The sequence below is a fragment of the Corvus hawaiiensis genome, chromosome 8 (genome assembly GCF_020740725.1).
Source record: "Corvus hawaiiensis isolate bCorHaw1 chromosome 8, bCorHaw1.pri.cur, whole genome shotgun sequence".
NCBI lineage: Eukaryota > Metazoa > Chordata > Aves > Passeriformes > Corvidae > Corvus > Corvus hawaiiensis.
The window spans coordinates 10,374,960-10,496,855 of NC_063220.1; the positions used below are offsets into that span (position 1 = coordinate 10,374,960).

The 121,896-nt window shown below is 44.8% G+C and overlaps 2 protein-coding genes and 1 long non-coding RNA gene across 4 annotated transcripts; 2 read left to right on the plus strand and 1 right to left on the minus strand.

Annotated features, from left to right (window-relative positions):
* The first annotated feature begins 35,882 nt into the window (after positions 1–35,882).
* SMNDC1 (survival motor neuron domain containing 1) lies at positions 35,883–45,780 on the plus strand. Its single transcript, XM_048310584.1, has 6 exons — positions 35,883–35,989; positions 36,641–36,760; positions 40,195–40,337; positions 42,171–42,332; positions 43,133–43,286; positions 44,050–45,780. The coding sequence occupies exons 2-6, from the start codon at positions 36,641–36,643 to the stop codon at positions 44,185–44,187; spliced, it is 717 nt and encodes a 238-aa protein (XP_048166541.1). The 5' UTR covers positions 35,883–35,989; the 3' UTR covers positions 44,188–45,780.
* A 1,827-nt stretch (positions 45,781–47,607) lies between these two features.
* LOC125329138 lies at positions 47,608–50,636 on the plus strand. The gene is made up of 2 exons (XR_007205057.1): positions 47,608–48,520; positions 48,564–50,636. It is a non-coding gene; the product is annotated as an uncharacterized LOC125329138 (long non-coding RNA).
* MXI1 (MAX interactor 1, dimerization protein) lies at positions 49,847–105,727 on the minus strand. 2 transcript variants are annotated; one of them, XM_048310581.1, is made up of 6 exons: positions 105,479–105,727; positions 94,740–94,872; positions 78,617–78,646; positions 54,286–54,400; positions 52,920–53,091; positions 49,847–51,742 (listed from the first exon to the last, which is right to left on the minus strand). In XM_048310581.1, exons 1-6 carry the CDS (start codon positions 105,672–105,674, stop codon positions 51,579–51,581), a joined length of 810 nt encoding a protein of 269 aa, XP_048166538.1. In that variant the 5' UTR covers positions 105,675–105,727; the 3' UTR covers positions 49,847–51,578. The 2 variants fall into 2 exon arrangements, with proteins under 2 accessions (XP_048166538.1, XP_048166539.1); XM_048310582.1 differs by lacking the exon at positions 105,479–105,727 and adding an exon at positions 95,621–95,952.
* Positions 105,728–121,896: the final 16,169 nt, after the last annotated feature.

Below are 121,896 nucleotides of genomic sequence, written 5' to 3' on the forward strand. Positions count from 1 at the left end.
GATTTTAAGTATTTTATTAATCTTTTTTGCTCCTGGTAGAAGATGAATATTTTAAATTTCCAGCTTGGCACTAGAAGACCCCGGCACACTGCTTAGGGGCCAAGGCATTGCACAGGAAATATGTTCCCTATAGACATTCCTAGATGACAGAGTGGAAGTTGCATGTGACAGACAAAACTGTTTTCTTAGTGATTCATACAAGATTTGCATGTACAACAGACACCCAAGATAACAATAATTACATGTCTAAATCCTTAACAAACCACACTGCTGAGAAAGACTTCACAGATGCACTTATCAGAAAAAGCTTCAAGGGATGGTTTCTTCTGCTGCTGTGCTTGTATTTCTGAACAGAGACACTGCTTTCAGGCCAAGAGCAGAGTTTCAGCTCTCAAGGCTCATGTCACCACTACTTAGCACTTATTCTTTTATTAGTGAATTGTGGCAAGTGCCAACAAAGAGGGTATTTTCTGTAGATGTCCATGGGAACAAGACCCAGAGCATCCTATAAAAGAAAGTAAATACATGAGAACACACTTGGTGCTCCAGGACACAATGGGGCAAAAACCTAACAGTGTAGGCTGTAGGTGAAAACATTCCTTGGGTACTTTGTCTTATTTATGCTTGCAGACATAGCCCTGTTCTCTGAATAGCCAATACACGCAAAATTGGTTTAAATACAGACACTTTAGGTAAACTATAAGGCTTTCTGGTTGGACAGCAGGCAGTCAGGGGAAGCCTTCTTAATGATGACATGAATTTGAAAGCACGTATTTATTAAAATCATGGAGGTGATAAGTGGATTCAATTAATTCATCCTGTGATCTACTATCAGCTGTCCTTGGCCTACACCAGTTATCAAAATCTTCTGGGCAAGAATAGCCTCCATGGAGCTAAGGTTGGAGGCTTGTACACACTCTCTGAGGATGCCAGTCTTGGAGTATAATCACTCCTGAGCCCACTCTTGTTCAGCTCCTTTTGTGACCCAGGAAGATAATTTGAGGCTCAGCTCTTAAAAATGGCCACATAAAGGATGGGTGTATTTTCAGGTTCTGCCATAACACAAGTGAGTAGTGGGTATGCAGCAACAGATTCACATTTCCAGCACGTCAGCATCACTGAGCATCCCTTCACAGTTTCTTTTTTGTACCCTGACAGAGACTAACATGCATGAAGCATGAAGCAAGGTAACATGACTGAAGAGCCTGAGAGATATTAAACTAAACACATTGCAATGAAATTTGCATCATTTTAACTGCTTTTCTTTCCTTTTCCTTTTCTTGGGGAGAGCACAAGTGGGGAGAAATGAGCTACTTAAAACCAGAAAGGGCCTTAAAAGCAACTCATAGGAATCCTTCAGTCCAGTAACTTGAAAGCTTGCCTTTACTTAGGAAAGTTCCCAGCAATGCCAGTAAGCAGGGAGGAGAACAGAGAGGACCTCGATGCTAACCAGGACATTCCCTATGCTGACAGTGTGGTACTGCCATGGTTCAGTGGAGAAATCCCCAGATGACTCAAGGAGACAAGCAACACTTATTAGTTACAACCTTAATTTTCTGCCCTTTATGCCAAATCTGAATCTACTCTCTGTTTATATTTCTGGTTTAAGTTACTTCAGTTTTCTTACCAGACCTTTTTCTGGGAAACTCCCAGCTCCTTCAACCTTAATATCGTAATTATACAGCCTTCCTGAAAGAAAGAAACCAGTGAAAGACAGAAAGGACAGAAAGAAGAAATGGAATAAAAATAACTTGCTTAGCAGTACTGCCAAGATGTACTTCAAAACTACACAATTGTTCCTAGACCCTTGCACCAAAATCTAGCTATGATTAGCCAAAACAAAGCTCCTGTAGCATTATAAATGACAATAACAGGTAAAATTACAATCAAGTTTCCATTGATTCCACAGTACTGCAGCTCCATTAGATTGGTATCCTATTAAAGAAACCTTAGGCATCTATTTAAAATCACTTTTTCCACAGAAATACTCTTACAGGCTATTTATAAAACTATAAATAATTAACACAATGTGATATTGCTACTCTTTTGCTTTCATAGAAATGGGACCTACAATGTCTGTTGAGATACGGAAAATATCAGATTTTGCAAGAAGCAAACCTCATTTTTGTCTCTTTATGAAGGGATTTTCTAACTGAAGCTAACATCTTTCTACTTCTTACTTTTTAGTTGATTAAAATTTGTAATTCTTGACTGGACATGTCTTTTTTTAAAGTTCAATTTCAGCCTACTTTTGCACCCCTGATACTTACAACTCTTTCCATGGTGTAAAAATACTTTTTTTTTTGGTCATTCAGAGCATCTTCTGGTGTTCATATTGTTCATGCACTTCTTTCAGCATTGACTCATTCCTGTGATGTCCACTATTATCTCTCCTGTCATTTCTAATTCATGCCTTACAGTATTATGACGCATTTTCCCTTCTACACTGATGGACAGATACGGCTCGAAAGAGAGAAGTGATAGGAAAAAAGGACTTTCCTACTAATCTCATGTCAGCTGCTTACTCCACAATGACACATTTTTCATTAGAATCCCCACCAGCACAGGAGGAAACATCTATTCCCTCAAAATAACAGCCTTTCTTCAGCTGGATGTCATTAATCACCATTTGTTAATCCACTACATTCCCCCTCAGTGCTGTTCTATGCACATTTTTGCACTTGTGTAACTAGAGGTTAAAGATGAGCCATTTCTCTAGGAAATGTCTATAAAACATAAGCTTTAAAGAGGTGCATATATGTCAGGAAGAAGTCCTACTGATGTAGGGACCTCTATTCTCATTTAACTGCTCCTGCTAGCAGACGGCTCACGACATCCCTACCTTTACAGTCACATCGGCACACACCAGGCACAAAGGTGTGACACACACCACCTCTGGCCCCGGAGCCTCCTGTGGCAGTCACCAAGAGTGGTTTAACCCCCTCAGAGCTGGAGAATTCAAGGGTAATTGACCTAATCAAAGAACACAACAAATAGCTACACTGACACGTTTAACTGAACTTACTAATGTTCGTCATTGTCCTAGGTATTTTCATGGGTTTTGGCAGAAATCACATTAATGCCCATACTTGTGTGGCATTACCTCAAGCCAGACTAACCCAATAAGCTCTGCTTTAAGGAACAGAAATGCACTAACACAGAAGGTTTCTTCACATGAGAAAGATGAGTAGATAACAGGTGGTACTTAACAGCCCAAATGAGTATCGAGGGAGTAGGATGTGATAAAAAGGCATTATTTAGGGAGACAGAAAAGAGACAAATCAAACCATTGGCAACAGCAATCTGAGGACAGATAGCCTGCCCAGGAAATAACAATAGGAAAATAACATTTTATATTATCACCTACTGTTGTCCTGCAGTCACCTTATGGCCTCATCTCACTGCCATCAGCAGTGGCCCGTGCAGCTATTAGCACTGCTCCCAGCTCAGCACTCTGCTCCCTGATTTCCCACTTCAGTGCAACAAGCACTTCATGGTCTGATCACAACTCCTGTGTTGTACCCACCAACACTTCTGATGGAGAGATCTTTCACAGTTCTCCCAGAAATCACATCTGTGAAAGATATCCTGAGTATTATACCCACAGGTGTAATATTAGAATAATTCCTAATAAAAACCAAGCGAATCATGGCGACCTACAAAGAAGGCTGGAGGCCATCACCCTCACTTCTTACTGGCCTACAACTCTGAGAAGGTGAATTATTGCACACTAACACCATATGTGGTCTTCCTGTGAACTACAGCAGCAGTAGTCTGCTATCTAGGGACAACAATGGAGAGAAAAACCAGCACCATCTAGTCCACTCTCATGTAGGCTGCAGAGCCCTGTGAGAACAGGTCTGTGATGGGGAAAGCTTCTGACCTCCATGACCTTCATACAGCTTGTGGTCAGTGAGCATCACCCCACAGCTGCGCTCTCCTCAGCTCGAGCTGAGGTTTCAGCCACACATTTGTGTTTTGCTCCAGGACTGGGGAACTGCTTGCTGTTTTGGAAATTTGAGGACAAGGAAACCAGCAGACTCTGCAGACTGGTCAGCAGTACTGATTTATACACCTAGACAACTGGACTGATCCAAGACAGACCATGTTTGGGAAAGGGAGAGCTGCAAGGAATCAGCTTTGCTCAGCAGCAGGTGATGTAATGTCTCTGGAAAACAAGATGGGCAGAGAGCTCCGATGCATCCTCTCTCCGTCACAAGAACTGGGGATGGAGAATATTCACACAAACGTGAGAAAAAGCAGAACAGAGGGAGGAAGGAACAAGCAGACGGGGAGGAGGAGGTGCTGAAAACCGGCAGGGGAACAGCTCTTTCTGGGAGAGAGTAGAAAGGATTTTGCACTGAGGAAAGCTGTCGCCAGTTATTTTTGTACAGATTTAAAAGTTCACCGAACCCAGCTCTGGAAGCTGCATGTTGTGTTTTTGGCTGGCAATATCAACATACCATATGGAGAAGCCTCAGTGTGAGCTTTACAATATTGTTTGGATTTGATATTAATGTCTTTTCATTACTGAACCTGCCTTGAATTGTATGTTCTTTTCTTTTGGTGTGCTATAGATGAAACAAACACATAAAACAAAGAAGGAAGAACTAAAAACAACAAAAGAAATGCACAGGGAAATCCCTGTATTTTGAATTAGACCAGAAATTCATTGACTTTAGTAGCCTGTCTTTAACAGCATCTACCAGATATGGTAGATTCTAGACAAGAGGAAGAGGCAAGAAACACTATACTACTGTAGATACCATGGATGCTGTTCCTCCATCTGTTTGTCCTGCTATATTGGACTGCTTCCCTGTTTTAGGGATTTGCTAAACTAGTGGTGTAAAGGAAGGGAACGGTCTAAAGACACTCCTTATATTTACTAGTGTAATAAGAAATGAAGGGCAAATGGGCAAATGAAGGCAAGCTCTCACCATCTATGCTCCAAGAAGATCCCTAGCAGAAAATAATCTGGAAGAAAAACTTGCAATGGATGAAAGCACAGAGGCTGAAGGGACTGTAACATATGGGTAACATGAAGGGCACTGAAGAATCAGATTCCAGAAACATGGAAGCTGCATCCTCTTCCTCGTTTCCCTCCCTGTAAAAATATTCCACTGCTGAAATTATGCTTTCTGTACTTCGAAAAATTCATGGCTTTTGCCACTCCTGACTACTGATCACAGCTACAAAAGGCAAGATGGCCAGTTTATTAAATGCCATGCAGCTGCCCTGGTCACAACACTTGGCATTGAAGCCTGGGGACCCCCTAAGGTGAGAAGAACCACCATGGTCTTTAAGGGCAGCCCAGCTAATGCCTGAATGGAACTGCTGAGAAAGAGCAGGACAGGAAAAGTCAGAGGGTGGGTGCAAGTCTCCAGCCACAAGAATCACTGTTGAGAGGGGAGGATGGCTTACTTTGCAGACCTGGTGTGCTGTAAGGATATCAATTCATTACATGGGCCATGGGCATGTGGAATAGGAGAATCACAAGAAGTATCCTCTGAGCTGCACAGAGGTGCTGCAAGAAACAAGGGTCTAAGGGAGACCATCTTCCTGAGGCCAAATCCAGCATGTGGGTGCCTGAAACCTATTTGGGGCTTTGTTTCTTTATTTGATTTTGGCTTACCGGTTTTTTGTTTTGTTTTTCACAAAGTATTAAGATTGTAAACTTTTTAGAACACAAGCACTGTTGACTACATTGCTGTTGGGCTTAACACCTTGTGTCCATGTCCTGGATAGGGTTGCTTATTCCTACTGCAATATGAAATCCAGTATCCAACAGTATCCAGCAAACACCCTGGGCTAGATTTGAACCCAAGACCTGTGCAGTGCAAGATTTTGCATTTTGCAAGTCTCTCTTCAGTGAGTCACAGGTCCTGGCTAATATTTTTTACTACAATACACACATGTTAATAAAACTAAACCTTCCTTTGCTAATTACCAACACCACCATGAAAGGAAGCAGTAGTGAAAAGCTTTCCTACACATCTGTTCCTCCTCCTTACAGCCCATGCTGCACCAAACCATGTATTTGCATTTTCAGAGACTGCTTGCCTGAAATGTTATTGAAGACATACAGATCATCTGTTTACAGTAACACATCACAGTAATTTCAGTGAGGCTTTAGTGACAATTTCACTGCTAACATGGCTATTTTTGATATGAAGTTAAAACAGAAGAAAGATGATGGTGAGATGGCCAGAAAACATGCATTGGGTAAAAAAGAAACACTGTAGTGTTCTTCGCTAGACAAAAGATATATAAATATAAGAAAAACTATACTGTAGAGAATCTCTCTCTTTTCCCTTCCTGGAGCTCCAGATGAGGCAAGTTACAGCTACATAACTGCAGCACTGTGTGATTCCAGTCTGTAGCCAGTGTGGGTTGTGCTGGACAAGAACTCTGCTAGACATGATCCTGCTCCAAAACCTCCCTGAGCATCTCTCTGACAGAGACCTCTCTACTCCCTTCCCTTGGCATCTCTGTCTGAATTTTAGCTGTTTTACAGGAGTACATCCATCTTCCAGGTAGCTGCATGAGCCAGGCAACACCAGTTTAATTCGCTGCTTGATTCACCTCTTGAGAGTTTCTACTACTGGTTATGGCCTCTGGTTTGCATTTATTAAAATCTGGTGACATGGGTTCCCCACCACTCTGCCGCAGAACCAGAGACACGAGAATCTTCTTCACTGGTCTCCTGTCACTATAAGTTGCAGAAAACATTGTGTTCGAAAAGATTTAGCAAAAGCACAGATAGCAAAGGGAGTTTTTCCATTAGGGTTAGAACCAAAGGCTCCCTGCAGAAACAGTTTGCTCATTACACCAGGCACTGGCAGAGAAACTCAAGAAACCACTGGCCAGTGTAGAACCAGGTCTCTGATCTCCCTGTAAATACTCACTGGCTGAAAAAGCTCCATTGGATTAGATATTTTCCTGTACAAATGGGAAAAACAAAGGGACAAGGCATAGACTTATTTTTAATTTGCACTGAAAGGTCACAATTAAAAACTGAAGCTACACCTTGGTGGGGCGAACAAGAGAAAAACCTGCCCTTGATAATATCACTGACATAATTTACCTAAATAGGTTGCTGGGACTGTTATCCCACTAGCTTGCCTACTTGCTGGTCAATTCCTGACACTCTGCTAGTGCTTTCAAGACATTTTTCCACCTCTGCTTGTGCTGAGGTGAAGTTGGAATGGTGGGAAAAGAGAAAAAAACCCTGCTGCTGAAAACTCAACACTACTACTGTGCCCTCATTTCTACTTGTAAGATCATTGGTGCAACACTAACCCAGCTCTCTCCCCTCACAATCTTTACAGTATTTATTGCCACAAGCACTGCTGAGGTAGGAAGCTGTCATATCATCCCCACCACAGGGCAGACTGAACCTCCAAGGGATCAGATAATTTTCCCAAATATCCAACACAGCTTAGGTCTGGCAAACCGAAGCACAGAGCTATGCCACCTTTCAATTGGTTCAGCCGAACTCCGTGTTTCTCTTTTTTCCTATGCTTTCAGAATAGTCATCAGTTAACTTCCAGTTTTAAAAGAAATTAAAAGAAACAATTATTTGAACAAAGACCAATTTTTTTCTATCAGAAATCACAGCTGAGCACATTAAAAGTAATTCTGTAACTCACTTTTTCCTTGAATTTCATGAAATGATTGGTTAAAGTTCTTAAAAATGGGCCACAGTCCAAGTCCTATTAACAGATTACTGCTGTTAGCAAAATTCTTTCATCTTGTCACATGAGGGAGATTATAAAGCACTGATGAAATGATGTAGATTAATAGGATATAGCAAGTATTACTCAACTACTCTGACCCCATTCAAGTAGCCCAGTTGTTTTTATAAAGCTCTTGCTCAAAGAAAGACAGCTGGACAACTGAGCACATGTGCATAATTGTCAATTAACTTAAGACACTAAATGCACATATAAAGCAGTATTTTTGGGAAAGGACAAACCACAAAGAGTTTCAGTCTAAAAATAACAGCAGTATGACAGGGCAGAAAAGTCTGATCCATATCAGAAAGATACAACTTCATGTATTTCCTTTTCAAGGAACAAGGGAAGATATGCACATCAAACAAATAGAAAAATTCTACCAGCAGCCTGGAGTTGTCCCATTTATAAGGCAGATGAGTATCAAGAGAGTAAAGCAGCCTTGCAAAACTGACTTCATAATTTTTTGGTTGGTGGATTTCAGTTATATTTTTGAATTCTTTTCCCCATCTCTGACCTTCTGGTGAGAAATGAAATACTGATCTTCAGGAGAAACAGCCAGGTCAACCCTCCTGCACTTTTCCAAACCCACTCAGCACATGGAAGGATGGTTCTGTGGTTAAGTCAACTCAGAGTCAGATTCTGTTCCCAGCTTTCTCTGTGATCGTGGGTGGCTAAAAGCTATAAATCATGCCTCTGATAAAAGAGACGCTGGAGAGGAATTTCATTCATCAGCGCATGCAAACATGCTGGAAATGAGAGCATTAGCATATGACAAAGTCTCCATGTGCAAACTGTCTGCATGTTTTGGAGGTGTAATTACCACTGCATTTGGGTTCAAGCCACAACATTTATACCCAAAGTCAGCCACTCCCCATACTCAGGTATGTTGTTGCAAAGGCAGTCAGTGTGTGCTGGGAAATACAACATGGATTATTTTGCCACAGTCAGTCCCAAAGTTTTTGTGTGGCACTCATACAGGATTTACTTTAAAAAAAAAGTTACTCATGTGAGAAGAGCAGCAAATGGAGGAACCAGCCTAGCAGACAAGTCATCACGGCCTATAGCCAAAAATGTCCATTAGAAACACAGGAGGCCAGAGGCTGTGAAGCATATATTGCTTCAGCTCTATTTTTACCTGTATTGCCTACAGGCATTTCAGCTTCCCATCTCTCACCTATTTACCTATTTATATTGTGTCTACAAGAGTATTTGAGCTGGTGGCAAGGTCTGCTATCTACCAAGCTGAAGCTGAAACAAAATCAGAGATTCTCCTATAACAAATAAATTGATGTAGACAAAGACTTAAGACAAGCCAGCAGATGAGAGACACAGAAAACTCCCCTTTCACTGCCTCTATTTCTGTAGCACATCTCTAAAGAGACAGCTCTGCTCCAGTCTACCACAGAGTTCATTAGGCAGACAGTGCATGATGCATCACATGTAGGTGTGTGTGGGAAGAAAAGTTCATCATTTCACAAAGCATTTTGCAAATGCTTTTCTAAGCACATGTGGTATAGTTTGCCTCAGCTGTTTAAACCTTTGCACTCAGGACTCTGCTCACCAGAATACTTCAAGCTACACAAGAAAATATTAATTAAAGCTTCATAAATATCTCTGTAAAGAAAGTTAAGTGAATTCTGTGCAAGTAAAGGAACCAAAACTGACTGACACCTCTATGAGCTCAATTCTTTGGTTTACTTACAAAGCAGTCCAAGGGCAAACACAAGGCCAATTTTACTCCTACTCAATACATGTCAACCTGAGGAACTTTCCAGGAAAGACAGGAAAGAATGCATCCATTCATTCAATTCTGTCCTAAAACTACCAGCTAATGAGATATAGCTGTGAAGGGAGAAGAAAAATAAAAACTCTGTATGAGACAGCTCTCTTTGTTACTGGAGTGATAAAGGTGACTGAATTATTTTAGATAATCTTTATAAGAACCAACACAAACAAAAAAACCCCAGGAGGCATTCCAAACCAAGCTTTCTTATAGGGAAAGAATAAACACCTACCTACCCTGCCCTTAGGTGATTCCTTCAAGAGGAGAGATGAAAACAGCACAAAGAAAACTTACAGTGGTGCTAGAACCATATGACCATTTCCATTACTAGGAGAGCTTCAACTTCCAGATACATAGAGAAGTGACATTTATAACCCTACTGAAAACAGAAATAAAGAAAAGCAATGAAGAGACCAGTTGTTTTCCCATCCTTCCTTCCTCTCTTGCCTCACCATAACTCATATACCCTCCAGGAAGAAAGATTTGACTCTTCTTTGACTTTTCAGAACAGCTGGTCTGTCTCTGACAAATTAGGTACCCAGAAGAGGAAGTTTTGGAGTGATTGAGATGCTGAAGAGACACAGCTGACCTCAGGGCATTGCCTCCCTTCTACTGGAGAAACTCAACCCTTCCTAAATGCCAAAGTTGAGACATTTCCTCACAGCAATTCAGGGAAATCTCTGTTTGTGAGATGTATATTGCTAATACTTATCATTGCTCAAATCCCACTCTCTCTTTCATTTAAGGAATGCAGGGACAATCCAGCCACTGCTGTTTTGATCATTACACCATTGACAACAGCTGTGAGCCTTACCCACAGGGAGCTATGATTTTAGGTAGAAATTTTACAGTTGTTTCTAAACAAGCAGTGTCTCCTGACTTCTTTAGAAATGTGTCATTTGTTAGTGATTTAAGCAGTGCTAGGTTTCCCCTAGGCAAAGAGAAGCAATAATTTCAGATCAGAAAAAGAGCTGCTGCATTTCAAACCAGATTCATTAAAAAAGCTTTCATGTCAAGTGTTGCAATGAGTGGGGAGCGTCCCACCATTCTGCACAGCCAAGAAAGAGTTTCATAGTTAATAGAGAGAATAATACTGATAGCAGGCTATCTGCATCATTGTTCCACATCAGCAGTAGTGCAAGCTGAGAGCTACAGTTAGGGCAAGCCAAGGGACATTGTGTTCATTAAGGGTCACAGATGGTATTTAAAACATCAGCAAAATGCTGCAAACGTTCTTTAAGCACCTCAGTTCAAATAGTAAACAGAAAACACTACAGGAATTGCACATTCCTCACGTCATTTCCAAAGGACTGGCCTCAGCAAAGACCAGGGGACCAAAAACTGCTAATGAATGAGCAGATGGGTCTTTGAATGATGCCCTACACTCAGTGTCAAAGGTGGACTACGGTCCGCAGCAATACTTGTCAGAAACTTTGTCCAGCAGACCGAATGACAAAGGCGGATGTTTTAATTATTATTGACAGCAACCCATTTTTTTAAGAGTTCCTAAGTTTCTTGAAATTGTACCCAAAGGCCTATAGATTGTCCAGAGAAGCCACTCTTTGAAATGCTTCATCTGCAAACTCCCAACCATAAACCTGCCTCCACTGTCCCTGCATCCACATGGACCACTTGGACAGCATTGCATCAAGTCATTGAACTCTATATCCAGCTCCTATTAGAGATAGTTTGAAGTGGCAAATTTCTTCAAGAAGATCTTCATTCTGCTATAAACTGGCAGCAATTGAGATGCAGGACCTGAGCCCTGTCTCCTATTTCCAGCAGGTGTGCGAAAAAGCTAACTTGAGAGAGTTAGGCAGCGGCAGTCTTTAGTTCAAGCATGTATTACCATAACATACCGTGAAATTTCATCTAGCAATGACTTAATCTGTGACCTGAGAAGGAACCCCCTGCCCAGGAGGGGAGAGCAACACTGTCCAATCAAAGGCTGTCACTCACAAACCAAGTGTAATTAGCCAGAGGCATGTTGCTACTGAAAATAACTGTAATGAATCCCAAGCAGAGACACCTTCCCTGGCAGGCTGCTGTTTGGGCTTGAAAAACAGTTTCAGAATAAATAAAACAAAACCAGAAGCCATCACATTAGCTACTGATTTTTCTCCTCCTACTCAAGCACTCCACAGAGATCCACTCCAGGCTCTCAAAAGCAAGCAGTTACTCTCAATCAGAGATATCTGGCATGGAGGGAGTGACTTAGTGCATTCCTAGGGGTGGGTGGGTATTTTTATACTGATTCAGATAATGGAACTGGCTTGCTGAGTGGGAGAGAACTACTCATTTCCAAGACTACCTCCCAGCCCCCCTTCCACTCCATTTCTTGATTTTTAGCATACTCCCACTGCTTTATGACTGGTGCATTACACATAACCAGCTCCTGAGGTGACTGCTCCTGGGTAATAGAATTGTTCACATTCCAGTGTTGGGACAGCTGATTTCTTTCTTTTCTTTCCTTTTTCTTTTCTTTTCTTTTCTTCTTTTCTTTCCTTTCCTTTTTCCCTCTTCTCTTCTCCTTTTGTATTGCATATAACAACTTATACAATGTTTATTACACTGCACTGCAGAAAACTCATATTTTTTCCCCCACCTGCCCTCAAAGCACATGATTTAGAAAATTGAGAATGTCAGGAACAAAGAAATCACAGGATGACATGCTGCGGAAGGATCTGGCCACAGCTTGTGCCTAGTTGGGCACAGCTGGTCTCAGAAGGTACCAGAGTGGCAAGCAGTTATCTCAGCCAAAACCAGGATGTGAAAAGAACTGATGTCTGACTCCAACCTGATACTTCTCACCTCTCTGGCCAGGGCCTTCGAGCCAATATCCTGGGCTGATGGCCAGTCTGGGCATGTACAAAATGCTCCCCATTTTGCTAAGCCAACATTTATATTTCTGGTCCCTTTCACTTGTCAGAGGATAACGTGAGTCAAGAAAAAGCCTGCACAGGCAAGCCAGGACAGTCCCAGGCACATTCCAGGCATAGTGCTGTTACAGGCAGCTAATTCCAAATGACAGCCAAGACTTAGCCCCCCCTTTCCACTTGCAGTTACCTGAAACTCATTACTCCTATCTTGAGTCCATCAACTGGGTGTAAAATGATGTTGTATCTCTACTGCCTTGCAAGAATTTGATGGTGTTTGTACACTACTCTTTAGTACTTTATAGCTTTTTACAAAGCTACTTATTTATTGATAACATTCTTTTTGTAATCTTGTCAGTACATTTCAGGAAAAGAAACACAAGGGAAATGTTAATGTCATTCCCTAATAAGGCACTCCCCTATTAAGCACAGTAGACCAATTATGCCACGTTATCAGTTATGCCATGCTATCACTGTCAGCTTCACAGCACAGAGGTGCCTTCCTAGAAGACAATTTACTAGACCTACTTTTGTTTAACCCAAAGGTTTCTCTTCCCTCCACTTTTGAGTACTTATTCTCCAGAGCAGAACTAGAGAAGTATTTACCCCAGATTGTTGAATGAGAGAATTAGTGAAATCTCTTTCTAGCTTTATCTGTGCTAGACAGCTGGCAACTCTGGTTGTCTGTGGCATCAAGGAGAGCTGTTTTCAGGGGTTGTACTGGCAGCACACTGCTGCAGGAGAGCCCACAGTGTAACAGGACTGGGGTTTTTAGCACAGAATTCCTCTCTTGCAAAAAGGCACTTCCCTTGCCAGCACAATGCTGCCTGCTGTACACCAACTGCAAAAGAGCAAATAAATTAGAGTGGCACATCCAAATCTCAGCATTCTCTACAGGGAAATCTTGTGAGCAAATTTTTCACCATGGGATACATACTGTGGTCTTCAAATACATTATCACTACTAGTAGACAGGTGGAAGTCAAACAGCAGTTATAAACCCCTTTGAGATCTGACAGTGGCACCTTACAAATGGGTATTGTTCAACACCTGTTATCATTTCTACCACTTTATTTTCTCCTCCATTATGAATCACGCTGGTTTCCCTGATATAATGCACACCCCAAGCAGGTAAGGTAGCTGGCCAAAGAAAGCAAACCTTAGCTCTGTATGATTCCACAGTGAAGGTAATTAGTCATATCCTTGCTCTTATCATTTAAAACAATTCAGAAGAAGGGACCTACCTGCCATTGAAAGTTTATTTAGATTAAGATAGATAAGATTTAAAGACAATAGTAATCTTTTAACAATTTGGTGTTATTAACTAGAATAAAGGCAGGACTGCTGTGATATATCTTCTTCAAAGCCTTGCCTTGCAAGTAAAAGAAGTTAAACTCAAGGAGGTACCATGTCTCTAGAATAATAACTTATATGTTAAACCACTAAATTATCATGGAATATTATGCAGATAAGTCCTCAGATCTTTTGAAAAACCACAACTCTTTACTATGAAAAAAGAGTGGATCAGTTATTTCTGAGGTAGCATGTCAAAACAAATATGCAAAAACAGAAGAGGACGGAAATATAGTGGAGAAGGAAAAAAGCTTTTAAATTGGGTGATGCATAAGAAAACAAAAATTTTCACTTCTCTCAACATAACTATGCCGAGTTTTTCAGTTATATAAAATTAGGCTTCAAATCCAGAGTCAGACCTGCATCAGTATCACAACACAGTCACTCAGCTGACTGATGCAGACACACTGAGCTCTCCAATTTAAGAACTTATGCCTATGCCAATTAAAAACAGATGCAGGCTTCCTTTTTTTTTTTTTTTAACATTTTGCTCTCCTTAGAAATATTGAGAGTTTTAAAATGGCTTAGTATAAGTGTTAAATTATCTTTTTGGAAAATAACCATCCTGCAACCTGAAAACAAAAGTTATTTTCTGTGACAGCCTGGTTCATTAAAAGCTTAAAACCTATTTTACCCCTTTGTGTAACTTCCCATGAGTAAAGTAGAACTGTGGTCATGGGAAAAGCCACTGCTGAAGTACTGTGATGTCTGACAACTGAACACTGGTTTTAGTGTGAAAGATTTAGAAATAATCCCCATTGTGCAAGTATTCCTGGAACTCTTGAAACCTGAAAGTTAGTTAGTTAGTTAGTTGTGAAAGGCTAATGAATATTGAATGTACTAACAAAAATGGTAGTTTATAACTCACTTCAAGAAGTTCTGACCACAGTGGTTGCTACAATGATCTCATATTATGATGCATTTAAAATGAACGGGATTTAAATGAAAATTGCAACCCAATTGTGTATCTCACCACTGATTAACCAGCACGTTGTCTCTTAAGCCACTATTAATAAGTAAAGAGTAGCTCTTTGTCATCCTAGCAGATGAGAGCACTTTCCTATTAAAGAGTCACTTGCCCATAAATCAGAGCTTATCAAAAGCAGCATTTGATGTGCGTAAGCAGAGGAGTAAGAGAGGAACTGGTGGAGCGAGCACACACAAGCGCGCTATACGTTGGACCAAATGTGTGCATCACACAGACATTCAGCACAGCTAATGACATCTTTTCTTGCCAGGCACTAAGATCCCATTAACTGGTGAATCATTCTACCATCTGCAAAAAGCAGGTCCTTCCTCCCCCATCCCCTCACTCAGGACAAGTAAAGGGGAAGCTTGAAAACAACTTTCAGCTCTCTTTATTTGTCCTTGTGAGCAGCTTCATCGTCTCCCTTGGTGATATAACAGGTGATAGCCTCATTTCTCTCTCAGTGGACTTTATTAGAGTGCAGTGTAACACGCAGAGACCAACAGGTTTCCAAGCTGCACATACAGCAGCATCCAAAATGTCAATGAAAACTGACACCTTTGATGGCAGCTGCACAGATAGATTGTGTTTACTGCCATTAAGCAAAGTAACATTCATTATTGAGCCAGGACTGAAGGAATACAAAATATTACAAGTTGGGAGACTAAAAGATAAAACTGAATCTGGCTACCTGCTAAGCCCTCAGTCATCTTGTAGTTCCCAGAGACCCCAGGAATCTCCTGGCAGGTCAGACACAAAGGCTTTACTCAGTGGTTTGGTGCTCTGATGCCATACAAAAACCCAGACAAAGAAGGAACTCACATCACCTGCCTATCTTGAGCTGCCAGTCGATAACCACATGCCAGGAACTGCTTCTCTCCCTTGTTCCAGGGAGGCCAATTAGTCACTCATCGGGATGGCCAGAGCCAGGACTGTTACAGCAGAGAGTTCCTGGTTCAAAAGTTACTGTGCATGTGGTTCCCCCAAAATTTCCTTTGTAGCAATCCAGATCCCACATAATTCCCACTAGAGCTGGCATGGCTGTTTGGACACCCACAGTGGCAACTCAGACTGGATGTACTGGGTGGTTTTTGCTTCCAGATGTAAAAAAAAAAAAAAAAAAAAAAAAAAAGGCATATTTGCTGTGCTAGTATCATGGGGAACCTGGCATGAAAGCTGGTCAACATGACTTCAGCAACATTGCTGTAAAAAGCAAAGCCACAGACAAATGATCTGCTGTGTCTAGGAAGTTGTTTGATTATTTTATTTTTTAAAGGTAATTTTCAAAATATTGAAAGCTGCAATTCAAACTGCATTACGCAGTATCTCCTCCCGCACAATTTTTTTTTTTTAACACTCATCTGGCTTCCAGATCTAAATAAGAGTGCCAATAATGGTCTTGAAATCAGATTAGGGAAAAAAAACCCCACAAACAAACCAATTCAGTCAGTCTAATTGATTCCACAGGCATTCAGAGAGATTCTTTCAGACTTAAAAACAACAGCCCACAACACTAAAACCTGCTCCCTCCTCACACCTGGTCAAGAACAAGGGTGGAAGGAGCTGGTCTGAACAACCTCCCACCCTAATCTGTTATTTACATTCAGGCTCCAATTTCTATCATGATAAAAATGGTATAGGGGTTGGACTAGATGACTTTGAATGGTCCCTTTCAACCTGAACTGTTCAATTCTAAGAGAAGAGCAACCCAGTGCTTAACAACCTTTTTTCCTAGCCATTTCCATGAAGTCCCATATTTAAATAAACTAGAATTGAAACAGAAGAAGGGGGAGGTTGGGGTTTTAGTTGCCTCACTTTCAAGGGCTTCATGCTGAATTGAACACAACACTCTTAAAATTTTTGTGAGCTGCCTTGTGAACCTGAAGGATCATTTCTATCTCAAGAATCACTTTTGCAGACCTTGTGGTTTTGGGACTTACTTTGTTTTTCTGTACACAGACAAAAACTAGCTTAGCAAATTGTAGATATTGTTCAGCTAATGTGCAAAACACCCATGCTTCATCATGGCATGAAGGATCTAATTTTTTCACTTTATATTGTAAAGAATGCATCCCTAGGTTTTTTGTTTTGGCTTTAAAGAGAGCATCATTAAGTGCTGTGCCAAGAAACCTGATTAATACACCATTCTAACTTATAAGTTCTTCTAAAACAAGCATTCATTTGACAGCTTTAAGTAGATGACAAATTAGCTTCTTTAAAAGAACATTCTAAAATCAAAGAGGTAAACCAGTTCTATCCTGCAAGAGGAAAAAAAATTATCAATTTGTTAGACTAGTTTGACACACATTCAATCAACAAAAGAGTGCAGATTGTCACAACTGTCTTAAGCGGTGATCAGGAATGAGTTATTCAGATGTACTATCCCTTCCTTGATAAGAATTATGCAAGTTATTTTACTACCACTGAGCATGATGGCACTGCACTGACAGTCTCCTGATGGCTCCCCAACATCCCCAGCAGCTGGAAGTGGCAATTTTGCACCTTCTGAAAGAAAGTTCCTGAGCATGGGCAGTAGGCTATACACAGAGAAAAATGACATACTAAAACTTTACTGAACTCTCCAGGAACCTAGGGGTTCCTGATTTTTTCTTTCCATTTTTCTTCTTTCTGTTTCCTTATTCTAAGATTCCACAAGTAATCCATTAATAACTTAGTGGTTTAAGTTCCCTTTCTTGGTCATGAATTCTATATTTCATGAAAAGTGCTGCCAGCAGCAGCTGCTCGGGCAGTTTAGATGATGCTGTTTGTGCTCTCCGATGGGATGAGCACCTCAGCACTGCACTTCATGGCAGTCACCACTGAGAAAGCCCCTGTGCCTCTGGTGTGCCATGGACATCACCACTTCATAGTATTTCTCTTTCCTTCCCCTGCCATGTCCTCTGTTTCCTTCATCTTGGGAGCTGGCCCTTTTAGTTTTCACACAGTCCTCACTGTGGCCCTAGTGGCAGATGGAGGAGTCTGGGGAGAGGGAACAGGTATCTGTTCTCTCTGAATGTCGGTGCCTCTCTCAAATCACTATTATATTACCTGCACAGAAGCTCAGGTAATGCCTCGGTATTAGACTCACAGAATACAAGAATTACAGAGGAGGAAAAGGATATGAGTAGCAGGAGAATGTGTTAATACGACATGTTTAAAGCAGCTCTTTCTGTCATCTTGCATCAGGCAGCTGTCAATAGCCCAACAAGACTTATAATTTAAAAAGAAAAAAAATGAAACCATGCTTTTTTGGTAAAAAAATCTGTTAGAGTCACCACACAGAGCAAACAACTTTCTGTGCAAGTGTATGTGGTGGCTCTCCCTCTGGGAAAAGTTTCATTTTTCCCTTTGCGATTTATCCACCACTCAAACCTCCACATCCACCCCAGCCTTCAGCTGCTGCCAGCTCACAAAGTGTTCTGTGACATGATTTTCACAGAGTGTTTTGTGACATGACTGACACCTATGCATCTCATGAGGCTTTAAAATGACACCTCAACTTTCCACTCTGACCAACTCTCTCCCCCGTATACTTCGTACAGGGAAAGAATTTTAAAGAAACAGTCACCTAACCTCATATTTGCAATGCGTGGCTGCAGCCCAAGCTGAATCAGAGTTGTTTGAAATTGAGTCATTTTGTCTAGTTTGCTCTAATGTGATAAGCTAGATGGGATAGAAATTCTATATATTATTACACAGAATTATTTCAAACATGGAGCTAAGATAAAATCAAAGTCCAGGGAGGGCTAATCTGTGCCATCAGCCCACACTTTAATCACATGCCGATTACTTTGTTAGTCATCTTTTCATCAGTGCTCTCAACCCACTCCTGCTCCTCCTGCAGTAAACTTTAATTAACCAAAGAAACAGTGGAGTTACTCACTGAGAACACAGAAACAGAAAAATGGAGGAGCTGAATGCTGAATGCCTCTCATCACAAGTGAGAGTGAATCAGTTTGGAGGTAGTGGAAAAGTCAAGTATTTAAACCCAAGCAGCAGGAATTCCTGCCTGTAAGCAAACATTTTGAAACAATCCAACAGGAAGACTTCTGTACCATTGCACTTTCATGTTTCCTTCCCTGGCATATGTTTTGGGTTAGCAGCTGGTCTATTACAATAAATTAAACTAGGAAAAAAAGCAGACAGAACAACACATGAGTCACCTGTGTGGAGAGTCCACTAAAATCACTGCTCTTCATCTGCTGTGCATTATCCTCACTCTGATGGGACAACTGCTACCGAAAAGTCAAAAACAAGCAAGTCACACAATAGCAATATTTGTAGTTTGGGCTGAGCCATCAGTTCTTTCTAATTTTAGTGAGCTAGCACACCCTTACAGGGTAGGTAATCATGCCAATTATCACAACAGTAACAGCATCTGTCATGCCACCAGCAAGTAACATCTGAGGCATTATGGTTTTGTTCTGCTCCTAGGGATAATGATTAACCATCGATGGAAAGGAAACCACTGCAGTAAAGGATGATCCCACTGTAAAAACCAGTTGAACAAGTTGTTATGACTTGCTGAAGAGAATCCATGACAGAACTAAGGTATTCTCCTCCTGGATCACCATCCTTGCACTAGCACTGCACTTTTCCCCACCACATCAAAGCAGGCAGCATGAGATCTGGAAGGTGATTAGTTACTCACTTGGGAACATTTCCATAGAAGTTCCAGAGTGTAAAGAACCTATTACATGACCTTGGCTTTCAGGTAGCATATTGGAGAAACAAAACAGACCGCTGGATTTTCCAACATCAGCCAGTACTGTGAGTCACACAGAAGAGCCGTGCTTCGGACAAAAGCTGTCTATTAGCCTTGCATGCTCATGAGGGATTCTGAGCAGCATCCTGCACCCAGCATGCACCTGGCACATTTGCATAATGTGCAGTATTAGAGTAGAAAGAGGATTATGAAAACAATGACTGAGGCAATATTCAGCTCCAAATGGATGTGCTGCTACTACCCTACCATAGCAGGCTACTGACAGAATGAGCTTTAGATAGATTTGTCACATCTTTGGCCTTGGTGTCCCTTCATTCTTCTCTTAACCTCTCTATTACTCTTTTAACGACTCTCCCAGCTTCTCTTTCCTCCCACTTTTCACCATGATCTACTCAGCCACTGCACCATTCTCTCCCTCTCTCCTACTCATGATGATGCCTCTCTTTGTGTCTCTGCTTCAGCCACAACAAACCATGACCAACTGCACCAGGATCCTCCTTTTGACAGCAAGTACTGGCACATATCTGAAAAGACAGTAAGAATCAGCCTCTTTTTCCTGCACTTATGGAGCCATCCCACTTCTGCCCCTCACCTTGCTGTCAGTCAGCCATTGCTCTCACACCTGATCATGTGAGGATACAAAAGATCCTAATAACTAGGTTTGAGAGGAAAAGGAGAAAAGCTTTACAAGAGCTCACCATCTGGGCAGTGCTTGGTATAGAGCTGTCACTCAGTGCCAAATTCACATGCCAAGTCAGATCTATCACTACAGAGATGCCTGTGTGCATGGACCATATTCACAGCTGAAGCAGGACAAATCTCAAAGAATTAATCTCTGTTTTCACACATTTTCATCTCAGGCAATGCTGCAGAAGCAGTGTCCCTGATCTAGCATTTCAAGATGCTATTGCTGCATCCCAACCAGCAAAACAAGCACCAAGATTAATGAGGTACTGCTCCTCCCAAGCATGCTGTGAGAGGCAGAAAGAATCCTACCCCGTTACCCTTAAACAAACTCAATTTTACTGCAGCAAACTGCCATCTCCCCTAATCAAACTCCCAGAGGCGCAAGCGCACTTGGCCACCTCTGTATTTCGTAGTCTAGGAAAAGAGAATGCCTGTTGTGTTGGTACAGGAAGGAGGCACAGGCAGCCATGCACAAACTTGCTGACCTGGCACAGCACTCAGCTGTAACACACAACTGCTTTCCCTGGCAACTCATTGTTAGCGTTTAATTGCGAACACTGTAGAAAAGGCCAAGGGATTTGGATGGAGGCTATGGGAAGCAAAGCATGATCTGGAATGCTGTTCTGCAGTCTAGAGAGAAGTTGGGTAAAGACAGCAGAGGCTGCCTGGGCAAATTGGGAAGGCTGAAAGAAGCTAGCACCATGCAACATCCTGTCTACAAGCGCAAGTAAGACTGGATCGCCACAGAAATCAATTTTCATACCTACTCTCACAGCCACTATAAAAAGTATATAAATCACATCAGTAACAAATCATGTAAGCATTGCATGATTGGATTTAGGGGTGGAGGGAGCAAAGGGAAGATTCATTTTGCCCATCACAGTCCTCTTCCTTTCATCTCTGAGGGACCTTTTAGTATATTTTGATACCCAATTCCTACCAGGAGCTGTAACTTTCCATGTCACTGAGCTGAGACCCTGCTTAGGATATTAAAAGGCAAAAATATATGCTTCTCAACAGAACTCTCTGGATTACCTCATTAATTTTAGAAATTAACAATAATAATGCTAAAACATCCAGCAGCCTAATTATCAGCCACTTCTCATTTATATTCCCATTAAATTCACAGCTGCCTTGCAAAGAGACAGGCTGCTGTATGAAGACTGCCTTGTATGCTCTCACCCAAGCTGGTTCCATTTATTCCATTGAGAATGACAACACAAATAACTCAAATGCCTGCTTGATATTTGGCAGGTGCCATTGGTGTATGACACACTATTCAAAAGGCAAACAGCAACAATGACATGACATTCTAAAGGAAAAAACCAGGGCATTTTATTCCTCTCATGGTAATAAAACTGTTAATTTTCAGGTATCAAATGACCTTTTCACCATTCAAAGGAATTTTACTGTGAGCTAAATCTGCCAGCTTACCTGTCCTGTAATGAACCGTAGCTGAAAAGTGGGGAGCTGTGAATACTGCAATTGCTGTTGAGGGGTGGGGGGAGAAGAACTGACAAGCAAGGTGTCTGCGTGCCTGGCACACTGCAGATAGGACCCCGAGGTGTCAAAGTGCCATCTTCCAAAACTTATCCAGCTGGGTTCCTTGGCAGGAACACCACAAAAAGAAGAACGAACCTTCAATTGCATTTTGTTGGCTTTGAAACATGCTAAATTGATTGAATACATGTCAGCTTTATGCAGTGAGATATTTCAGCATCTCTAAAACGCATTTGCAGGTGTATTTCTCATTTGCAAGGACATTCTCATGCCAAGTACCATGTGAGTACTTACATGATGACACAAATCTACAGTAAGAACAAGTCTGCATCATCTCAGGTAAGAAATGAAGTAGCTTTGCTAGACAGAACAAGGCTGATTTCAGGTAGGATGTTATAAGGAAACACAGAGAGGTCTATTATACCTATGGATTACATAGAACCTTAGTATAACTCCATCTACCAGTGCTTTGGTCCTGGAACTATTTGTTGCTTGTAAGGTGGTCCGTCAAAACCGATGCAGTTTTTACACACAAATTCCTGCCCACTACATACATGTTGGGATTCTCCCATCTGTTTCACATTTAAAAGGTTCCCACTGTAAAATTTTACCTACTGCGTATTCCAGATGCAATAATAGAGATGATTTAAGGACAAATAGTCTAAATAACGAACAGACACCCTGAGGTGTTTTGTTTTTCGGGATCAGCTAATCACACCCTGCCCAATAGCTTGATTCAGTGCATCCAACAAAAGTGAGAAGCACAACTGAGAAGCACGACTGAGATATTTTCAAGTAATTACATTTTCACAGCAACCAATTTTATCACCATATAAAATGAAGTTGTTTCTATCCACTCACACTACCCATAACTACAAAAACAGGAAAAAATACAGAACATGTGAAATACTGTTTTTATAGCAGCCCTCAAAGGTCAAACATAACCTTTGTACTCAGCTGATGTTTGCCTATTCCTGACTTCAAACAGCAAGAAAATGGGTTATTTGGGACATACTTGATTTAAAGGCTCTCTTAAAAAGACTCTTCAAAGTCAGCTACACAATAGCAAACAAAACATGTATCTAAAACATTGAAAATGCTCAATTTCTGAAGACATTGATTATATTCAAAGAAGAAAACTTTGTCATGAAAGAATGAGTATGGAAAAATTATGCTGGACTCAAGCAGAACACAAAGTTATACAAAAAAGCTGTTTGGCAGTATCAGTTGACATGAGAGGTGACAATGCTACACTTTAGTGTTTTAAGAGTTGTAAGAAAGTTGTAAGAAAGCATCCTTATTAAGATTAGGGCTGCTGCACTGACAGCAATACTGCCAATACATTTATCCGGAGCAGAGGTTCCTACATTTTGTGCACAAAGATCTTGGGGCAGGTGCAGTTTATAAACACCAAAACAACCCCAAAGTACAAGATGCAGGCTTAAATAATAATTTGCAGTAAATGCCACAACCTGAGCTAAAATGAGAAAGAAAATTGGCACATGTGATTTGAGGGGGTGAGTTAGCCAAAAAGTCATCAAAACCACAATGGAATATGGGAAAGTATAATAAGCCTAACAGCTTTGCAGGAATTTGTGATAGGATCTGTGTGCCTTGGTTCCTGTTTTAGAATAAATTAGATGTCAAGTTTGGATTCAGCCCAAAATTTTGCAGGGTTTTTTATTATGGGGTAACCAAACTACAAATAATATACTTATTTGAAGTTCTGTTTCCAAGTCCATCAAAAAACCCTGTGAGTTTCACGATGCAAGGAGGGTTGTGCTGATTTCATTGGGCTAAACTGTCCTGTTTGACTCCAGACTGCTGAAATCTGCCCTAATCCTATCACTGTTCGTGTCCTTTCTGTGATTCATTCATTGTTATTTGAGGTAACTTTTACCTTTTATTTGCAAGAATCTTGTTTAAATTCTGAGAGAATTTTGACAATTTTTTCAGCCAGATGTGCCATCTTTTTTGGAGCTGATATTATACTTTAAATTTATACAGTACAAAATTGCCTAGAGTGTACTAATTTTTGCCTTATTTTAAAGGTATTGAGCCTTTGATGCTCCCATTGCATTAGTGGTTTTTCATCTAAAAAATAAACAGACCACCCTGGACGGCCTGAACTTGATCAACTGAGGATTTGCAGCCCAGCTTTTGATGTTGGTATTCACGTATTCTTATTTATTTGAACTTTTTGTGGGTATTTTTGCTAGTAATTGTATGGGAAAGTGATCTTGTAAATCAAAGGCACCATATATTTGCTACATTAAAAGTGAGATACTGCTCTGTTTGTTGCAGAGTTGTGTTTTCTCTCAAGATGGCACCACTGAATTTTCTTGGAGAAAATTCCAGTATTGGAATGTTGGGTAGAGGGTGTAGCTCAGCACATCCCAGCTCCTTCCCTCCACGGGAAGCCATGAAAAAAGGGGTTTTTCCTCCACCCTTGGTCAATTCCATCCGGGATCCAGGCTGAGGGAAAACCCGGACTGGATTTTTCTCAGAGTACGGAATGGGGGAAAACCCGGACTGGATTTTTCCCAGAATACGGAATTGGGAAAAAAACCCGGACTGGATTTTTCCTGGAGTACGGAATGGGGGAAAACCCGGACTGGATTTTTCCCGGAATACGGAATGGAGGAAAACCCGGACTGGATTTTTCCCGGAACACAGAATGGTGGAAAACCCGGACTGGATTTTTCTTGGAGTATGGAATGAGGTAAACCCAGTATGGATTTTTTACAGTCTCTTTTAATCAACCTCAGCCAACATACACAGGTTACCGATGATATAAACTTGATGAACTACATCTGGTTTCATCACCCTGCAGCTCATAAACCACAAAGCAGACCAAAATCATGTTTTTACAAAATAATTTGGAGTCAGGTTCCAGAGCTTTAAGATTTTGAACTTGCGAATCAGGAGCCAAACACACGTGAATTTAAGGCCGTGTGTTTACTATCAATGATGTTTTCTCTCTTGCATAGCAATAAACATTTGGGTGGCTTATTTTTGAAGGGGTAAGGAACAGGCGATGAAATTAGATTAGATGATTCTGTTTGCTACGAGAAAATAAGATATTTTTATTTACAGGCTTATAGCTGAGTGCTCTGGGAGCTCTCCTGATAAATGCTTCACCAGCTGAGTCACAGTGCGCACAGGATTAGTCACGGCTGAGGAAGTGTCCCAAGGTTTCATTTACAACCACAGATTTACCTGATGTATATTAATTTCTCCTGCAAGCAGCAGCTCTCTGAAGATATGTGCTTCAGAAGCTTTGGCTCCGTCATCGCCTCCACATCACCACATCCTCGAAGATGAGGGTCAGAGCGCCAACACGCACGGAGGAAGGCAATGTCTGCCGGCCGTGTAGGGAAGAGGAACAGAGGGCTCCCAGCCCGTACATCAACATATGTTCTGTGGGCCTCAGCAGAGCAGAGCATGCATCACGCACACTTGATGCTATTCTAGGCAACAATGGGTAAACTAAATGACTTAGCTGAGTGACCCAGCACACTCCTTTCATTACATGCTCCAGCAGAGAAGCCTGAGCAACCGGCAGTACTTCTGTGTATGTGAGCTTCTACCCATGGTGTTCCCATTCTGCAGATGGGAAGCAAGGACAAGAGGTAAATAACTATGCCCAGGGTTTAATTGCAAATCCCTGGCAGAATAAAATCCCTACCAATACCTCAGGCATCCAGGTTTCAAGCCACCTCTCCATGTCATCCCTAAAAATCTTCTGCCTGAAATATATGACTTAGCAAAGCCTGGCTCTTCCATGAGAGTTGTAAATAACTGCCTTCATTAGATTACCAAACAAATACGAGGTATCTCTGTTACCTTTCCTCACAAGCTTGAGCAGAGTCTGAACATGGGTGCGTGCACAAGTTGGCTGCATGTCCTCTGTTTGAGAGGTTCACATGAAGAAAAAAGGAAGATCAAACCTGCCCGCTTGAGCAACTGTATGAAACCAGAAACGCAGGATTCCTAAATGGCTAAAGAGTGTAACCAGCCTTTGAAACACTAAGACACTTTTGTTTCTGCACCGTACATCCAGTTTTTGAATTTAGTTTTTAAATACATCCATATGTTGAATTTAGACATGGAGAGACCTTGCACTGGTGCCCACATCCTCATGCTACCTGTGTGAACGATGCTGCTTTTCCCCAACAGGCTGTTCATATTCTACCCAAGGGATGTCTACATCTTGCTACATCTCAGAGACTTGTCCCCAGCCAAGTGAACTACTGACACACTTGAACTTTCTTCAAGTGAAAGTTTATCTTAATGAAAAAACATTGAAAAAGAGAAAACTGTAAAGCAAAAATTATTAAAACTGCACTTAAAGGCTATATCAGTACAGTAAGAGCCAGTAAATAAACTTATAATCACCGTTAAACACATTTTTACACAAAAGCAAACCACAGTGAAGCTGCTCCATGCTGGCTTACATTGTTTATAGCTTTAAAGACAAATACAGGGGTCAATTTTTCTAATGAAAATAAACAGCTCCACAAGACTGTTCTGTTTCTTTTGAGGTGAATATACATTTCATCTAGTTTAGCATGTCCATTAAGTATGTGCCAAACATTGGCTCAATTTTGCATTTCTTCCTGCAACAGAACACAAATTGTTAACTCTCACCTGTAGGTTAGAGTTTCCTTCCTTCTTTCCTTCCCTAGTTTCCTTCCTTCTATTATTCTGTATTCTCCTTCCTCTCTTCCTGTTTCTGTGCTAAGGATACTGACATCTACTTACGACAAAATTTTCCTCCTTGCTTTCAACAATTTCTCCAATAAACAAATTGTCAATTTAAAAAAAATTTCTCCAAGCAACATATTTTTGTAGAAGCTTCTTTGATCCGTAACAGAGAGCTCTTTAATACCATGTAAATGTAAATATATTGTCTGAAAGCTTGACTAGTTCCAAAAAATAAGTGAATCAATACATACCAAACACTCTACTAAAATTACTTGTATTATTAATACAACTGATGACAGGACTAGTTCACAGTGATTTAAAGTTTCAAAACCAATAACGTTTCCCTGTTCAGATCTATACAGATGCCCCAAAGAAAAGGAAGATTATTTCCCAACTGGTTTCAGTGGAAAAAAAAAAAAAAAAGGTATTAACATAGCTGATCTAATATTTCAACCTCTTTGCACCACAGTTCCTGACAAGATCTCCCTCAAGGTTAGCCTTAAAATTATATCACAGCCTAATTTTGCCTTGTTTTACATTAGTCTGAAACCATGTCTAGATTTTATTGAACTTTGATTGTGTTATTGGTTTTACATATTATCCAGATTAAACTTTTAATTTGGTTTCATGGTTTGAAAAGCATCATCCTCTGCTGGTAGGGAGTTTTTAGTGCAGCAGGAAATGAAATTAGGAGAGATCCACTGACTTAATTGAAGATGCCACTAAAAGCTTTGCCAACTGCAAATATCCTGCCCTTCTGACTTCAGCAGTGATCCTGGGAGGAGAGTGTGAAGCAAACTATGCTCCATGTAAACAGCAACTCTACTGTAGAGGAGTCTCTGACACAGAACAGACCTGCTGAGGTACTTCACATCTAGGGGTGCATTTACTGCCTTTAGACCACTAACTTTATCAGTATAATTTCAGGATGTGCAATAATTGATATGATAATTGTGCTGTGTTATGCCTGCCAAAAGAAACACCTCTACCTTCTCCACTGCTGCAATGTATATTCAAATCCCCAAAGTGACTAAAAAAAATGTACTATGAAAACACATCTAGAGATATGGCAACAGTATTTCTTATGGTCACCATTCTGATTTACCAGGCAGCTACCATCCTCATTCTATTACAATGAAAGGGAGGTAGAGACCCCAAATGAATGCCCTAAATCTAGGAACACTGACACCATGAGTGTTAGTGAAGTAAGTCTGCTTGGAAATATCTCAAAAAATGAAACAGGCAGAAGAAAAAAATCCCTGTTTGAGTTTTGCACCATGTTTTCTCCCTCTATCTTAAGATACCAGTGTCATGACTCATTCTGGAGATTTGAATTGCTCCCTGGGCAACATGACCTTCTCATACCAGCTTTGTTCCTCATGCTAGCAAAAATTGGTCATCTACAAATACCGAATGAAGACACTTCCTTATTAGTCATCTCTGGATCTATAAAACTAATAGCGGAAAATGGTGTTTAAACAAGCCCACTGCCACTTCAGGTATGTGGCCTTCCAACATTTCAAATCTAAAGAGTTTCATCAGGTGTGGGAGGAAGGATAGAAAAGCAAAAAAAAAGTTAGATACATAAGACATCTGGCTTTAGATAAAATCTGTGGATCAGCACTCCTTGCAGCAGTTTGAAAACCTGTATTTAGGTTCTCATGTTTATACACTCGACTGGCAAATCCCTTGGCGATTTTGAAACTGATGCTTAAAAAAACCCCCAAACTTGAAAACCCACCAAACCTTCAAACTCAGAAGGCTGAGCTCTCGGTTGCACTTTAGCTGGTTAGTTGTCCATCCTTATGTATGCTCTAAAACACTGTGACTTCTCATACTCAATTCAAAACTACAGATCCAATTCTCCTTCCGAACACAGGAAGAACAGGTGTTTGTCTACACATGGTCTTGCCTGCTACTTTCCTGGAATAGTTCAGTACATTCCTGACTTGGCATGAAACTAAAAACTCAGAGCAAAGCACGCTGCATCTCAATAATTCATGTTACACGTTGCCTCATTCAAAAAGTACTGCAATAGCATCAAGTCATACCCATTATAATGGTCGCTGACAAAAAAGATCACCTTGTTCCCATGAACATTGGTTGCATTTTTGTTTAAGCTCTCCCTGCTGGTAACAGTACAGGCTCAAATGCCATTGTACAGCATATTTCACTCTCTCACCAAATTATGTGAATAGGATTGACCAAGATGAGGACAAACATCCCCATAGCTGCAGGGGACCTAATGAGAATCCATCATCTATCCCCAAGTCAACAAAGTACTAAGCTAAGTGCTAAATGCTCCTGCAGATCCAAAACTTTGGAGAGACTTGAGATCTATAACCATACTGAAGAACTGAAACCTTCTCACATAGGAAGCATAGCACAAGTAATCAAAATCCTCATGGAAATCCTCATTCCAGCATATGAAACAGCACAACATATTAACTACATCTCCTTTGTAACTAAAGGGTGTAGATAGCACTGCACTTAGGCAGTGCAGAATGAAATTGCAAAAAACTTGAAAGAAAAAAATTTTTAAAAAATCCAACCAAACCCCTCCCACAGATTTTTAGGCAATACACACACAATGAGTAAAAATTATCCCAGAGCCCAAACATGGTGTTGACATCTCTGTGTGAATAAGAATCCAAATCTTGTTGTATCTCTAAATTGCCCATATCTTACTATATCCTTGGCAACCTGTTTCCCATTAAGATGGATACCACAATATGTTTTTATTAAGTTTAGCATTTAAGGAAATATCAACTAGTGGCTCCACTATTTTTTCCTTTAAATGACATATAAGTAGGAACATTGATAAAAATAGTTCTAGATGCCCATCTGATATACTCTTCTTTTATTAGGAGCCTCTGCAAAGTGCCATTTGCTGGCCAAGGATACAATCTGACTTCATCTGTAGATAGCTGCAATAACATGCAAGACAATTTCTGTAAGAGACATTTAAGTTTCATTTTCAGAGGAAACATCTTTAGAAGGATTTCCAGTTTCTCTAAGTGTTGAATCAGCTGTAGGATGTAAGACAACACTCTCTGATTACTAAATATTACTTACCAGGAACAGGATGCTAAGCCACATGAAAGCAGACTCAAGTAGTGACTAACATGACGTGGAAGGAATGTTTAACAAGTTCGTTCATGCAACAGGATGGATGAGTGCCATCTCTCACTGCTACGGGCACACTCCAGAAATTCTCTCACTTCAGGAAAATGTGTTTGAAAGTCTGTCAGTAGAATGAAGAATGGAAAAGTTTGGAACAGCGATGCACATATTTTGCATTTTATGTAAATTGTATATGTTGTTTATATTGGTAAAGGAAACACATCGATGCATGTGAATTCTGCAGCTACTATGGCATAGTTAACCTTTTTAAAGGTTCATGTACACAATAGTTAGCAAAAATAAACTCATCATAGTTCAGAAACAAAAATGTTAACTGCCGGCAACTTCTAGGTTCACAGGATGGAAGTACAGTATGGCATGACAGTGTCAGACTACAATAGTCCTTGATACTGTTCTAATGCCAGTTAATCACAATCTGTTTCTGCATCAGAAGAACTCACTATTTGCCGTGGACTCCTTGAATTCTATTTTAGAAAGAGAATTCTTCATTTTCTCACTAGACTTCATTTGAAATTCATCAGTACTATGCGGCAGCATTTTTAAAGTATTCATTTATACAAAATAAGGTAGCCGTGTTAACCCTTGTTCTAAAGGAGTGCAAAGAAATAGAGGTGCTGAGGTCCAAAGGTGTCCATGTGACTAATTAAAATGTTGATGTTGTTAACTTCAGAACAGGCAGAAAACAATCAAAACCCTCTTTATAAACAAGTAACACTGTTTCAAATCTCTTCCTATTTCTGCCTGCACCCCAAAACTACTCATTTGGCCTAAGTAACACTGATCAGGAGTGGTAGCTCTTCCAAGCCAAGACGCTATGAACTTTCAAAACCTAGGAATGTATGACAGTTCCTAAAAGCAATCTAGCCATGCCCCTGTGGTAGCAAAGTTACCTCCAGATGAATCAGAGCTTTTGTGGTCAGTTCTCAACTACAAGTACCATGGGGCAATTAGCTCTAAGTTTACACTCTGAGCTTGTATTCCATACACAGATCTACATCACTCACAATACGTAGGTACTCCTACACAGGAGCATAAGCCCAGTTCTTTACACAGCTATACAGTCACCCTCTTGCAGGGCTCTCTTCCTCTTCTTTCAGATCACTTTCCTTTAAAATTCAGCAAACAGCAATACAGGGCCCACAAACAACTGCCTATTTTTAACTGCACATTCTGGGTTACTGTAAATTCTGTGTTCAGAACAGAGTGCTCAGACCAGGCCTGTGCAGCTCCCATGGGGGTGGACCACCAAAGACTGACTGCTGGCACTGAGCCGCAGCTGTGGGACACAGCAGAACAGCTCCCCAGCACCCAGAGGCCACACAGCTTGTGGTGGGTGGCTGCTGACCAGCTGCCACAAACCCCAGGCAGTGCATGGCACACAGCTGGCAGCAACCCTGTCCTGGGGAAAACACACACAGTCATCACTGCTGTCAGCTGCACCTCATGTCTCCTTCCCTCTCCTTTCATGTGCTCATTACAAGCTGCCCTCTCACTATGCATACAATATCCTCCTGTTTGTCTACGCTCACTATGCAGGATTTGGGACTCCTCTCCCCCACAGCAACCCCACAATCCATCACAGCAGTCTGTCTTGTTCCTTACTTCCCAGGTCCCTCCCCACACACAAACACAAAATACCCCCACGCTGTTCCCATATTAACCTCAAGTTCCTGCTTCCCAAACCTCCCACACTGCTGGCTTGCTGCTTCAGCTCCTCTCCTAATCCTCCCAGGCTCCTCTACCCACTGCAATGGCCCTTGCTCCCTACTTTCCAAACTTTCTTTATCTTCTCAGCATTCCTGCCACTCAAACACCTTCTGGACATCAGCAGTCTCAGGACCACAATTGCTGGCAGCCCGAGAAGAAGAATCAGCACCTCCAGCTGCCTTCCCCTGCAGTGCCCGGGCCTCCAGGGCTGATGCTCCCTGACACAGATGGCAGAGTGCCTCAGAGAAAGAAGTTGCACCCTGACTTGGAATATTGCTCCAACCAAAGGCTCACACGAAGCTGCAAATCCCATCTGACAGTCTGTATTGTGTAGGCCTGATCAAGACCTAGCAAACAGACCTGCTGCTTGTGCCAGTAAAGTAAATGATCGCACTGGCAGGTTGTCATTTCCCATGTAAGATGGTATTCTCACAAGCTGTCAGTTACAAGGGAATGGAAATCCAAGAGCCTCAAATCCTTCTGAAGTGGATGACATCATAAAGGATGCAAGTTTCCAGTCCATTCTTCCTAATTCTGACATTTTCTCCTTATCCCCATGCTGCCCCACCCTGGATCTTATTTTTCATGAAGTTCTGATTCACTTTTCCTCCTCAGTTTTAGTCACTGTGCCTTTTTCACCAATGGGACATAATTTCTACAGTCATTCAGAGGACAGAACATGTTTAAACTCTCAGCTTGTTTGCTTAGCACTACAATTTGCACTGATTACCTGGGCTGCACAGAGTCAAATTATCTTCAGGAATGTGTACACAATTCACCTACCTGACCTCACTTCCACACAAACTTCTGTGTAAGCAGGCATTGCAAAACCTGACAGGCCAAATTTCAGGAGAGTAGAACAGCAAAAACTGGAGACTTAAACCACACAGCACTTCCCTAAGAAATGTTGAGCCCATGCTTTAAAGCAAAGAGGCACTTGAACCTCTCAACAGTGTGTGTATTTTAATCAAGTGCCTGGGCAAGCAGCATTTCTTTCTATAACTTGATTTTATATGTGCCAGACTGCTGAACTGCTACGTTGAACCAGACTCAAAAAGCCAGTGCAGAAAAAACCAAAGTCAGGCTGTAGAAAGAAATTTTGCAGAAGCAACAACAACAAAATGCCTCATAATAGGGAATATTGCATAATTGCATCTATGGACAAAGTTGACAGTTCTGCTCATAATGACAAATGGGAAAAAAAACCCCTAAAATAAAGAAAATTTTGCTTAGAGGCACAGGATAACTAAACAAAAAACCTGTACATCTTCAGGAAAACAACCCTAATCATTTAAATACTAATAGAATATTTTCTTAATCCAAATTAATATACCAATAACTTTCAAGATTGCCATATTGCCCCACTGACAGGGCAATGCCTGCCATGCAGGCAGCCTCCCAGAAAAGCCTAAAAAGCTCCAGTGTCCCCATTCTGGCCTAGACTTGGGTTGCAGTTTCTGTCATCAGGACAGACTGGTTTGTTTGCAGAAGCCAGTTTTTTGCTAGTGGCTAGGTCTCTGTGCTGAGTGCAACAATACACCCATACAAAGCTGAAAAACAAGACATTAAACCATTCGGACATAATAACATCTTCACAGCATTGGTTGCTGCTCAGCACTCCAACCTCTGATCCTTAAGTGCTTCAGGATTTAACTTTTAGGAATGCAGAATGTTGTGGATTTAAGTCTTGTTCACCAAAGCACACCCACGTTTCAAAAGACTGTATAATGCTAGTTACCTTCAAAAACAACTTCCTGTATATGTTCCCATTATCTAGCCATAAAAATCACGCAGCAGACTGTAAAAAAGAGGCAGAATTGTGGACTTGCAGCAGAGTGGTTTCCCGAGTTGCCAGTTAAACAGGGCTAGCGATGCAGACGTCTTGCGCAGCACCACTACCACCTCCTGGACAAACCAAGCGTGGCTGTGGGATGCGCCAGCGCCTCTTCCAAGGCATGCCCAGCGATCCCGAGTACTGCAAACCTCACCTTCCCAGCCAGCTGTGCCATTCGCTGCCGCCTGCCCCGCAGCGCCAGCGTGGCCACAAAGGCTCCAGTTACAGCAGCCTTCCCTCGTCCTTCTGCAAGTACAGTCAGGTGAGTCGGACGCCTTCCCACGGGGAATCACAGCTGCAAGCCCCAATGCTAATGGCAACAGAGTTTGTCTTCAGTAAAAGCCAATTAAGTCGCCTTTTCTTTCTGTTGCTAAGTTATATATATTGCTATAAGTAGCGCTAATGTGCTACTATGTACGTATCTGTCCAAGCACCGAATATTTAATGAACTATAAAACATATTTTTTAAAAAGTGTAATCTGTCAGACAGCATGAAGATTTCCTCCTCACACTGTTTTTCTTCAGTATAGTATAAAAGAGCTTCTCTAGTCAAACACAGAAAAAAGGTCTCTATTTTTGGGTGAAGATAAATCCAGTTTTAAGGTTGCAATTAATAAGAATTTTCAATTTGTAGGAATTAAAGATCAGTGGTTTCAAGATCTGGCTTGTCTTCCTATATATAGCATATATAACTTATAATGTTGGTGGCTCTTTTTGGATGTCTGCAGACTGCATAAAACTCCATACTCTACTACAAACTACATATGCTATTACATAAGCATAAAACTATTTCAATATTAACTCTCACCAAACCTTTTATAGAAATAAAATGCCTCTTTATGCTTGGTCCTGCTGATGCAACCATAGAAGTGTTCTTTTTGCTATTGCTGCCTTTGGAGATAGCTGGACAGTGGATGCCTTCTCAGTCCCTCTCTGTCACTTCAATCCTACAGATACAGCATAGATTTCTTGTCCTGAAATGTCAAGTTGAAATTGATTGTACTAATGCCCATTCTAACTGATAGGTATGCTCACAAAGTCATTAGGATTGCTCTGTATTGAAAAATGTGTATATATTTCAACAGTTGCTGATCCATCTACAAAGACTTATCAGAAACTGTTTTCTTAACTATTTCTAGTTTATTGTTGCATAATAATGAAAATACTAAAAAGATACAATTGCTATTTTCATTGTTACGCTTGGTCTCATCAATCCTCTCTGAACAGTGTCCAGTAATTTCTGCATTTTAATTATCAAAGCATACACCAAGATACAGAAATGTGTTTCATTCCGGGTCAGGATATCTTCTGAGGATATAAACCAGGTGTCATAGAACACAGTAGATATATTTTCCTTATAATATATAAACAAATCCAATGAGCGAAGTCAGCTTCCTGTGCAGCAACATGTGCCTGTGACCATGAGGGACAGGATGTTTGCAGGAGACACTGATCCTCCTGCTAATATGAAGAAAATTTGTGGGCATCTGCTTAATTTGCCTGGCTCACAGGCTCACAGCCAAATTAATCACTGGCTTTCCACCAGAAACATATTTCTTCCTGTGACAGGCTCGAAGAAGCCACTGAGCTCTTCCCCTCAGTTTCCTCTCCTGTTGCAGGATGAATACTGAAATTTACTCTCTTCTAAATTGTTTGGTGGTAAGTTTTACACGGTTCTGATGACCATGTAAGTAGCCAGAAGGTGTTGCTGTGTTTGATACTGTCAGGAACAAAGATGTGAGTGACTGAACCCCCTAGGACAAGGCAGCCTCAGGGACCCCCGGTCCCCTACAGCAGTGTGTGGTCAGACAGGAGAAATCTGCCATCGTTCCTCTGTGAACTAAGAATCACAGAACGGCTTGGATGGGAAGGAACTTTAAAATTCATCTCATCCCAAGGCCTGCTGTGGGAAGGGCCACCTCCCACCAGAACAGCCAGCTCAGAGCCCTGTCCAGCCTAGCCTTGAGCACAGAGCCGAGCTTTGCCCCAGAGAGGTGTTGATGCCATCAGGAGCACGATGAGAGGACACAGCCTCCCCTAAACCAGGGGAGGTTTAGGTTGGACATCAGGAGGAATTTCTTCACAGAAAGGGTGATTAGACATTGGAATGGACTGCCCAGGAAAGTGGTGGAGCCACTGTCCCTGGAGGTCTTCAGGGAAAGGCTGGTCATGACACCTAGTGCCATAATTGAGTTGACATGGTGGTGTTGGCTCCGAACGTGGACTCGATGATCTCCGAGGTCTTTTCCAACCGAACTGGTTCAGTGGTGCTGCTGCCGTCAGTCCTGCCAGGGCTGGAGCCACGGGCCAGCTCTGTTCCCGTCCTGCGGAGCAGCAGCGGCGCCGCCTGCCTGATGAGGAGCTGCTGCTGCTGCTACGGCCGCCCCTGTCCCACACGGGGCTGGCCCTGGGACCAGGGAGTCGTACGTCCCCTACTCCGATCCCGATCCCGATCCCGATCCCGGTCCCGGTCCCGATCCCGATCCCGATCCCGCTCCCGGTCCCGGTCCCGATCCCGGTCCCGGTCCCGGTCCCGGTCCCGATCCCGATCCCGATCCCGCTCCTGGTCCCGGTCCCGATCCCGGTCCCGGTCCCGGTCCCGATCCCGATCCCGATCCCGATCCCGCTCCCGCTCCCGGTCCCGGTCCCGGTCCCGATCGCGATCCCGGTCCCGATCCCGCTCCCGGCCCCGGTCCCCAGCTCCGCCCCGCCCCCTTGGCCGCGGCTCCGCCCCCTGGCGGGGCTGTGGGCGGGGCTGCATTGCCACGTGACCCACGGGCCGCGTCACGCGCCCGCGGGCCGGTAGCACACGTGACCGCTCTCGCGAGCGCCGGCGCGCGCCGGCCGAGGCCCCGCCCCCCGCCCCGCCCACCCCCGGCTGCGGCGGCGGAAGGAGCCGGAGCGCAGCGGCCGCGGCCTGACGGGACCCGGAGCGGAGCCCCCGGCCCGGGCACGGCCCGCACCGCCGAGGTGAGACCGCCCGATGGGCCCTGTCGGCCCCGCGGGCTGAGCCCCTTCTCTCTCTCAGCGACCCTGGGCCCGGGCTGGGCCCGGCCCGGACCTGGGCCTGCCCGCCGGCGCGGGCCCTTCCAAGGCCCACGCCTTGCCCAGGCCCGTCTCTTCTCCCGCGCTGCTCCGCCCGTCCTCAGCCCACGGGGAGCCCCGGGAGCGGCCGGTTCCCAGGTGCCGCAGAGGATTTTGGTGATGAGGCTCGCAGTGTGCGGGAGCTGGAGGGCACGCACCGCAGTGCGTGGGGGTTTGCTGGGGACGGGCATTCATTTTTCTTAAAGAGCCGGGAAGTTGCGAGGGTTGCTCAAGGCCCCGCTGCTCACACGCTGTAAGCTATGCGTGTACCCCGTACACAGGCACGTGTTTAAGCTTTCTGTTCTTCAGAAGTCTCTTGAGAGCAGCCGGAACTGTACAAAAATTAAATGAGCAGGTACTTTTAGTCAAATTACTGAACAAATGCTCGTTATTGAAACTTAATGAGCTGTGTCTCTACTATCTTAGTAACAGCTTTTTTTGTTGTCATTTCACCTCACTTGGACCACAAGGCCTGATTAAAAAGCAGCAAGGCTGTTGTTTTGATGTGGGGTTTGTATGTGTTTGTGTTCCTTGCAGATGTCAGAAGACCTTGCTAAGCAGTTGGCCAGCTACAAAGCTCAGCTCCAGCAAGTCGAGGCGGCCTTATCTGGCAATGCAGACAATGAGGATTTACTGAAATTGAAGAAGGACTTACAGGTGAGAACTTGAGGGTAGGTGAAATCTCAGGGTCTTTTACAAGTGTTTTATCTTTCTTGAATATTTGTCCTGCAATAAAAATAGACACTTGGTGGGTTGGTTACTTTCATTTCACATAGCTTGATATAGTCATGGTAGGCTTAATTTGGAAAAATCCAAAATATGGCCTATTTTTAATCTATTTTTTTGGATGAGTAAAAAAGATGTACTAATTTATACAGCAAACTCTTCTACGATAAACTTTTGCCGGAGAGGTGAAAGATATGCCAGTGCTGTCTTTACTATGTGTTGGTTTTTAGTTTTTTTCCCTGAAGCATTTCTCAAAGTCATTACTTTTTGTTGCTTTTACTAATGCTGAAGCCTGATGGTTTGGCTTAACATGATGTTCTTACTGAGTTCTCAAATAACTTGATCCAGAACCTGCTTACTCATTAAACACATTTGCAATGTTAAAAGCTTTGGAGTGTAGTTCTGTATTCCTTGTGCATCTGAGTCTTGATTATTCCTATATAAGAAAGGAAAAGAGTTGTGCTTTTCATTTCAAGAGCATAGTGTGTTCTTAACAGCTAAAACCCATTTCTGGTCCTTGGGATGCTGTTTAGTGACAGGAAGGCCACCAGCCTAATTTTAAATATATGGGTGGTCTTTTAGATTCTTGTGCCTATAAAGACACATTGGCATATAGAAAAATCCCAGCAGTGCTGTTAAAATCTGTCATGAGAGTGCAAGATGCTACTTCATTTCTGTTGTGGATTGCTTCAGCCATCAGGTGTAAAAATATATAAAACTACCCAGTGCAAGGTTCAGTGACCACTGCTCTGTATGGAAATAACAGTAATAAATTGGGGCTTCAAAGCCAAAACACAAGTAGTACCTCCAAACAGTGATCTTTAGAATTCCTTTTAAACTGCAAAGGCTTTGTGCCCACAAGGCACTTTATAGATCATCTGAATGTGCTCTGTTGTACACTGTTAAAAGCATGTGTATATTTTTATATTTTTAAAATGCACAGCAAAACCCATATGGGATGATATTTCCGATACCAACACGACCTCGGCTTTGATATGCAGAGATCATTGATGTGAAAGGACAACTTGCAAACTTTTTAATAAAAGCTTTCTGCACAGAATGGGGAAGATCTTTACACTTTCGTCCCCAAAAGGTTTGCTATCCATATGTTCCACCTTGAAAATGACGTAATGTTTTGCAGACTTGATATATGCCAACTAAGCAAAGAACTGTAAGAATGGGTTTGATGCGTCAGTGTCCCAACTAAACAGCTTTTTGTCTGTTCAAAAAGATGCTTACTGTGTAATTGAAACATCTTTTTCCTGTTATAAATACTGATGCATCTTGTATGCTTAGATTATTCTTGAGTAAGAAGATTAAATATTAGAGGAAATTGTTAAAAGTACTTAGCTTTTCCCTTTTTGGTTCAGCAAAGCATTTCTAGGACAATGTCTGTGCACCCAAGAACCGAACTTACCTTTTCTATCTAGTAGGATTGATGGCAGCTGTCATCTTCTGTAATTGGAGATGAGATCTGTGGGTGTTGTGCTCTGGAGTGTAGAGCTCTTTCTGGTTTTGTAAAGACCAGTTGGTCAGGAAAAATCTTGGCAAACTCTTAAGTAGTGTTCCCTGTGGGTCACACCTCCATATCACGGGGATGTGGCACCAAGCCACGTTGTTCAACCTGTCTGGCTGTACTGAGCTGCTGTGGTAGTCCAAGTCCTGCTCAGAAATTTTCTTGGAATGATCTCTTAAAGGCTTGAGAACTGTCTCGTGGCTTGCAATAAAATTAATGTCTCCATCTTGTGAGCTGATATCCATTCCATGCTGGAATGTGGATATCAGATGAAGATTTTTACCAAAAGTTTGGTATTTTAATAGCCTGGTGTGTAAGAGGCTTTATTAAAATCAGAGAATTCTTGGTAGACTTGTCACATCAAAGTTCTACAATAAGCTATCTCTGAGTGTGACAAGAATTAGTCAACAGTTTGGTGTTACTGGTAGCTGCAATACCTGAAACACTTGTCTTCAGGAGTGGCTTGTGCCTAATGTGATGTATGTGACCTGCTGAGAGGAATACTTGTCTCAAACCATGATGCCTCTTGGATTTGCAGAATTCAGCTACTTGTATGTTGAGGAATAGTTTGGGATTTTGCACCTGGGAGGGAAAATTAGGCTAATGCTGTATTGTTCTCAAATTAGGGAACTTGATAATCAAACTCTGTTGTGCTTCAGCTGTGGTATTAAGAAAATGGTGAGCTAAATAGTAGAAGTAACTGTGTGTTCCTGTGCTCACAGTTGCTACTGATTGTGCTCACTGGAGTCCTTATTAACCAGCAGCTCCTCCAAAGCAAAGAGCAAAATTTTTATTAGCTGTTGGAAATTGAGACATTAATGTGCTGCAACAGAAACAAACTGTTAGGCCATTGATGCTAGTTGTATAGTTTATCAGATAAAAGTGCATGTAAGTTTATATTGTACTAACTTATTTGGGAAGTGCTTACAATCCTTTAGGTTCTTAAGGGATGATGAACAGCTCCTTTACTGCGTCTTCCTGACTCTTTGTATGCCCCTAGCTGAAGTAAGATGTAAATGGGGAGGAAAGTTCAGGCTCCACTGAGGCTCAGTTGAACACAGTTTATGTGTAACCCTCCCCTGATTTAAATGTTTACTGTTTGTTAGGAGAGTGACAATGGTTCATGCTGAGGTATTCAAAGAACTGAAGAATTTTTCTTCCTTAGGGCCTGCAAAGTTTCTTTGCATTGTACCGAAAGTTTACATGGCCCTTTAGTGCTGTCTCCTTTGGCTTTTAAAACCAGTGAAAAAGAGAGGTCTTGATTGCTTAGTCTTCAATGTAATATTTACAGGAAATCGGGAGAGGCTTTCGCATGCTCCTGCCTGCAAATGAATAATGTGTAAGGGAACTGGGAAATTTTGATACTTTGTCATCTTGGATTAGCAAGGGAAGGCCTGACCTGAAATCTCAAGGTCAGGGAACTTAGAAAAAAGCACTTCTATCAAAATGACTTAAGGAACCCAGTTCTTTAGTGTGCACCTGGATGCTTTCTAAGAAAATGAGAAGGCTTCACAGCTTGGAGGGTGCTCTGCCACCCTGGCTTTGGATGCTACAGTTCAGCCAATGAGAGAAATGCTATAAAAAATAATAGACTACTTTTTGAAAGTTTGAGGAGGGCATGGGCAGCTTTACAGCAGTACAGTGAGGACCATATACAGTTTTTTCTACAATTGCAATTAATTAGTTAAATTATTAAAAAACCAAAGCAAGTGTAATTTGCACATCAGCTATGAATTTAATACAGTAACTTAAAAAAAAACCAAACCAAAACCTGTAAGCTTGGGGTAAAAATATGCTTGGTAAAAGGAATGTGAAAAATTATTCTTTGTGGGTTTTTTCTCTTTTATAGGAAGTCATAGAGTTAACCAAAGATCTCCTTTCAACACAACCTTCGGAAACTCTTGCAAGTTCTGACAGTTCTGCGTCCGCCCTGCCCAGTCACTCATGGAAGGTTGGGGACAGGTGTATGGCCATATGGAGTGAGGATGGACAGTAAGTGTAGAAAACTTCTCTAACAGTTACATGAAATAGTTCAATGGTAAGAGACTTTCATTCAGTTTGAATTGACCTAGGGTGACTAAAAGCAAAAAGAAACTAGGAAATAAATGTGGTATTAAGTATTCTTGTACTGTTTATTAAAGGTTAGTATTTTAGGTAGCAAAGAGATAGAGGGTTATTTTATAAAAATGCCCTTTTTGTCACTAACCTTATAAAAGTAATTTACTTCCGTAAGTTACCATTTGTTGATGTAATAAATGGCAAATTGAAAGAATTGGTCTGCCAGGATCTTTTGGGATGTGTAATTCATAATTTGTCATTGCATTCATGCAATGTCTCACTGATTGCTATGTAGAAAAATTCTTGCCGTATCTCAGTTTGGGCCTCTAATTGGAAATTAATTTTAAATTTTTTATTGAAAATGCAGGGTTTGGCTATAAAATAACTAACTGTAATTTAACTATGGAATTAATCAACATTTTCGGTTTGGTCTCCTATATATTAGCCTGTGTAGTTCTGGGAACCCAAGCAGATCATTCTGACTCCATAAACTTTGAAATAAACATTCTGAAGTTACTTTTCATACTGCAAATGCGTAACTATTGCAGCTTTAAAAAAATAACTGTTTATGCACGACCAATATCCCAATTGTTACACTTAGAGAGAAGCTCTATTGTTCAATGAATGTGCTTCTCTTAACAATGTAGTAACCACATAAAGATTTTGGTATAGCTGTTGATATCTTAAGTAGAAAGCTAACCTAAAAATGAACAGTTCTTCTGTTTATTAAGGAGTAAAATGCTTTTGTGTTAGAACTTAAAAATTGACTCTCAGTCTTAGGTCACCATTGGGTCATTCTTTTTGGTCTGATCCCTTGGTTACAGGATCAGAGCTTGGGGAAGTGTGTGCCAGAGTGTTCACTGAAGTGCCTCTTACTGGACTTAATTGTTCTGCTTTTTTTAGAAAATCCTGCTTCTGTTGCAGCATTTCTTAAGTGAGCAGTGTTTCATAAAGAGCTAGCCAGACTTTTGGGTTTTCATTTGTTTTCACCTAACTCAGCTCAAGGTGTTGGCCCACTGAAAACACAGAAGAAATTAATTTAACTAATGTTAATTGGAATATTGTCTATGAAACACTTCATTTTTTCTTCTGTTTGCTCTAGATGTATCCTTTTGTCCTGAATTTAGACACAATTGTTTTAAATATTTTTGGAAATGTCACTTGTATTTTTTTCTTTTTCCCATTTTGAGGTCAGTTTGACCAAAACATTTCATACACATAAATATGAAATGGACTGATTTCTGTGAAAATTTCAAAATTGCTGTTTTAAATCAATAAGAAAACTTTTAAGCGTTGAAGAGGGAATGTTTTGAAAGCTTCAGTTTTCCTTAATTCTTTGTCCTATGGAGAAAAATGGAACCAAAGCTTTGCACTTCTGAGCTGACATTTTTCTAAAACTCCTCAATGAATTCCATGAGAACTGTTCTGTGAATGCAGTATTTTCTTTTCTATCCTGTGACCTGCCAGAACTAAAACTAAATCAGGATAGCTGATTAGATTGGCCCCAGCATTAATCTTTAGTTGTGATAGCTGTGAGGGCATTGCTTGTTGAAGCTAAAGGTCAAATACAGCAGATTCCAGTCTTTGTACCTGTGTCCCTTTGACCTTAAGACAATAATCTCTTGGTTTGATTTGTGTATTGCCCCTGAAAATGAAGGCTGGTACCTGCAAATTTTTCACTTAGTGGCATTAGCTGGCTGATGTAGGTGTTGAAGGGCTGAGTATTAAAGCTTTACTCACATGCTTACAGCCATGATATCTTTACAGGTGTTACGAAGCTGAGATTGAAGAAATAGATGAGGAGAATGGAACAGCTGCGGTTACATTTGCTGGATATGGCAATGCTGAAGTCACACCTCTGTTCAACCTCAAGCCTGTGGAAGAGGGAAGGAAAGCAAAAGAGGACAGTGGCAACAAACCCATGTCCAAGTAAGTAATAGACAGAAGTCTGAATGCTGCTTTGTGGGCTGGTTTTGGGTTGGTTGTTTTTTCTTTTTTTGCCTCAGCTGTAAAAATTGGTTAATAAAATAGGTGGTTTTTTGGTTTGTTTTTGTTTTAAATTTACATTTACTTGGTATGCTGCTGTGTCTAACACAGGAAGGTATTTGTAAGGGCTGAAAACTTTTTGTTTTTACTTTAGAATAAAAAAAGATGGTATGATTTCAGAGTTTGTTACAGCCAGTGATCCCTCCTCTAAAAGGTTGTTTTGAGGGCGCTGCATTGTGGCATAGATTGACTCCTTCAACTTCCTTATCTTCTCAGTAGTAATCTTTGTCCTTTTCCTTCCATCCCTGTCCAATACTTGGTACCATCAGAGTCTGCAGACTTCCAGAAAAGCTTGGGCTTTTCACTCCAATGGGCTTTTTACATTTCCAAACCCAAGATGCTTCTGAAATGTAGAAGTGCTGATAGGTCCCTTCTCACTTTCAGAAATGAACTGCACCCAGTCCCATGGGTTGCTGTGTTGGGCACAGGCTTCTCAGGTGTGCTGGTGGTTGTTGTTATGCCAAATACATAAAAAAGTAAGGTAATGCTTATTAATGGGAAAATTCGGTTTGGATTTTTTTTCCCTCCTCCTAGAAATGCTGAATATTTATAAGCTTTATTTCTGTCATTTACTTCTGGAAAACTAATGTGCATGTCTGTTTTACAGACAGGTTTTAGTTTGTTGAAGGAAAAGGCACAAACATAAAATGTGGGGTTTGTTTTTTGTTTTTCCTTTTCTCCAGAAAAGAGATGATAGCCCAGCAACGAGAGTATAAAAAGAAGAAAGCTCTGAAAAAAGCTCAGAGAATTAAAGAACTTGAACAGGAACGAGAGGACCAGAAAGTCAAGTGGCAGCAGTTTAACAACAGAGCCTATTCTAAAAACAAAAAAGGCCAGGTTTGTTTTGCTTTTGTCAGTATGTGAGCAGCAACAGGGCATAGACTTCTGTGCAGTACCTTGGGAGAAAGGAGGAGGTGATTTTTAAAGGAAAGTAACATGGGGATTTGGGTGTCTTTGGGATTCTGAAGTGTGCAGTTTTGTATTTTGTACACTTTAAATGCCTGGTTTTTAGTGGGTTGTTTGGAGGAGTGCTGCTCCAAAGAGGCTGAGCTTGCACTTGGCTGGGAGAGCTGGGCTTGTATCAGTTGCCAGCTGGTGTTTGTTGGAGCCAAGAACCTGAGGGCCCCTCCAAACCTCCAAGCCTGGCTTCTTGCTGTGTTTATGACCCAGCAGACACAGTGCTGAGGACATGCCCTGGAACAGCAAGTGTAGGGCAAAAAAGGTAGTGAGGACATTAAGTCTTACTCCATTTCTGTCTTGGCTTGACCAAGAGCTGCCAGACATAGTGATAAAACTTCAGTCTTCCTTATGATGAGCAATTATTAGAGATCACCTTATGGGAGGTGAATTTTATTCATTATGGGCCTGACCTGAGATCCTCAGTAGCATGATCACATCCAGTACTGAGGTGCCAGGAGGTTCCCAGCCCTATTGCTTTACTCTGACAACACATCACAGCTGAGCTGGCCTTCAGACAGTATGCCTGTCTGTAGGGCAGAAGCTGAGAATGTTGAAGCACTTGAGATGGTAGATTGCTTGGTTTTTTTGTAAAATCCAGCTAGGAATTATTCAGAAACAGTGTTTCCTGTTTTATTTCCAGGTGAAGAGGAGTATTTTTGCTTCCCCTGAGAGCGTAACTGGCAAGGTTGGCGTTGGAACATGCGGAATTGCAGACAAACCTATGACACAGTATCAAGATACCTCTAAATATAATGTCAGGCATTTGATGCCTCAGTAACAGGTGAAAAAGGTGGAACTTCATCTCTGCAGGGCTTTACACTTATCTTTTTATCATTATATTTTTCTAAAAGTAAATTATTTGTTGGCATATAGTGAGTAGTCCATTTTGTCACCATCACTTTGGCTTCAGCTGATATGAGCCTTAAATCTCCAGGTATTGATTTGAACCACCCCCCCAACCATTAAACTTTTTGTAGCAGGTAAACATTCATGAAATGCTGTTGCCTGTTACTTTCAAAGCAGTATTTGTCTGCAGCTTTGAATCTTTCATTCTTACCAGTAGTGAAGGTTTGTTTTTGTTTTTCCTGTAAGAAAAATGGTGGTACAAAAATGGCACCTTAAGAGCCTCTCTGGTTTCTGTAGTCATGGTGCTGTCTGTGACACGCTCAGCATTACAGAGCTGCTGCAGCTCTGGGAGAGAGCTTCTATGTCACATGGAATTGCTAAGGAAGTTTAAATAACTCCCTTACAAATCCACTGCAGATCGATTTGTACAGCTGTAAATGAGGGCAGAACAGGGCTGATAGGATCTTTATTACTAATGATCACTTAGGTTCTAGAAACAATAAATTTGACTTAATTTCAGTCCAAATTTCTTGCGCTTGAATTTAAGCAGAGGAGATGCTGTTTCTTGTTTGTCGTTTTTCTTTGTTTGTTTGTTTTATAAATTCTCATAAAATTATAATAGGAAGTTAATGAAATGTAACCAGAAAACCATAGGACAAGGAACTGTACTTAAAAGTCCCCACCCATCCCCAGGGATCAGAGCTGGAGTGTAACTGGTTGTGCTGTGGAAAGGAGCTGTCCTCTCCTCCCTCATAGATCTCGTAGGTGTGTTGGTACAGTCACAGACCTGGAAGGCAGCAGTGACAGCCTGTGCCTGGGCCCCCATCCAGACAAGGAGAAGCACGGCACAGCAGATACAAATGCCTAAATCCCGCCTAGTTAGTTGTGAGTGAGTAAAGGTTAGTTGGGAGTTTCTGTCCTTACATAACTGACTGGCCCTAGTGTCCATTGTACCTTCAGCTGTATTACAGTGCTGCTGAGCCCCTTCAGTTTTCTTCAGGAATCCACGTGTAAAAGCTCTTGCTTTTTTGTACTCTCTCTGTGATTTGCTTTCCTTTGTTACTTGTCTCGCACTTACGGTAGTGATGCCACCTCTGAACCCGTAATGTGTTTAAAGAAGTTAATGGGTAGCCCTGTATACAATGTAGATATTATTTTTGTAAAATCTAGGGCTGAGTTAATGGACAAGAGTACATCAGCTATTTCCCCCATTAAATAAAATGTGTGTCTTGTCCATTAACCCTGACCATTATTTCCCTGTATATTATGTTAATGTAGCTCATTTTGTAATTTGTTAACTAGATCAGGTCACGTCAGCAATTGTTGATGCACTGATTGGTGGAAATGTCCATCAGTTACCTGAGTCACAACTCAAGCTAAACTCTACAAGCGGTAGTTTAGAATCCATACATAGAAAAAGGTTCTCCCTATAATGGGAGAAGGTGATTTTTATGAATACAAAGTGTGTTAATTTCAGTTTTGTATGTTTAACTTTTATTAAATAAAGTGTTTAAAATCTGCTGGATATATTTGGTGAAGTGGAATTATTCATGGGGCAGGGGAGGATGACAGTAAATCATCAGGACAGGGGTGAGTACAGCAGAATCTGCTGGACAGAATGTAATACTCAAAAGTGGCTCTGAAGTACCACATACTCACTGCAAGATGAAGTAGGTGTTGTGTTGCTTAATTCTTCATCTTCACTGGTAGCAGGGGGGTTAAATTTTCTTTTGCATAGAAAACATCTCAAGAATCAAATAATCTGCTTTTTAGAAAGGGACTTTGTACTGCAGCTACAGAGACACATCCCAGCAGTGACATTAAATAGGTGACAGTCATGCCACACTGACAGCTCAGTGCTGAGGAAGGTCACCTGTTGTCTTTCACAGGTGGCTGTGATACAGTGTCCCTTTCACTTGTCCAAAAGGAGCTTCTTGAAGCTAGAACTGAAACATGCTCAAGCAGGCAGAACTGGGGTTTTCAAGAAGCCTATTCTGAACTCCACCTGTTCTTTTAATAGAAAATAGTCTTTGGAAAAGAAGGCTCAATCCATACCTGCCAGGCACTACATCTGCTTACCTTTAATGTAATAAATACAATCAGTAGACCATCCCAGGGCTATTTATCTGTTCACCAGTCCTGGAGAGCAAAAGAGTGAGTTGTCAGAACACAGTGAGTGCGTGAGCCTCCCCTGCAAGGGACAATCCAGCCCAAGTTGTTTTAGCCGAACCTTTCAAAAAATTCAGCATAACTTGTAGCTTTCCACTGAGTAATTTACTGTCACCTCTCTTGTGATGGGGGTTGCCTCATGAACTTTGCTGTAACTCTTCTGTCGAGCACTGCAAAGAAGTGCTGAAAATTTTGATAGGCTTTTTCCTGAAACATCTTACTTGGAATAAGTGAAACAATGAGACCACTGTGCCTGAGGTAGTCTGATCTATGAAGAGAAAACATCTTGAGAACGACTTAGATGAACAAAAAAGCCCCACCAAAACTGCTGTGCTGGCCACACAGCCATTCCTTAGAGCACATCAGGTTTTTTTATGCTCTTGCCTCACCTGCAGGATGGGGCCAGCTCATTGTAATCTGGCTTTGGTAGATGGCCTTAGTAAAGGGGCTTGAGAAATTAATGTAATAAAAATAAATCAGCAATGCTGGTAATTGCCAAAACACAGGAGTTCCTTGTATTACAAATTCTGAGTTGACCTGAAATGTGGCTGATGGTGTTTTAATTGGTTTGGGGGTTTTTACAATTTATTATCCAGATTTATTAACTGGTCTACACAGCAAAGGGTTCTGCTGTGGGAGGGTCTTGGGAAACAACCACTGTCTTGCAACAGTTATGTGAAGAGTGGGGTTACGGAAAATATTCCTGGGCCAGGCCCAAGAGAAGGATCACTGACTGGCAGCACCCCAAACAGAAGCCCCCTATAATAGATACTTAGTACCACAGCCACAAGACCAGTACCCACAGCCTCCCTGTTCCTGCCTCTGGCTAACAACTCCAGGGATCAGTCCTCTGCAGGAGGAAATGAGCAGAGAAGCAGAGGCCAGTGCTGGCGTATTATTCCCAATTAAACAACCTGCCTCACAGTAAAAGGAAAACATTGTGCAGACACCACTCTCCTGTGTTCATCCTCCCAACCATCAGTCAGATCTGTTGGCACATTTCAAGAAAATGTGACAGCACATCAGTGTTTTCTAGGTATTTTGTGCAGACTGGGGAACAGAGGGGAGAAGGACACACTCCTCTCTTCCCCAAGGGTCCACAGGACAATTCAGAGATTGTATTGCTGATGCAGAGGAGTTTCAGTCACTATCAAGTCACGGAATTTCTCACTCACTGGACAATCTGTCCATGGGAGAAAGCTCCAGGAAAAAAAATAGGACTTTATTCTGCTTTTATATAGTTTTTCATTATTATCACCTCCCCAACCCCAGAACGAAGTCCTGTCTTTTACCATTCTTTTCCAGGAAGTGACCCTGATTTCTCTTTCCACTGATGCATGTTCGGTGTCAGAAAATATGCCACAAGAAAAGCTTATGATCTGTGTGGGGAGGAAACAGAACAATTACCTCCAGTTAGTGCACCCAAGGGATCTCACTTCCACTGAAGCCAAATGTTTCATCCATTCCAAAAGGGCAACACAACACACAGGGAACAGTGAGTACAAGAAAATAAAGCAGAAAAGCAGGAGGCTGGAGCTCACAGACCACAAACAGATGGTAGCAAAAAAGCAAACAAACGGACAAAAGGAAAACACAATTGCAAACCCCAGAAAATGATAAGTCTGTCTAGTTAACCCCCTTTCTATTGACCTACAGATTTCTTGAGACAGACAGATCTGAGACCACCTTTGTCACTGACACGCCACTAATGGAACGGACATTAAAATGACCTTCAAGTGACAACTCGCCACAGGATAACCGTGACAAATGCAGCCAGATAGTCATCTCCACCTTGTCTGCAGACACGAGATGACATTCCATAATACACTTGTGTCAAAAGAAGGGAAATGCTGGATGGTCTTTTTAATGGGTTTGTCTGTAGCAAAGAGACCCACCGGGGATCTAATTTACAGAGGGAGGACTTGACAGAATGAGCTTATGAGGCAGCTGCGCGTGCGTGTGCCTGTGTGCCTATTGCATGGGAAGGCTGCCTCAGGAACGTGCATCCAATTCTGCTTTTACAGGAAAAGTCACCCTATTCTTGTAAAATTACAGCAACTTCTCTAAAAATTGGTCATCTTGAACACTGCAATGCAGTGAGTTTCACTTGCAATGCAGTTTCACTTCTCACTGGTCAAGTGAGACCAGACCAATGAAGGGAGATTTGAGGAGGATGACAGTTGTGTGAGGTGAGAAAAAGCAGAGGCCACAAGGCAGAAATATAGTAGGGCAACACAACTTTGAAAGGCCAGAGAAATGTTTCCATCACGTAAGAAACTATCAAAACTCTAGCTGAAATCTGCTAGGATCTGCTACAAAGAACCCACCAGCACCAGAGCAATCAACCCCAGGTCTTTGGAGTTATTAGAAAGGCTCTTAGTTTTGTTTTCTTCCTGGACCTCCTCCTGGCTGGACCACTGCTGCTGGCTGAGCGGTCAGGCAGGTGGCTGGGTGATGGAAGTTCATCTCCTGTGACATTTTCCCCATTTACTTGCACTTGAGATCAGGATCCCTTTGAGACCACAACACTAGAAAAGGCAGGAGATACCAAACTGTCCCAGAGCATTACAAACAAACATTTCAAACACATTTATTCCAACCATAGACATGTCACTGTTTTATACCAACTAGGAGAGCACAGCCATTCTCTATCCTTTGAACTTCAGTGTTTCTCGGCTGTGGTATTGCTTTCCCAAGTGGGCATTTAACACAAACAGGAATAACAGGAAAGAGGAGGTGCTGGGACAGCTATGGAAAAGGGCTCATAAATAAATAAATCCCACTGGTATCCAACTGCTCAGCACCAGCACTGCCAGTGGTCAACACTTCCAAAGAGAATAATAATGAATAAATAAATAAGGCCTTGCTAGAGCTGAAGTTTCCTACTTTTCACCACTCTACAGACTGTTCCAAGCCTTGTATCATCCAGAGATTATATGGTCCCAAATATAAATCCAAGCAGCATTTCTTCTTTCAAAGCCCTTGGGCTCCATTTGTTAACCTAGAACCTAATTCACTGTGTGGCAGACTCCTGCTCCTGCCAGGTAACTTCCCAGAAAGAACAACAGATGGACTGAGCCATTGGATTATATGCACACAAGTGAAAACACATTTAACAACCGCAACCAGATGCAAACTTAGTAAGCAAATTAATTTTAAAAAACCCAAACTGAAGAGAAATCATTCATTACATCCAAGGAAAGATTATTTCTCTACTCAAGCATGTGTGTTGTGCCTCTCACAGGGAGTGGCCCATTTTGGAGAGTGGGGGAAACATCAGAGTATTTAAACACAGGCAACTTATCACAGTGCAAAAGTCTATGTGAGACTTGCTCAGGATGTCACCGCAGGACCGAAGGGCACGAGAAGAACAACAGTTGGCTGAAGTGACAGGAATGACCAAGATGGAAGAACACAACTCATTTCAGATACAGAAATGTTTAATGGCGTTAAAGTGCTACTTTAATGGGGACCATATGCTAACATTTAAACACAATTCCACTGCACTGCTAAATATGGTTGTCTTTATTTTTTTACTTTATTTTACCTCTTTTTACCCAACCCTATCTAAAACAATAAAATAAAATCTAAAGGACTGAAATTAACAACCCATTCAAATCAGCAATAAGTTATGAATTTTATAAAGCATTTTTTTCCTCTTTTTTTTCTTAGTAATGAGGGGTAATTAAATTACTTAAGGATATACAAAGTTCCAAACAATGCCATAGGTGAAGACTCTATTAAGGTTTTTAAAACTTGGAAAACAAAATAATCCTGGCCATTAAAAAGACAAAAATAAAAAAGCAAAGCCCTCAAAGTGCAGGTTAGAATGCTTGTCTTGGAGAAAATTAGAAAACATTCGCTATAACAGCTCTTAACAGCACCTGCACAGATAAGATGGCAAGGCCCTTGGGAACAGGACGTGCAGTCAAAACGTTACATTAACATGAGAGACGTGCTGAGCTTAACTAGGTTAACTACTGGACTGGAACTTCAAAAGTCAGCAAAGGGAATGATTCTAAAAAGAAAACTGAAGAAACCCCCACCAAATCTGGCCTCTTCCAGCTAGCACAGCCTTCATCCATTGTGTGCATGGCAAAAAAAGCATCTTTGCATTTCATTGGGTCAAGTGCTTCATCAAAACAGAGATCTTTTCATGGCATAAATTCATATAAAAGACATCTAAGGTTTCATATGGACAAGCTCTAAAAAGACGCAACAGACTTGGGGTGTTTTCCCTCCCAACACATTTACAAATGTTTATCAAAAAATCGCTTCAAATAAAAAGGTCATAGTGGCTCAGTATCTGGGCATGACTGTCTGGTGTGTCACCTCTCGAGTGCTGGTTTCGTTCTGCCCTCAGCTGGCCGTGTGCCTGCGAGGCGCACACATCTACCGGGGACCTGCTGGCGCTGGCACAGCCCCAGGCGTGACAGCCCACCCTGTGCTGGTAGATTACAGGTGTGTACCTCGCTTTAGCCACGCTTCAGAGGTACTCACTGTTTAAATGATGTCCAACAGAAAGCTGAGTTGAATGGTGTTCTCCCCTGAACATCTCTCTTCACTGCCCCTCTCCCTCTGGGCACAGAATGAGACCTTAATCATTATGGTCACTGTTATTCCTAGGCTACGTAAGCCTTCTTAGATTTCCTAGTACATTATGACAGCATTAGATTGTGATAAATTGTAGGATACAGTCCTTTTAGGACCACAAAAGCTCTTCAGAAGGGCCTAAATTAGGTTGTTCAACCTGAAAGCAGTGTAAGAAATTTTGACATTTCTCAGATCTCATGACAGAAAGAGAGGGATGAGTCTCTAGTATCCTCTTTCAAACAATTTCAAATAAATTCAAAACAAAATGTTTCATCACTAAGGTCTAGATCCAGGTCCCACAGAAACAAACGGATTTCATTGACTTCAAAGGGACTAGTGCTTGGTCTAACTTCTTGCCAGCAGAAATTGGGATTGGTAACATGACCAAATGAACAAATATGGGTTTCTGGGGAGGCTTCCTTTTACCCAAAAAGCTTTATATACAGGTCTCTCCAGGCCTAGCTGTCAATATGTCAATTCTGAAAGAGGATACTGGCATCTAGGACCCAGTTTGATCACCCCAGTGAAATCGTTCACCCTGCACTGTTGTCTCACTTGGTTCTAGGAAGCAAATGAGAGCTTGACACTGGCGCTGGAGTAACCCTCGTCACTCCCAATACTCTGCAAGCTGCTGTGATCATCAATGTCACTGATGCTGGTTGTGCTGATATTGTCCACTTCTCCATGGGAGAACTCTGTGCTTTCAACGTCCACTTCAATCTCTTCTAGAAAGGAAAACGAGAGAAATGTACACAGGTTAGCACCACACACCCAACTACCCCCTTCATGCCAGTGAGCTCCTGGGACTCCCCCAACACAGGAAATGAGGCAGCCATCTGGCAGGAAGACTTTCAGTGTTCCCCCTGAACGGGATGGGCTGTGGTCAGGATTTATAAAAAGAACAGATACCAGCTTGGAGTTTTTTGCAGGGATTTGGCAAAGGGGTTTGATTCCTCTACATGCCAGCCACACCATCAGCATAGGTGAGCCACCCCACACACTGCGCTTGTCCCACTACCTCTGTCTTTGGACCTCTAATACCCCAGTGTTAGAAAAAAAGAAGAAACAGATAAAATTGAGTGCAAGAAAGAAAATGGAGCATGAAGTTACCCCAATACATGCTACTTGCTTGACACTATATTGCTAAAGCCAGGACCACATATAATTACAATGCATTACCATGGGAATCTGGGTTACTCTCACACATAGTCAGTGGATTTTGGAACAGACATCTTGTTTTTAAGAAAGACTTAAAAAGCAAAGATCTAATTAACCAGGTATCTTGGTTCCCATATTGTTCAGGAATTTTCCAAAGGATTTTTGCTTTAAACTACAGACTCACACCCAAACTATGCAGCATCTTCTGGTCTGTCAGTAAATATCAAACCATCTATTGTGCCTAATGTTCTCTCCACTGCAGGGATATTTTTAAAAAGGAAGTTATCTTAATTCAGTTAGCCATTCAGATATCTCTAGCTGGTTTTGACTTAGGAGAGGAACTCTAATGGGAAGTTTGGGGGCAAAAAGGTAGGGGGAGTAGGAGGGTAGGTATGTGAAGGATCCATTCCAGTCTCATTAGTATCTTCTTACATTTTTCTTTTTGTGTTGCTAAGAGATTCAGTAGATCAAAAAGCACAATGGGTATCTCAGCTTTACCATCACTTTCAATGCCACAGAAATCAGCTCAAGTTGACAGCAACAACAATTCTTCCAGACTTAGAACTCATGCAAAATACTAAACTCTCCATATGTATGTGTGTGTATGTGCTTGTGTGTGAGGTGAATCAGCAACCTAAACATCAAAAGGCCATGAGAAGGAGAAACTGAGATATAAGAAACGGATGAATGTCATGTTCTCACTTCAGAGTCCTGGCAACTCCATGCTGGTTCAGCAACACCCACCTCGCTCCGAGTCCGAGTGATCCGAGGAAATGGTAGATCCAATGCTGTCCATTCGTATTCGCTCTATCTCCTGAGGACCCTGTAGCTGTTCCAGTCTTCTCTTTAGGAATCTTTGTTCTCGTTCCAGGTTCTCAAGCTGGTGTTGGCTTCTCCTCTCAGCCTCTTCAAGTTTCTGACATGATCAAATATAACTCAATAATTAGTTTCATCCTTTTCTCCTTCCCTCCCACCTCCACTGCCCTCCCACCTGCTTTGCTTAGACCTTCCCAGTCCCAGAAGGATTCAAGCTGCCAGTGCCCTGAACCAAGCTGCCTTGCAGTCTCCAAGCACAATGCCATCTCCCCACATATTTCCACTTCTCAGATTCTGATAAATCATACCCATTAGTACAAAGAGTCTCTGAGGACTGAGCCTCTCCAGGGGAAACGCTGTGAATTGCAGCAGTTTGTGGGTCATTCCATCCAGGATCGGACACCTGCATTACCACCTCTGCCCACGCAGGGGCCTCAATCCCCCGAACCAAACCACTCCAGGGTTTGTTATGAGCTGCTCCAACATAAAAACGTGCCCTGGGAGTTCTGTGTTCCTTACTGCATGGTTTAGAAGGACTTCTCAGAAACAGTTTTCTATTCAATGAGTGATTTACATAACCTACTACAGATTTCTTTGATCACAGCTGGGAAATCTACCAGGGCACTGTTCTTTGTTTACTACGACAAGCACATTGCATAAGGACGAGTCATTTCAGGCTAACTCTGTCCCTTTGGCAGCACTTTTCCTCCCTCATCACCCATCTTCCCTCTCTATATCCCGATCTGCAACAAAGTATTTTGGCCTCTCCCAGATACTGACAATGCTGCATTTTCTTTTCACTTCTCACTTCGCCAAAAGTGCAGCTAGAAGAGCTCTGGGCTACCTGGAAGGTTCACACATGGAACTCCAGCAAGCCAAACCTGTCTCACACTCTTGTGGTTTGTGCTAATGCTTCGGCAGTGGAAACTCACTAGCACACCAGAAAAAAAGCTGCATTTCCCATCAAAATGCAGTCATTCAACAATAGGTATGTTTTTCTTTAAAGAGATGCAGCTGTCAACAAACGATCACAGTAAAGAACAAAATCCTTGCTCTTCAATCATCATTTTTGTAGTTAAGGAGTGCATTATGGACTCTTCCAACAACGTGGCTTGTAGCAATGATAAATGGTTAACCAAGGGGGCAAGGCTTGCTTGCTCTCTCTATTTATTTATTTATTTATTAACAGTGTCACCTTTCCTTCAACAGAGCTAGCCCTAGGCAGCAAGGATGAGCAATTGCACTGCACTTCTAAGAGCCCACGGAGAAAGCAGCAGGGAAAAGCAGCTCTTACCTTGATATGTGCTTTGGCTTTGTTAAGCAGCCCAAGCGTGGTGTGCCGGGTGCAGTCTGGTCCGAGTGGTATCAGAACTTTTAAGCGTTCTAGACACAGGCGGAGGTGAGCTCGGCTGCAAGGGGAGAACAGCAGGATCAGAGCCATGCTTTCTGCAAGGGAATGTCATTTCTTTCACTACTGCCCCCCTACAAGGCAGTTTTCAGGTTTCCCTGTTTCCACGCACCACAAGATTCCCCTCAGGTACCAGTAGAGACTGCCACTAAACTATTTACACTTCAAATATCAGCTGTTCACCAATACTTGCATTATTGCTAACCTCTGACAGACACTGTTTATTTTGTTGCTGTCTGAACTGATAATCTGACTCATCTGGATGAACTTTGTGGCGGGGCAAAGGCACACAGGAAAATGGTACAAGCATCTCATGGGTTTCCACTCTCTCTGAGCTATTTGCTGCCTGTTTTGCTGAGAAGAACTTTTGTGAAAGCAGTTTTGAATTACTGCTACCCCCTGCACGCTTGTTCATTGCTGGCTCAGGGACATTTGCTATGAACTGACCTGAACACCTTCTTTTTGCGTGAAATTAAGATCATCAATGAGAAAAATGGTCAGTTCAAAACACTGTAACAATCCCTGCTGGCAATTAAAGGAGCGAGAGGGATGGTAGTTCCCAAGAACTGCACTCTTATTCCTTTCTAGGCCCAGGTCTGAAATGCTGCTAGAGGTGCAAGGTCTGTGGGAATGAGAGAACCCAAGACCTTCCCCCGGGCAGACTTCTGACCTTGGCTTACATCTACAAAGACAGGCTCCAGCACAACAGCATTGCTGGTGATATGAACCACTTTCTGCAGAATATGACAACATGTTCTGGGGTAGATGGTTTAGGCAGCAGCGGCAAAGCATATCATCCTCAGGTTGCAGAGGAAAACTGTTCCCACTGTCTCCTCCTCTGGATCATGTATGCAGAGAGGAACAGCAGATTTATGGAAAACTATCGAGTGTGGGTTGCCTTTATCCCCTCCCTCTCTCTTTCCCAGACATTAATGATTTATGTCCAAAGTTGTCATCCCAATCAATAACACAATGACATCAGCTTTACCATTCACATGCAAGAAATGCCAGTGCAAAAGAGTCCTGAAAGCCTATCCCAGCCCCTGCTCATGCACAAAGAAACTGAATCTTAGCCTGATCTACCTCAATGCAGGGGAAGAAAAAAAAAAAAAAAGAAAGAAAAAAAAGAGCATGGACAGTTCATTTTCATTTGTTTTTCAAATGCACTATTGCACCCAGTTTGAAAGGGGTGGGGGAGAGGAGTCTGTAATCAGGCAATTATGTCAGTGACAAGCAAGGATGATTAAGGGTGGAAGGGTCAGGGGTTTTGCTGATGAACTGTCAGCACAGGGGAGTGTTCACTGGCCGTGCTGTAGCTGTGAGCTCCTCACAGTTTCTCCCATAAATCTCTTTACGAAGGGTCCATCATTCTGTCTCAATAACAGTCACAGGGCTGCATATGACCAGCAAGGGCCTTGAAGAAAACATGTTTTCCATTAAACATGAACAAATAGAGGAGTGGGGAAAGGGAAATCATAATCCAAAAATCAAACTGAAAGAACAGTAATCACATCAATCTCATCTTTTACTTCTCAGCTTGCTCTAGGGCAAGCCCCACTGTCATTAAACCCATATGGCTGACATGTGGGGATTTTTTTCTACCTGGAAGCCAATTTCCAACACAGAGCTTGGTCAGGAGTGTGTACCCACTACAGGTGTTTGCCCTGTGTCCCACGATGACCCATAGGGCAAACAATGAAAAAGTACTGCTGGTTCACACTGGCACTACAGTTCATGTCATCCCTTGGGAGACTGGACACTGACTTCTTGCACAGAAATGAAGAGGAGCAGGATCTTGTGGCCAAAGACATTCTGGGGTTTGAAACCCATTTTTGGATATGCCACAGACTTCCTGAAAGGCCACACTGGCAAGTCACCGAGTCAGAGCTGTCAGAGCACAGCCATCAAGCTGCAGCACAGAGCAGCACGTGTCTCCTCACAGCACAAGTACAGTCTCCAGCCACGCACTTCACCTACGGATCAGCCCAAGTTAAAAACACAGCTTGAGCAGAGCTCAGATCTGGGGGCTCCACCTAACAGCAGACTGCTGCATAGCATCTGCCATGGGCAGGTACCAAAGACCTGGAGGCAGCTCCCAGTCCACTGTGAAAACAGAATTATATGTGTAACAGGAAAAAAGTTTGGGCTATCAACATCTAACCAGTGGCAAAGGTACCACAGTCCACTCCTGAATGCAGAGAGAAATGGACAATACACCTGCAGCCTGAGCTTTGGGCTGATTCTCAGCACTGTGTTTTACCAGGAACTGGGAGGGTGTTGCATCAGGAACTGCAATTCCTGGAACCAGTGATCAGCTTTGGACAGGAGCAAGCACTGGCTGGATTGCTGAGACAGCGATTAAAAGGGTGGCACTGATCTGACACGTCAAAAGCTGGGTTATGTGCAGACTGAACAAGATCAACCCTGTTAAGCATCTGAAAGCTACAGGCAAAGGTCCAGTCATGTAATAAATCCCTGGACACTTGAAAACCTTCCTGTTGTGCCCCTGGACCAAGTAGAGTGAAGGTTACTGCTTGTCCCAGGCTCATGCAGACCATTCTCAGAGAAGCCACTCCTGCCTGTGGCTCTCCTGGCCACTGGCCAAAGACTGTGGCCTGCAGCGGGGGTGATGGCCTGTGCCAGCACACCAGGCATCAGGAGGGGCCACCTGCCCTGGACACGAGTGCAGTATGAGCTGATAAGCTCACACTGGCACATAGCAGGGCTCGAGCTGCAAGCACACTGCAGGGGCAGGTTGTGTTGGCTGAGCCAAGGCAGGTTTGGAAGAGGTTTGACCAAAGCCATCACTTCGGTGCTGTCGCTGGATTTTCCCCTACTTTGCACTCCAAGCTGAGCCACACTGGGATACGAAGGAGCAACCAAGCCCGCAAACTGTCCTGGCATGTGAGCATGTTGCTTTCCTTCAGAGAGATTCAAACTGAACAACTTCCCCAGATGTTTCCCCTCTGCAGCATTCAATACCTTCCTTACCTTTTAATTTTTAAAATCTAACTCGATCACAGTCCTTGACCTCTCTTAACTTCCAACAGCCCCAGTGGACCATGATGGGTTCTTAAACCACAGAGCACACACTGCAGGTGTGACACACTGATGGGTGTATCAGAAATAGAACTCCAGAACCCTGGGAGGAGATGGAGTCATTGCTCACAGGACTGGATGTGGCATGGAGGGCTATGGTCTAGCTGACAAAGTGGTGATCGGTCAAAGGTTGAACTCGTTGGTCTTGAAAGTCTTTTCCAACCTAAATGATTCTGTGATTCTTTGAAAAGCATCACAGAAGACTTAGCTAAAAGACCATTTCAGAGAGAAAGCAATTTCAAAGCCATTAATCTTTCTTATCAAGTCCTGGAGCTGCCCCTGGGCAGCTGTAATTCCACAGGTCAGGCCATGACGCGAGTGTCTTTTCTCCTTGTTTACCTGGACTCTGTTGCAATGTGGCTTTGACAATGCTGCAGGCTCTTGTATTCAATGAAAATACCAGCATTGTGCAGCCTCCAGACAGAGCCAGACGGCTTTCCATGTAAACCACTGGATTATGCCAATATTTGACGCATCTGCCAATATCTGGAAAAACAAGTCTAAAAGCCCATATTGTTATATAACAGAGAAACAAGGCGGGCTTGGTGCAAAGGGCTGCTGCCTCTCGCTGCCTTGATCCTGAGGAAGACAGAGGATGACAGAAGGAGAATTCCAGTTTCAGCAGAGGCCAAAGCTTTTGCATACTAGCTGCAGGAGAGATGGGAGAAGCTGGAGCCCCTCCTCCTGCCTAAGTGGGAGAAAATCAGGCTCTCACAGCAACATCCTAAGCAGGATGCTTAGGTGTTTGATGTGCTGAAGAAGAAATCTGTGAAGGACTTGAAAGAAGGGGGCTCTCTACCTTCCCAAGGGATCAGCCTGCTCCCCTCTTCCTGCTCAGCTTGATGAGAGGGAAAACTCCTGTTTGAGATTCCCATGTTGGGGGCATCGGGATGGCCAAAAAAAGAGCAAAACACCTGAGAGGTTTCAGAAACCCAGAGCCAAACACAAGCCCTGTCCCAAAGAGCTGAGTATCACCTTTTATCTTGTTTCACCTGGCCACTCTGGCTAGGACAGAGCCCCTCTGCTGCTTCTGCTTCCTCCCCTGTGTCTCCCCTGGGGCCACGAGACTAGAAGCAGGTTCCTCTGGGATGTGGAAGGCAAGCAGGGCAAGGATGCCCTCTCTTCTCTGCCAGGAGCTGCAATGGGCCAGGAGACTGAAGCAGAAGAAGATGAAAAAGCCCAGCAGCCCCACAGCCCTGCCAGCTGATCCACAACAAGCTGTAGATGGCTGCATGTGGAGGAAGGGAGTGCAGGCCCTTGAAATGGCAGACCCACTGCTGCCCACTGCTTTCCCTTTGTGCCTGTGCAAGAGCTTCTGACTGTACTTGGATTATCTGACTGTATTTGGATTATCTACTTCTACCCCCAGCTCCCCTCCAAGGTCCTCTGTCCTGAGCCTCTATCAGAGGGGAGCCTGGCTCTTGCTCTGCGCAGCCCCCCCTTGCACTCGGCTCTGCCTGGCTGCAGAGGGCTGTAATTTCACAGCCTGCTCTCCTCTCCAGCTCCCAATGACATCACCCACTCTGATTATATAAAGCACAGGGAGGAAGCCTTTATTTATGCGTGCTTTTTGCTCATAGCTTCAGCTGTCTCAGTGTACAACACACATGCAAATCCCACTGCAGGAACTGGGCTCTCTTTTGCCTGAATCAAAACTGCACTGCAGAAAAAGGCGTGGGTACAAAAAAGAGTCCCTGTTTCCTTCCCCCACACCTCTGAGTATATTTTTGAGGAGTCTGAGTAGGAATCAACCTAGCACAACACTCTGCACCACAGCAAGCTGGGCACAAAGCCACCAGCTTCCTCCCTGCCTGGAAAGTCCCCAGAGAGATGAGGGACCTGTGCCGGCAGCTCTAAGCCTTGTCTCTGCTGGTCACAAAGTGGCTACACAGGGGCTCGAAACCTACCCACCTCCAAATGCCCGAGGGGGTCCCTGCAAAGGCAAGCCCAGGGCTGTAAGGCCACTGGCAGTTTCCCCTCCTGGGCCCTGGTGGGCTCAGCCAAGCCCCTGAGCACCCCCTGACAAGCAGGTGACCCCCACCACCTGCTCCATCCTCCTCTGGTCAATGCTGTAGAAATGGCTGCAGACACGAGCCATCCCTGAATGTTAACATTGCCAGAGAGACAGCAGCTTCTTTGCTAGAAGTGGTTTGGGATTTGTGTGGGGTTCTTGCCAACTTCCACCATGGGCAGAAGCAATGGAAACTGAGAAAAGAAACTTTCTCTGCTGAGGAGTCAGGCAAACACACGCGCACATTCAGCTCTGGAGCAGCAGGTTTACCAGACTCAGCACTATCCCCTCATCAGACACTGCTGAGAGACTTTGCTGAATCAAGGCCTGAACATCTGCAAAACACACACATGCACAGACACACACACACACACACACACACTCTCTTCCCATCTTTAAAAGATCAAGCCTCCCTCCCAGCAGGAAATGACCAACTCGCCTCCAGCGGCAGTTCAAAATGCTGAATTCTTAATTTTGTATGTTGAAAGAAGGGAGCATCTGAGGGAAGAGAAAAGCATTTCCCAGATATTTTTGTACTATGCCTCCAGGTCTATAGGGCTTGAATTCAACAGTGGATTTAAGCATGTGCTCAACATTAGGAATATGCTCAAGTTCCACTGAGGCTAAATCAGACACTTGATCTCTGGGAGATTTAAAAAAAAATAGAACCAAAACAAAAGAAGCACCAAAAGAACCAGAAGAAGGAAAATCCTAACATGGAGAAGGACATTATCATATGTCTCCTCTTCCCTCTAAGCCTTTTCAAAGTTGAATCTAATTTAACCCTGAAATTGGAAACCACCAACTTTGTTTGGATTTCAGAGCCTAACAGATTGCCTAAAAAATTCAGGAGGGATCACTGGTTAAAAAAAACAATTCCTGGAGAAATGCATGTGACCCCACATCAATAATTCACTGTATGAGAAAGATTTTGAGAAAAAAGTAATGAGAAACACATGCAAAAACCACAGGGCAGGGAAAATACGGTTTCCTTCTAAAAGCAATTCACAGGTCAGAGGCTGCTTATCTCCAACAGCCATCACACGACGAGACGTTTTTTCCTTACTCTTGTCCCTGACCCCCAGCCCAGCCCTTTCTGCGAGGTATGTGCTCCCTGCTCTACTGAGCGCTTGTCTCCAGTGAGGGAAGAGGTTTTTGCAAGCACCTGTCTGCGGGCTGGAGGCGGCAGGAGCGGGCTGAGCCCCCGCTGCCTGTGCTGCAGCGCGTTATGCAACAGCCGCGAGCCCTCCGGCCACGCAGTGATGCTGCGGCGGCGCCCGGCCAGCCTGCAATAAACACACTCACACCCGCTCAGCCCGACTCCACAGGGCACCACCGACACGTGTTTCAGAAGGAAATCTGACTCACAAATACACAGCTAAAAGCTAATATTCTCCACCTGAGCTGTGAAATCACTCACAACAAGCCCCGCTTTTGGATTTTAAATCTGGTCTCTTCTCATGATTATTTTCCTGCGTTTGCTCCCAGTTGGAAGAGGAGACTTGCTCATCTGACTGTTTCCAGTCAATTTCTACCGATGGCACCCTGGCATGTAGGAATATTTGTATTCCAAATGCTAATAAAATGTGCCATGAAAATTAATTGAAAAAATCATTCATCTATTTAGATTTTTAAATGTAAAGAGCTACCATTTAAAATAAACAAAGAAATGAAAATTTAAGACCGGCAATAAAAAGACCTGACAACATACTATAAATAGGAATTTAAAGGAACAAAAAAGTTCTATGGGCAACATTTTCAGCCTCATCTTAACCATGTCAGGTCTGTCTGCAAAAGTTAGAGATGAACATGCACTCAACTGAATTCTCAAATCAAGGGCAAAGGAAAAACAAACCACAAATGACGAGATCTATGACCTAACAATGGTAAGAACAATAATAGAAATATTAAAAACACCCCAACCCCAAGGCAATGCAGTTTTTCAAAGTCACATAAATCAATGCACCTCTGCCTGGTGACAAGCCATGTACCAGGCAGATAAGGGGTGGCACAGTGCATAAGAAAACAGCAATGTACTGATGTACTTCTCAACTGCAGTGTTTTGTCCAAAGGCCACCTCAGCGACAAAACCAAAACCAGGTACACTGGGAAAGAGAGCATCTTACCAAACAACTGAAACACTTAGGAAAAAATGGCCAGTTTTGGGGCACACAAACCCTTCTCCCCATCTGTAACAGAAGCTGCAAGCCTTAAGGTAAGCATAAAGCAAGGGTTTTACCTGAAAATGTACTGCCCACACTCTCCACTGTACACTTTGAAGGAGGCCGTCAACAAACCCTGCCCTGAGCCCTGCGTGGCCTTGCACTGCAGCGTGAGCATATGGCCAAGTGCACCTTACAGACACACAGAAATTACTTCTACTCCCAACTCTTCTAGATGGGGAGACTCATCACTGATGTCAACTTTGGAAGAGCTTCAGGTTCTTGGCAAACAGAAGCTGCAAGACCAACAAACCTTGTGCCAAGTGATGTGTTGCCACCACTGGTCCATTCCAATGTGGATCTTTCCAGCCTACTACTGCAGTCTGGAGAAAGACAGGCTCTCTCCACATCACACAGCTGTCAAAATCTCTGCGTTTCCTGGGATCCTTCTGAGTATAAAACTGAGCATTGCTGAGAGGGCTCTCCTGTTATGATTTTGAAGGCAAATTAATTACTTCAAGGTTTTCAAAAATCAAAAAGCCAAAGAGAGGGATGGAGGGAGGGAAAATCAGGCAGCCTCCAATCCTTTGGTGAAATATAGGGGATCTGGCTGAAAGATTTGGATTTCCTGCAGGACAGGTGTCTCCTGGGCTGCAGTCTGGAGTGGTAACTGACAGTTTTAGCTGTATCTGTGGCTGTATATGTGGCTGATCAGTCTGTCCACACTGTGCAGATGTTAAGTGCAAATCACACTGTTCAGTGGGTGCAGGGTGGCCTACATACGTTTTGAGTTACATGGACACATGAGAGAGCATCCACTTCCACGATTCAAAGTCACAGCACTGCAGACACAGCTGTGAACAGGACACTTCTGAAAACTTGGCAGTCCCACCCTCATTTTAGAGGGCACTTCAGGGAGCAGGATTGCTCTCATCTCACACTGAGTCTATCACCTTCCAGTTCACTCTGTTCTCTGACAGCACTGTTGGCTCTGCTCTGCTATCACTAGCTGCCATCCTTCAGCCTGTCTAGGCTTTGTCTCTGTCCTCTCCTCTGACGGTCTCCTGGACTGGAAGCTCTTTGGAACAAGTATACAGTTGCCAAATGCATAGACATTGAAACAGGTTCCCGTGACTGCACTCAGAATTCCGAAATCAAGCAGATCCCAAATAATGATACTAAAGCAACACTAGGATTCTGAAGCTGAAGTGATGTATCCGGAACTAATTTTATTCACAACACAACTTCTGGGCCTTTGGATCCTATTTGTTGCACATCTTGAGGTTTTCTGCTTTCAACTATATGGCTAGAAGACAGAAGCTTCATTTAAATGAATAAAAAAATTATTTAAATAAAGAGACTATCTGTAATCTCATGACTTCCAAACCTAGGCAAGACAATGTCAAAAACTTTTGAATACTGGTGCTCACAGTAATAAAAATTATGCCATTTTGGAAGGTGCCTCCTCCAGAGTGAACTCACAGTTGCTCGGTAACATGACTGCTCATCCTTTGATCTTCAAAGGCACCGATGAGACAGGGCTGCTTCAACTCAGTAGAAAAAGATCAAATGCAACAGCCTGGGCTTCACAACGAGAAGGTGACGAGAGCAGCATAGGTGGCCATCTGCCCAGCAGAGGAATGGAGTCAATCAATGCCTGGCATTTTCTCTCACTCCTTCATTTTCATACAGATCTAGCACCGACCTCAGTGCTCGTCTGCCACTTTCTCTTCCCTCCTCCCAGCTCATCTATGCCATTCCTCGCAAGCAATATTAAAAGATGTCAAATAGCAACAGATGCTTTGGAGCAGATTTCCCCCTGGACTTAAATATTGAGGATCTCCTATTAATGATCTTGGTCATTTTAATGACCAGTATTTTAATCCCTGGTGAATATAATTAACTCCATTTTACTGTAGCACAAAAGACAATGTTACCAGCTAAACCCCTTTTAGGCTGAGCTGTGCTCACAACAACATGCTAAATCCTACAGCCACCACAGGCCACAAATTCTCTGCATCACATTCTCCTTCTGACTTAAAAACACAGCCCAGGTGCTGCAGGTACAGCCACACGTACGTATCTCCTGCACAGGATCATTTGCCAGCAACTTTTCAGTTGTGCTGCCAGCCATGCTGGTATTGCAATTTCCTGCCCCGGCTGTAGGATACGGCTACAATCCTGCATTTGACTATCAGGGAACATGCAAAGTAAGCTGTAAACATCAACATGCAGCCTAGGCTGGTTAATTACAAAGCCCAGTCTAATAAAAACTCCATCTTTGTTAAAAGGTGGTTAAAAATAGACCTGCTCTTTAAATAGCCAGCGGTGTCCTGTGCCCTGGTTCTCACTAATACCACTGTAATTATCCTTCTAGGGATACACAGTGTGCTCACAGCCGCCAAGTCAGTGCAGCGTCCTCCTGCATGCTGCCAACACGCCTGCAAAGCAGCTGTGCCATTCATCAGAAACCTGCCTCCTTGCAGAGGAGGCACTAACCTGCTTTGCTGCGACCTACAGATTTTCAGCCTTACTGGTAGAATTAGGCCACCAGCAAAGATAGCCAAGATTTTCCAAACTCTCCAGCTATTCTTGATTATTCTGTTCAGAGGTTTCCTGGCTAAGCACCATGCCTTTGAAATGACGTTTGGGCTCCTGCAAGGCTTCTGCAGTCAGACACTGAGAAGCAGAGATGCTCTCACTCCATAATCCTTAATGGCCTCTAGAACTGCCAGGCCATGGGAAAGTTCTTCAGCTCAGTCCTACTGCCACCAGGTCCTTCCAGCCTCTCTGGAAGAAATCGAAGATGGTACACACCAGAAAACAGATGAATTAGCAAGGATCTGCAGAGACCCTTGAAGGGCCCATGCCTGCACTTGAGCCTGGCAGAACCCGAGGTAGCAGACAGCTTCCCAGCAGGCAGCTGGAGAGTAGCCAGGGACTGGTCTGCCTACAGTGGAAAAGCTACCCATGGTCCACAGGGTGTCATAACAATAAAAGTACACACAAACAGCCTCTGTTTCTTTGCAATACTACTGAAAGAGACCTTGGACTTTGGTGCCCTCCAAATACAGTCAGGTTTCAAACTTGTACTTTCATTAAGCAGCTTAAAAAAGCAAGCATTTGCTTTATAAGACAGACATCTGTACATCACTGAAAGACTAAAGGATGCTACTAACTTGTTATTTGGGAAAACATATTTCCTGTTTTTAAAATCCTGAGTGGGAAATTTGTCAATATCAAGGAGAGATACTGATCTGGTACTAGAAGTTATTTTTGTCATTAACATAATTTTTAAAATTACTCAGGTAAGTTATAGTTACTAAGAATTTTTCCATCCCATACATCTATTTTTCTGAAGCTCACCTCATGGAAGAAAATTCCTAACAAAAATATATTCTAAGAATGTGACCATTTGGCATACTTGTTTACACAAAATCTTTTATGCCAAAAGGAAAGCATGTGCTCTTCATCTAATATCTCTTCACACTGTCAGAAATATTTAAGGAGTCATCAAATATCTACTGCACCTTTCAGGTCTAGAGGGCACACATCTGGAACAAAGGAAGCAGTGCATGTAATTTCACCTTGTAAAATAATTTTAAATTTAACCTCAAACTTCCCAGGGAAAATGAATTACCAGTGAAGGTCACTCTTAGATGTATGTTCGGAAAAAAAGCACTAGGAAGAAGAACTTAAGAGATCCTAGCAGTACTTTTCCTACTGGATATGGATTTTTGCACTGAAAAACCAGCAATACTGTATTTCAAGAGGCTAGGAGTAAGCCAACATTAAGTGACAAATGGTTTTAACTCAAGTTACCTACACATATTACTCAGGAGGGGAGCCTGAACAGAGCATAGATTCCAGCACACTGACAGCAGGTCATGTGAGCCATGTCCTGATCTCACACATACAGAGGTACCAGGAAAAGAAAGTATTTTTGAAAGGAAGCACCAGAGAGTGTGAAAACACACCTTGCCTCTGTTTAGCTGGTATGATGTGCTAATACAAACTCTTTCTCAATACAGTTCTTCCAAATAGGAGCCAAGTTTATTGCCTAGAAAATTAAAACAATATAAACTTCAGGGGGGAAAAAACAACACAAACCCCCTGCCTTGCCCTTTCCCTTTAACTTGGCACCTTCCTTATATTTTCTTTCTCTCCTGTAGGAGTGTGTGAAGGCCAAGAGATGTAAGACGGCTCAAACCTCAAACAAGGAAAAAGCATGGAGCTGGTTACTTGGAAATAATTTCCCTGAGCTGGAAGCAAGACAAAATGTATCTGTAACACATGAAAATTGCTCCATTTCTTTCAGCTCCACTACAAAACTTCTAGTGCTTTCAACAGGGCTCAAAAAATCATTATATTAAGCACAGTACACTCTACCTAGTGAGTTTTTGATCAGCTGAAGACCATTATGAACCTGAAGACCCTCTCTGGGTCTTCAATGCCACAAATGGATACAAATTTGATTCCCCCAAACCAAGAACAGCTGTAGTTGAGTAAACTAACATTTGTAGGAGGATTAGCTGCCTTACGCTTGCTGACCCTGTATTCTCCCAGTAGGAAAAGGGTTAGGACCCCACTTGGAACAAACCAGGCACAGAAAGGTTCATGGCTTGTTTTGGAGAGAAAAATAATTTAAAAAGACAAAGAAAAAGAGAGGGGAGCTGGAACACCTACTCCTCTGGTTTGGTGGAAACTGGTTTCCATTTGCTCAGCTGTCAGAGCACTATTAAGAAAATAACCACACGACCTTACAGAAATACCTGCAGCAGCACCACTTTATAATCACAGTCACACCCTCCTTCTTTGCGTTTTTGTAGTGCTTATGTCACTCTCAGGGCCTCATGAATTTAGGCAAGATTCACTACTGCTCACCATCAGGTATTTTCTATGTTGCATCCCATCCTGGGATGACTCTTTGTTGGTTTCAAAGAACACTACTGTTAAAAATCATGGCTAAAAAACAACAAAAAAGGTGATTTTCTCCAAAGACAATTCACCTAGAGAGAGTTTGTGGTGGATTTCCTCAGCATGGGAGCCAAACTGCAAACCAGAAGGACGAAGTTTTTGACTTTCCTAGTGCTGTGCTAGCCAGGAGCTGGCAGAGCTTGCAGGCACTTACAGAAAGAGCAAAGCAGTAAACTGGAGACAACATTTCCACAAGCACGAAAAGGTTATGCAGCAGGCAAGACCTTTAAGTGAGAATCAGGAGACCTGTCCACAGACAGCTTGCATGACCCCAGGTAAATCCCTCGAGGAACTGAAGCACGCACCACTCATCCACAAAATGGAGCTAATCCTAATTCCTTCATGGAGTACTGCACAGCTATATCTGCTCTTGGTTTCCAGGCACTCATGTAGCTCAGCAATGACAAAGGTGTGGGAAGAGCCAGGAGATTAGGATTCTTTGGGAAGCCAATTCATCCAGCTTTCTCTGGTACTTAATAAGGCTCAGAGTACAACATGGCCACATTTCCCAAAAGGGATCAGTAACTCCTCATTGCTCTGTATATGCAGCAAAAATCTATCTGAGGTCTTCTCTTACCTCTGTCCCAAGAAATTCTCAAGACAGAATTTCAAACGGAGTTTAGTCATAACCAGGAAGACAAGATGAAGGCTGTATTGTTGACACTGCAATCAAGCAGTCATAAAACTTTTTATTTCTTTAAAATCTTTAGTTTCTGATGTCCTACCGTTAATCCCATGTGGCCAAAAGATGATGGTTTAGGTCCCATAAAAAAAACATACACCACAGTAGCTCAGATATCACATGACTTAAAAAAACCAAATAAACACCTACATAAGATGCTTCTTTTTCTTTCTGTTTTTAAAATACATAGGTTACATTGGCTCATACACTGGTTCTCTGTGGGGGGGTCATGGTTTAACACAGCTTGAGTTTTAGTTAAGGAGGGCTCCACTTGACTCTGGGTGCTGGGATGCTCTGAGTATCACCAGAATTGCAGGGAAGATTACAAGAGTTGGCAAGATGAATCATATTTTTCACTTTAAATAACAGAACAATTAAAAAAAAAATCTCATTTGAAATGGAAAAAAAAAAAATCCTTTAAGAACCTCATGCAATTTGCTTTCCCTGGATGGCTGAGGGAAAGCACAAGCCAGCGCTGTCTGCACAGACCTGGGAGCCCGACTGGAGGGCTTATGGGAGTCCCCTGCTGTGTACCACATCTTTCCACTCTGACTGCTGCTGATCATTCCAGTGTGCCCAACACAGTCCAAATTCCTTCCCATTCCACTCTTTCCCCACCACATGTACTCTTCTCAGAGATCTTTCCAACACACAACTCAAAGACACTCCTGACTCCAGAGAGCCTTCACACATTTTCCTGAAGGATATGACACTGGATACAAGATTTTGCTTCTCCTCTCCTTTTGCAATCCCTTCACTGAAATGTATCCCCATATGTGCTTTTCCAGTGAACACCAAGCCTGTAAGCTGCTTTTCCAAGCCAAGAAAAGTTTAAAAGAGGTCACACCACAGAGAATAGGCTCTGCGCAGTACCTAAGAGGGTCACATTATGTAGAATACCCATGGGAGACAAAGTGTTCCCATATAGTTTCCCGCCTTTTTTGGCATAGAAGTTGCTCTTTAGGTTAGGTGAAGTGGGAAACGCATGCACTGGAAAAACAAAAGATCAGTGGGTTTTTTCCCCACATTTGCCTATCTCAGCCAGAACTCCTCAGCATAGTTTGAGGGTCTAACAGAGTGATTCTTGCTATGAAAGTTGACTGCTATATTCAGCATTTGGGACTCTCTCCTTCACACTCACAGAGGCACTCAGCTTTGGAAGACTTTTTTTCTTCCCTAGAACAATGCTGAAATAATTTTCTTCTTAGTCAGACGTTAGACAAAACTTTATAGCAGTAACCACAGTTAATCAGGGCAATAGGCTGCACTGCTTCCCTGTGCAATCCTGCTGTCAAATGCTTTTAAGGCCATGCTAGATTGGCACCTGCCAGAAAAGCTTTTGATCGAGCTTCTCCTACCTTGGGGTGAGGGGTCCAAATGAGCACTGCAGGCCCCTCTCAGCCCCATCTCTGACAGCTTCAGAAAAATTTAGAAACCACAGAAATCCGAAGAACAGAGTTTCTTGCTCTCCTTTAGGTACAGGGCCTGAGCCAGCTGCAGGGGCAGTGTGCCAAATCTGTGGAAACCTCTCTGAGGTTTGACCTGGGTGACAGAGCAGAAGATCTGCTCCAGAGTGGCAGTTGCAGCTGGCAAAGGGCATTAATGCTATGCGTGTGGGAGCAGGCGGGCAAAGTAAAAGGGAGGATTTTGAGGCATCTGCAAGGCACTGTTTCCATTAGCAGAATGGAGACAGCTCCCTGCAGTGCACATTGGCAAGGAAAGGACAGGAGCAAAGCAAATAACAGGAGGGGTTGCAGTGAGGAGAAACCCCCCCCACCCCAAACTGCTGAAACCGGTTACACTCCAGCAAGCCTCACTGTGTGCAGTTACACAGCTGCAAACTTGGAAAAGGGCAGACAGCTCTGAGGAGCGCCAGGATCCACTCTATGAGAAACACTGGAAACAAACACAGATCAAAGGGAAACACCAAACTGTATACACAGCTGGGGCTGTCTTCCCCTGTTAAAAAGAGAAGGGCACGTAGATTTTAACTGCAAGCTCTTTGTGTGTGCTTGCACGTAACTGTGCATCTGGGCAAACACGCGTACTCGCCCCACACTTGGCCTCCTGACATTACCGGAGTGTAGCTAATGAATGGTATTTTCTGAGCTGTATGGAAGATTCCCACACAGCTGGGCAAAATCTGACTGGGCAACCCACAACTCAAGCCACCCCAGGGAACAAGGCCAAATAGGTGGACGTAAAAGACATGGGAGATACAAAGCAACCTCTGTTTTAGCCTCTGATGTCTACAATAAACCTGCTGCACCGCTCCTCCTTTTAGAATGACTCATTTGAACAATTTCACTGAGTTTCCAGAAGCAGCAGAACAATTCCCATCTAAGGGCTGGGCTTTGGCCACGTGGAGTTAGAATGAATTACCCCAACTGTTCAGCAGGTTGCATCTTGAAGTAGCATTGTGAAGTCTCTCCTGAGAGGAAAATGTGGAGGACACATTGTCCAGAACTTCCTGGGAGAGCCAAAGGAATCCCTCCTGTACAATCCAGCTCTGAGAGGACAGTGGAGAGGAACACACTGCAGTAGCCCATGGAAATGCTGGCAGCTTCCTGTTGTCACTTCCGGTAACACTCTTGGCTGACCAGGCTCTTCTTCAAGGCTAGTGACAGCCACAGTGGGCTCCTCAGGGCTGATCTCACCTCTGAACCTTCCTGTTCTGTTCCTTTTCTTTCCTGAGATGCTCACAGGGAGATCTACCCATACACAAATCAGCAACAAAATCAAGTCTGGCATCAACCACCTTTCCACACATCCCTCCTGATGGTTGTATGGCTTTGCTAGCCTTCACCCACGTGGAAGGGTCCTTGCCCTTTTACTACAAACACACTTAATCATGAGAAGAGCAGTGTCTATCAAATGCCCTCCTTTTGTTTCTGCATTATTTGCTGTCCTGGACAGTAAGGAACCCTTGGCACTGCTCCCCAAATGACTCGGCATAACTACAGCACTGTAGAGACAACTAGAGAGGAGCAACATGTGAAGGAGCAAGTATTCATCCGAGAGTCATTAAGAGCTGTGCTTCTAAATGATTCAGATGCTTTTAGATATTCCACCCTGGCTCAGCAACCAGACAACTCAGAGACAGCAGCCTGCACTTGACTCTGTAAGCATGATTAAATTTTGTGCAGCTGTTTACTACCTACCACGATAAAAACCACACCCTTACCATAGGAACTGCTATCAGCCCAGACCATGTGTGAACCCGCTGATACCATGCACGGAGTCTGCTTCTATGAAAGTAACACTGCATTTCAAACTCACATCCTGTTTCCACTGGTGGCTTCATGAATAAGCTTTTCTGTACCAATCCTCCTTCTTTCCCTCAGCCCCTCCTGTGCAGAAACCCTTGTACAGACAGTTACAAGATCACTCTGGAACTGCTACATCCCCTTTCCTGCCTCACCTTTTGTGAGCTGAACATGCTCATTTGCAAAATTTCCCATTCACAGCAATCCGTTCTTCAGCCTGAGTCTTATAAGGGACTCAACTCCCGGGAAAAAAAAAAGAAAGAGAAAAAAGCATCCATCCTTCGCAAAAGCTTTTCATTTTTCCTTAAATAAGTCATGTTTCTCTATGAATGTACTCTCAAAGGTAAATAATTAACAGGCAAGAGGGACAAAATCTTATTACACAGCTAATGGGAAGTGATGCTCAGGCAGCAATGTACCCATAAAGTGTAGCTTCAAAAGACAGCCCCTAGGCTTTCTTAGCGGAACATGGGGCTGAAAACCTGACTCATGCAAGGATTCCCCTGCATTCCTCCAGACTCAGACAAATCCAAAACCTTTACATGAGATTCAGCCTGCCTCTAACAGACTCAAGTCTCTTTCACCTCTGAAAAACAGGACACTCCAATTTTGCACAGGTACTGTAAGGAACAACCACAAAGAGCACTAGGCAGACATGATCTGTGTTTCCACACAAACTTAAACTCCTGAGGACAGAAGGAAAGCTGGTAGATTACACCATCTACTGCTATGTTCTGCCATGGTCCTGACTTAGCCCTGTCCATGTTATCCACTGGTTTCATGTGAAGAGAATTCCTGGCCCTTGGTTGCACATTGCCTATTTAATTGTTTTATGGTTTTCTCATGCACTGTTTGGGAGGAAACCTGTGAGGTCTGTTTGCCCACAGCTATGCAAACTACTCAAGGTGACCAGCATCATTCGCAGCCAGGTAAGAACCACAGCAACTGCAAGATGAAGCCCTTCTCTCCTTTCCCAGACAAGGTTGTGAACACCTGTCACACACTTGCATTTACCATCACAGCACCCAAAACTAGGAGTTAGACCATACTCCCATAGCAGCAAATGTGCCTCCACTTCGTGTCCCTTTTCTCTTTTCTGATGGGAGAAGGTGTCATGCAGCACCTCCTGGCCCTAGCCAACACTGAGGGGACAGAAGGACACTGAGAGGGACACAAGGACTGAGCATGAAGTTTTGAAGGAAGGTGGGATAGGGGAAATTTGTGTGAAGGAGAGAAAAGGCAAGCAACTGACTGGAGATGTGGATCAACAAAGCAAAGGACTAGGTCGATACAAACTTCTCCCTGCTCCTCTTCTTCATCCAGGCACCGGATCTGTGCATGTTTCTGCTTCTGATCCGGCTGAAGTCACACCAGGAGGCACCTGGGGGCATCTCACTCTTCCCATCCTCCCTTGGAATATAAGGTTAGAGGTTCTCAAAGCTGTGATACTTTGGTAAAAATGGGCCACATACAGAAAAGAGAATGAGAGGTTCTTTCCTTCATTTCCTATCCTGCTTCCTTTGGTTATTACAAGTCTGCACGGGCTAGATTGCTACGTGTACGAGATGTAGATCAACACATACAACTCCAACTTCTGCCCCAAGAGTACAAGGTCCTGAAATTTGCAGCTAACAGGTGATCTTTCTCAAAATTATATTCCTATTACCTCATCTTCCCCACAGCAAAAATTCCCAACTGGCTTTTAGCTAGCAATGCTTTTAGGACCACGAGCAATGTTAGTCACTTGAGCAAGAAAAGTTGTTGCATCAGGATTTCTGGCTCTCAGCACCTCAAAGAGCACCCTGGAAAAAAAAAACAAACCAACAAAACAGACCTGCAAAGTCTCCAGAGATCCATTTAGGAGAGAGATGGTAAGTACAGAGCCATGACATGACTGAAAATGGAGCCAGGAATGCTGAATGCCTGACTTCCTACCTGGGGCCAGAGGTCTAAGCTCACTGATTACAGAAGGCATTTGCCCAGTCTTTGTAATTTTTTGAGGACAGCCATAAATATACAGAACTGGAGAGGGTTCAGCCTGAAAGAAAATTGTGGCAATGCACCCAAGTAGAAATCAGAGGATGCAAGTTTGGGAAGAGCTTCAGGAACCACAGCTGGCAATGATGCACTGCCAATCAGACTGGTGACCTCTGATTTGGTGCAGAGACCTGACTGCAGAGAATGTTTCTCTCGAAGATGGGAGTTTCCTCACAAGTCTCCCTTCTGGGAGGCAGGACGATGAAAGGATTCTCAACATCAGACCATTATGACAAGGCCAAGCAGATTGTGCTGACAGTTCTTTCTACACCATGGGAGAAAAACACATCAGAAAGCGCCCCTAAACATGTCGTAGTTGAGAAGGGCTTTGTGATAAATATCTGTTTCTGAAAAATGGCTTATAACAGTGATTTTATTGTGCGACATTTTTGAAACAAAACCATTTTTCTTTGTGACAGTTTATCCAAAATAGTAGTATTGTTCTTTTTCCTCTTCCTTCTTCAACAGCTATTGGATTCCTAAGGGAGATGCAGAGATCTGGGAGCAGAAAGGAAGAGAGGAATGCATACATTCTTCACTGCATTGCTTTGAATAAAAAAATAAATCATATTGAAACTAGAAATTCCTATATGAGCAGTACTAAAGGACTTGCAATAAAACGTGGATCATTTTGTTTCCTTCAAATCTTGGCATGGAGACTAACTGTCCCTTTGTAGCAGCTGTACTCAAGAGTTCAGAATGTTCAGCAGCCCAGCCAATGTGAAACAAAGCCTTTGCAGACTTTCAGTTGTAAGTGAATCAAAACACTGCTTCTGCCCAAGGAGGCACTTTGCATGAGCAAGTGTGGTGGTCGGCCGGAGACCTGCCCCAGCGTTACACCAGTGACTGGTGAGTTCTCAGAGCAATGCAAAGAAATAGCAAAAGGCAAACTGACACTAAATAACACCGGCTGAGCCTGAATGTATCCAGAAAGAAAAGCTCTCTGACAGCCTGACTCCAAAAAGCACCAGCTTCACCCTCTTCAGGTTAAGCAAAAACATGAACAGCACTGTAATAAGTTATCCAGATCTCCTAAAACAGAGGAACATGCTGCAGCTCTGTTGAAAATTGTTAGTCCCAGCTGAAAACGGGAAAATTTTAGCTGAAAGCTGAAATCTGTCATCCAAACAACAGGGCTGAAGACAGCTAACTACCTCCAGCTCTTGTTCCACACTGGCCTTGGAGACAGGAGGGTTTAGCTACAGTTCCCACAAGGAGCAAGCTGGATCAGTGCATGCTCTGACCTTTGGATGTGTCAAAGAAAGATGCATGCTCAGCTGTGCTGGACACGGTTTGACTGCTGCAGAGAACATCACAGGTTCCAAGTTTTATTAATGAGGAAAACAATATGTACTGTGAACGTTTGCTACATGAAGTTAGCATGAAAACAAAGCCCACTCCAGAGAACAAATGAAATTTACTGCATCAGTTTCTTGTTCCAACTCTCCTGATAAATAGCACTGAACTCAACACCACATTGATTAGTTGGTTCAAGACAAACACTGATCAGATTGCCTTGGCAAGTATATATAGCACTACAAAAGCACAATCATCCTTGTCTATTCAAAGTAGCAAGGATTCACTACACTTTCATTTCCCTTCCCTCTATCTTTCCCAGCCTAGACAGCTTGTCTGCACTGTTTAAAAGCCCTACATTAAATGCTTTTCCTAAGACACACTCAAAGCCCTTGTTCTAAAGAAACAGAACCAAACAGGGCAAATGCTGCAGAGCCTCAGAAGGCCCCCATGTTTCAGTGCAAGCTGACCCAGGTCATGGGTCTCTCCTTGACATTCAGTAGGGTTTTTCCTTTATCTTATGCACTACCTCAGATACGCAACCAAACACAACAGTCAGCTCTGGGTGAGAAACCGCCTTGGAGAGCCACTCTGCAACAAATAGTCTCTCACATCAAAGAAAGAATGGGTGAGGAACCACTGATGATGGGGGATTCTGGTAAGAGTCAGGCTAAAAACCACAGTACTCGATCCTTGCTGTGTGCTTGTCTTCTTTGCTTCTGATCTTCTCAAAAGATATCAGAGAGAAAGGATGTTACATCACTTCACTCTGTGCTTTTACATGAAACAAACTTTTAGCAACTTGGTTTAGAAGTTTGTCTCCTTTAGACTACTTCTTTTCTCTTTCTAAATGATGTACTTTTGCAGAGCCACAAATTCCGCAAGATCTTCAGAGATCCTTCCTTTCCTGGATCTATCTTTTGTTTGAACTGAATTATTGTTACCGTAAGAAAAATACGCCCTAATAACTCATTCTTTACCCAATTACTCAGCTTTGTTTTCCTTCCTTCTGCTGTATTGCAAAGCAATTATCATCAAAACCTAATAGAACAATGTATGATATACAAAAAAATGCTGGTGGTGTTTTCGGCTTTTATTTTTTACATCTTCAATAGCACTACAAAACTCTTTCTTCTTCTGTCAGAAGACGTAAGTTTTCTGACAGACACCACCACTGTGTTGGTCTACCAGAACTGCCACTTCACAGAGCAGCAGAAAGCCACCTCAGAGCTGTGTGTCTTCCCTTAATACCACACTGACCACATCCTCCCAACACTGGCATGTGCCTAAAATGTTCACAGACAACAGCTAGCACCACTATGTGTATAACACACAACATTTAACTTCAGCCTGAATTTCATTTGTTATCCTTTTCGAGAAAATATTACACTTGCAAAGTTCATCTTTCAGTCACACACTTTATCTTGTTTTTTTTTCAGAAAATGATCAAGTGTTGCTTACACATCAGGCTTTTTGGTAGGCGTGTTAAAGGACTAAAGAGTATCATTTTAGTTACGTATTGCAGCTGATGAGAAGAATGCTGGTTTCTTGTTTAAATACAAGCTATGATTCATCCTGAGGAGAGATAAACTGAAACACATACCCATTAAATAAAAAACACAAACAATTTTTCAGTGTGAGCATTAATGACAGATAATAACTATAAATTAACTTTAATATTTTATAACAAACAAAGTCCCTTATATAAATTTCACTGCAATATTTTCAAATAAAAAAAACCAAATCAAAGCCAAAAGAGGAGTCATTTAAATATTACAGCTAATGTTTGGTACCAAATCAAACGGATCCTCAGCAGAACCAGTGGAGTGTTCTGGAGTGAAATATTTTCAAGCAATAGAACTTAAAACATTGCTTTAATATTTTAAAATACATTTTTAGTTATTTTTTTACATTAAAGGGGTACACATTAAAACATCATCAGCTCTGCAATATGGAGTCAAAGTTAAATCACATATTCAAAAAAAAGAGCATTTTGTTTTACTAATATTCTCTTGCTACTGCTTGAAAGAAACTCTGTGTAATTGTTGAATCGGTTAAACCAAAATTTAACTGAACATGAAGACTGCTGTTCACAGACAAGAAGGGAAAAAACCAGAGTTAGAGACCTAATAGTGGACAATTTTGAAAATTATAGTGTGTGTCAATAATGGAGATAACAGTGAGATTCAGAAGGAATAATCTCAAATAATAGGGAAAATGAGTACCTGTCAGCCACAAAGCCATTAGTATCAGGGCTTTTATATTTGTAACAGTTAAGTCTGGAGATACTGACAAACTTAACAACACAGCAAATTAAACATGGTGCTGGGGAACATAGGAAGCAATCCCCCTCACTCAGAAAACACACTGTGGAGTTTGAAAATAAATACTTCCAATATGAAACTCGCTGCCCAAATCATTGGTAATGAACACTGCAAACACAGCAAAGATACCACAGTATCTAGCTGGGTTTGCAGATGTGGTTAGCTGCGGATCAAGCCATGGCATCTGCATCAAGGGACAGACAATCTCAAACCAGGAACATCAGACTTCTGACCAAAGTTCCCAGATACAGGAGTTTGCCTGTACAGAGCACCCAATGTGATCAAACGTGTGCCCTTCCCAGCAGGATGAAAACCAAAGGCTTGTAAAACCATGTCTGAGACAGACCTGGAATACAGTGCTCTGGAATGGGAAGCCCTGAAGGAAAGACCTTGCTGACAAGGCTGATGGTTAGGAATCTTCAGCCTGGAGCAGGTGGGGACTAAGGAGAATAACTGAGACTGAAGGAGAGGGAGATATTACACCAACTGAGAATGGAAAGACAAATTCTGCAGCAGTCAAACACCTTGCCAACATTCAGGAAAAGGTGACATAAGGGAAGCTCAGGTAATAACACTCTTCTCATGAGTAACACTTCTTGACATGCTAGTCAATAGTCAATCCTTATGGTACTCCGACCTCAGATAATACTACTGTCCTCAGTTAAAGACAGGGAATCAAGGCAGAAACTTCCTCAACTCACACAGACAGCTGGTACCCAGTACATCCCAACCCCATCAGTCCATACGAGTCCTTAGCTGGACAATAAGTATGTAACACTGGCTGCTAAGATCTCACCCACGTGGAGTTTGAAGTTTTGCTGCCTGCCCTCACGCTAGAAGAAGATGATCACATATCCATGAAAACCTGGCCAATGTGATAGGACCAGGCTGGTACAGGGAAAGATGGAGACAGCTCTGCTCTAAAGCTGTACTGAGTGCCAGCAGCATTTGCAGTAACAATTAGATATGCAAATACTCACATTGAAGATTAGTGACGGTTTACTGTTGTCATGGAGAAAAAAGCACCTTCAGTTCTGGGTCAGACCCAAGGACTGCATTTTCCTTCCCTCACTAGTAAATAGAACTGGAGAGAGCACTGGAAAACCCAGGAGCCAACACTCCTCAACACAGTTCAACCTGGGACCAGAGAGGCTAAAGCTCAGGGAGCAACGTAACCCAAATAAAAAACCCTCCCTGCATCAACTCAGAGAAACAAGACCATGGTAACTCTGTATATACTCAAAAATACCAGGAGGTAGAAGCATAGGCTGGAAGAAAACACCCACACCATGCAAAGGCCAAGCTGCTTCCCAGCACTGCCAGAGGGAGGCATATGTGGGGGAAACTGAGAGCAACACAATTCATGAGGTACTCAGCTCCAACTCCCTTGAAGCTGCATGGAAAGATCTTGTCTGAAAGAAAATACAAACTTGGCTCAAAGCCTCTGTGTGACTTTGGCCATCCTCAGAGTCCTCCCATCCCTTGTTAAATGACGGGCTGCTAAGAGAGAAGAGGAGGCAATCAGCCTATTTAGACTCAGCTTTCCTTCCCACCCTGGGGGTTTCTTCATAAGAGCAGCTGGCCAGAGCACCACCTTTGTTAGAGCAGCCACAAAAACCACACCCACCCTCGGTCCCCCTAAAATCCCACAGAAGAGCCAAGATAAGTTTATAATGGAAACCCTGACACAACCTTAACCGTAGCATCCTGAATGGAAGGCGATAATCTGATCTGTGTGTGAACTAGCTCCCCTTGTCTCAACGGTATTTATCTTACTTTAACTCCTGTTACAAAAGGGTTGAGTCATATAGTAGAGCCAGCCAAGTAACAAAACTGCAGGGCTTGCTAAAACGTCAGGTTCAAGGATAAACAGGCGCAATCCTAGAACAGGTTACAAGAGTCTCCACAGGAGCACTGGTGGCCAGATCTCGGAGCCTCTGGACAATGGTATTTTCTTCTGTGCTACAGAGATTATTACAGCCCAGTGCAGGGGTGGGGGATCATGGTAACACACAGTACCCAGTGCCCAAGAAACCTGATCCCGTAGCAACCTCATGTATGGAAAGTGCCCCAATCAGATTTCACTGTGTCAGGAGAAGAACAGTATTTACTCTGCATACAAATTAGTCACAAAACTGGGTCACTTCTTGCCTTTTCAGAGAGAGAGAAAAAAAAACCAACCAAAAACAAAGCTTCTTTTTCAGATCGTTTTGTGTCTTCCTCCCAACTTTTAAAACTACGTGATGCAGTGTGGTCACTCACAGCTGTCTAAGCTGATCAAACAGCACCTGCATGGGTAAGGGCAAAGCACATTACACTCACCAGGCTTGCATTTCTTAGAATTCAGCTCATTAGCTACTTACCGGTTTTTTTCTAGTTCGTTGTGCGTAGACCTGGAAGATAAAAAAAAATTTGGATTAGCCACCTTTGACCTCTGAGCACCAAAGTTCAACTGCTGCAAGCTGTACGCATCCTCAGTGGCACATCACAGTGGAAAGCCAACCAACTACATACATTAAAATCTATAACCTCATCCTCCTTGCTGACAAGAAGTTCCCTCCCTCCAGTGCAAAAGCTGGCACCCTTACTGCTAAAGAAAATGTTCCCTAGAGACTTAAATGCACACAAAATCCCAAAGAGAGGTGATGATTAGAACAGGGGACCAGAGTCTGTCACTTCCAGATTCCTTCTGGCTCTGCCACCAACTCAGTACAGGACTGAAGTTATGTTTCTTTGTGCTTTAGTTTCTTCATTCACCCTGTAAAAATACTGGTATCATCTGCTAACACAGGAGCTTGTGGAGCATTAGTTTGTGCACATCAAATACATGGGAACCTTCCCGCAGAACTGGCTCTGTAGGGACAGCCCCAGGAGCCCTTCAGCCATCACATGCCAGACTCAGCCAACTTAGCAGAAGCAGACATGGCCAGCATTTGGGCACAAAATGGGATAGCCAGTACTGCCATGTTTGCAAACATCAGTGGGGATAGCACATTTAGGAAATCTGGAAACCCCTTGGGGATGGGAACAGCACCGCCACAACACCAGCATGCAGTGAAGTGACCCACAAAGTGGCACTGTGACACTCAACAAAGGAGGGGGCTTTGTCTTTATACCTGCCTGCCATGCCAAGCACACTGCCAGCATTCCTTAATTTAGAGCTTTGCAGCTTGAAAATGAAACCAACTAGAAACAAAAGGGAAACAGGCAAGTTCATTCTCCTTGCCTCTGTGATGACAGAATGAGTGGCAAAAAAAAGTTTAAATCCATTCAGGATTTCTAATCTAACCCAGGTAAGGTTGTTGAGGATTATTTAAAAGGATAGCCATTTGTCCAACATTTCTCTTTAACAGAAGGTCACCTTAAAATAAGAGTAAAAAGAACCCAAGAGCTTAATAAAAAGGATCTATTTTCTCTAATTTGGCATCACATTTCTTCCGGAGCTCTGAGAAGATTATCCTCTATCCCCCATCTGGAGAATCCCACAGAGAATTCTACAATTAGAGAACTGAATGGAGGATGTGCTCCAAGGGAAACCCTGTCATAATTAAATGCTTCTCCAAAAAAAGGAAGGAGGAGTGCCTAACAGGTGTTAGAACCTCATTGAAAATGACGAATAAACCGTGGATGTCTGCAAAAAAACCAAGGTAAATGAGTCTTAGCTGATCGTGGCTGAGAGCAGAGGAAAAACAAAAGTTACCATATACCTGTGCAAGCCACCCTGCTCAGCAGGACATGGGATACCCTAAAGGCAAGGCACACTATAGTCAAACTCTTCATGCTGAGGAAACTCCCAAATTCCCTCCCAAAAGTAGTGGATGTCTTCATTCTCGTTCCCAGGAATCAGAAACGTGAACATAATATTTAGTCCAGAAAACCTCCCAAATCAAACCCACATGCCCTCAGTGTCTAAACCAGCAAAATCCATTTGTCCAGGCAACTTGGATCCAAATTAACCCATCAAGACTGAGCTGAGGCCCTTTAAAACCACCACCTGTATGTAGTTTGAAATATGCTTATTGTTCTTATTTACTGTATGTTCCTGCAGGAGACTGTGCACTCTTCTTGGCTATGACATTAGCAGTTAGAAGGCCAAAGATATGCAATGGCTTGAATTCCTGTATTTTATCTAGCCAATTACCAAGGCCAGCACTGAAAGAAGAAAGTTTGGCCCACTGCTGTGAACAAAATTAAAACAGCAGGTTCTCCTTACTCCTCTCACACAGGAGACTCTTTATTACCTATCTGCCTTCTGATGAACAAGACAACTGAGAGAGGTCACAGGCTTTTCACCAAGTCAGGAAATATATGCTGTGGCTTTTAACCACGTCTGTGGCAAAGAAAAAAAGCAACCCCCCAACACCTTCCCACTGAAGCTGAATGCAAATGAAAGAATTTCAGCAGCACTGAATGAATCCTACAGGAAGGCTTCTTCTCTTACCTGTCTATGTTTTGCTTAGCCTCACTGGGGACCATGTGGAAAAGTTTTAATTTTTTATTTCACCTGAATTTAGGAAAAAAGTCCATCACCACTCCCCACTATCACCATTCACTAACTCATATTTTCTGTGACAGTTTCCTTTTGCTTGGACAACACATAAAGGAAAAAACCCTCTCTCTTCTGTTCATAATTCAATTCATTTTCTATAGCTCCTAATCCAAAGACTAGTTCCTACCCCTCATTTTTGGGCTGCACATGTTACTAAGACTTATTTCGAGTTAAACAAGGACAATGCTGTCAGTGAAGTGGAAAAAAGTGGAGGAACCTCTACTGATATGATTCAGAAAAAGAAGTCTTTTAAATAGGTACAAAACCAAATGTAACTGGATCACTTCAGCTGAGCTGCTCTTATCATCAACTGAGAACTCAGAGACTATCAGCAGACTGAAATCAAGGCCTCATCCTTGTGCACCATCACCAGCTTTTTGATGGGTACAGGATGAACACCACAGCTGTAAACTATTGCCAAAACTCAGGGAACACTCTGGGTTTACAACAGCAAGTAACCAGTGTGCTCAGTGAGATGCTGCTGTGCTGCTGCAGACTGTCAGCCACAGCCTGTGTCACCCAGTGAAACAAGGACACTGCTGTCAAGCATGGACCACAAACCAGGGGAATTCACATCCCTGCTGTCAGATGGACAAGGCAAGCAGAACCTGCAAAGCTGAAACCAGAGCCAGGCAGGCATGGACATGTTCAGAGGGGAAAACAAAAGCGCAAGCACATGCACTGGCACTGCTCAAAACATCAGCTGCAATTTAAAAGTAGCTCAAGCACAAATTGTCTGCAGGGTCCTCATTTAAAAGTCAGGTTTCTATAGCAGTCAGTTCTTTAACAATCAGTTTAAAACACCCAAACTGATAACTACTCCTAAAAACTGAAAAAATGTTATTAATGAGGAGGATCCTGCTCACTATATTTTGAAAACAGCTTGGAAAAAGATCAAGAATGAGTTTTAGAAGCTTAACATAAAGGAGCCAAGCAAACAACAAAAACAGCAGAGCAGTCCCTGTCAAGATTTTAAGCAACGAAAAGTTGGAAGAGGACAAACATAAGTTTAACCCAATTTACCCCAGATACCTGAAACTGCATACAAAATAGGAAGAAAGAGGGAAGCAGCAATTTTCAGTCATTCTAATTTAAGGCCAGATGCAACAACTTTTTGTGCCAGTTACAGTGATTCTGCCTGCAACCTTGCTATCCAACACAGTAACAAGGTGTTGCTGAAACATTAAACTATGCTGAAGTCCTCCAGCAAAAGAGTATCTGCAAGTAATTTGCCATTTTACCCCATTTTCCTTATTTAAATAAAATCTCTCCTACCATGGCAGAGGCAGCCAAATTTCACCCAAGCACAGGTAAGGCACCACAACTAACTTCATCAGAGAGGAACAAGCTCTAAACAGCACTGAATTCATTTGTCATTGGGGTTTTTACTGTAATTAAAATCACAAAGCTGCCACATAACATTAAATACAGCTGACCTTTCTGGTTATACACATTTATTATTGATAAATGGGCCAATACATGCACTTGCAGAATATCTGCATTTTGGTTTGGGTTCTCAGTGAGGTAACTATTTTCTATTGGGAGAAACACAGCAGTCGAGAGCCCTTGTTCTATGCAATACACAGATGGCACTTAGACCCAAGGATCCTGTCACCTCTCTTTGATCACCTTCCTGCCTGTATTTGGCATCAGCTCCTGGCTCCAGAGGAGTCCAGGACTCCAAGAGCTCCATCTCTACCACAACAGATATACTATTGTCTCAGGAGGTGCTGCTGGCCGTAAGTAAGGGGCCTTTTCCAGTATGCCCTTAATGCCTACACAGACCCAGTGCTTCTCCAAATTCACTCACCCCACTCAGCTTTATCAAGAGTTTAATATGGAAATAAATATCCCACCATCTTGTGAAAATTAGGGTACAGTTACCTGAATCATATTTAGCAAAACAAGAACATCCAGCTGCAGACCAGGTCAACTGCTTTCTGTATTACTCCAGTCAGGTTCAGCTACTTCTCCTGCTTATGCACCATCACACCACATAAGCACAGGAGCTCACTCTTCTTCATTTTATAGACTCTTCCCACATTCTGAATCTGCTGACACCCATTCACTGGGCCACTAAATTCCCCTTCTTCCGTTCCCCAAGCCAAGAACAACCAACCCTTCTGAAACCTGTGAACTACATTACTGCTCTCTTTTATGCACGTTCTTCCTCAAAAATGACAAAACAAAATCATGGAAAAGAAGGGTGATCAACAGCTTTTTTAGCTTTTAAATCCATCTGTGTCCACAAAACAGAACCTACTGGCTGAAGAACGTTCAGCCCCAGTGTTTTGCCAGGGTTTCAAGTGGATCAAGTAGCCTATGAAGCCAATGCAGAAGCCAGCCTGGGAAGCCCACAAAGAACCTTCACCAGTAGCAGCATGTGAGGCTTCCAGCCCAATGGCAAGACAAATGATGGCTGCACAAGAGTTAACTCTTCCTGCCCAGATAGAGCTGCTCAAGGGCTGTTTTTAAGGGAGATGTGAGCCCACTTTACCCCTAAAAGGGCCAGAAGTCTGGCCCTCAGAGAGCTGCAGCGGAGCCTTGGGAATATAGCAACTTATGGTACTCAACACTGCCATGAGCTCCTACAGTGAGGAGGAGCAGGATGCAGCTGAACAGAAGATGGCACAGCCGGAGCAGGAGTCCTTCTGCTGCCATCCTTATGCCCTTTCCAAGTAGCAGCCTCAAGTCTAACAAGAGCATCACCTCAGTCTTGCATATCAGCAAATCTAACAAAACATTTCCTTCCAAGAAATACCAGAGAAAAAAATTATCTTAAGTCATTACTACCTCATGATCCCCTACACTGTCTGGCCTTGAGGTCCAGAGCAAATTCTTCTCCACAAGGAGCTGAGGTGAGGGGACAGAACAGACTGTTTCACCTTCTCACTGACGTCAATGGAGATGCACCAGATTAACCTGGCCCCAAACTCTGGCTAGTTTTTCTGTCACTCTTAGATGGACACGGTATCAGATTCCTTCTAAGGCTCTGATCAAAGCTGTTTTCCCAGGATCAAGCCAGGCTCTTTCCAAAGTTCACATTCTCCGTCTCCAACAGAGAAGGGAACGCAACCGTACTAGCATCTGCTCATGTTTGTTCATCTTTGGAAAAGGAGAAATGGCCCCACAGTCTGCTTTCAGCTCAAAGAGCGGAAGAGAGCTCTTCCACGTGGTTCACAACTGTAGAAAGTCACCTACATCTGGGTTTCTACACAGTATTGTGAAAGTCTCCTGCAAGACTCAGTCAAAACAACTTTTAAAAGTATATTGCATACTTCAAGAAGTAAATATATTTAAAGTCACCTAAAGTATTTACACAGCCCTTCTCAATTTGGTACCTGCTCCCCATAATCATTATTTCTGTTTGCAACATTTCAAAATTAACTCTTCCGTAATACTTTTTATGCAGGAGGACAACACCAATACACAGATTATAAATAATTTCCCCACGGTCACACAAGAAACCTGTGGCAGAGAGCAGGGTACTCAATTTGGGTTCCCTGAACCCCAGGATAAGGTAGCTGTTCTCAGGCATCCCAGAGAGAGCTAACAAGAACACACATGCCATCTGATTCTTGGGTCAAATACCTCTAAAATATCATGTAATTATTGTGAAGTATAAGTGGAAAAGTGAGAAAAAAGCCCACAACCAGCAAAAACCCAAACCTAAACCGGCCTTGATGTTTTGCCCACTGTCTGCCAAGTGGGCTAACCCAACTCTGAAACACCACTGCACAAAGTGCCAGAGAATAATCGAAAATGGGTGCCAAAAACAAAGCAATATTAATTTACTGATAAAACTCAAACAACAGAAGTATCATACATAACCCTCAGCTGGGGAAGCAGCACTGTTCTGTTGGTGCATGTTCTGCTTTTTCAGCATACGGGAGAAAAGAGTAGCAAGACAGCTCCTCCTTGCTGAGCACCACGAGTTTATCCCAGCTCCAGAGCTGAGCTCCCCCAAACTAGACTAACATCCTAATAAGCAGCATAAGGTGGCACTCTGCAGGGAAAGGTTTTCCAAGCCTGGCGAAATAACAGCAGGAATGTTGTTTGCATTCAGTGCTGCAGTCTGGGGCCAGCAAAGAAGTCCCCAGCTGGCTTCCCCCCCCACTGTGCAGGCTGGGAGCAAGTGTGCTGGCGGGGGCTCTCTCCTGCACCACCTGAGACCCTCCATGCTCATCCCAGCCGCAAGTGCTAGGGGAAAACTGTCCTCATGCAGGGCCCTGCCTGGCCAAGAGGAACTCGGTTTGCTGAACAAGCAGCTATTCAATATTTTGTTTTCTCCTCATTGTTCAATGCATGGCCTCAAGCCAAGCCCTGCTCTGAATACAGAACTGGTGCTTTCCTTACAGGCTTTTCGACAGGCTCACCGAGAGCAGTGGCTGGGCAGTTCACAAGCACATTTATTGTCAAACATCCTCACTTTCCAAACTGGAAGCTAAGAAACAGAGAAATCAGAATTGCATCTTCATGTCCCTCTGAACAGCTCTGTGAAGACCCCCAAGGACCTGGTTTTCTGGGCCACTTTACATGTTCTAAGCACAAATCCTGCTGGTGCCCCCAGTGGCTGTGCACCACCAGCATTTCCGCAGCCCAGATACCAGGGTCTTATCTGGGAAAAAATCAGTGTGAGGAATAGACAGTTTGGGGTCTCCCATAACAAGCTGGCCTGAAAGGGACTTGCTGGCTGGACAGTGGGCAGCTGACAGCAGCCAAGAGTGAAGCAAGTTCTCCAATGTGGTATTCATTGCTCCATTTGTCTGCCTTCTAACTTCTGCCACAAGTGAGCTAAAGTCCTACAGAAACCACTTCCTTCTCTTCACAGCACACAGCTAATCACGTCAAAAAGGGCTGGTACACACAGATCAGAGACAAAAGCTGATGTATATTCACTTGGTGAAGTACCTTAGCCATTTCAGTAGAGAAACCCTAGTCCATCTCCCTTGGACATACAGCAGACGATATCTTCTGTAACAATTTAGGACTTGGACAATTCAGGTAGATTCTCACATGTCAGGAAAAAGTGTATTTTTTGCCTTCACCAAGGCAAGATTCCTGTCTGTGATCCATGATGCAAGGGAGTTTGAACTTCTTGTAAACAGATTCCTGCCTTTTTTTTTAATACAATGACAAAACCATGTATTTCATGATCTGGTGAAGAAAAATGTCACCATGGCACCTCCAAGCTCTCCCATGAACAAGGAAGAGCATGACAAAGAATGAGGACAGAAGAATATGAACACTTCTCTATGTGGTCCCTGTCCTTCTGACTTCCAGCAGGATATGACTCTCACTACATGGTCAGGCACTTGGCCCCTTCCAAGGCCACTTCAGAACCAGTATCCCAGTTGCTGGTACCTGCACTGCAGTGGTTCACAGGAAAAGAATAAAGACACAGGAGGCAATTTTCAAATCTACCTAGAAAACTTGGGATCTTAAGTTTCATCTTTTTTCAAGCAGTTACAAGCTCCAAAACATCTATACTGCTTCCAGAAAACAGGATTAGAAAAGTGTGTGCATTACCCCAACGTACAGATGGTGGGAACCATATAATGTGCAGATGGTAGGACCCATGTAGGCCATCTGACGTGCCCAGATCGTGCAGCCTTTCAGCAGCAGACTCAGGAAATGATCCAAGGGCCCAGCATGCCAGCCCCTTGCCCTATACCGTGCTTCTTCCCACACATAACATTACCCTTTTGAGGAAGATGGTCATTTCCAGAAATAGCCTAGGCAGTGTCCTCTGCAGTGCAGCAGTCTGGGGAACATGTACTTCTCTGCAAACACTCATCTTCTGCCCTCAAGAAACTGCCTTCAGATGCACCAGGGAAAATGAGGCTTTTTGAGTAAACACCACCTGACTGAACTGCACTTTGTTTGAAAAGAAACTGATGGCATTTGTATGGCTGGGGGCCAGGCCAGACTTCCTTCACTTCTATTTAGACTTGTTAGTTATCTCTCATGTTACAACTATACTGCTGCAATACTGTGCCTGGAGATGAAGGCAGAGGGAAACATACTTGAAAACAGGAAAATACATTAATGTTATTGTTAGCTACACATTGTACTAGGGAAACTGAGGCATAAAGACTCCACAGGCTGTAAGAAAATCAGGAAGAGAACCCAGATGTCCTTATGTCTGAGATTGTATTCTGTCAACAGGGACACACTCATCCAGCATTTGGGAGACACACAGAAAAGAAAGGCTGAGAAAAATGAAGAGCTTAGATTTCTTCTGTTCTTACAGTTCTGGCTCACAAGCAGCAACAACTAACATGAAGGCTGCAAGGTGGCTACCTCCCACAGCTCCCAGATGGCCAGGCTGCTTGTTCATGACCTGCTGCACTTTGTAGCCTCACTGTTAAAAGGCAAACTAGAACCAGTGCCATGTTACCTTACCATGCCTGTACACTGCTTTAGTGGTGCCCAGGCACCTGGGCAATGACCACTGGAGCAGCAGTACCAACAGCAACCCCGATGTTATCTGTCCTTTCCCACCACTTCTCCCTTCTTGACAATGTAACAGATGGTAGGAGATAAATGAGAAGCTTTCAGAAAATAATCGACTATTTTATGGAGAGGAACTTTAATCAAAACTGAGGCAAAAGAATTGCTCTCAGTCCGCATGGCTGCTTGTCACAGAGCAAGCAGCAAAACATAAACAAGTAATTAAGATAATGTTGGAAATCATCTAAGGCTACTTCAAACTGGATTCATAAAGCAACAGAACTGAAGTGAAATCACTTTCATATCAGAGAATGAAAGGACTGAAAGTACAGTAGGGAACACAGAAAAGAGAGATGGGAGTATATCCAGCAAGATGGAAAAAGCAGGCCTGTTCTCTCTGAGCTGATCAACAAGGCAGTGTCTCATAGAGAAGAGATCCAGGCAAAGGCCAGCCAAGTGCACAGCCCCAGAGACCCACAACCTCTGATCAAGAGAGCCCAAAATAAGTCAACAAAAATAAATCCTATCTTTGTTGGTTCAAAGAAGGTAGGGAGTAAGAGCCAACACTCTCAGGAGGAGAACAAATAGCAGCCAGTCTTTGAATTTGGGCAGAAGTTTGTCAGGAGGGATCAGGAGATGATGAACAGCAGGAACTCCAACAAGCAAGACAATTAACTCAGCAGCAGGACATTGACCAGTCTGTTTGGGTCAGAAATAGAAATGGCTTTGAAAGCTCAATCAGGAGCAAGAAAGGAAAAAGTCAGTCTTACCTACAAACAGGGGAGCAGATGGAAACAACATTACAGGTGACAAGCAATTCACTGCCGAGCACAGCACCAGGTCAGGTTAAACAAAAGCATGAAGGATAAATCTCTGCATGTGTTGTGGATGAAGCATTACACAGAGAAGATATAAAAAGGGTACAAATGTGCTGAGATGGGAAAAATCTAAAAAAACCAAAACAACTGACAAAGAAGGAATACGACTTAAACCAGAGAATTGCCTGTACACTGAATACAATGGGAAGAGAAAACAAGAGAATTGCAGGAACAGTTGACCAGGTATGGTGCAAAAATCCTTTCCACCATCCCAGGACACCAAATTTGTCTAAGGGCTGGGTCTAACAAGCTTCACATTTCAAAAGACGCTGAGAACATAAGAACCAAAATCCGAAGTCTCCTGTTCTCACAGCAGCCCTGTGATCAGTGATGCAAATCAGCCCACGGCAGCTGCAGCACAGCTCTAACTGGGCAGTGCTGCAACACCAACAGCATGAGCCCTCACTAGCTCCCACTGCTACAAAACAGCACGCTCCTGTAGAGGATTCTCCCAAATCTGGGAGGACAAAGGGTTCATGAGCCTTCAGCCACAGATAGTGACACTTCACAGCAGACAGATGCTGCAGCAGAGAATTACAGCTCAGTTGCAGATAACATCAACAACTGGGCCTACTTCTGGTTTACACAAAGGCCTCTTTGCACAACTTTGATAGTTTAAACAGAACACAAATTACATTTTACAACTACTGAAGGTATAAAGTATAAATTGAGCCCAGAATTGTGGGTTTCTGCGTAGACTCCCTGCTGCCCCGATATCCCTATGCATGGCTGTATTGCTAATACACAAAGGAAAACAGGAACTGCAGCTCTGCAGGATCTTCTCCCTTGGAGGGTTATAAAATAAACAGGGTGATAAAGAGGAACACAGTGGGTTCCCCCATGGAAATTGCTACATCAGCTCTTGCACTTTTGGAGGCCTCATTCCTCACCAGGGAGTGGGTTTTATGCTTCTTGTGCCATTTGCTGGGTTCACCCCACTTTCTGTGTTTTCCCTGGCAACCTGCCAGTTGTACTGCAAAGCCAAGCACCACTGAGAAGACACTGTATACAAAACCTCACCTACATGGGGTACTTTTTTATTTTCCAAATTGTGGCAGGATCTCACACAATGTAATGCTGGCAGGTTCAGAAACTCCAGCATCACTAGGAGTTGCTTATCTACACTTGCAGATTGCACTGGGGCAAGTTACATCAAAAAGGGCAGAGGGGATGTGCTGAGGCTGAACAGAGTTATGTGAGAACAGTCTTGCCTGCCAGCCTGCTCTGAGCACCTGTATGCCAGTACAAACCTAAAAAGACAGTAGCATTTGAACATGGGGTAATTCTCCTCTTGTGCATGGACCAGCAATCCAGTTTCCCAGCACAACACTTATATTGTCATTATGCTTTCTCAAAAAGAAGTCATGCACATACCTTATTATACTCAATACTGCTGGCCAGTCTCCCTCAACATCTCTAAGAGAAAAGCAATCCTTAATAGCTCAGCCTCCCTTTCTTGAAAAATTAACCAGCATATTCAGGTATACCCTCTACTAGGAGGCAAGATCCTGCCTCCAAGTACTTCTAGACAAAGTTTCAACAGCAAGATGAAGATTCCAGATACTAATCACACTGTTTGTACATTATCAAAATGAAGCATAATTCAAAACATGGCACAGCAGATCTTGCACATTCTGTTTTACACGTGTGGATTTGTACTCTATGAAGCAAAGCCAGGTCCTGAGCCATGAATAGAGCTTCCTGGCACTACAAGGCTTGAGGCAGAACGCAGCCTCTATCCCCCCCATATTACACAAGGGCCATATTCTAACCCACCTACACACAGCAAGTCAAAACCCAACTCCCACTAGCTGTGGAGTGAGGTGTGATCCAGTGCAAGAGGATTAAAAAAACCACAACCAAAAAACTCACAAGCAAATACACAAAGTATCATCCAGAAACAAGTAACAACTGATAGAGCCTAGGAAGCAGGAAAGCTGTAGACAGAAAGTCTCAGAGACCAGTTCTCTGGGACATGAAGTCAGGGATAGGGGCCTTGTGCAGAAAAGTAGATAGATCAACATGGGCTGACACAACGATTTGCTCTTTCAGGAATTCCTTACACAAGACAGGCAAACCACCCAGACACCTGCACACCCTCTCCCCCAATAAAATCATAATTACAGCACTGTCCTAACTCCAGAGACTACAGGAAGGACTGAAAATTGCCAGGTACTCAGTCAGCAGCACGATGTGGGGGGGTGGAGGGAGGAAACCTCCTTTGACAAAAAGACATAATATATTAAAACCGTGCAGTGTTCACCAACCCCCCTACTCCCTCCCTGCACAGCGAGGTACAGCTGTGGTAAATCAGCTTTCTTGTGCACCAGACACCCAAGGCTGACTTGCAGCTACACTTGCAGCCACATCCTTTCAGCTTCTGCACCCATGTTTATGAACCTGTGCCACATGAAGCCATCACCTAAGGCACATGAGGTACCTAATGCACATCTATGCACCCACTCCTCAGTCCTCACTCTGGGACACTGTGAGCAAATCAAGCTTAAAGCCAAAAATACCTGAGGGTTTCAGCAGTACAGTCCCCATACCTTACCCTCAAAAGAGAGTTTCAAAGGATATGTGAATGAAGGCCTACAGAGAAAACTCAGCACAAAACCAAGGGATGGGATTTAGAAGCATGGAAAAAAAGTTTAATATGGGTAGAGGGAGAGTGCAATGACAGAGAAAATGAGGAGCTGCACCAGTACAAGAGCCAGAAGATCAAAGAAACCCAGACACTCAGATTTCCAAGGTAACATGTCCAAAATGCCTTACCATACTCGTAAGAGCTGCTGACTCCAAGCTCTGCAAGCAACCTGCTACCAGACTGTAGGTGTCTGAAAGGCCCTTGGGAAGCAGCCTCAGACACAAGGGAGGATAATGGCAAGAGAGGAAAATGAAAGGAAAAAGAAACTGGACAGAGATCAAACCCTCCCCCATGGAACTGAGCAATAGATTCTTTGAGAGCTCTTAACAACATGGGCCTCCTGGGAGAGCTGAGGGCTCCCAGTGCTGCTGGGAGGATGCTTGGTATTTCCCCAGGATTAGACAAAAAAACAACAGGCTTTCTACATGCCTGAGAGCCTAAATAAAAACAAAACACAAATGACAATCTAATACTGCAACATAATTTCAGATTTCATTATAAATCTTAACTTCATTAAATTGACAGTATTATTGGGGGAAAAAATCATTTAGCAACCCTACTGTTTATTTTATTTCCTGCTGACACAATGGTTTAAATTGATTAAAAAGTTTTCTCAATTATTTTCCAAAATGTATAAATATCAAACCAGGCTAATCCTAACTAACTATAATGAACCTTTCAAATAATTGGGTCTATTAGAATTGCACATGTAGGGTCCATGCAGCAGTTTCCAGTGACATTGGAGTGCAAGTCAATGCACCCACAGAACTGTACTCCCAGCACAGACTACTTCACTTCTCTAGCAAGTTTTTAAAACTCAGGTTCTTCCCCAAAAACATCTTGAGAAGAAAGTAACATTAATTAAGTGATACTACATGCTGTAACAAACCTCTATTCATTTTTCATCCCATTCCAAAAACTGAAAGATATTTTTGTCAAGTGCAAATTTATGGAGGTAATATTCAATTCAAATGTAATACATGTTGGCTAACTGATTTGCTTGGATGTTTGCTTTTATCTATGTGTTAAGTAGGATTTGTTAAAAAAAAGTTTCCCTTGTCTATTATAAACACCAGGTCTCAATGACTGTGATTCTCCACTTATTTTCTGTGGGTAATTTTCCATACCAAAATATCCGTGACTAAAGCAAAACTGTATTTTTAAGCATATTCATATTTTAACTCAAAGCCACTAGGTCTTTCAAACATCTACACAAAACACTGCACGTTCATGTAGATAATGACTGCAGAGGGAAGCCCTCTGCAGCAATCTCCATGCTGTTGGTTGCACAACAGAGACAAGCAAAGGAAAAGAGAACCTGAGCCACAACACCCTTCTTTAAAATTGCATCATATGAATTAGAAGTCATGAAGCAATGTTTTCCCTCTTATCTGCACATCCCTGTTTGGGGTAGAAAAGAATTATTTTGCTGGGACTGTGAGACCACCATAGTTCTGTAAGAATAAGATTTGCTTCACCACTGCTATCCAGAGCTGGGCTGTCTGCTCCTCAGAACTTTCTGGGTGTTTGTGCAACGACAGCACAGAGCCTGTTGGGAGGAAATAGCTGTCATGTCTGGGCTGCAAATGCTGAAGGGAAATACTTGGATTTAAACTATGAATCAAATAAGCAACTAGGCTTCGTAAATACCCTGCACCACAAAATCATGGATGATTTGGTTCAATAAAGACCATCAACAATGTACACATGTCATTTTGAAAAGTGTATAAACAAAGAAAAAAAAAAAAGAAAACATCGGTACTTTGCCAAGGTTGCTTGAGAGATATTTTTACAGGAGGCTGTTAAATTACAAGATCTGCATGAGATCTAAATGCATAATTTCTCTACACTAATTAAACATTTTGAAACAAAAGCAATCTAAAAAAATCTCCTGTCCACACATGAAATGTAGGTTTTGTTCCTCATCAAGGGCTTGGTATTTAATTCAAAGTCCATTCCAACTCCACCAGACAGAACTTACTAAATTGCCCCTTTGATTTTAACAGGAAGAGATGATACAGAGCCTTCCTTAAACAAGGCTGATGCTATACTCAGCATCACACAAAAGACACTGCAGTGAATTTGGAGGCACCCTAAACTTCACAGTTGTCACTTCCCGGCACTTCAGCCATCTGGAAGGCCTGCCATCTCCTACAGCAAGTGCAAGCTGCTACGACTTGTGCTAAAAGAAACTTCCATTTCAAACTGTGCATGTAAGGTCTGAGCTCCCCAAAAGACCCACTCTGGTCTCTGACTGAAGCAGACCTCACCCTGGTCACTCCCCGAGGCTGAAACAACCACAGGAGGCAACACTCTGGGTAACAACGTTCTCACTCTAAAGATTCAACTTGGCCTCAGTATTCCTTGTATAAAGAAGATTTTAAGTAAGACTAGAAAGTACCTTTCTGCTTCTCTGTCGCCTTTCCCCCCACATGAACATATTCAGCCTGTCAAGCTCAAGGGCCCAGCGGGCTGGTGTCAGCATAGAGCTGCCTCGGGAGAGCTGTGCCTGGGGCTCTGTGCCGGCAGGGCCTGCTGAGCACCCTGGCCCCAGGGACAGGGAGTGCTCTGCATCCCTCTCCAGCCTACAGGCTGCTGGATTCAGTGCTAAGGAGTTCCTGAGGGGGATGTGCTTCCAGCCCTCTTCTGGAGAAGGGCAGGTTGCCATGACAAAGGCCTTTGAGACAAAGAGGTGTGGGATGGAAAAATAGTATGTGGGAAACCTAGAGGGAAAAATTCCGACCTCAATTCAGCATTTGCCATCCTTTTCCAACACAAAGTCACGGGACTGGGGCTTTGGTTCATGACAAACAGTAAAGAGCTACAAGTGCCCTCAAATTAGGAGAGGCTGGATGAAGCAGGGAAGTAAATACAAACATTCAGCATACAAAGAGGTCAAGATATGCTGATCCTGATGAAGAAAACTTCCCCACAGCAAGGTGTCCTAACATTGCTTCAAACAACCTTTATTATCAAATGCTGCTGAAGCAGAACCACTGCAAGCAAAGGCACCTTTCCCTTAGGCCCTTACAGGTCCTTCCCAATGGCCTTAAGAAAGTCTTAATCACCTGAGCCACCTGCCACCATTTTATGGATTGCACAGGCCTTGCTGCAGTAAAAGCAAGCTTGCAAATGCCTTTTCAAAGGCATACTTTATGTTTCTAAAGTTTCGCTATCCCAGAAGGTCTCAACAAGGTCTGAACAAATCTACAGAAGGTAGCAAACAAAAATAAAAAGAACAGGAATGAGAGGGAAGAGGCAGATGCAACCACAGCACCAGGTGATAGGCTTAATCCTGTTGTCTCTTGGATTTAAGAAACCAAGAAACATGGCATTGTATAATAAGAAAAGTGTCAAAACCGTGGAGTTCTACAAATTACCAAGCTATCAAAAGCTGGGAAATCCCACTGCCCTGAAAGGCAGACTGAAAGACAGCTTCATTTTCCTGAACTGAATTTTTAACATGTTGTCCATTACAGTCAGTCATCTCCCTCTCTCCCATTTGTTGTAGGGGATCCATTTCAAAACATTTCCTTGCTTCGAATCATGCCTGTCATTGCAATCCCAAAGCACCCTGGCTGCACATGCACTATCCCTTAAAAGCAGTGATTTCTGGGTTGGAAAGACATCAGCTGTATATAATGGGAATAGCTATTGCCTACCTCTTCCCTAAACCTTATGAACAGATCTCCCTATTCCCCTTCCCTCTGCAGCATCTGAGCCTTGGCATGATGTCAGCTGGCAGTGCCACTTCAGATTCAGGTCCCCTGTGTCCCCTCTGCTTCCAGTGCTGTGGATCCAGAATGGATGCTGCACTTGTGTGTCCCAGCTCTGAATCCCTCTAGCTGTTGAGACTCTTCCCATTTTCCCCAGAGAGCAAATTTCTTTCCACTGTCTCCAGCTTTCTTCTGCAGCTTCACCTCCCCTCCTGCCCCCATGCTGTCCTGCCCACATCGTACCTGGTGGCAATACTGGCAATGCTGCCACTGCCGCTGTATTTCCGTGCCCGGCTCAGCCTCCGTGAGGGCTTTGGGTCTTGCAGTCCAGGACTTGGAACTGAGGGGAAGGTCGAGGCATAGCCATGTTCGCACTCTGCAAGAGAATCAACAGGCAAGGCATGAAAAACAAACAAACAACAACAACAACAGAAAAAAACAAAAACAAAAACAAAAACAAAACACAAAAAAGAAGGAGGAAAAAAGAAAAAGAAAGAAGGGAAAAAAAAAAAAGGAGGAAGTCAGCAGACGGGCCTCACCCATCGGCCTAGCTGGGGAGGCCCTTAAACACAACAGTTCAGGGAAATGACTGAGGATGTATTCACAAGGAAGTGGACTGGGAGTTGGAGAAAAGGGAGGAAGGTAAGTATAAAGTCTCTGCCAACCCTGGAGGAAGGACACTACCACTCAAACACTGAAAATATCAAAATAAACCATGACAGTCCAGAGAGTGCCTCATCTCTCTTCTCCTGCTCAACCTATCTGAACCAGGCAAACCAGACGTATTTCACTGTGCCACCGATGTCTCTGCTGAGCCAGAGTCACCCACCACCACCCCTCCTGCCCAGTGGAAAACTTTCACACCAATCCCCCCTTTTCCTCCCAGAAACCACATCCACGCCAATCTCCCCCACTCTGCAAAAACCTTCCAGCTCACCCACCACCTCCAGGAGGACTCATCAGCCCTATCTTTCATCCAACCCCCCTCGCTGTTGGGGATTTATCACCATCCCGCCAGCCAACACTCGCTCTGATCCCTTCTCCGGGGTCACTCTCCCCCGTCGGCGGGGATCTGACCCCAGCCCCGCTGCCCTCACGGAGGGCACCCATCCTCCCCCCATTACCTCTCTCCCTTCGCTCCAGATACTCGGCCGCCTCCAGCAGCCGCTGGATGTTGATCATCTGGACCTGCTCCATGGCCGGGGGGCTCCGCAGCCCCGGGCCGCCCTCCGCCCCCACGCTCCCGGCTTCCCCGCTGGAGACGGGGGCGGCTGCGGTGGGGAGGCGCCGGGGATCGCCGTCTCTGCCCAGTGTCCGGGCCTCGTCACACCGTCCCGGGGGGCGGCTCTCCTGGGAGGGCGAGGGGCGGCAAGCGCTATTTCTGTCCCAGCCCCGTCCCCACCGCCCGGCCGAGCGCTGCCCCCCGCGGCCAGCCCGGATTCACCCCCGCGCCGGGCCCTGCCAGGATCCCAGCCCCGGCCCCCTCGGCCCGGCAGCCCCGCGGCGGGACCGGCCCCTCCGCCCGCCGCCCCGCCCGCCGCCTCGCAGCACTTTGTTTACCTCTGCCCGGCGCTCACGGGCGGGCGGAGCGGAGCGGGGCGGGCTGGGAAATGCAGTTCCCGGGAGCACCGAGGCACCGCCAGAGCGCGTCGGGGGCAGCGACACACGGCACGACCCCCCCGGGGCAATGGCAGGGTGTCCCCACGCCTGAGGTGATGGCTCCGTGCCCACCCAGACCCCGAGGCGGCGGAGGTCAGGTCACAGAATCACAGAGTGGGTCAAGTTGGGAGGGACCACAGTGGGTCAACCTCCATGCTCAAGCAGGGTCACTCCAGAGCACAGTGTACAGGATTGCATCCAGATGGCTCTGGAATATCTCCAGTGAGGGAGACTCCACAGCCTCTCTGGGCAATCTGTGCCAGTGCTCAGTTACTTGCACAGTAAAGTTCTTCCTCATATTCAGGCGGAACTTCTGTGTATCAGTTTCTGCCCATTGCCGGGCACCACCGAGCAGAGCCTCTGACACCTCCCTTCAAACAGACAGACATTGATAAGATCCCCTCTCAGTCGTCTCTTCTTGAGGCTGAACAGGCCCAGCTCTCTCAGCCTTTCCTCGTAAGAGAGATGCTCCAGTCCCCTAATCAATTCTGTAGCCCTCCACTGCACCTGCTCTAGGAGCTCCACGTCTCTCTTGGACTGAGGAACCCAGAACTGAACACAGCACTCCAGGTGATGGCTCCGTGCCCACCCACACGGAACTGACAGAGCTGTGGCAAGGATAAAGCAGAGAGGCTACAAAAGATAAAGCCACAGCCATAGTGTGGAAACCTTCCACATCTCACCCGCGGAGATGTAACTAAAAACAAGGTGCCAGGAAGTCCCACCTGGAGTGACTGATACATTGTTTTTCATGGGAGGCTGAGGAGCAAGACCTATTTTTCAATGTGCATAGAGGTTTTAAGAGCATAGACAAGAGATACCATAGACAGCAAACTCACTGTACTTGAAGCAGCACATCAACAAAGAACAACAGTGAACAACTCAGCATTTTAGCAAATGCTGTCACACACCTTTCAGTATGATCACTCTTTTCAGAATTTTAATAATGTATTTACTTCCTGATTTTCATGCAGATACAAACCCTTGGATCACTTCTATGACCCTGAATTTTACCAACTTCAACATTAGCTGGAATGGAGGTTAAAAACCTGGTAACATACTATTGTATGATACCAGTCTCTAAAATATTTGACTTACTCAAAAAGGACACACTCAGAGAACATTCAAGATCAGAATCAGAACACCCATAGTAAAAATCTGAATCTCAAACTGATTCTGACTAAGAAACCCTCCAAAGACTGTTTTGTAGTTCTAACTGGGATTATTTTCTGAACCTTTAGGCCATGACTTGTTACATTTGCAAGCATTCCTCCATCACAATGGGAGATGGAGAAGTACCTTGAAAAAAAAAACCCAGAAAAGATTCTCAATTAATGGCTTACGTCTGGTAGCAAGGGCTTTAGGTAGAGCACAAAGTATCAGGAGACTCATGATAGAGTTGCAAGAGCTGGCAGCACTCAACTCGAGAAGGCAAGAAAAAAGTGGATTCAGGGTAGCTAACTTTTCTCTACACAATTTGCTGATTCACCATTTCTGAGGTTTCCTCAGAAAACTGCAGGCTTGCAGCTGATGGAGGTAAAAATAATACCACTATTCAGTTCTTACACAGACCTTTTCATCTCCAAATCTCTAGGGGTTGATTTGTTTTGTTTCTCATAAGGTAGGATAACTGAAAAATAAAGGAAGCTGGGACACCTCCAGGGACATTCCTCCCTCATTCTGGGAAAGCCAGTCCCAGCCCTTGCTCAGACAGGACAGTCTCCACTCATACCCCTACACCCAGCCAGACCACAGCATGTGTAAAGACTGGCTTTTGTCTGGAGGAGAACTCAGGGAACGAAGTATTCTCTCTCCCCACCTCATGTTTCTACACTGGAAACTGCCCATAGAGGAGATTGTTAAAAGCACATGGAAAATTCCAAATTTGAGCAGTCTCAAGGGCTACTCATCAGATCTTGGATTAGGGAAAAGGATACAGGTGCACAGACCTCTCTACAAGAGTGAGGTTAATGCAAGAGCGTTTCTGGGCTCCAACTGTGCTTCCTTTAACCACTTCCAAAACCAGGGAGCCACTTGCTTCTCAGGATGAGCAATACTAAACATTAAAAAACCCAAACCCCACAACTCCAGCCTCCCAAATTCATGATGTAGCCCCAAAATCACTGCAAAACAGGCCCTCGTGAGCATCCACTACCACTACCTTTTCTGATGGCACACTGGGAGACGTGGTGCCACTCTAGGGATTAAATAGGGAAAGCCATGGCTGGAAAATGAAGGGGTAGGTTAGGAGCATATCAGAGTGTCAGCCTTATGAAGGTAAAGTTCAAGATACAAAACAAGAGAGTATGAAAGAGGGGAACCCTGATACACATGGGGAATTAAATCAGGCCTGGAACGAAGTAACAGCAGGATCAGTTCTGTGTGAAATGATGTAGGATAAGCTCTTGCATTTACACTTCAGCTCAGCTTCCAAGTCTTTGTTTCTGAAGTAAACAATGTACAATTGGAAAAAAAAAAATCTGTGTGAAACAAAGACAAATTTGGGAATAAACTGTGGGACATTTGCCTGAAAAAGGAGCCCTAGAGAAGAGGCAAGTAAACCACGGAGCCACAGCAGATCTGTAAAATCTTTCAGTTGCCATCCCAAGTGCTCATGTGGGCAGGTCAGCCTGCAAAATGCCAGAGTGTGAGAGAAACGAAAGTGGGTGCAAAGTGAATAGCATGAAGAGGCCCGATGCCATTCAGCTGCTGACCAAAAATCCCCCAAAGTCAGATTTTAAATGTGGTTGAGCAATCCACAGGCAACACTAGGGAGGGGCTAAGGGAAGAGTATTTTAGGGGGGAATGAGATCATTTAATTTAGTGGCTCCGAATGATCTGTAAGTACAGTTTTCTGATTATAAGTGCCTGCTGCTTGGCATCCCTTCTGGCAGCTGTGATTCACTTTCATTGTGTGTTCTGCTGCTTCGCCCTTTAGAAAGGGGCTTTTTACATTTTATTAAATGGCACTTCGGCAACCCTCCATTTTCAGCCTTAATAATGGATTTGTTAATCTCCCTGATAGCCTTTCCCTCCTCCTTAGCAATAATTTAAATATCCAAGAAAAAATCTGCAGTGCAGAAATCAATTAATATTTACATCTGAAATGCTGCTGTACTATTTTCATCAAGTACAACAGATGTGATCTGTTTTTTATCAACATCACCATCACTTGCATTAAACTAGCAACTTCCATCAGGGAAATTTTCTAAGAGCTTTCCAGAAAGCAATGTTTAAGCTTCTCAAATCCGAAATGACTTTAGCTATTTTCTTTCTACTCTGCAGAAAGGGAAACTGAGGTGTAAGCAGCATAATTGTTCACATGAAGACACACCCTAAGTCAGAGGTGGAACAGGAACTTCTCACAAATCAAGATGCCCAGCCCTCTGCTTTGAACACAAAGCTTAGAAATAACACAATGCTTTGCAACGTGGATGTTATTTTCAATAAGGGCAATCCCTTTGGCTAAGCTGTCTTGTTTTTCATCCTGTACTTGGCTTTTGCTAAAATCCTCCTATCCCCGAAAATGTGCATTTTCTGGTAGAAACATCAAGATGGCAACAGTCATCAGTGCTTCCTTTGCCCACCTTCACACAAACCCTCCAAACTCTTAATATGGTTTTCAAATCCTTGACATCTAATTCATCTGCAATCAAAGCATGGACAGAGATCCCCAGCAGGAACCATTTTCTGGCACTCTCAGAACAGTGCAAAGATTCACAAAGATCCCCAAATTTCTGGGAACATCAGATCCATACCAGTCCTGTTTCTCTAGTGAGGGGAACAACATCTGAACAACCTATCAGCACACACTGTAACAACCAGGTCTCTTGTTGTCATGACTGTAACAGCTCAGTATTGCAGGACTTGCAGCAGCAGAATGGAGAACAACCCAAGTCCCACCTACTCAACTCCCTTCCAAGGCTTGCAACACCTTCACTAAGGCACCTACAAGAGCCTGTAGGACACAGCCTCATTTCTCATCCGGGAGCCTCACTCTGTTGCAAGGCATCAGATAATCCCTTTCAGCACTCCCACTGGTATCTGGAACCCATCCACCACTGAGGACAGATGTTTCTCAGAACCAAACCCCTGAGATATCCAAGAGTTTGAACAGGAATGAAGTGCACACTGATTCAAAGACCAAGTTCCGCCAAACAGTAAGGTAAAAACCACAGATCTACTGGCTCTTTGGGCTACTTGTTCCTTCTCCCCAGGAGATGAGCTCTGTTTTCAGACCTGTGCTGTGCCCCAATTTATACTGAGTCAGCATCTTATTCTGTGACTTTGATTATGTCACTTAACTGATCCAGCTGCAAAATTAAGAGGAATTCCCGTACGAAAAAAATATACAGAGTCCTTCAGCTAAATAACAAGAAGGTAGGGTTCTTCAGCCAGCAGCAGAAGGTGCTTCTCTGCCGGCTCTCAGGATGCTCTGCTGACAAGGGATGTGATCAGTTCTCAGCGGTGCTTCTGGCACAGTTCCATGGTTTTACCTCTGCCCTATCATTTCTTCTGTTGTGGCTTCCTTCTGAATTCTATGCTGAGGTCCAAACAGCATGAGTCAAAATACCCCAACCTGGAAGTGGCTAACACATGAATCACTGTGGCCAGGTCATGAACCAGGAGGAATGAAAGGGGTTTACTGTGAGCTGGATGAAAAATATATGAATAACGAGGTCCCACACTGCTCTATATATCATATCACCATAAGATCCAAGACCATCTACACTGACCTTGAGCCACGTGTTCCGCTCTCATTGATTCAATGGGAGCTCTGCACACAGACCAAAGGCAGTCTCAACTTCTTTTGCGCTCTGCTAATTACAGGGCTCTGGTATTTCTTGGTTTGTCAAAAAAAGACCCTAAACAGCACATAAACAATGGAAGGAGCCACATGATGAAGATACTGTTAACTCATCCCCAAGGCTCAGTTGTCCTCTCCCTCAGAGAGAATTATTCAGGAGCAAAGGACAAATCTAAGATCACACATTTGTTACTCCTGGTCAGAAGATCAATTAACACAGCTAGGACTTGAAGAAGATCTAGCTGTCTCCTGTGAGGGACCAAAGTCCACTGTCCCATGCATACACACCTCTATTAGACTTGTGAACTTGCCCCCCCTGTTACAGCAACTTGACTGCCTTCATGCTTTTGGAAAAGGATATGGCAACACAGGTCTGTATGTGTAGTGAGATCAGAATGTATTACACACCATGTCTATTACAGGTAAGTTATCATATCAGAAGGATTCATCACATGTTTGTGCAACTCCTACTGACAAAAACATGAGTCCACACACACAAAGGGGATGCCTGACACATACTAAACCTCAGCTGAGTTTACTCCAGGTCTCTTTAAAAAACATCTTCCAAATTACAGCATTTCTGCTGCTACAGATTTTCAGCCATGCTTATTCATGAAGTGGCACTTGCACAGGTTACAAATACACCAACAGAGCTGTCCTCAGCACAACTTTCATTTCTGAAAACAGCCACTGTAACTTTTTTCATGTGATGTTTCTATTCCTTGGCTACCAAGCTTAAATTTCTAGAAACAGGTCATTTGGAAACCTGTACATGTCAGTTAGCAAGGTGTGTTGGGATTGGGTTTTGTGGTCTCACCATAAGAACTGCAGCAAGAAGGCAGGCAGCACTGTTATTCACTCCCAGAGGCTCAACTGGAAAAATAATTCCGATATATTTCAGTAGCTAAAATACTCCAGCTTACCCAAGGAGTCTGATAACAGGACTCTAACCTTCCCTGTCACCACAGTGTAACACAGGTAATTTTTATTCTAATACTTCGAAAGGTAAATGAATACTATAAGGGTGGTGCTGAGAGGCCACTCCTGAACACTGTCTCCCCTTGCCATAGCCCTGACAGTACGTCTTACCCTGCTCCATGGCTCTCTGCCCTGTGGTTCTGTTTCCACACCACCCAGCCATCCCATGGCCCCTCTGCTATTAGTCATGACCACAAAGATAGGATGTGGGACCCACAAATGTAAATCATAATCATCTTCATATTTCTCCCTGAGCTTCAGGCAGGTAGGAAACTCCTGCCTTATCTGAAAGTCCTGCCCTCAACATGGAAGGCTCCACTGTCTGCCTTGCACCACTGACCTGCAAACAAGGGTAGGTGTGTTTTGGAGGCTGAAAACATCCTTGTAGTTGCTCCTCTACCACCAGAAGGTGTGACACACACATCTGGGATATCCAAGCACTTGAATCCACAAGAGAAGAGGTTGTGTCCACCTCTCAGGGGGCCCCCTCTACCAAACAGCATCTGCTCCTGCTGAAGACAGGTTTTTGAGAATGTGAATAACCTAGCACAACCACCAAAGGCGTGGAAGAATGAATGAGGACACCGAGTGTGGTTTATCAGAAACTGTAAAACTACGAGGAAAACGCCCTGAGCTCTCAGAGCCTTAACAGCCCTTCCTTAAATTCCTTCCTTTGGCTACCAAAGCCCTTGAGCTTCCACACACTGTGATGCTGCTCCCAACCAGCATCCTGGTGCTTTACCCAGCTCTGTCCCCGTCACTCATCCTGGCCAGGAGGAGACAAACATCCATCTGTCACCTCTGTTTTTTTAAGACTGTTTCCTTGGGGCAGGGCACTGTCACTCCCCTGTGTGTACAGCACCTGGCACAACAAGGCTGTGACTCAGCCACCTTCCTGATGGGAGTAACACCAAAATAGCTCATTACAGCCCTGCGTAACACGGTGGTCAAATGACCCGGGCATCCTGCAGGAAGCAGGCAAGCACCAAGTCTGACTGCAACCGAGGCTGGCAGTCTCCATCACCAAACTTTTTTTGAGCTCGCTGCCCCTGTTATTGCTAATTGTGAGGTCAGAGACTGTAATGAGGAATGACCAGCCATTAGCAATGTCTCTGCCAGGCTGCCAGCACTGGGTGCACTGAGGAATCACCCCTGCTCTGGCAGAGGAAAGGGCACAGCATTCTCTTGGTGCAATAACTTGAGCTCCGCATGCAAATCCCTTCCCAGAAAGGAGATGTATATACATTAGGATACAACCCTCCCGCTTCTGCAGCTGTTCCTTAGTTTAGACAGGGCCAGTAATGCTCAGAGATTGTTTTCCAATCCCAGCAGCATTTTTCTTTGTTTGGGAGCAACACGTAAAATCTGCCTGGTTTATGACAGTCACGTTCTGAACAGCACGTTCACTAGCTGAACCTTTGGTTAAATGGGACTTCTCACCCTAAAATGTCCTGATTGCAAATTAAAATATTGAAAGGTTTTGCAGAATTGCCTAATAAAAGTGATGATTTTCAGCATTATGACCTTAACAATTATTAGTGAAAGCTTCAGTGAAAACAAGTGCTCAGGAATGGAATTGTTTAGATGCAAACACCTCTTTTAAAAACCTAGCAATAAAAAATCCTTTATCCTGCTGTCCTACTCATTTTCCAGCTCCAAACAAGGAACCATATAAAATGATGCATTCTTAAATGGAGCATATAAAAGATCAGATACTATCCATCTCAACGGCAAGGAGAATTCTATCTCACCCCCTAACCTCGAAAAAAAGCCATGATTTTAACAGTTCCCCTTCACAACAAGAGGGCTCATTGAGAAAAAACAAACCCAAAACAGCGGTCTCACACTCGATTTCCAAACCAGGGCTGCTGCTGTTTTCACATGCAAACAAATTCTTGCTGGTGTCTCCTGTCATTTTCCTGCTCGCAGCTGCTGCTCGCGGTGCAGCTCAGCTCCTCAGACGCTCGGCTTTGCAGATTCATTACGAAATAACAATTAGCACATGAGAAAAAAATCCCAGCCCCCAATATTAAGTCAACTTTCAAAAACAGAAAAGCAGCCTGGATTTGTTCTGGGCGAGCAAAGAACAAGGGCTTTTGGCTGCAGCTTTAGCGGCAGAGCAGGTTCTCCGCAGTGGGATCCCTTTCCCTGGAAGCCTGCGTGCACGCAGCTTTTCCCGCAGAACAAGGGCACTCTATATCGTCATCTGCACGGGACCTATAGCTGCCATAGGGGATGAACGGCGAGGAGAGGGTGATGGTGCGGTGGAGACGCGTGGTGAGGGACTCGCTGATCCCTTTGTAAAGTTAAACAGAAAAGAAAACGCAGCACATGTTCCGCGAATGAAAAAGGGGGGCCGGGGGGAAACCCCAAACATAAAACCGAAGAGGGCAGAGAAAAAAAAAAAAAAGAGTAAAAAACTGAATTTAATAAAAAAAAGTAGAAAAATTTTAAAAATCTAAATAAAGACTACAACAAAGAATAACAGAGAAACCCGAGGAAAACAAGGGCAAAGCGCCGGTGGCGGAGCGGAGCTCCCGGAGGGGTTTTCCCGCGACACCCCCGGGCTCGCAGGACCCCGGAGTCCCCGGGCCGAGCCCCCCTCGGGCCGAGCCCCCCCCCGGCCGAGCCCCTCCGGCCCCGCGCCCCCCCGGCCCGCTCGGCAACGCGTGACGTCACACGGGAGACCCCGGCGCCGCGCATTGGCGGAGCGGCCCGCGAGGCCCCGCCCCTGGGAGGCGGCGGCCAATGAGCGCGGCGCGCTGGCTCCATGTGCGAACCATGTGTCCGCCCGCGGGGGCGGGGCGCGCCGGGCGCAGCGCCGCGGGAGTGCGCTCCGCCACTGCGCGGGGTCCGCAGCCGCGCTCCGCCGCGGGCCACGGCCGCCCCTTTGTTCCCAAAGCGCTTCTTCCCCGCGGTGCTGCCGTCCCTCGCGGCCCGCCTGCCCGCTCGGGAGATCGCTCCCCAGGGAAAAGCCGCGGGCTACGCGCACCCTCCGCGCCCGCGGAGCAGGAGGCTAGCGGCGCGGCTGGCCACCGCCCCGCACCGGACGCTCGCCCTGCCCTGTACTGCTCTGCCCTGCCCTCTCCTCCCCGCCGGCTACCTGGCGAGCGCTACCACTTGCCTACGTGACTCTGCCCATGCCCCGGCGGGGGGAGCGGGGACGTGTCATCGCCTCCTCCCCCGCCGCTCCGGCTCCGCCACCGGCTCTGGCTCCGCGCGGGGCCCGCCGCCCCCCCAGCCCCTCTCAGTGCCCCTCCGAGGCCGCTCTCCCCGAGAACCGGAGATGCGCCCCCTCTCCCCGCGCTGTCCCGCTCCACTCTCCATCCCAAACTTTCCCCCCGGGCCAGGTCTCCCCAGTGGCGGAGGGGGTCGCACGCACGCCTCTGCCGCGGGGGGTGCAGGCCGGCCCCGGCGCCCTTTGTCACTGCGTCGCCGGCCCCTGCAGCCAGCCGAAAGTTTGGGGATTTTTTCTTAGCCCCCCTGACCGCCCCGCGGTCACGCACACGCGCGGCCGCGGCCGCCAGCCCACTCTTACTTTTATTCTCCTTCTCGATCCGCTCCAGGTAGCTGGCGGCCTCCAGCAGCACCTGCACGTTGTAGAGGAAGGTGTCCATGCCCGCCGCGGGGCTCGTATTGCAGATGTCCCCGAGGGGGCACCGGGCCCCGCCGGCCGCCCCTGCGCTCCGCGGCTCCCTCCGCGGCTCCCTCCGCGGCCGGCCGCGCTTCCCCATGCCCTGCCGCCTTCCCGTGCGGCGCTGCGTCCGTCCGTCCGTCCGTCTGCCGGCGAACCCGGCGGCCGCCGCGGTGCCAGCGCTGCCGCCGCCTGCCCCGCCGCTGTGTCGCCCCACGGGCCGCCGCCGTCCCGCCCCCCCCCGCGCCCCGGCGGGGCGGCCCGGCCCGGCCGCGCCTGCGGAGTGCGAGCGCCGGCGGCTGCGCGGCGCCCGGCGCGGGGGGGGCGGCCGGCGGGGCAGGGCCGGGCTTGTCCCGGGGCGGGAGGGACCGGCGGGTCGCCGCTCGGCAGCCGCGGGATGTGTTACAGCTCCGCAGCGGGGAACGACCCCTTGGAAAGGGGCGCCGGCGGCGGTGGCACCGCGCCCCCGAGGATGGTGGCACTGGCGGTGCCCGTGTAGCGGTGGGGGCCCGGCTGCACCCGCCCCCAGGTCATAGAGGCACAGCCAGGCCTGCCCTGCCCCTTGTCACCCCGTGTCACCTGCCGCCACTGCCCGCGTGTCTGTCCCTGATCAGGGACCCAGCGTGACAGACGGGCTGGGGAGCCCATCCTGCGCCCAGCCCTGGGGGCGATGGGGCCAGCACTGCAGGCACAGCCCCGAACTCCAAAGGGGCCCCTCGGCACGAAGCGCCAGCGGTTTAATGTCAAATTACTCGTCTTCTATCAAGCAGTGCCTCCCCAGGAAGCTCTCTGTGGGTTTAGACTCCAAAAGCAATTAGTAATTTTTTTCCAAAGTAAATCGAAGGCGGAGAGCCGGCAAGGGATACACGAGCCTCCCTCACCCCCTCCATGTCCCTCCCTGCAGACCTGGGGTCGGGACCAGGCACACTCGAGCTTGTTTTCCCCTTGTTTTGCAGTCAGGGAGGTGAGAAAGAGCAGCTGCGCCCGGAGGAGAGAGCCAAGGACCTGACCCAGACTGAGGAGAAGGGCAACGATTTGCACTGCCAGGAGTCGTTTGCAATCTCGAGTCCATGAATTTCGAGGGAGTAGGAGGAGTGGACTTCACTAGCACCAGGCTGGTAGCAAGTGACCTCCAACACGCTCCTGGCTCCCCTTCCATCCGTGACAGCAACACCTGAAACACGCTGCTACGTTTGCAGCACAAAACCCCGCTCCTGCCCGGCCGGTCGGGTTGGTCGGGTTCCATTGAGGAGCCCTGTGGGAGCGGCTGGGGAGAAGCATCGCCCCAGAGATGTGCTGGGGCGTGGGGACCTGCTCACACCTGGCTGCCGTGGGGCTCCGTGGGTCTCGCCGGGCTCACCGGCCTCCCAGGGACCGGAACTGGCTGGAGAGGAGACGAGAGACGTCGTGGTGGCGTTTAGAAGTGATGTATTAGTAAGTGTTAATTGGTACCTGGATCCCGCAGCATCACGTGGACCTGAATCATCCGAGAAGGGATGGTGCCCCAGACTGCAGCGCATGCAATGAAATCCCTGCGGCTCCCAATTGCTGGGGGCCAGCAGGCTATTTTTGGGAAGCATGGCTGCAGGATTTCATCGGTCACATGCCCTTACCGCGGCACATGCCGGGGATGGGCCAGCTCTCCGTGCAATGCGGCTCAACACAGCCTCTCCCGTGGCCATATGGCACCTCCTCCGTGCCGGCAGCACCACATGGCTGCTGCCACATCAACAATGCCACGACTTGTCCCATCACTGCGTTTGGCAGCCCAGAAGGGGCTGATGTAGGGGGGAGGGCACGAAGCATCATCTAGATTTAGTTGTGGCCTGAAGAGTGGAGAAGAAGGCAGAGCCTGGTGTGCTGGGAGCAGAGCAGGACAGAATGCTAGGCCCGGGTGTGCTCAGCACCCGCAGGTGACTAGCCATCCCTAAAAGCAGGATTTCAGCTGGAAAAGCAAGGGCTGACCAGAGCAGGGGTGGGGGTGGGGGTGGGAGCCAGGCTGAGCCATAGGGTACATCCAGGCAAGTGAAGGACTCAAAATGCACTTGGCTTTTATTAACTCCACTGACTAGCTGAGATAAGACACGGCTCCTGCTTTACAAGCATGCATGGGCGAACACTCCCATTAAAACATCAGTCAGAATGTCTCTGGCTTTCTAATTGTGCAGGGGCTGAGCTGGGGATGTGACTGCTCTAATCAGCCCCAGTTGCAGCCGCTGGAGACCTGGGCACAAGCAGCTGTCCAGCTTGGCTGGACACTGAGGGCACCTCTCTGCTGGTTCACCATCGGGCAGAAGGCTTTCCATGACCTCACCTTGAAGTACAAGAGGTCATTACTGAAAGCACACCAAAGGCAGCAGAGGCAGCCAGCACCAGATTACTTAACAATCAGATGATTTTAAAATCTCAGCCCCTCTCCCAGAAGATGAGGATGTGTATGGCCATCCAGAGTCCATACTGTAGATCTTGTGCCTAATGGCAGCATCCTCTGTTACCTACTGCATTTCTTGGTCCTCCTTGTGCACCTGCACAACACTTCTCTAGGGATTTTTGCAATGCTTTGTATGAATTGGTGCTGATTCAGCCATCAGTAGCAGGTACTGCTTTTCCCAGTGTGATATCCCAGGTTTGAAGCCACAATAATCATAATTTTGATTCCTTTCCCTTCTAGCTTAGTTCCAGGATAATTTATCTTTAAAGGCACTTCCACAGAGAAAAGTATTCCCAAGGCAATGGTCCAAGGGCAGGCATTTCAAGGGAACTGGCTCAAGAGGAATGGAGGCTTTAGGGCTTGTGGGCTGTGGGGTACAATAAAGAAGGGTGGGCAGTGGAAAGCACACAGAATCAGAGGCAACACAGAAGGAGTGATAAGGGAAGAAGTTTTGCAGTGTTGCCAGCTCTGCACATCCAGCAGCCATGGTCCAGCACCCTCATCCACTGCAGCCTTCTAAATACAGCCACTTAAGGGCATGCTCTCTTCATTTCTCTTCTCTTGTACTTTGTTCAACCTTTGAGCTCATCCTGAAGTCTCACTGTCGATTTTTTCTCTGCAAGGCAGTGGGGTAGCTGCTTCTCCAACAAAAGTGGAAGACCTGAGTGCAGCTCTATGGGCCCATGGAAATGGGAGATGGGGTGAGATGGGGTGAGCACTGGCTCAGCCCCACCGCCCACACTGTCAGCACGGCCCCAGCTTCCAGGCACGTGGCCAAAGCAGTACTCACCACGTGGGAGATCCCTGGACCTTTTATCAGCAGCCTGTGGCTGCAGGCTGCCCTCAGTACAGCGTGGCACAGCAAGGATAGCATGGCCCAGGGGTGCAGAGGTTGGGTGCCCACACTGATGTTGATAAATCCACACCATCATTTGGGGATTGGGCTAGATAAGAGGTAAGGTTGCTGGAGTGCTTTATTTTGCAGTGCTGCATAACACAGCAAGGTGTGGGTTTAGGTGCAAAGCTGCCAGGTGAGGTGCCATGAGAAAACCCTGGGGTAGAGAGTGAGCATCCCTTCCCCTCTGCCATGGGAATCATCTCATGTGTGTGCGTGGTGCCCATGTTGGGCTGAAGAGAGGAAAACAGAGCTACTGCTCTGAGCACACATAGTAAGTCCTCTTTGGTGGGTGTATTCTGACCTTGTTCTGGTGGTATCACACACAGCAGCTGTTTCCCCACATCGCAGGTGTTATCCATTCAGTTTGTTCCAGTGGCAGCACCAGTGTAAATCATCCCCTGGACAGACCTGGCAGGGTTCAGAGAGGGTTTTAAAGGGTGGGGGCCAGCACAACCCTAGGTTTCGGTCTGCAAAGGCTCCTGGAAGCACCTGCTCTCTCTCCTTTCAGGCTAATCCCAGTGTAATCCTTTTATAAAATTTCACCTGCCTTAAAAGTCTGCTGCAGCCCATTTGGAAGGACTAACTGATTTTCCAAGTGATAGTTGTGCTGCCTGTCTGCCAAGGGCATGCATTTCTCGCTGCACAAGAGTGATATACAGATATTGAAAAATTGTTTGGAGGCTATCACATATCTGTTTTGCTTTTCTTTTTTTAATGGACACAGTTGTTGTGGTGGTGATGGGCTAGAGCTGGTCTGGTGCAGCTGTACCCTGGAGGGGAAGCAGATCTCTGATGGAACCTGGGTAACTCCTAAAATCTTTATTTTTCCGTTGGACCCAGGAAGTTTTTAGTGTTACTGGCATTATTCCTTGTAGTCAGCCAAGTGCCCCAGCCCAATGGCAAGCGCAGGTATTGCCCCTCTCCTCGCCCAGGCATGATTTAATTGGGGTGCAGAAATCAGCCTGCACAGAGAGATACACAGAGGTCAGTGAAATCTCATATTTCTTCTTTCACTAGTCAATAATTAATACATGTAGCTCTCCCTGGAGCACTGGCTCCAGGCTGTCCTGCCAGGCCCCGGCTGCCACCTGCTATTGCTGCCTGTTGTCACTTGTCCCAAGGCGTGACATGGGACTGTGATTTACAGCAGGGCCACACATCCTTCTGTGGGGCTGGTAGATGTTTGCAGCCAAGGGCTCAGTCTCCTTAGGGATGCTGTCAGGGCCTGGCTCTCACTTGGCCAGACCCGGAGTGGGGGGCTGCATCCAGCCCTCTTATGAAGCCATCATTACAATGGCCTTTCACTTCTCCAACTGCTCCCTTAATTAAACAAGAGATCAGGATAACTTAGAGGTGCCCCAGGAGAAAGGCCCTTGTCAGGGTTTCAAGTGCCTGCTCCAGCAGTTCTCATGCATAAGGTGGGTCCTCAGGCCCTTGAGTAATCCCGATCCTTTTCTGGGGCTCAGGAAGCTCCATGGTTTCGCTGGGTGTCTCTGGCTGCCCACGCTGCTGCATTGCCTCTGTGATCTGTCCTTGATGCTCTCTTTTAGTGTGTGCTAGAAATAACTAAGCTACAAATAGTGGCGATGGTCCCTCTCGCCTGCTCCTGCCTTGCCCAGCCATACTGCTTATTTCAGATCCATTTATGATGCTGTTATTTACAGTTTCATCCTGCGAGTACCTCTAAAGCTTCTATTTAATTTCCTCTGAAATCCCTCCTTACAAGCTACCTGTGTGGTGCTCCCTGATCTCTTGATCTCAGCATTCATCAGGCAAACCTGAGCTATGAGCTCTGCTTTTACAATAAGCTTTTTTTTACTTCCAGCCTCCTAATTGCCCTCCCCACTCTCCATCTTTGTAATAGTAGGTTTTCTGTCTCAGAGGCTGGGAGCTGGCAGGAGCTCTTCTCAGCTCCTACTAGTTCTCTGCTGTTCACGTGGCCTTTCACAGTATTTGCCACACAGTTCTGATATAAAAATAATAAAGAATTTTTCTTGCCCACCCTTAAGGGAAAGCACACATATGGTCTGAAATTGCCTTGTGCCAGCAGATAAAAGGCACATCTCATGGTGGGTGGATTAAATGCTGAATATTCCTGGTGGGTCTGGGTGGCTCTGTAAGGAGTGGATGAGATCTGCCAAGGCAGGTGGGAGGATGGATGTGGCAAAAGGTCCAAGAGTGTCTCCCCTGGTGAGAAGAGCCAAGTGGAGGATCTAGTTCTCCGTCTGTTCAACAGAAAATTTTATACCACTCCTAGGAATACATCAATTAATCCTTGAGTCTGGGCTGGGCTGGCAGACCAAGAGAAGGTCATTTGACATTGCTCCAGGCAGGAGGATCTTGTAATAGTCTCAGTGTGCAATTTTGCATGCTTTGGCTTTGGGTTTTTATGTTAAACTCAGTAATGTGGCATCCAACACAGCGACATCCAGCACATTTCTGGGATTTGTGCTTTCTGGGCTGGGGCTGAGGAGCCATTAGGACAAGCCCAGCAGGATGCACTGTGGGAAGAGCAGAGAAGGAGGATCCCACACCTCCCAACAGACAGTAGTTTAAACCTCTTCTCACTTTTGAATGCCTTGTGTCCCTCCACTCAGCTGGCCTTTTAATTGATGTCATAGCACAAAACCTCCCAGTCCCCCTGTGTTTTGATGCATTAGCTCAGGATGGCCTTCCTCAGGTGGTGGCAGCTATGAAACCAGGCATCTCTGGGGCTGTGCACAAATTGTACCTGCTCAGGTGCCTCATTTTTCCCTTTCATGCCCTCAGGCCTTGTGTCTTGGCAAAGTGGCTGCAGAAGATAAAGCCTAGAGGAAAAGAAAGGCAGCAGCTTTATGAGGAGAAGTGTCCTGGGAGGTTTCCAGACACTCCTCCCCCAAGATGGAGGATGCACAAATGATACCCAGGGTTTTGGAGGGGCAGGGGCTCAGTTTTGCCCTCCCCAGACTGTCCCTTCAGCAATATCTTATTTCTGCTTTGCCAAAGCTTTCTCTACTTGGATTTATTGGACAGTTTCTACAGAGAGGAGATCCTCAAATTTGCACAGTAAAATTAGTTTCCTTGGATTTCATGGCTAACTTGGGCTTACAGTAGCTGGGGCTGGCGTTAAGGTGGGGAAATCCATCAGGGCACAGCTGACATTTGACTCCAGCAATGGCAGCAAATAAATAATAGCGAAAAATTACATTCTTCTTTTCAAAGGAAGGGAAAAATGCTGGATATTCCAAATAAAAGGCTGGATAAAGGTTTCATTTTAAAAATCTGTTAAATTTTAGAAAAAATATTATGGACTAAAGAGGTCATGCTCAGACCTGGAGTTACTGCTCACCTGCAGGCAGAAGAAGGGGTCAGTGCCCAGGGAAAGACTGCAGGAACCTGCAGGGCAAAGGCTACTGGGGCTGGTTTGGAGGCTGGGGGAAACAAGGATGCTGCTCTTGGCCCTCATGCCACACCACAGCGGGCAGGGGAAAGCAGCCCCTGGCTGTGGTGCCACAATGATTGACATGAGCTGGGCAAGGGAGCATATAGCCTGGAGAGGACAGTGCTTCCCAGGAGGAGCTCTGCTTTGGGAGGAACCTTGGGAGCATCCAGTGGCACCAGCCAGCAGCTCTGCTGATTCAGTGTGGGAGTGATGCATCGAGACACAACTTGTGAGTCTTGTAATTGCTGTTGCCTAATGATTTCCTTAATTTCTTACAAGCATCTCCCTCCAATACAGCTCACTGTGCCTCTGCAGGCCACTGGCAGGCAGGTTTTGACCCTGAAGCTGATGCAGGAGGGTTTCCTGGTGCATCCCAAGAAAAGAAGAAGCACAGCAGTGTTTGGATATAGTTTTGCTCATTTTTACTTGCTTGACATCCTAATACTCAAATAGAAATAGACCAGCCCTGCTGCTACTCCAAGCACCTGCTGCCATAAGGGGAGGGCGAAACCAGAGGGGATCGGCTGGGTCATTTAGTCCAACTATTCTCAGCAGCCACGTCATATAATCCCCTTCACAAATTTCCCAGTCTCTGGGCAGCCCCCACCAGTTAATACCCATTTGTTCATGTGCCAACAACATCTGCTGTTTAAAAGCTATTTTCTCTCCCCAGTATTTCCCTACAGCTTCATCTTCCTCTGCCCCCTCTCATTGTAACTAAGGAGAAGGATTGTGCATCCTTCCAGGCTGATCCTGCTTGGCATCCTCTGTCTTCACCCTGGCTGGTCATTGCACCAGCACCAGGGGCAAGTCTTGGCATCCCAGCCCCTGGTTTGCTGCCCACAGCAATCCCACATGGATGGCTTCCAGTGGGCTGGGATCCCTGCACCTTATGTCAATCAGGTCACAGCAAAACCCCACTGCTGCTGGTCCTGACCCTTCTTTTGTGCAGGTCCTGGCTCTGCTGAGTGGGGGTGACCTCCCCAGCCCTTCTGCTCCCCTTGGCCAGTGTGTTACTCACTTTGCAGTTCATTTACTAATCCTCACCTGCTCTGGTTCCACTGATGACGACTCTCACAGTGCTGTCAGATACCTGTCTCAAAGAAGAGATTTGATCTGTTGCACTGCCTGGCCTAGAAACATCTCTGGCTGTAAAGAGAATAATCAGTGTGACCCGTTCATTGCACTTTTAACCCTGTGCCCTTCCTCTTCAGGCCTGTGACTGTTGTTTCCTCCAGGGCCTAGATTCTGTAGGATCCCCCAAAGAGTAAACAGCTTGCAGAATAAAACCACATAAAATGCCCCAAACCAATTTGCAGGGCAGGACAGAGTGACTGTGGGTTCCTGATAGGGCCAGCCTGGCAGAACACCCTTGCTTAAAATCAGCAGCTGATTGTGGGCAATGGCTTTGGCAGGAACACGATTGTTCCATGTTACTGATGTGCTGCCCTGCCATGGGTATTCCCCTTCCTGGGAACCCCCTGGGCACCCATTGTTCAGGGCTCACAAAACCCTCTCAAACCTGGGACTGCTGGCTCTCAGAAAGCTGGTGACAGGGAGCAGCACAAATTATCTGCTCTACACTTCAGATGGTTGAATTTGGTGGCAGATGATCCACAGAGCCAGCTTAAATCCTTGGCTCTGACAAGACTCCAATGATGATTTCCTCATCGCCTGCTCCAGGTGCCAGAGCACTTCGCCATGAACATCACCTCAGGGGTTCTTAAAAGATGCTGTTTGCAAAGGTAGCCCTCTAAATCTACCCAAAAATTCTCTCAGCGCTTGCAGGAAGTTGATTCCGGAGATCCTGGTTCAAATCTACCCCTGTTTATTTGGGTAACACTGAGAAAACACTCCAGGCCACAGCAAAATGGCTCCATCCCTTAGAGTGCTCACAGCATCTGGGGAGAAAAAATGATTCATTAGGGTGCCCAGGATTAGCAACAGGATTCGTGGTCTACAAAACACTTGGGGTGATTCAGTGTTGGAGGCTGACGGATGAAGATGTGAATGTGCTGTTGATCATGGCAGGTGAAACAGGATGGGGACAGCAAATCTCACCTGGGGACAGCACAGGGAACTGCTGGTGGGGTGGCAGTGACACAAGCTCAGTGTCAGGAGCTTGGGCACAAGGGCACTGAAGAAGATGCCATAGAAAAACCGGGTTGATTTGATGGGAAACTGAGCTGGAGCACTAAATCCTACAGGGATGTACAGGATGTGCCTGCAAGAACAACCCACAGGGCGGCAACAGCTGGAAAGCAGCTGGAGAAAAGCTCTGCAGGGCAAAAGCAAAGTCCTGTGACCTCTGGTGACCCGAGCCAGCACCACACAGGATGGGCACCGCCAGCCACTTGGGCTGAAGTCAAACCAGTGCAAACTCACTGGATCCAGGCATAATCCCTGCCTGCTTCCTGCCAATCCCTGCCCCACGCAGGTTTCACCCAGCCGGGCAGCCAGACACGGCAGAGGGTAGAGCAAAGACATAAACAAAAAGGTTCATGTTTTCCACCCGTCTCTCCCAGCTGCCATGCAGATTGCAGCTGTTTCTCCCCAGTCACGCTGGCCGCAATACTCGTTGGGTTGGTATTTAATTGCCTCTCCCTAACGACGCATGAGGCAGGGTGTAATTTGCTGGCGCTGGTCAAACAATACAGATAAACCCGGTTTGCGCACAAAGGCAGCGGAGCGGGGAAACTCCGCCGTCTGATTCTGCTCCCCTTTGGAGCTGGTGGCTCCAGACATGGGCGGGATAGGGAGAGACAGACGTCTCGGCCTTCGGGAGGAGGAAGGGAAATGTCAAACAACTGGAGACACCCGCTTGCACTGCAGCAAGCTGGGGTGAAACCGTGAGTACCCACAACGTCACCAGGGTTGGGCTGCCACGTGCCAGCACAGGGGCTGCCCACGTGTTGTTACAGCTCAGCACATCCCTTTTCCTGGCTTTTCTTTTCTTCTTCCTGAATTTCTTCTTCAGGCATCAAGATATTTTAAGATTTCTCTCTCTCCTATTTTTTAACCTTAGTAGCGTGAGCACATATAGCAGAGATAGCAACTTTGCTCCTGCTCGGGAATGACCCAGCTGGATATCAAAAACCGAACAGGTTTTTTAACTTAGGAGGCAGAAGCGTTGTCGTAACACCTATGCTAGCCCTCAGAGTTTCTCAGGAGATTGGTTTCAGCAGAAGTAATCAAAAAAAGGAACAAAAAAGGGAAAGCTTCATTCATACCCACATCTCACCCTGCATCCCTGCCCTCCCCAGCTCTCCTTGTACCCCAGGTCAGTGGACAGATTTCACCCAGATGTTATGAATATTAGAAGGAGTTAAAAATTAGCCTGCCCTTGCAATGCAAGTGCTGAAAAAGCAAAACACGCCCTTCCTTGTGCTGGCCCAGGGCACAGACCTGTGTTTATGACCACGTCTAATACAGCCATGTATTACATGAGCAATTCCCAATATTGCTACAGAGAGAAGGGCAGTTACATATATCATGGGTGAATTTTAGTCTTCCTTAAATATTTACCCAAAATATGCTGTTCATCAGAATTGCTGTTAAAAAGCTGCAAATCGCCAGCAAGAAGTGAGCTTTAAAATGCTTAGAAATTAAGTGTCACCATTAAAATTAATTGGGGAATCACCTTGTTTTGAACACCCCAGTATTTTTAGGACAGTGGAGGTGTGATCCTGTCTGGGCAGCAGTGAATCCTGTGGATCACCCACTTCATGCTTGGATTTGCAGGAGCCTGAGCTTGCTCTGCCTCACCCTGTAGAGGGAAGAATTGTTTGGGACAACACCAGGCTCCCACATCCCATCCCCGGACTTCTCAGCATCCCATTGCTAACATTCTGCAGATGCAATAAAACCAGCTGCTTCGTCACCAAGTTGCACATTAACACCCACACCTACAAAATGGGGTGATTTACGGGAAACTGTCAGATAACCCCGTCCCTGCGCTCGGCATCCTGGCACCTGGCACCTGACGTGCGCCCAGGCACAGGCACCGCCACCGGCGCCTGCTCAGACACGGCCCGGAGGAAGCAAACCAACAACAAAATAGGAGCTGTTTGTTTGACGGCCTCTGGAACAGGAGGAAATCAAGGGTGCGTCAAAATGGAAAAGCACAAAGACAGCAGGGAAATGGGGTTTATTTATAAACTTTGAGAGGATGGCTGTGAACAATAGGGTGGGTGGATTTTATCCCACCCAGAGAGGGAAGAGGAGTCCAGGTCTGTCAGCCCCTGGCACAGTAGCATGGGCTGGCTGGAGAGTCCTGGCCAAGTGCTCAGCCCAGGGGGTCAGGGGGTCTCCAGAATGTGGCTCCACTGCCTGTGCAGAGCTGTATCCTTGGCAGGAGGGCATGAGATGTTTCCTGGCTTCCTCCAAAGCTCCACCACACCAGTCTCTATGCTGGCAATGGCAGAGGGCTGCACAGCACCCACAGTACATGTTTCTCCCTGGGGTGTTCGGGAGCATCCATCAGTGGGCAGGTTTGGGGGCAGGTCCTGTTCCTGTGCAGCAGTGGCCCTGAGCATGTTTTGGAGCAGGTGATGCAACAGCAAACCTCGCCTGCTCATCGGCTGCCCGGGAGCTGCTGGTAACTCACTGCACATCCTCACTTCTAGTGACTTCTGTCTTGTCTGCAGGGACAGTGCAGGTGAGCCATGGCCGGTGGCAAGCTGTACCCTGGTGTTGCTTCCCAAGTGCTGGGCTGAAGGCAGGAATGGGCAGAGGTGTGGCAGTGCTGTTGGAGCAGCTCCTGTTCACTATGCTCCCAGCCCAGGGGCCCTTCACCTCTCTGCCTAGGTGATGTTTTAAACAAACTCCTTTTCTCCTTTGCCATGTTAAACGCACTGACAGCTGCAGATGGATGGAGTGGCACATAGCATTAATGAGACTGGTAAGGTAACTCACAGAGACAGCAAGCAGACACTGCACCAACAGGGGAGTAATGGGAGGAAGGGAGCCATCAGTAACTTGACATTATCCCTGTTGCCCCAAGTGGAGCACTGGCCATCACTCTACCTGGCTCTCCAACAGCCACTGGCTGGCAGGGAGGAGCATCCTTCCTGCCACTGGAGCTGGAGCATGGAAATAGCCATCCCAGCCCCTGGCCACAGCATTTCGGTTAACACAGGAGCTAAGAGGTGCTGTCATTCCTTTAGGATTGGAGGAATCATGTTGTCTAAATCCTAAAATCAATTAGTAACTGCATCTATCAAATTAGAGGCAGCTGCCAAAAATGGCACTTGCACACGTGCACTTGTGTTGCTCAAAGAGCCTGTCTGCTTTGTGCATCAAAAGCTATTTAATCCATATGCTGGGCACAGGCTGACGCTGGGGAATGCTTCCTGCATGCCAGACCTTCTCTTCTTATGGGAATATGCCCCTTTTAATCTGAATTTTCCAAATAGTAAGACACTTGTGGGCTACGGAGACTTAGGCATTAGGGCAGGCAGAGCTGCCTTTGTGGTTCATCTGGCAGGGAAAAAGCTTGTTGCTGACCCAGGGACTTGAAGAATTTGTCCTTTTAGAGCCTGCCTAAAACCAGGTTGGTTCTGGCTTCTTCTGCCTGCTTGTGCCCCAGACCAGCTCAGGAAGGAGGGCGGTGTGCCCAGCACTGCTCCTACGGCAGCTTAACTTTGGCTTTGGAGTCCATAACAGCCAAGAGGTGACAATGATGGGAGCTGGGCACAGCAGCTGCTGCTCTGACCCTTCTCCAGCCATCCCGCTGCAGCTGGGGGTGTCCAGGGCTGCACCACACATGCTGGAGGGTCAGCATGGACGGTGCCCAGGTGGGAATTGCAGAGCGGACGAGTCTCTGTCACCCTTGACAGCTCTATTGCAGATCTCAGACTTCTGTACAAAGTTATTTATTTATGGTAAGAACCACTTTTTCTCTCTCAAAAACTGCCAAAGCTGGGATTATCCCACAGGGGTAATTTGCAGCTTTGCCTTCAAGCCCCTATTTGGGCACAGAGATCTCTCAGTGAGGAGCATCAGTTCCCCACCCAGCCAAGTAGGAGAAGTGCTTGGAGCTGCCTCTCAGAGAATCTCATTTCATTAAGAACAAATCAAAGCACTAAAGATGCTCAAGATCACAATTTCATGTTAAAACACCAGTGCATTTCGTGACCTTGCTGCTGCAAAGAGCTACTGAATGCACTGACCCATGGAGATGACACTGTGTGAGCCCGTGCCTGCCATGGGCTCGGCGCCCTTGGCGCTGCACGGGGATCCTGCATTGCTTTTGTGCCCTCTGTGGGATGTCCAGGGCTCTGGAGAGGCAGGTGCTGTGTCGTGTGTGGAGCAGAAGGCACTTGTACAGATGCTGAGGGAGCCCGGCACTGTGTTCCCACTCACCACTTTGGTTTTCTCATCATACTGATTTCTCAAAGCAAACCTGCTTTTTCCAAGTGTCCAGTAAATCAGTGGTATTGACAGCCTTGATAAGATCTAAATGAGAGCAGGACTAGGCAGGGGCAGCAGCTCTCCTCTGCTTTAGGGGCAGCACTGGGTGTGCATTGGGAGCAAAGGCTGAATCCTGATCTTACAGGTTGATGAAATGCACGTGGTTTCACAAAACCCACCTGAAAAGGCATTGGCAGCACACAGTGAGTCTCAGTGAGCTGTGCCATGCTGAAGTGGGGTTCAGGGAGGCTGGAGGTGCTGTTGGGAAGCCCCCAGGGAAGCCTTTGACCAGCTCACATGAATCTTCCACAGGCTGAAAATAACCTCTCAGATGAGATTATTTTCACAGAGGGAGAGGTTTCTCCAGCCAAACTGCTCCCTGTGCAGCATCGTCACCATGTTCACAGCAGCACTCATGAGGTTTAAACTGGAGGAAGAGACTGAAAGCAAAAGCAACGTGTACTTTGCTTTCGAACTTAAAATGTCCAGTGTAAGAAAACCATCAGAGTTATTGAACAGCGTGAGTTGGAAGGGACCCACGAGGATCTTCCAGCCCAACTCCCTTGCCACCCCTCATTTGCACAAAGCTCATTTTCAATGAAGGGACAGGACACTGTCATTTCTTGAGATATCCATAAGAGGCCCAGTAGCCCCAGTGAGCAGCTGGTACCCCAGACATCCTGGTGCTGGCAGGAGGGAATGGGTAACACTGACACAGCGCCTTCACCCTCACCCCGAGAGGGCATTTGGGGCATCTCTAGAACCATAAAGCAACTGGAAAGGTAGAAATCAAGCCAAGTAGAGTAAGACAGCCCAAAACATCTGGTTATAAGAAAACTACTCCAATACCAAATATTCTCCCATTAGATAGACAGTGGCAGAGAAAATTCTGCCCAATGTGCCTCTTCCAGGTCATTTGTGAAGTTGGCCCCATTAAATAAATCCGGGAAGAACCAGCTGCTCCAGCTGAAGGTGAATGATCACATGTAGGTGACATTCCAGCCAGGAGATCAGGACTTGAATGGATGTGGTTACTTATTAGTCGTAAACACTGTTGAATAAATCTAAATAAATTCTCATTATTTATACAGCATATTCCTAAGGTTGGTTGGATGTTGCCAACTTTAAAATAAAACTGAAGTCAAGCAGGGTAAACATTTTAATGCCTCTGTAGATATAATTAGCATGTGTAATATGTATATACAAATATACATAATATATGTAATTATAGGTATTGGTGTTTGAGAGAGCTGTCTAGCCAGATGGAAAGAGTAAGTATTGAAAACACTGTGCCTCTGCCTGCTAGAAAGGGGAGGATGCTTATACTCACTGGAATAAGAAATTGGTAGTTCCTGTTTGGGGAAGGGAGTTATTGTCCCACATTCCCCTTCTGCCGAGTGGATTTAATAGCCAACTTCTGTCTTGTCCATCCATCTAAAGAAGGATTGGGGCTGAAAGTGTCCAGCATCCAAGAGCAAAGCACTGTGTATAAACTGCAGCTGCTGCAGTGTGTTCAGAGATTTCTGTAGGTCCTTTTTGGCACCCAGCAAAGGTACAACTCAGGAGATGAGGTGGCTTTGGTCCTCTGGAGCACCTCTGAGGCCCCAGCTCAGCAGCTGCCTGGGTACACATCAGCCAAGTGCCAGCTTGTCAGACATGCCAAGGCAGGTCCCCACACTGCCATTAACACTCAGAGACCTTCAACATGGCATGTTTATTAAGGGTCAGTTAGTTGTTCTCAACACCCTGGACACAGAAAATCAGCCACCTGCAGCAACCTTTCTTTTTCCATCCCCATGGGGGCATGGAGGAGAGGGAAAGGCCTGGGCTGATAGGATGTTCACTGAGAAACTCAGTCCCTGCAAGGTCTTCAAGCACAGCTGGTCAAAATGCTGATGTTGGGGGCTGCTTTTTTCCCTGCAGTTCAGGGATTATTTGGCTCTCACTGCATCAAGCCAAGGGCTACACAACTTGCTCTTCTGCAGCTCTCCCTGCCATGGCAAAGTGCTCAGCCCTTTGAGAAAAGCCAGGCCATTAAGTTAAGCACCTCACTTTAGTCGATGTTTGAACTTTCTGTACCTTTGGGAGGAGAGGGATGAGTGCCATGCCTGGGAGGTCAGAGAGCAGCCAGCAGCTGACATGCCAAAGGTCAAATCCAGCACCAGCTGGCAATGTCAGCCACGGCTGGGAGCGGCCAGGACCATGCCCAGGACCATGTCACCAACAGAATTTCAGCTGTTCCTTACAGAGTTCAACTACTCATCATCCTGATAACCCAGGGCACAAGTTTTGTTTTTACAAATAACATTTGCAAATTGAAAATTTGCAAAAGCTCCAGCAGTATCCAGAGACATGCAGTTGTGTTGAGCTACTGCTGCAATTGTGAAAGGAAATGCATCTGGAATTCATCACATGGAAGCAGGTGAGGCAGAAAGGTGCAGGATGATCCTTTGGCACCAGTGGTCTTCCACTGGGGTCTCCTGTGATTTCTGCCCCACCATCCAGAAACACTGAGAAGTCTCTGGCCTGTGGGTAAGGTTGACAGAGGGAAAATATTGAACATACGGATATTATTTTGCTCAGTGGAGTGAGTTAAAAAGTGCAAAAAAACTTCAACATTTTTAGCTTGTTGCAAAAGGATGGAGGAGAGAGGAGGAGCCCTGCCTCCCTGACAAAGCCTGCTCCATTGCTGGATTTTGAAATGAATCAATATAGAAAATGAGTCCGGCAGCCAGATGTCTGCTTTCATCTCTCTGCACTGGAACTGGAATAAAGCCCACAAAATCTACACCAAAAATACCTTCTTTGAAAGCGCTTGGTTAGCGGCTTTGCGACTGCGGGGAACAAAGGCAGCAAACGCGAGGGTCTGATGCCACCTAAAGGCCGCTTGAATTTTCACCTCCCAGAGGCTCTGTTAGACTTTGGGACTTTCAGACACAATTTCAGAGCGTGAACTCCTGTTCGCCCTCCAGTTCTCACCGTCAGGCTTTGTTTTGTTTACTTTTAAGTTGATCAAACTTGACTGAAGCTGTCCATGCTGTGTGCTGCAGTGAAAACCGTTTGTGTGTGTTTGCCTGTACTGCTGGCACATGTAAAAAGTACAGCTATTGTACCCCAACACTTCCAAAGGACAAGGCTGTACAAAAATACAAGTTTTCTCA

What these genes read in the sequence shown, in the direction of transcription:
- SMNDC1 (XM_048310584.1), top strand. Translation starts at nt 36,641, where the DNA reads ATGTCAGAAGACCTTGCTAAGCAGTTGGCCAGCTACAAAGCTCAGCTC. An exon ending in GGCAACAAACCCATGTCCAA is followed by an intron (nt 42,333 to 43,132) that starts GTAAGTAATAGA and finishes CCTTTTCTCCAG; the next exon opens with AAAAGAGATGATAGCCCAGC. An exon ending in CTAAAAACAAAAAAGGCCAG is followed by an intron (nt 43,287 to 44,049) that starts GTTTGTTTTGCT and finishes TTTTATTTCCAG; the next exon opens with GTGAAGAGGAGTATTTTTGC.
- MXI1 (XM_048310581.1), bottom strand. Translation starts at nt 105,674, where the DNA reads ATGGGGAAGCGCGGCCGGCCGCGGAGGGAGCCGCGGAGGGAGCCGCGG. An exon ending in GATCGAGAAGGAGAATAAAA is followed by an intron (nt 94,873 to 105,478) that starts GTAAGAGTGGGC and finishes ATTCTCTTGCAG; the next exon opens with AGTGCGAACATGGCTATGCC. An exon ending in AACGAACTAGAAAAAAACCG is followed by an intron (nt 54,401 to 78,616) that starts GTAAGTAGCTAA and finishes CTCCCCTTGCAG; the next exon opens with CCGAGCTCACCTCCGCCTGT.